Genomic DNA, 125,011 nt, shown 5'->3' with positions numbered 1-125,011 from the left:
TGAACCCCGATCCTGTCTCAGTCCCCCTGCAAATGCTAGGATTACAAGCATGTGCCACCACGCCTAGCTTATTTTTTTTTAATTTTAAAACAAGGTCTCACTAAGTTGGAGAAGGCCTGGCTAAATTTCCAAAGCTGGTCTCTAACCTGTTGATTCGCTTGTCTTAGCCTCCCAAGTACCGGGACTGCAGGCCTGCACCACCACCACCATGCCTGGCTTTTCCATTTTCGAGCGGTTGAAAAATGAAAAGAAGCCAGGTGTGGTGGCACGCATGCTTGTAAGCCCAGTACTCGGAAGGCTGAGACAGGAGAATGGCGCTTTGCTGCCAGCCTCGGCTACTTAGCCCTCTGCAACTCAGTGAGACCCTGTTTCAAAATTAAAAAAAAAAAATAGGGCTGGGGGTGTAGCTCAGAGGTAGAATGCTCCTGGGTTCCATCCCCAGTACCACAAAAAATAATTAAAAAGAATAAAAAATCAGGCTGGGTCTGTAGCTCAGAAGTAAAATGCCCCTGGGTTCAATTCCTCAAAAAGAAAGTTAAAAAGGAAGGAAGGAAGGAAGGATCGATCTTGTAGCCAGGCTTGGTGACTCAGGTTCGTAATCCCAGTACTTGGGAGGTTGAGACAGGAGGATTGCAGGTTAGAAACCAGCTTCTGTAAAGTTGTGACTCTCAGTATCCTAGAGAGACCCTGTTTTGTTTGTTTGTCTGTTTTGCTGTAGTGGGGATGGAACTGAGAAGCATTCTACCTCTGAGGGACACCATCAGCCCTATTTTTTATTCTTTCTTTTCAAACAGGGTCTCACTGAGTTGCAAAGGGCCTAAGTAGCTGAGGCTGGCTTCAAACCTATGCAATCCTCCTGTCTCTGTCTCTCGAATGCTGAGATTACAAGCGTGCACCACCACGCCTGGCTTGAGAGACCCTGTTTTAAAAACCAAAAAATAAAGATGACTAGGGGTTTAGCTTGAAGGTAGTATGCCCCTGGGTTCAATCACCAATACCATGCAAACACACAAAAAAAGGAATATTTTGTGATTCGTAAAAAGTATGTAAAGTTCAAATTGCAGTGTGAACATGGCCAGGTTCATCCATATTCTCTGTTGCTGCTGTTGCGCTACCATGCAGCAGAGTGGATTCGTTGCCCCCCCCCTTTTAAAACATTTACTATCTGGTCCCTTTTATAAAATGTTAAGCAACAGAGTTCTAGAATGTGAGCTGTATGCTGAAACACCCTTCTAGCCCTCTTCCCTCTCTAGTCAGCCTCCTGAGCTTTAAGGCACTGACAGGATTCCTGGGCCTGACGTGAGGGAGGGGATTATAATCCCGAATTGTACCATATGGGAAATTTGAGCCACAAGACAAATAAATTTCTATATAAGGGAATGTGACTGGTTCTGCTAGGGACTCGAGTAACATCTACGTTTGTTTCTTGATCAGAAAAGTGGGCATCACAGCGGCATTTGCACTTTTTTTTTTTTTTTTTTTGTGAGCCTGAAAGGCAATTGGGAGGTATCAGGGCAGCAAATGTTCGGGTGGTGCGTTTGCAAGGGGAGCCCGAGTCGGCTCGTAGAATGCGGCTCCCTCCACGTCCGCACCCCTGCCACCTCCCCCCATGCCGTCCCCTCTGCTCGGTCTCCCCGTTTGTTTCCCTTTTGGCCCCGCAGCCTCCTTTCTCCTCGACCTCCTCAGGAGCTCCGGAGCTTCTGGGCAGAGCGGGATTCAGGTAAGGCGGCGCAGCCCAGCTCCCTCGGCCTAGGCCAGCCCGGGGCGGGGGGTGTCGCTCTGGGACCCCGGGAGATGACAAGAATGACTCAGCAGCCCCCCCCCCCGGGCTGGGACGGGTTAGGAAGGAGATAGGAACGCGATAGGAAAGTCAGTGATGGAACAACAACAACAAAAAAGCCACCCCGAAGCACAAAGGCCACGAATGAAAAATTCAAGGACTCAGACAGGAGAACAAACGAAAATATCCCCCGAGTCGGCTTCGGCCCCTCGGCGGCCTTTAGGCCTGTGCACGAACAGGCCGCACGGTTAGCCCAAGAGGGCGGCCCCGCGGCTTGTTGCAGAAAACGCCCATGGCCTCTCTAAAAGGTCCCCTTAGCCCCCGACCTCGGCGCGTCCGGGCTCTAGGAGACGCCGACGGGCTGGATGGGGATCTTTGAGGGGTGCGGGGAATTGCATGTCCGTGATTTTCGGGGAGACTTTGAGGGCACAGTAATCTCTCGAGAATAGGAACCATTTTCCTCTCGCTCGGAGATTTTGCTTGGCTAAGCCGCAGCAGCTTCCCTGCCCCCCTCACACCCCCGCCGCCGCGGTTGCTGCTTCAAGCAACCACGCCCCGCGGGCCCCAGGGCTGGCCGGCCCGGGGAGAGCGGCCCCCGCGCAGCCAGCGCGCCGCGCCTCCATTCGCCCCACCCCCGCGCGCCCCCATCCGCCCCCGCGACCGGCCCTGGGAGCGCCGGGCGAGGGCTCGCGCCTGCGCCTTACCAACTTCCTGCCGCGGAAGGCGCCACCCACCTCGTGAAGCCCGCCTCCGAAGGGCGCGTGAAACCCGCCCGCGGCACGTGATTGGTCGAGGCGGCGGAGCCGTTGGCTCCCAGGCCCGCCCCTCAACCGCCTCTCCTCTTTTCCCAGAGCGGATGCGCCTGCGCTCAGCTGCCTGGGCGGGCTGAGAGGCGCGGGTTGAAAAGTCTCGTTCCAAGTTTGGAGAGAGAGAGAGAAGAGCGCCTCAGACCTCGGTACCCGCGAGCGGGGAGGAGGCAGGAGGAAAGGACGCGGCGTCTGGGGAGCGCCCGGGCTGCGAGACGGAGCTCAGGCTTCGCGAGCTAGGAGTGTGTGACGCGCCTGGCAAAGGCAGGAGCGCCAGCGTTCGGGCTGCTCTTGACTAGCGAGTCCGAGGCGGCAACGAGGGGCGAACGACCCGACGCAAGATGGCGAGTAAAGAGAGTAAGAGGCCCTGTGGGGCGGCGCGCGCCGGGGCTGCGGGGGGCGGCGGGCGCGAGAGGCCGCGGCACGCGCCGGCGAAAGGCGCGAATTGGCGTGCGGAGCAGGGGGCGGGGCCGGGCGCGAGGCTGGCCGCGCGCCGCGAGGGGCCTGCGCGGGACGGGGCCGCCTCACGGAGGGCTCCGAGCACTTCCGGAGCCAGCGCGGGGCCCGCGGCGAGACCCCCTCCTCCCACTCCCCCTCCCACCCGCCCTGCGCGCCGTGCTCCCGCCAGCGCCCTCGGCCCCGGGGCGGAGGCAGCCGTCCCTGGGAAGCGAGCGCCGCGGCTCCTTCCGCGCGTGCTCGTCGGCTGCTTTTCGGGGTCGCGGCCCTCGTTCGGGGGGTGTTTTGGAGGCCGCTGGCCTATGGCCGCCAACGCTGGCGTCGTGGGAGCTGAGGCCTCTCCGGGCGGGGGATCGGGGAAGCAGGCCTGTGGGCTTTGGCTACACGTGGATTTGCCTTTGCGAGCGGGCCGCGAAGCCCCTTTGCGTACAGCTCGTCACCGTAGGGCAGGTGCGAAGAGCTGTAAGAGTCGAAACGGTCTCGATGTCCGTGCAGTTAATCACCCAGTCTGTATACGGCGGAGGCCTTGATCTCCAAAGTGGAAAATAGGAGCTTCCTGGTGTTAGTATTCTCTCCACGTTCTGGACGAGCAGTTAGCTGTTTGTGTCCACGTTATAGGTACAAGGAAAGAGTAGCTTAGGTGTGGCCATCTCGAGGTGACCTCCAGTTTCTGTACAGATTCTGACTTCCAGCCACTTAATCGTGTGGGCTTTCTCCAAATTTCAGTGTTCGAAGATACTGTGGAGGAGCGTGTCATCAATGAAGAATATAAAATCTGGAAGAAGAATACACCGTTTCTGTATGACCTGGTTATGACCCATGCTCTTCAGTGGCCCAGTCTTACGGTTCAGTGGCTTCCTGAAGTGACTAAGTAAGGGTTTCTGGCATCTTTCATTTTGCATAAATTTAACTATCGTTTTGAATTTCCTAGTTTTGGCATTTTATACATAGAACATAAGCATGTAGTCAGCCCTTGGATGAATTGGCAGGTGCTTTTTATTTTCAAAACTTGTGATGCATGAGATAATAATTTCTACCTTATAAGTGTGGTGGTAGTGGGAGAGAAAACCTGTTGAGATTAATTATGTTTAAAGGAAATAACTGAATATATTTGACTTGACTTGGACTTAAATGTAGATCTGCATCTCCCTTCATTTCAGGCTAACACGTCTTTAATATTTTCTTAAGAATACCATGCTTAATATAAAGGATTAGACAAACCGGGCGTGGTGGCTCTCGCTTGTAATCCCCACGCTTGAGAGGCTGAGGCAGGAGAATCGCACAGGCTCAAAGCCAGCCTCAGCTACTTAGTGAGACCCCGTTTCCAAATAAATTATAAAATAGGGCTGGGGGTGTAGTCTGTAGGTAGCCTCTGGGTTCCACCCTTCAGTACTACATAAAATTAAAAGGATTAGGCAGCCGGGAGTGGCGGTGCAGGTTTGTAATACGGACCTTCAGGAGGCTGAGACAGGAGGATCCCGATTTGCAGACAGCTTCAGCTACTTAGGCCCTTTGCAACTCAGTGAGACCCTGCTTCAGAATAAAGAAAAAATAGGGCTGGCGGTATAGCTTAGGGGTGGAATGCCCGTACCCAGTACCAAAAAATAAAGGGATGTAGCCAAGTGGAAGCGCTCTCTTAGCATGTGCTAAGCCCTGGATACAGCCCTTGTTATTGTGATAAAAAGAAAAATAGCATGCATACAAAATGCACAAATTATAAGCATATGGCTTTATGAAATTTTGCAAAGTGAACACACATGTAAACGACACCCAAGATGAATATGTTTTAATTGGCAAAGGGAAGAAGAAGTTGGCAACAAGTGACCAAAGAAAAGGTGGTGTTATTGATTTATAGTATGGAATACAGTTTGAGATGGCTGTTAATTTTTATAGTTTTGCAGCTAGTTCTAAAAATTCTCTGGTAATAATTGCTGACATTTATCTAGCATTTAGAACAGGACCAGACACATCTGTGCTGCTATTTTGTTTAATCTGCACAACAGTGCTACTATATAGGTTCATTTTATCCTTCATTTGCTGTTGAGGAAAGTGGCTGAGAGTTTTAAGTACCATGCCCTGGACATTACTGCAGGTAAGTGGTTCCTCTGAATTAAAAACCTGAGCTTAAAAAAATCCAGTATTTATACCCTGAGCTTAACCAACCCAGACTAGTTGGTTCCAGAATTCAGGCAAATGCCTTTGGCATAGGTTTTCACCTTTTCTCAAAGGGTCTTGGCTAAATACCTTAAACTTGTATTGAGCCAGGCTGGCACTATAGTGCATGCTTGTAATCCCAGTATTTGGGATGATAAGACAGGAGGATCACAGATTCAAGGTCAGCCTCAACAATTTAGGAATACCCTGCTTACTTGTTTGTTTTGGGTTTTGTTGTTGTTGTTGTTGTTGTTGTTGTTTTTGGTGGTACTGGGGGTGGGACCCAGAGGCTTTCTACCTCCAGGCTATGCTCCCAGACCTATTTTACAAAAACAGGGTCTAAGTTGCTGAGAGCCTCACTAAGTACCTGAGGCTGGCGTTGAACCTATGCCATCTTCCTGTCTCAGCCTCCCAAGTGCGGAGGGATTACAAGCGTGTGCCACCACCCCTGGCGGGATACCCTGTTTTGAAACAAGGGAGTCGGCAGGGAGGTATAGCTCAAAGTTAGAATGCCCCTTGGCATAGTCGCCAGTACTGCATAAAAAAGTACTTGTGTATAGTGACTCTGTAATTTAATGATTATTAAATCAGATTCTAATATAGTGGTTTTTTTGCAACAAGTTGTAAAATTAAGTGTAAGCTAAGAGCCAAGCATGATGGGTCATGCCTGTTATCCCAGTACTTAAGAAGCTGACACAGGCAGATTTCAGGTTCAAGGAACCTCAGCAGCTTAGCACGACGTTCAGCAATGTAGAAAGACCCTGTTTCAAAACAAAAAAGTGTTGTAGTGGGGCTTTGACGTGGAATACCCCTGGATCAATCCCCAATATTTAAAGAAAAAAAAAAGGCTGCCTGGCATAGCGTCTCACGCTTGTGATCCCAGCACTTGGGAGGCTGAGACAGGAGGATCACACAGGTTCAAAGCCAGCCTCAACTGCTTAGTGAGGCTCTCAGCAACTTGGTGAGACCCTGTTTCCAAATAAAACATAAAATAGGTCTGGGAGTATAGCCCAGAGGTAAAAAGCCCCTGGGTTCCACCCCCAATACCACACACACACACACACACACACAAAAAAAAAAGTATATATAAAATTAATCTCATTATGACCAGATTCCATATACAAAGGCTGACTTATATATAGTGACTTCCATTGGGGTTCTAAAAAATCTGAAAATAAACATAAAAATTTGGGAAGTTTCAAATAGCTAAATAATAGAAACGTTGACATTTTGGTGCTGGGGGTGGAATCCAGGGCCTCATGCATGCTTGGTAAACCTCTGCTGCCTAGGCATTGACTTTTACAACTACTTTTGAACAGATTTAAAAATAGATTGAGAATTTTCTGGCACATGCCTGTAATTCGAGTACTTGGGAGGCTGAAACAGGAGGATTGCAGGTTTGAGAACAACCTGGAGACTCTCAAGTACTGGGATTACAAGCATGTGACACCACGCTGGGCTCCATTGGTATTTCATATACACATATCTTGAAAGTGATTTTTTTTTTTTTTTTGCGGGTCTGGGGATGGAATCCAGGGGCATTCGACCTCCAAGCTACACCCCCTGCCCTGTTTTTTATTCTTTATTTTGAAACCGGGTCTCACTGAGTTGCAGAGGGCCTCACTAAGTAGGTGAGGCTGTCCGGGAACCGCGATCCTCCTGTCTCAGCCTCCCAAATGCTGGGATTACAAGTGTGCGCCACCACGCCCAGCTGAAAGTGATTTTTTTTTTCTGAAAATTTTGTGCAGTGTTTTTAGTGCACCTACGCTTTCCTGCAACCATTCACATGAGGTCAGGTGTGGAGTATTCTGCTTGTATCATGTCAGCACTCCAAAGTTTCCTATATTGGAGCATTTTGAGCTTTTTGGGATTAGGGATATTTTATTTGTAGTTCTGTATATTCTTAGGGTTCAGGTGGCTTGCTTTAACAGCAACACTTAAAAACTTAACATAAAATGCTTAAATTATATATTATGTTTGTTGTATACAAGAAAGTTGTGGGATCATATTGTGGGACATTGAGTGGCTCAGAATGCATGAAAATGCTAACCATCCTGCACTCTTGAATATTGAAGACTGCTGTGTCATGCTCTACAGGGTTCCATTTGAGGTATGAAGGGGCTATGGTTGTGCTTAATCACCATACAGAGCAGTAGAAATACTGACTGATCTTACTCTCTGATTCTTTTTAGAAATTAGACCTATTGTACTTTGTGTATCTGTAATTATGTAACTTGCTTTCTAATAAGTACTTGCACTTTCTGAGCTATTGTCTTTAAATCAAGTTAGATAATTTTCCAAGTAATTGGTTTTTTGTTGTTTTTTGTTGTTTTTTTGTTGTTTTTGTGGGTCTGGGGGTGGAACCCAGGGGCATTCGACCTCCGAGCTACAGCCCCTGACCTGTTTTTTTCTTTATTTTGAAACCGGGTCTCACTGAGTTGCAGAGGGCCTCACTAAGTAGCTGAGGCTGTCCGCGAACCATGATCCTCTGGTCTCAGCCTCCCAATGCTGGGATTACAAGCAAGTGCCACCATGCCCGGCTTGGTTTGGTTTTTTAAAGTTTTTATAAACTAGTATTTATTTCATATCACTTTGGTGCTAGATATTGAACTCCCCAAGGGCTTTCTACTTCCTGAGCTAAACTCACAGTATTTTTTTTTTTTTGGTGGCACTGTAGATTGAACTTGGACTAATTCTACCTCTAAACTATACCCTCAGACTTCTTATTTGGAAACCTATGATCCTGTCTTAGCCTCCCAAGTACGGGATTATAAGAGTGCACTACCATGTTTGACTCTTGGTGCCCCTCCCCTTGGTATTGAACCCAGAGGCATCCTATCACATAGTTATACTCCCAGCCCTATTTTATATTTTATTTTGGAACTAGGGTCTCACTAAGTAGCTGAGGCTGGCCAAGAACCTACTGTCCTCCCAAGTACTTGAATTATAGACATGTGCTGCCATGCCTAGCTTATATAATTTTGCAAGGTTGTTTTGTTTTTGCTGTACTGGGAATGGAACCTAGGGGCATTCTACCTCCAGGCTACACCCCCAGCCTTATTTTTATTCTTAATTTGAAACAGGGTCTCACTGAGCTGCAAAGGGCCTCACCAAGTAGCTGAGGCTGTCTCCGAACCTGGATCTGGATCCTCCTGCCTCGGCCTCCCAAATGCTGGGATTACAAGCATGAGTCACCATGCATGGCTGTAATTTTGTAAATGTTTTGAGAATAATTTATTCTCTACCTAAGTATAGGATGAAAAATAAGTCCTCTTCCATGTTTCTTACTCTCCTCCCCATAACAGAAAACAGAAAGTCATTATTTTTGTCTTTGCTCGCTCTCTTCCTTTCTTGGATTGAACCCAGGAATGCTCTTAAATTCCCAATTCTTCCTGTCTACCTATTTTTTAATTTATGGTACTGGGGGCTGAACCCCCAGCTTTATTTTATTTGGAAATGGTCTCACTAGGTAGCTCAGAGCCTTGTTAGATTGCTGAGGCTGGCTTTGAACCTGCAATCCTCCTGTCTCAGCTTCCCAAGTACTGGAATTAAAGGCATGCACAATGACATCTGGCTTTATTTTTGTATTTTGAGACAGGATCTCTTAAGTTACAGGGACTGACCTTGAACTTGGAATCTTCCTGCCTCGGCCTCCTGAGTAGCTGGGATTACAGGCTTACACAGTTGTGCCAGTCAGTCTTTCTTATGGTAGCAAGTCGTTACCTTGACATCTTAGTAAAAATATATTATAACTTTCTCTATTACATGCTTAAGACATACTCCTTTTTTTTTCTGGGGGATGGAAGCTAGGGGCATTCTACCTCTGAACTATATACCCCCAGCCCTATTTTTTATTCTTTATTTTGAAACAGGGTCTCACTAGTTACAAAGGACCTAAGTAGCTGAGGCAAGCATGCACCACCATGCTGGGCTTCAACATACTCCTTTTTAAAGGAACCGTAGAGTTCTAATTATGGATATAGTTTAGGTTACCAGTTCTTATTGATGGATAAGTAGGTTGGTTGTTTTCAGTCTTTTGTTGCCCCAAACAATACTGCTGAGAATAATTGTGTAATAGAGCACATTTTTATGATTGTTGAGTGAATTTCCTAGCGGTGGAATTACTAGTTCAAAGGATTCTGAAGACAGAGAGGCTCTTTTTACCATTAGTGCTTCTGCAATCTTTAGGTGTGTCCAGTATTAGAGGAAAACATTATGTTGATAAGTTTAGGCAAGTAGGCTATATTGTAATGATGGAGTTGAAAGAATTTGTCCTGAAAAGAAACATTCTGGTGCATGCCTGTATTCCAGGACTTGGGAAGCTAAGGCAGGAAGATCACTGGTTCAAGGTCAGTTTCAGCAATTTACCAAGACCCTGTTTCAAAAACAAAAATTAAATAGGGTTATGAGTGTGGTTCACAGGTAGAACACCCATGGGTTCAGTTCCCAGTACAAAAACAAGCAAAAAGTAAATAAATAAAAAAATAGGACTCGGGGTATAGTTCAGAGGTAGAGTGCCCCTGGATTCAATCTCCAGTATAAAAAAAAGGCACATACTCATGCATATTGCTTCTTCATATAAAGATTAAGATGGAATTAATTACCTTTGTTGATAGCCACATCGTATTGTTGGCTCACTGTATACACATCAACTAAGACCCATGTTTTTGTTACTTTTTTTGAGTTGTGTGTTATGTTTGACCATAAAGCCAGGTTTTTTCCCAGAACTTGGGGTTGAACCCAGAGATATTCTACCAACAAGCTATGCCTCCAGATGTATTTTTTTTTTTGTAGTACTGGGGATTGAACACCCAGGGGCATTCTACCTATGAGCCACACTATTTTGAATCAAGGTCTCACTAAGTAGCTAGGCTGACCACAAACTTGGCAATACTCCTGTCTCAGCCTCCCAAGTACTAGTATTACAAGTGTGTGCCACCATGCCCAGCTTTTATTCTTAATTTTGAAACAACGAGGTCTCACTAAATTGTAGAGGGCCTCACTAAGTAGCTGAGGCTGGCCACCTGTGATCCTCCTGTCTCAGCCTCCCAAGTACTAGGATTACAAGCCACCTAGGCTCTTTTTGTGTGTGTGTGTGTGTGTGTGTGTGTGTGTGTGTGTGTGTGTGTGTTTCCAGGGATTGAACCCAGGAGCATTCTACCTCTGAGCTATACCCCCAACCCTATTTTACTTTTTAGTTTGAAAAAGGGTCTCAATAGGTTGGGCTTATTTTTCACTCTTTAAGCCCACCTGGCTTAAAGCCAAATTTAATGTGGTAATATTTTATTTTGTATTTTTGCATGACTAGAAGTAACTTCCAAACCTTATTTTTAAAAACTATTGACTCCTCTGTACAACTGAAATTAGGAACAAACAGATGTCCTGGCTAGTATTGAGGCCAAGAGTCCTACTTCTCAATCCTAACTCAGGTGGGACTGTGGAACACAATTGAAATTGCTTTATTAGATAACACAAATGGGAAGGCATTTTTGATGCCATGGAAAAATCACTGCTTGGACCAAGGTGCCAGGAAGCACTGTCAAATTCTTTAGCTTCAAGGTGAGTTTACATAGAACAAGGTAATAAAAAACTCCTTACTAAGGTGGAAAATGTAGGGATAGGATTAGTTTAGGGAGCTGCTTCCTTTTCTTTTTTTTTTTTCTTTTCTTTTTTTGCAGTACTAGGGATAGAATCTAGAGGCATTCCAATCTCCAAGCTACATTCCCAGCCCTATTTTTTATTCTTTATTTTGAAACAGGGTTTCATTGAGTTGCGGAGGGCCTCACTAAGTAGTTGAGGCTGGCCACGAACCACAATCCTGTCTCAGCCTCCCAAATGCTGGGATTACAAGAGCGCCACCATGCCTGGCTTGATTTTTTTTTTTTTTTAATGTCAAACACTTTCCACTAGAAGGACTTAGAAAACTCAGTAGCAAATAAACTTTAGGCATCATAAACACAATAGGTTTTACCTTGTTTCATTTCTTAGGTGAAGAAACAGGCTCAGGGGAGGTTGTGACTTAAACAATTGTATATAGCTAATTGTAGTATTGAGCCAGGATTTAAAGCTAACATTTTAGTCTTCCCATTCTACCTTGTTACTTCTTACTAGGAAGTCAGAATCATCTAATATATTAAAATAGAACTAAGTTCTGGGCATGGTAGCACATACTTATAATCCCAGTGCTTGGGTAGCTGAGATAAAAGGATCACAGGAGCCAGGCGTGGTGTCTGTCACATGCTTGTAATCCTAGTGCTTGGGAGGCTGAGACAGGAGGATGGCACAGGTTTGAAGCCAGCCTCAGCTACTTAGTGAGGCTCTCAGCAACTTAGTGAGACCCTATTTCCAAATAAAGTATAAAATAGGTCTGGGAGTATAGCCTAGAGGTAGAAAAGCCCGTGGGTTCCACTCTCAGTACCACCAAAAGAAAAAGAAAAAAAAGGATCACAGGTTCCCAGTCAGCCTCAGCAACTTAGGACCTCTGCAATTTAGTGAGACCCTGTTTCACAATAAAAAAACAAAATAGGGCTGGTGGTATAGCTCAGAAGTAGAATGCCCCTGGGTTCCATCCCCAGTACTATAAAAACAAAAAAGTAGGACTCTGGACAGAAGATACTTCCTAGGTAGACAGTGAGGATATATGAGTATGGGGATTGGCAATGACCACTGTGTAGGTGTTTGTGTTTACTGAGTTGAACCTACCTACCTTCCCTAGAGTTCTGCTCTATTGTTCAGCTGGGCGTGGTGATGCATGCCTCTGGATTCTATCCTCAGTGCCACACACACACACACAGAATGTTCACATTGAGCCGGGCATGGTGGTGCACGCTTGTAATCCCAGCATTCGGGAGGCTGAGACAGGAGGATTGTGGTTCGCGGACAGCCTCAGCTACTTAGGCCCTCTGCAACTCAGACCCGGTTTCAAAATAAAGAATAAAAAAATAGGGCAGAGGGTGTAGCTCGGAGGTAGAATGCCCCTGGGTTCCATCTCCAGACCCGCCCCCCCCCCAAAAAAAAGTTCACATTGATAAGGCAGAGGAGGGTGGCTGTTTCTACATGTCATTTCAAATATTTCCTTATATTTGCAAATATGGGAATTGTAAATTTGATAACAAAAGAGGGAGCAGATATGTAGTTGATGTTCATTCTATGTATATTTGCTAAAGAAATTCTAATGTATCTTACAGAGACTAGATTGTGTTTGTTAGCAAATGAATATTTCCTGTGGGATAAGTGTGACTTTTCTTTTTTGAACAGACCGGAAGGAAAAGATTATGCCCTTCATTGGCTAGTGTTGGGCACTCATACGTCTGATGAGCAGAATCATCTGGTGGTTGCTCGTGTTCATATTCCTAATGATGATGCACAGTTTGATGCTTCCCATTGTGACAGTGACAAAGGTGGTAGGTATACCATATATTCCAATGTTGACATCAAAGGTTTGAGTGTGCCTCTTTGGAAGCTATGCTGTTAAAGGTTTATACTTACCAGCTTCTGACTCAGATTATAACTTCTAGGACTTGATCCCATAAAATTTTCCATCTGCAGGTAAACAAGGATTTGACAATAACATTATTTGCAGTGTTGAGGTTTTTATTTTATTATTTATATTGCAGTACTGGGGATGGGACCCAGGGGTGTTCTACCTTGAACTACACCCCTGGACTATATTTTTATTCTTTTATTTCGAAACAATCTTGAGTTGCAAAGGGCTTCACTAAGTAGCTGAAGCTGTTCTCAAACTGTGATCCTCCTGTCTCAGCTTTCCAAATGCTGTGATTACCAGCGTACGTCACCATGCCCAGCTTCAGGATTGAAAATTTTAGATTAACCTAGCAAACCAGATGTTGGTTCATAGGAGATTAGTTAAATACATTACAGTATATTTGAAGCACTATTCACCAATTAATAAGAATAAAAAAGTATGTGTATTCACTGGAATGGAAAGGTATGCAATGTAAATTAAGTAAATAACTTTTCCACAAGTAATTGTAAGAATTGCATTTGGTAAAAGTAGGATGTGTTGGCATATGCATAGGAAAAACTTAGGAGGCATAAGGCATATATATTAAACAGTTAATAGTGATAATCTTTTTGTTTTGTTTGGTACTGGGGACTGAACTCGGGCTGTTCTTAAACCTGTGATCCTCCTGTCGCAACCTCCCAAGTACTGGGATTACAGGCATGTGCCACTGTGCCTGACAGTCATGGTCTTTTTGTAGGGGAGGAGATGCAGTAATGGTAGAATTAATTTAGGAAGCTGTTGGCTTTAATGTTAAACACCTATTTTGGAATTCCACCACCACTGCAAAGTTTGGTGATTTTACTAGAAGGACTTAGAAAACTCAATAGCAGATTATATTTCCTGTTAAAGTTGTTGTAAAGAATACAGAACAAAAGGCAGCAGGAACAAGATACATACTAGTGATTTCAGGGATATCTGGCACAAGTCTCAAGGCCACACAGGATATACTTTCTCTGGCACAAGCTATAGGGACATGGGAAGAATATCCCTGTCCAAGGAAGCCCATTTGGGTCTCAGGGGCTGAGGATTTCTTGGAGGGCTGGTAACAGATATATTCTCTTGGCAACTAGCCATGGCAATTGAATCTCAGGACTCCAGTAATGAAAGGTCGTATCATCAATCTTGATATTTGTGCAAAGCAACCCTGACAAACTAGTACACCATGGTCCATTGCTCCAGGTGTACACCACAAAATCATCAATACATCAGTGACAAAGAACATTCTGAGATCTATGTTCTCTGGAACTACCCAAGGATCAGTAATGGTCCTGGTGTCCCTCAGAGGTGTCTCTCAGATAAAACAGATAATCAGATGGACTTGCTGAATTATTAACTCTTTACAGACTCAGATTTTTTTTTTGGTGCTTGGAAATTGAACCCAGTCTACCTTCAGTCCAATTTTTTTTTTATTCTTTATTTTGAAACTGGGTTTCACTAAGTTGCAGAGAGCCTCACTTAAGTAGCCGAGGCTGGCCAGGACCCAGTATCCTCCTGTCTTGTTTCCCAAGTACTGGGATTACAAGTGTGCTACATCACAGCTGGCTATAGACTCAGATGGTTTTAAGATCATAACATTTTTCAGTATTTGCTTTAAGATTTTTTTCAGCCAGGTGTGGTGGGGCATGCTTGTAATCATAGCATTTGGGAGGCTGAGACAGGAGGACCGCGGTTCGAAGACAGCCTCAGCTACTACTTAGACCCTTTGCAACTCAGTGAGACCCTGTTTCAAAATAAAAGAATAAAAAATAGGGCTGGGAGTGTAGTTTGGAGGTAGAATGCCCTTGGGTTCCATCCCTGGTACCCGCAAAAAAAATATATTTTTTCCTTATTGAACACAAAATTATTGCATTGTTTAGTGTACTGAAATTATTGGGAAAACTTCTCCAAAATGATTTTTCTAGCTTATCAGTCACAATTCATAGTTCATTCCCCTATACAATTTCTAATGCATTATTTCTGTATTACTGTCACCTGAGATTTTTAAATAGCTCTGAAATAGTTACTGGCCTTTCAGTTTAATGGTTAGTTTCAGGTATGGTAGCATATGCCTGTAATCTCAGTTTCTGGGAGGCTGAGACAGGGTTGCAGGTTCAAGGCTATACTTGACAACTTAGGGTTTTACTAAGCTGCTGAGGGTCTTGCTAAATTGTCAAGGATAGCCTTGACCCTAAAAAAAGGAGCCGGGTGTGGTGGTGCAGCTTGTAATATCAGCATTTGGGAGGCTGAGACAGGATCAAAGTTCATTGGTTTGAGGCCAGCCTCAGCTACTTAGTGAGGCTCTCTGCAACTCAGTGAGACACTGTTTCAATATAAAGTAATATATGAATATATTTTTATGTAAGTTATATATTCAATAGTGTATTGTACTTTTTTTTTTTTTTTGCAGGTCTGGGGATCAGGGGCATTTACTTCCAAGCTATAACCCCAGCCCTATATTTTATTCTTTATTTTGAAACTGGGTCTCACTAAGTTGCAGAGGGCCTAAGTAGCTAGAGATTTCTGTCTCGGCCTCCCGAATGCCGGGATTACAAGCAGTGTACCCCCACGCTTGCTCAGTGTATTGTATTCTCACAAGTGACCAAAATAATTCATAGTTAACACCTTTTTTAATTTCAGTCATGGTGGCTTTTGCTTTTTGTAGTACTGGGGATGGAATCCAGGAGCCTTCTACAAGCTCCAGGCTACATCTCAGTCCTGTTTTATTTTTTATTTGGAAATGGTCTTGCTAATTGCTGAGGCTGGCCTCAAACATGCAATCGTCCCGTCTCAGCTTCCCAAATACTGGGATTACAGGCCTTGTGCCACCATGTCTGGCTTGTCATGGTGTTTTTAAATATCATTAAGACAGTACTTTTTTCAAACTTTTATTTTTCTTTTTTAGCTGGAGTCTCACTATGTTTTCCTGGTAATGTCTATAATCCCAGTACTTGAGAGGCTGAGACAGGAGGATTGCAGATTTGAAGTCAGTCTCAGCAACTTAGCAAGATTCTATTTCCAAATAAAAAATAAAATAGGGCTGGGGGTGTAGCTTGGAGATAGAATGCCCCCTGGATTAAATCCCCAGAATAAAAACAAAAAGTCCTCTTGCCTCAGCCTCATGACTAGCCAGGACTGTAGGTCCAGGTCTGTCTGTCCTTCCCCCAAAACCCTCACCCAGCTCTTTTCTTTTTTTTTTAAAGAGGAGTCCATGGAGATGAGATGTTGGAAGTATAGAGCGGGGACAGGTTTAGAGTCGAGTCTCAAGAGTAGAGATAGGTTTTTATTTTGTTGGTTGGGTTTTCTGGGGTTTTAAATTTATTTTTTGTGGTACTGAGGATGGAACCCAGGGTCTTTCTGCCTCCAGGGTACACTCCCAGAGCTATTTTATGTTTTATTTGGAAACAGGCTCTCATTAAGTTGATGTGAGAGCCTCACTAAGTAGCTGAGGCTAGTTTTGAACCTGCAGTCCTCCTGTCTCGGCCTCCCAAGTACTGGGTTTTATTTTTTATTTTTTGAGATGAATTAGATTCTCAAATTCTGAATTCAGCTGATTCTCATTCCTCAGCTTACCTAATACCTGGGACTATAGACATGTGCAGAGGGTAGTCTGGAAGGCAAAGCACAGTTCCAGTGATGGGATGGAAAGGGAAAGTGCTGAGGGAAATGGTGCTTTTTGGATATAGTTGTGTGAGAGTGGTGAGTAGTGGAATTTTAAAGTAATTATGTAGAATGGATTATGAGTTTTAGCCATACTGAAATTGTAAGCTGTGTTTCTCTCAGAAGAATGGTTTCATGCCATTACTAAGTAGAAGCTCAAGTTCATTAAGCATTCCCTCATAGCAAGAGGTAGCTAGCTAGTGGCAGTGATGCATACCTATAATCTTAGCTATTTGGGAGGCAGAGGCAGGATCTAAAGTTCAAGGTCAGTTTGGGCAACTTGCTAAGACCCTGTCTCAAAATAAAAAATTTTGAAAAGGACTGGGGATATATAGCCCAGAGGCAGAATCCTTCTGGGTTCACTCTACTGTACCATGAGAAAGAAAAGGAAGAAAACCCCAAAACTTGGTATAACCGAGAAATGGCTCACTTTTTTTTTTTTATGTGTTTTCTCTAGTCCTGTTTTGTTTCTTACCTGCCTTGTTCCACTAGGCATTTGAGTTAGTGGTCCTTGACTCAAGACACAGGGTGAGCTATAAAGGAATGTATGTATAAAGACGTGGCAATATCAAGTGAAAGAGAAATTTAAAAATGTATAACCTGCTTAGATTTTTTATTTTTATTTTATTTTTATTTTTTGTGGTACTGGGAATGGAACCTAGGGGCATTTGACCTCTGAGCTACACCCCTCAGCCCTAGTTTTTTTATTTTTATTTTGAAAGAGGGTCTCACTGAGTTGCAAAGATCCTCACTAAGTAGCAGAGGCTGTCCGCGAACCACATCCTCCGGTCTCCTCCTCCTCCCAAATGTTGGGATTTTAAGCGTGCGCACCCATGCCCTGTTCCCTGCTCAACCTTTTTTTTCTTTTCTTTTCTTTTCTTTCTTTCTTTTTTTTTTTTTTTTTTGTTACAGTAATGGGGATTGAACCCAGGGGCATTCTGCCTCTGAGCTATACCCCAGCCCTATTTTTTATTCTTTATTTTGAAATGGTATCTCACTAAGTTGCAGAGGGCCTCACTAAGCAGTGAGGCTGGCTGTGAACCTGCAATCCTCCTGTCTTGGCCTCCTGAGTACTGGAATTTACAAGCGTGTACCACTGTGCCCAGTGCCTACTTACTTTTAAGTGCTTTCTTTTTCTTTTCTTTTTTTGTGGTACTGGGTTTGAACCCAGCGCCATTCTATCCCCAAGTTCCACTCCCAGCCCTATATTTTATTTATTTTGATACAGGGTTTTACTAGGTTGTGGGAGGGCCTGGTGCAATAGCTGAGACTGGCCATGAACCTGTGATCCTCTTGTCTCAGCCTCCCGAATACTGGGATTACAAGCTTGCATTTGTATGGTTTTATGTAGAAAATGTTCCTGTGTTCTGTATCTGTTTAAATGTTTTCTTGGATTCTTTATGCTAGCACTTTGCTACTTTTCAGAAGTTATCTCATTTTTTATAGCTTTGTTACTTCACAAGGAGGCCTTTTTCAAGACTATAACACTATATCTTATTTATGTACCAGATGGAGAAGTTAGTCCCCTTGTTTAGTCCCCTTGTTTTAAATTTATTGGGGCGTGGTGGCCCAGTATTTGGGAGGCTGAGACAGGAAGATCACAGATTTGCAGCCATCTGCAACTACTTAATGAAGCCCTGTTTCAAAATAAAGAATATAAAGTTGTGTGTGGTGGCACATGCTTGTAATCCCAGCATCTGGGAGGCTGAGATAGGAGGATCACAGGTAGCGGCCAACCTCAGCTACTTAGGTCCCTTGCAACTTAGTGAGACCCTGTTTCAAAATAAAAAAAGAATAAAAAATTGGCCTGGGGGTCTAGCTCGGAGGTAGAATGCCCCTGTATTCCATCCCCAGTACCACAAAAAAAGTCAAAGAATATAAAAAAGGTCTTGGGTGTAGCTCAGAGGTAGAATACTACTACTTCGGTTTCATCCTTAGTACTACAAAAAAGTAATTTTTAATTATTTTTAAACTTAGAATGCCCCTGGGTTCAATCTCCAGCACCACCCAATAAAAGGAGGAGGGAGGGAGAGAGAAAGAAAGAAAAGCCAAGACTGAGCCTTAATCAAATGTATGTGTTTGTTTCTCCTCACATTAGAATTTGGTGGCTTTGGTTCTGTGACAGGAAAAATTGAATGTGAAATTAAAATTAATCACGAAGGAGAAGTAAACCGTGCTCGTTATATGCCGCAGAATCCTCACATCATTGCTACAAAAACACCATCTTCTGATGTGTTGGTTTTTGACTATACAAAACACCCTGCTAAACCAGGTATGTAATAATGTCAGGCCATGGACATATTTCTTGATTCAAAATAGCAGTGTTTTAAGATCACTCAAAGTTGTACACATACAGCATTATAGGTTTAAAACTTTTCAGGATACTATAGCGACCCTTAAGCTTAGTGATTTGCCAGAAGGACCTAATTGTAGGAAATACTCACAGATAAGGAATGTTAGAAGAAAGTATCCAGAGAAAAAGCTAGAGGAAAAAGATAAAGATCAGGTGGAGTCCAGAGATGTCAGACATGACTTTGTGAGTCCTTACTGTCTCGGACCAGAAAGGATGTGTTTTTCATCTAAAAGCAAACCACAGGAACATATGTTAAATGACCCTGCCCAAGGAGAAGCCTATTAAAGTGTCAGGGTCTGGGGTTTTTAGTGGAGGTCTGCTCACCGGGGCACATCCTTCCTGTTCTGTGACCAGCCAAGGTAATTAAAACTCAGGACCCTTGCAGTGAAGCCAGATACATCAAGAATTCTTGCTAAACAATCCTACAAGTCTTGACAAGTTACTAGAGCATGCCTCACTGCAATGGGCGTACGCAACATCATCAGACAGTGATATAAAAAACTTTTTGAAAGTCACATTCTTAGGGGTTGGCCAAGGGTCATTCGTGGTTGCCGGCTATCCTAGAGACATGTAAAGACTGAGCAGCCAGACCTGTTGTGTTAGAAATACTTGTAAAAATTTACTGGGGGTGCGGGGATGGACTTGACACTAAATGAATTTGTGGAATAATTTTCAGTATTTCTGTGTTGGAGATAGTATTAGATTTTTCCAAAAATAACTAGTCATTTAATTGTCATGAGACCAAGTTTATATCAAGTATTTAAAATGAAACATCTTTTCAAAGGGATTGTGGGTCAGACCAAGTCCTTGTCCATGTAGAGTTGATGTTACAGTACATTCAATGAAAGAGTGAGAAAATGCTCTTTCAATTCAGAAAACAAAACAGGTAACTTAGTAGTTAATATATTTCTTTTTTTTTTTTCTTAGACCCAAGTGGAGAATGTAATCCTGATCTCAGACTAAGAGGTCACCAAAAGGAAGGCTATGGTCTATCCTGGAATTCTAATTTGAGTGGACATCTCCTAAGTGCATCTGATGACCATGTGAGAAATGTGTTCAATGTACTCTTTTACTGAGAATTAAAATGTCACAAGATAGCTCTATACTGAAAAAGCATTAAGATAAAAAAAGATTAAAAAAGCTTTCTAAGATAACACCCTAGATTACAACATTTTCCAAGGTTTTAGAGCAGTGATTTTCTGACTGCTCTATTGGAGCCATAGGATTTCATGAAGTTTTGTTTTTTGGAGACACAATAGGATTTTTGCTTTGCTCCTTAAGTCAGGTGGCTGGCCCCAATTTTCTGGACTCAAGGAATCATACCTTAGCCTCCCAAGTAGTTGGGCTGTTGGTACATATTGGTACATGCCACCATACCTGTCTGGTTGGTTTGTTTTTTTTTTTTTTTTTTTTTGTTTTTTGAGGCCTCAGGCATGCTGCGCTACTACTGAATTATATCCCAAGGCACTCAAACGCTCTATTTTTTTGTTTTTGTTTTGGTGCTGTGGATCGAATCCGTGGGTACCTCTGGAGCTACACCTCCAGCTCTATTTCTATTTTTATATTTGGAAACAGGGTCTCTTAAGCCAGCGAGGCTGGCTTTGAACCTGCGTGACCCTCCTGTCTCCGCCTCCCAAGCACAGGGATTACGAGCATGCGCCACCACGCTCAGCCCAGCTCTTATTTTTTTATTGGTACATTGTAATTGTACATCATGATCAAGTTTAGAATAGTAGAGATATACAGGCACATAGTATTCTGTACTTCAGGTCTTGCTAAGTTGCTGAGGCTGGGATCACAGGTGTGCACCACCACACCTGGCTTCGCAAATCTCTTGAAGCAGCCTTTAAATGGAGGAAGAACGGGTCAAAAAAAAATCTCCCATTATTTAAAAGAGGAGGACCTCTAGGCCCTTATAATAGAAGTTCTGTAAGGCATTTGTGGAGCAGGATTAATATATTTACATTAATCAGTATAATTCAGTGAGTTTCAGTTTATTCAAAACTTGTGCCACCATATTTTCATCAAATGTCCAAAAGGTTGGGAGGCTAAGATGGGAGGAGTACAGGTTTGAGTCCAACTTCAGCAACTTAGTTCCTCAGAAACTTAATAAGACCCTAAAAAATGAAAAATGGCCCAGATGTGTAGCTCAAAGTTAGCATGCCCCTGGGTTCATTTACCAGGACCACAAAATGTCCAAAAGAAAACTCTTAAGCAATCATTCCTTGCTGCTTTCTCCCTAACTCCTCGTAACCATCAATTTATTTTCTGTCTCTATACTGTTGTTTGTTCTGGAGTTTTTTGTTTGTTCATTTTTAACACAGGCAGGGTCTCACTATGTTGCTCAGAATAGGCAAGAATTTCTGGTCCTCCTCTTTAGCCTCCCAAGTAGCTAGGGCTATGCATGCCACCATGCCCAGTCTTATGTTGTCTTTTTTCTTCATATTTCATATAAGTGGAATTATATATGTGGCCTTTTCTGTCTGGTTTCTTTGTCAAAATGGTTTTCAAGTAATTGCACTTAATTTCTTTTTATGGCTGAGTAATATTCCATTAGCCATGTTCCACTGTTCATCTCTTCATCATTTGGTGTAGGTATTTGAATTATTTTGAGTAGTTTTGTTAACATATGTATAGCAGTGTTAATAGTCTGGATATATCTTTATTTCTTTTGGGTAATTATCTAGAAGCAGAATTGCTAGTTCATATGGTAACACCGTGTTTAACTTTAGAAGAACTGCTAAACTTTGCCATAGTGGCTGCCCGTTTTATATTCCTGCCAACAGTGTATGAGAATTCCCTTTTTTATGTCACCAACACTTGTATTTTTATTTAATGTCTATCAATTTGTTTATAGCCAATTCAAGTGGATATGAAGTATATTTCAATTTAGTTTTGATTTGTATTTCTCTGATAATGGTGTTGCACTTTTTTGTGTGCTTTTTGGCCATTTGTTTATCCTTGGAGAAAATGTGTTGCTTTTTTTTTTCCTGCAATACAGGGGATTGAACTCGGGGACATTCCATCTTTGAGCTACACTCCCCAGCCCTGTATTCTATTCTTTATTTTAAAACGGGATCTCACTAAGTAGCAAAGGGCCTCACTAAGTAGCTGAGGCTGGCCACAAACCTGTGATTCTCCTGTCTTTGCCTCCCAAGTACTGGGAGTACAGGTGTACACCACCACACCCAGCTTGGAGAAAATTTGTTTTCAAAGCCTTGTCCTTATATTTGGTATGGGTAATTGAATTCAGAGCTTTGCACATGCTAGACAAGTACCCTGTCATTGCTACTGAGTTACATCCCCAGACCTTTATTAAATTCCATAGGCCGGGGCACACTCCTGTAATCCTAGTACTTCGGAGGCTGAAACAGGAGGATCATAGATTCAAAGCTACCCTCAGCAACTTGAGGGTATTTCCAAATAAAAAGTAAAAATAGGCCTGGAGGTGTAGCTTAGAGGTAGAAATTCCCCTGTATTCAATCCCTCGCAGAACAAAAAATCCACTGACTGATAACTTCTGATCCTTCCGCCATATCCTGCCAAGTAGCTGAGATTACAGATGTGTCTTTTTTTTCCTGGGGATTGAACTGAGGAGCATTCTACCTCCAAGCTACACTCCTAGAGCCCTTTTTATTTTGAAAAAGTACTGAAAATACAGGTATGGTGTGGCTTTTCACTTGAGGGGGGGCCTGGGGATTGAACCAGGGGCATTCTATTACTTGATACCCCTGTTCCTGTTTTTTCATTGGTGTATGGTAAATCATATTTCATAAAGAAGTTTAGAGTGATAGAGATATACATGTACATAGTACTCGGTACTGCCGACTATTGGGGTTACGGGCGTGTGCCACCATGCCTAGCTTTCTTTTCACTTTCTTGATGGTATGCTTTGAATCACAGAAGTTTTTAATTTTGATGTCCCATTTATATATTTTAAAATTTTGTGAGTTGTGCCTTTGGTATTGTATTTAAGAAACCATTTCATAACCCAGTGTCGCAAAGATAAACATTCATGTTTTCTAAGAATTTTATGGTTTTAAGCCAGATGCAATGGGAAATGCCTATAATCCCAGCCACTTGGGTGGCTGAGGCAAGAAGATTACAAGTTCTAGGTCAGCCAAAGCAACTTACTGAGTTACTCTTTTAAAATTAGACAAATAAAATAAAAATGAAAAGGTCTGGAGATGTATTCCAGTGGTAAGGGATTGATGGGTTCAATCCCCAGTACGCTCCCCAAAATCTTTTGGTTCTTATGTTTAGGCCTTTTATCCATTGTAAGTAAATTGTTTATATTGTGAGGAGTAGGGGTCCAACTACATTTTAACATGGTGGCTATCTAGTTTTCTTAGCACCATTTGTGCAAAAGAAGTCTTCTATTAAATTACCTTGGTGTGCCCTTTTTTTTTTTTTTTTTTTTTGTGTGTGTGTGTGTGTGTGTGTGTGTGTGTGTGTGTGTGGTACTGGGATGGAACCGAGGGGCTTTCTACCCCCAGGGTACACTCTCAGACCTATTTTATATTTTATTTGCAAACAGGGCTCACTAAGTAGCTGAGGCTGGCTTCAAACCTGTGCGATCCTCCTGTGTCAGCCTCCCAAGTGCTGAGATTACAAACATGCACCACCACGCTTGGCTTGATGTGCCCTTTTTGTTTTGTTTGTATTACTGGGCATTGAGCCCAGAGCATGCTAGACAAGTATTCTGCTATTGAGTTACATCCTCAGCCCAGTAACCTTAATATATACTTTTTAGCAATTAAAAGTATGATGTAAATGCAAGGCAATCTTGTTAATTCATCAATGTTTTTGTTTTATTTTTTATTGTTATTTTTTGCGGGTCTGGGGATGGAACCCAGGGACATTCGACCTCCAAGCTACACCCCCTTGCCCTGTTTTTTATTCTTTATTTTGAAACCGAGTCTCACTGAGTTGCAGAGGGCCTCACTAAGTAGCTGAGGCTGTCTGGGAACCGCCATCCTCCGGTCTCAGCCTCCCGAATGCTGAGATTACAAGCGTGCGCCACCATGCCTGGCATAGATCATTGTTTATATCATTTGTATCACTAACAGCCCCATATCTTCCCTCATGGATCCCTAAGCAAAAGACTTCTTTTCCAAGTGAAGGTAAATTTCTGGGGCGTTTGAAATCTCATGTAACCTGGCCAGTATTTTATGTCAGTTTCATGATAATAAGCTCTTTGCCTTCTTCCATGTCTGAAAGGACGCTTTTCTTTGCTTCTAAGTGTACATGGAACAGTTTTTCTTTCTTTTTTTTTTTTTTTTTGGTGGTACTGGGGTTCCTGGAAGCCCTTCTACCTCCGGGCTACACTCCCCAGACCTATTTTATATTTTTGAAACAGGGTCTCTTACGCCAGCGCGGCTGGCTTCGAACCTGCGCGATCCTCCTGTCTCCGCCTCCCAAGCGCGGGGATTACAAGTGTGCGCCACCATGCCCGGCATGGAACAGTTTTTCAAATAGGGAGGGTACACTAAATTCAGCAACCTAATGAGTACCTTTTGAGGACACCAGGCTTGGGGATTGTTAATAATAATAATAGGTGTCATTTACCAAGGACTTCTCCCAGAACCAAACATCTTCCCAGCCTCTTTATAAGGTGAGAACAGGAGTGGATGCAAAGTACTAAGCATTCCTTTCTCTTTGATACATGTAAATTGTATGTAGAATAAGTAACAACAGAAACTAGTGGAACCTGTAGTGTGTGTGGGGGGGTGTGCTGGGGATAGAATCCAGGGCATTCTATCTCCAAGCAATACCCCCAGCCCTAAATTTTATTCTATTTTTTGGGGGGGGGGTCTGGGAATGGAACCCAAGGGACTTTGAACTCTGAGCTATACCTCCTGCCCTATTTTTTATTCTTTATTTTGAAACAGGATCCCTCTAAGTTGCGGAGGGCCTCACTAAGCTGGGGGTGTCCACGAACCGTGATCCTCGAGTTTCAGCCTCCTGAATGTTGGGATAATAAGCGTGTGCCACCACGTTCAGTTATATTTTTTATTTTGAAAAAGGATCTCACTGACTTGCAAAGTGGCTCACTAAGTAGCTGAAGCTGTCAGCAAACCTGGTTTTTCCTGTCTCAGCCTCCCAAATGCTGGGATTACAAGTGTTCGTCACCACGCCTGGCTCAGAAACATTTTTTTTTTCCTGGTCTGGGATGGAACCCAGAGGCATTTGACCTCCGAGCTACAACCCCTGCTTAATTTTTTTATTCTTTATTTTGAAACAGTGTCTCACTGAGTTGCAGGGGGCCTCAATAAGTAGCTGAGGCTGTCCAAGAACTGGGATCTTCTGGTCTCAGCCTCCCGAATACTGGGATTACAAGCATGTGCCACCATATCTGCATGAATTTTCAATACTTAAAATATTTAGAACTCAACGTAGAATTGAACGTAAAATTTCATACTACATGAATACTTACTTAAATGTACATGCATAGAAACTCCAACCTGTTTTCCTTGCCTGCCACTGTACTCAGTCTTCCCCTCTCTTCCTCTGTGGTATAGCGCTCTTTCCCATCTGCATCCTCAAATCATGGAGTCTGCACTAATACTCTCCTGTACATATTTCTTCTCACTTGTATTTCTAACTTATTTAATTAGTTTTGTTTTTAGTAATATTTTAAATAAGACTGTAGCCTATAAACTCAATATTTTAACACCTTTTCTTTTTCTTCCCTTCTCTCCCAGACTGTCTGCCTGTGGGATATAAATGCAGGACCAAAGGAAGGGAAAATTGTTGATGCTAAAGCGATCTTCACTGGCCACTCAGCTGTTGTAGAGGATGTGGCCTGGCATCTGCTGCATGAGTCATTGTTTGGATCTGTTGCTGATGATCAGAAACTTATGATGTAAGGTGGAAAGTTCAGTGGGATCTTAATAGGTCACCTGCATGACCATCAAGTCACCACTGTAGTGGACTGGTTTTCTCTCTTTCTCTTTGTGCGTGCGTGCGTGCATGCGTGTTACTGGGGATTGAACTCGGGGGTATTCTGCCTCTGAGTTATACTCAGCTGAATTTTTAAAATTTGGAAACGGTCTTGCTAAGTTTCTGAGGTTGGCCTCAAAACTGCAATCCTCCTGTCTCAGCTTCCCAAGTAGTAGGATTACAAGCATGCACCACCACGCCCAGCTTTATCTCTCTTTTTTAAAGTTATGTTATTTTAAAAGAAATAGCTTTCAGTGTGATAACAATAGATGCACAATAAGCTACATATATCTAATTGCTTTTTTACATTATATTTAACTGTACACTGGGATAAACATAGCTTATTTTTTTTAAGAAAAGGAAAACAGCTATATAAATGTTAAGGAAAATGCCTTGTAACATTACCACTACCAAAAATTATATCAAAATTGGGATCCAGAATGACTTCACTCACAAGTCAGGGAGGAAGTGATTCTGTCAGGCTTGTGGCCACTGGATTACATTCAGCCATCTAGAATACTTGTCACATGAAGAAACTACTGTCTGAGACAAATATGGCAAAATACTGAAATTCGAAAAAGCTACCTGTAGTTTACTTTGATTTCTACCTAGTGCCTGTATTTCATATATACATGAAACAGTTGGTAATTAAAGACAGGTGTCTTAACAAAAGAAGAACCAGAAATGATAGCTCTGGTTTGTTATCTGAAGGTTTATAATGGCATGGCTAAAGTCCAAATTGCCAGCTCTTTGTGGTTCGTGTCTTCCTGAGAATGGTGTGCGTAGCAGTACTTAGCAAAGTGAAATTACTCTGACTGAGCCAAGCATGACTGTGGTATAAGAAGTTTGAGGGGCTCAGTAGTCTCCATGAGTGCTGTGTGCTTTGTATATCTTTGTCTTTTAGATGGGACACCAGGTCCAATACCACCTCTAAACCAAGCCACTTGGTGGATGCACACACCGCTGAAGTCAACTGCCTCTCATTCAATCCATACAGCGAGTTCATTCTGGCAACTGGCTCTGCGGATAAGGTTTTGAAGCTTTTGTGTATTTGGTGTTTACAAAAGCCAGTTGTCTTGTGCTTTAATCAGATATTTGAAAGGTCTCGTGTAAAGCACAGAAATGAACTATTCATTTTCACTTGTTTTTTTTTTTTTCTTCAGACTGTAGCTTTGTGGGACCTGCGTAACTTAAAATTAAAACTCCATACCTTTGAATCTCATAAGGATGAAATTTTCCAGGTATGTGACCGTTTTCTAGTGTGTGCATGTCAAATTTTAATAACTGGCACGGGAAAGCTTTTCAAAGTTTTCTTTTATAATGGTGGGCATGAGACTTTTTTAAAAAACTCATCTTGAGTACTGTATAAGCCAACTAGTGGGAAGCAACTTGGAGCTTTTCAGAGGCTGTCCCTTCAGAAGTAGAAGAAAAAACCTTGCAAAACAATTTTAAAAGTGAGATCCAAGAATTCTTCAGTTAGTTGTAATAGTGTGTTGGGTCCACTAGTGAAGAGTGCCTTATACATGGTTTAACATAGAATTTTGCTTAAGTGAAGATACAGTTCATTGAAAAGTTTAAAGGCTGCTGTGATGCTTATGGGACCTGAACCTGTTTATTGGGCCCTGGTAGAGTTCCTTTGCACTAGGGAATGTAACTTTTCTGGGGATAAGCTGGAGAATTGGACCCTTAAGGAGCACTTGAAAGGCTGGGACAAGAAGGTGAGGGTTCCAAGGAGGAAAAGTAGAAATAGGACATGAGATGGGAATATACTGTGGATTAGAAAAGCAGCCACAAATCCAGGAACAGAGGATTCTTTAAATATATTTTTTAAAATAACTCTTTTGCTAGGTCCACTGGTCTCCACATAATGAAACTATTCTGGCTTCAAGTGGTACTGATCGCCGCCTGAATGTGTGGGATTTAAGGTAATTTAGAATTCGGTGACCAGATACTGCATAAACATGTTAATCTGACATACAATTCATAAATTAGAAAAGCTATTACTAACTTTACTTCAGTAACCTAACATACAAGTAACTTTTAAATACCTTCCTGGTCTTTGTTCTATAAAATAGAAGTGAATCAACAAATGTATTATAAACCTCTGTGATCTGAGTTATGTTTGTTGCAGGCATGAAGTTGTATGTCTGTTTTTATGTCCAGGTGATTATAGCTAAACACTTGATAGAGAAAAGAATGAAGATGTTAGCTGTTCATGTTTTACTGGATCTCATGGTACACCTGCAGCACTGTTTTTTCTCATTGTTTTTGTGCCATTTACTCTTTTGTGTAGTTTTTAGTTTTTGTTTTTTTTTTAGTTTTTTTGGGGGGTACTGAGGCTTGACCCCAGAGGCATTCCGCCTCCAAACTACACCCCCAGCCCTCTTTTTTTAATGGGTCTGGGAATGGAACCCACGGACATTCTACCTCCAAGCTAAACCTCCTGCCCTATTTTTTTTATTCTTTATCTTGAACCAGGGTCTCACTAAGTTGCAGAGGGCCTCACTAAGTAGCTGAGGCTGGCTACAAACCTGAGATCCTTCTGTTTCAGCCTCCCAAGTACTGGGATTACTTTTATGTAAAGTTTAAAATATCTTCTGTTCAGCTTTTTCATGAAACAAACCACTGCCATGACAAAATCTTTTTTTTTTTTTTTGGTGGTGGTGGTACTGGGGTTCCTGGAAACCCTTCTACCTCCAGGCTACACCCCCAGACACCTATTTTTTTTATTTGAAAATGGGGTCTCTTAAGGCAGTGAGGCTGGCTTCGAACCAGCGCAATCCTCCTGTCTCCGCCTCCCAAGCGTGGGGATTACAAGCGTGTGCCACCATGCCCAGCAGAAAATCTTTAAAGCAGACATTGTGTGTATTATTTTATTAGGAAATTATTTTAGTAGCCAAATTAAAAACCTAAAGCAATTATAAGAAGCAGAGTAGAAATGTTTGGAAGTATGATGCCATGGCAGCTTGAATTGCCATAGAGATATATCATTTGCAGGCACTGTGCATAATTTCTTTTTAAAATTTATTTGTAAGCCGGGCATGGTGGCGCACACTTGTAATCTCAGCATTTTGGAGACTGAGACAGGAGGATTGCGAGATTAGACAGCCTCAGCCACTTAGGCCCTTTGCAACTCAGTGAGACCCTGTTTCAAAATAAAAAATACGGCTGGAGGTGTAGCTTGGATGTATAATATCTCCTGGGTTCCATCTTCAGTACTTCAAAAAATTTTATTTGTAATTTGCTTAGTATTAAAATTAGGCAAAATTTGATAATTAAAATGGCATAACTGCATACCTAATGGGGGGGAAAGAAATGGGATTGTCTAGCAATCTCACTGTGTTAATTTGATTATTTTTATAGGACGGGGAAATTTGATTAGAAGGCTCTATTTTATTGGCTTTGAAGTTTTTTGTGGTGGTCTCTTTTTTGGGGGGGGGTTATCGTTACTAATGACAGATACAGACATGTAACATTGATATATAGCTTTAATAGTGATTTTACTGTTCAGATTACCTGCAAATTCTCTAAATTGAAGTGGCTTTGGGTTGTGGTTGGTACTAGGGATTGAATCTAATGATGTTCCGCCACTGAGCTACATCCTCAGCCATTTCTTGTTTCACTCTGAGACAGGATTTTGCTGAGTTTTCCAGGCTAACATGGGAACTTGTGATGTTTTTGACTCCCTCCTCAGTAACTAAATCGTTGTATGCTACTGTATCCAAATTGAAGAGTTTGTGTGTGTGTATGTGGTACTGGGGATGGAACCTAATACTAAAGCCCTTAGCAGTTTATTTTTCATTTTGAAACGGTCTCACTGAGTTATCATACATTGGCCTTGAACTTAAGATCTTCCTCTCTGAGCATCCCAAGTACTGGAATTTCAAGGATATTCTGCTACATCTTGCCAAATTAGTTTTTTGTTATTGGTAGTGATAGTGGTGTGGTTTTTCATTTTGTTTTTGTGGTACTGGGGATTTAACCTAGGGTCATTCTACCTCTAATCTGTACCCCCCCACCAGTCCTTTTTATTTATTTTGAAACAGGTAGCTGAGGCTAGCTGTGAACCTGCGATCCTCCTATCTCAGCCTCCCATGTACTAGGATTATAAGCATATGCCACCATACCTGGCTTCAGATTAATTTTTAAGATGAGAAAAACACCTTAAAAACCATTCCTTTTCAGTTGGAAGTATAGCTCAGTACTAAAGCTCTCCTGCCTGGCACCAAAACCCAGTCTTTTCTTGGTTTATACATTCTTTGAAGTTGTTTCGTTGTATCTTTAGAAAGTACTGACATAAATATACATGAATACCAAGCCCGGTGTGGTGGCACACGCTTATTTATAATCCCAGCACTTGGGAGGCTGAGACAGGAGGATTGCACAGGTTCAAAGCCAGCCTCGGCTAGTAAGGCTCTCAGCAACTTAGACCCTGTTTCCAAATAAAATAGAAAATAGGGCTAGGAGTGTAGCCCGGAGGTAGAAAAGCCTCTGGGTTCCATCCCCAGTACCACACACACAAAAAATAATAATAATAATAAGTATACATGAGTACCAAAGTATGGTGTATAATTGTATTTTATTCCAAGAATACAGGAGACTTTGAGTGTAGTTCAATGTAGATCTTTTTATGTGTATTTATTATATACGATTCTTCATATTTCATCTGTGAACAGCTCTAACCCATTTCCAGAAAGTCCCCCTCCACCAAGTAATTAGTGTAAAAACCCAAACCCTAATTGATTTCGATAGAGATAAGTTGTTTTGAGAGATGTTTGAAATCGAACGTTCTGCGGTACTACTATTTTAGTGTACATTTATGCTACAGGAATTTTCCATAAGGAAAACATTGTGTTCTTTCTTAATAGTAAAATTGGAGAAGAACAATCAGCAGAAGACGCAGAAGATGGGCCTCCAGAACTCCTGGTACACATTCACTTTTTTATATGAGATAAAATGTTTTGCCAGTAATATTATTTGTCACTGACTCATTTATTTCAAGAATGAGTCGTAACTTAAAATTCTAGCTCTTGGAGATGATTTTAAAGTAGATGTCTTAGAGGTTATTGTGATTTGTTTTTATTTTTTATTGGTGCATTGTATTTATATATCATAATGAAGCAAAAAACTTGTGTAGACATAAATGCACACATCACCCAGCCAGCCCCCACCCAGTCCCTACCCCACTCCCTCCCCGTCCCTCCCTCTCATGCTTGGCTTAGTGGTTGACTATGATATGAATAAGTAGATTAAATTGAAAGAGTTTTCTTCTCCCCGCCTCCCATCCCCACAGTTAGATTGCCTCATTTGTTCCTCTATTGGATCTCCTTTTTCACCTGGAGTTCCTCCTACGACCCCGTTAACCTTAGCTTTCACATATTAGGGAAAGCATCCAATTCCTTACTTTTTGCAACTAATCTTGCTTAGCACAATGTCCTCAAAATCCATCCATTTCCCTGTAAATGCTGCAATTGTGTTTTCTTTATGGCTGAGTAAAATTCCATTGTGCACATATCCCACAGTTTTGTAATCCTTTTTTTTTTTTTTATGGTGGTACTGGGTATGGAACCCTTCTACCTCCGGGCTACACTCCCAGACCTATTTTTATATTTTATTTGGAAACAGGGTTTCTTAGGCCAGCAAGGCTGCCTTCGAACCTGCTTAATGATCCTCCTGTCTCCGCCTCCCAAATGCGGGGATTACAAGCGTGCACCACCATGCCCAGCTCCATTCATCTTTTGATGGACATCTTGGCTGGTTCCATAGTTTAGCTATGGTGAATTGTGCAGCTGTGAACATAGATACACATGCATTAGTTTGGTAGTTTGGTTTCCTTACCCAGAAGTGGTATTGCTGGATCGAATGGTAAATTTGTTCCCATTCTTCTGAGGATTCTCCGTACTGTTTTCCAAAGTGGTTGCACTAATTTACAAACCCACCAACAATGTTTTAGAGTTCCCACTTCTCCACACCCTTGCCAGCATTTGTTGTTGTGTTTTGAATGTTTGCCATTCTAGTTCGGGTAATTGTGATTGGGTTTTGACATTTTTGGAAAATAGTAAATGGAAGCTAGTAGGTTATTGCAAATGTTTCATTGAGAATTGTTTGAGCTCCTGAGAACTGTAATTTCTCACTGGGTTTTGTTTTTGTTTTTTGTTTTTTGTTTTTTTGTTTTGTTTTGTTTTGTTTTTTTGGTGGTACTGGGGGTAGAACCCAGAGGCTTTCTACCTCCAGGCTATACACCCAGACCTATTTTATATTTTATTTAGAAACAGAGTCTCGCTAAGTTGCTGAGAGCCTCACTAAGTAGCTGAGACTTGCTTCGAACCTGTGTGATCCTCCTGTCTCAGCCTCCCAAGCGCGGGGATTATTATTATTTTTGTGTGTGTGGTACTGCGGTTCCTGGAAGCCCTTCTACTTCTGGGCTATACTCCCAGACCTATTTTATATTTTTGGAAACTGGGTCTCTTACTCCAGCGCTGCTGGCTTCGAACCTGCGCGATCTTCCTGTCTCCGCCTCCCAAGGGTGGGGATTACAAGCGTGCGCCACCATGCCCGGCTTCTCACTGTTTTTAACAAAATATTTTGAGAGTGTGTTGGGTTATCAACGCTATCAGTTTGCAGGTGGTGGGGGGGTTGAGGGGGGTGGATTGAACCCAAGGTCATTCTACCTCTGAGCTACATCCCCAGCCTGATTTTATTTGGAAACAGGGTCTCACTATGTTGCAAAGGGCTTTAGACCTGTGATCCTCTTTTCTCAGCCTCCTAAGTACTGGGATTACAACTGTGGTACTAGGGATTGAGCCCAGAGGCACTACACCTCCAGCCCCATTTTTTTTTCCCCCTCCGTACTGTGGATGGAACCCAGGGCTATTGTACCTTCGACCTACAACCCTAGTCCTATTTTTTATTCTGTATTTTGAAACAAGGTCTCACCGAGTTGCAAAGGGCCTGCTAAGTAGTAGCTGAGGCTGTCCACAAACTGTGATCCTCCTGTCTCAGCCTCCCAAATGCTGGAATTACAAGTGTGCGTACACCACCACGCCTGGCTAGTATGGAAAATTTTAATGACCTGATTTTTAGGTCTATATTACTTTTCTATAAAACATTGCCATACTTAGCAATCGTACTTTGTCCTTGCTCTGAATTCAACATTTTTCTTTTCCGGTAGACAAATAGTCACTCATCACTCCAACATATATTTTTAGTTCTTAAAGCCAGCACTAATATTTGGTATACTTGTTGCTCACCAACAAGTTTTACAAGGTAAAGGTCCCTTGGCATAGTGGCATATGCCTGTCATTGCACTACTTGGGAGACTAGGACAGGTTAGTGAAACACTTTCAAAATAAAATGGTCTGGGAGTACATACTGGAGGTAGAACACCCCTGGGTTCATTTCTAGGTACAAAAACAAAAAAAGACAAAAGATAAAGAAGGTTCTTGAGTAACTTGGCACACAAGTTACTAAATTCCATTTTGCACAAATAAACTTAGCCCCTTTTACTTAGCCAGTTGTTTTTCATGCCCATACCACTGCTCCATAAAGAAGTTACCCCCCCCCCCAAATAGCTGCCCTAACCAGATGGCAGTATCTAAATAACATTATTCTGTACTGGTGTATCATTTTTATTCTGAAGTCTTTCTGAAGCAGAGCTTCAAAGTTCTTAGATATTATCTAGAAATTTTTGTCCAGTTACTTTTCACTTATTATTTTTCACATACCATAACATTTATAAATGTTGTGAGTATACAATTCATTGATTTTTAGTATTATAAAGTTATGCAACCATCTCCCCAAATTAATTTTTATAAGTTTTTGTCTCTCAAAAAATAAAGCTTTGTAGATATCACCTCCCAATACCCCCCCACCCCCACCCCCAGCCTCTGGCAACTACTGAGCTGTTTTGTATTTGTGAAGATTAGGCTATTCTAAACATTTTGTGTAAGTAGAAAATGGTCTTTGGTGTCTTTTTTCTTTTTTTTTTTTTTATTCTTTATTTTGAAACAGGGTCTCACTAAGTTGCAGAGGGCCTTACCTAGTAGCTGAAACTGGCCACAAACTGCAATCCTCCGGTTTCAGTCTCCCGAATGCTGGGATTACAAGCGTGTGCCACCCCGCCCGGCTTCAGTTAGCAATATTTAATATTTTGTCCTGCCTCTGAGCTAAGCTCCTAGTTCTATTTTATTTTTTAGTTAGAAATAGGGTCTCATTAAGTTGAAGGCCTCACCAAATTGCTGAGGCTGACTTCAAACCTGTGCTATTATTTTTTCAGCCTCCCAAGTACTGGGATTACTTACTCTTAAGGAGCCTGTCTGCACTTTAGACATGTGCATCTTGCTGGGCTATTTATCTCTTTTTTGTGGTACTTGGGGCTTCTGCCTGTGAGATACATCCCCAGAACATTTTCCACTGCTTGAGCCAGCGAGGTCTGGATCAGTCCACTGGGTAGCCAGGCCACTACTGGGGCCGTCAAGAGTGGGATCGGTACTTGCAGTGCGGCATGCACAGAGAAATATCACAGAAAATATAAATCAGATGCTTCCCCTAATCAGCAAATAACTAGGAGGAAAGGGGCAACAGGAAGAGGTCGAGCTATAGAAAGGGCCCTATAGTGAAGCAACTAAGGTGACCAATCAGAGGGTATGGAATAGGGGAGGGTGGCGCCTCTTTAAAAGGCAGGAGGTACATAAACAAATATATCAAAGTTAATCACCAAACAAGCATGGGATCAGGGAGGGGGAGGGAATGGGAAGGGGGCTGGATGAGGGCTAATTGGATGATGTGTGCTTGTATATCCTCTCAAGTCTTGTACTCCAATGTGATTGATATATGACTACAATGCACCAATTAAAAAAATAAAAAATAAACCTAAATGAATTTTTAAAAAATCGTGTCTTGCTAAGTCTCTCCAGTACTAGGATTACAGGCATGTGCCAACACTAGGCTCTGTTCAGCCTTTTATATACAGACTTAGGTGAATAGAAAGTGCATATGTTAACCAAATACTGGTATTTTGTGAATGGTATGTATAGGAGATGTTAAACAGGTGTTCATTGTAGTATTCTGTTCCCTTTTCTGAGGGTTTGGGAGTTTACGTGTTATAAAATGTGGGGGATCAAGATTATTGATCCTGTACTCTTTTCCTAATGAAACACTAAAGCTCTAAAACTACTTTAAAATATTAGGAACAACAGCAGAGGATATGAAACCAAGACATTTTTTGTTCTTATTAATAGTTTATTCATGGAGGACACACTGCCAAGATTTCAGACTTTAGTTGGAACCCCAATGAGCCTTGGGTCATTTGCTCCGTGTCTGAGGATAACATCATGCAGATATGGCAAATGGTGAGATGAAATATTTATTTTTCCCGAATGACTTTCTTATAAAGCAGGTTTATAATGTAATAGAAATATTTCATATATAGGTGCACATTTCTACTAAACTTACATATTGCAAATACAGGTGCATACCAAACATTTATTGAAAGTAAACAGTTTAAATGAAGTCTCCATTTTAACAATACAGTCTGGTTCGATACTGGTGCTTTGTCCCCTGTTGCACCTGTTGAGTCAGGATAAATCCCTGTGTGTCTGTATAAACACTGGTGCAGACACACTGCTTATATTCTAATTCATTCTTGTTGCATTTTCTGTCTGCTCAGGTCTTGGCATAGATGTTCTCCCTCCAGTGTCTGTTGTGTCACAAGGATGAAGGATACTGGAGAATGTCAAAGAGTTCAAATGATACTGAGTTCTTTGATGGGGGACCCCAAATAGTTGACATTTTTAAGGTGCTTGGTTTTTAATCAACATCATGGACATCACTCTTAAGTGATGTTCAAGCTTTCAGAAAAGACCTTTCATGAGCAAAGACTTAAGTAGTACATGGGCAGCTAGGAATGTATGTGGAATGCCATACTGGCAAAATAGTTTTAGGAATGCTGGCCTGCCTTTTTCCTTGTCAAAGCCTTTGCAGTATGCCATGTTTAGTTCCCAACACTAAAACAGTAAATTGCAAATCTGGATTGACAGATTAAGTTCTATTTTTAGATGATGCTGTGAAAACCTTAGGAAGTTTTACCTCTGAATTTATTTGGTTGTTATCTCCAGGCTGAAAATATTTACAATGATGAAGAGTCAGATGTCACAACTTCGGAACTGGAGGGACAAGGATCTTAAACCCAAAGTATGAGAGCTGTTTCTGTTGAATGTAATGCTACATGAATGCTTGATTTATCAAGCACCAAAAAGGCGTTGTATAGTAGAAAAAATGTAAGTGGGATGGCTTATGGCGTTCTTTACTCTCTGATTCTAGCACTTTCAAGTGAGCTGTTGCGTACTGTATCATATTGTAGCTATTAGGGAAGAAAGAAATGTTGCTTAAGAAAGAACATCACCATTGTTTAAAAATATAAGTAGCAGGGTACTGCCTTTGATTCAACTGTTTTAAGTCCTCATTTTCTGAAACTTAAGTGCTTGCTGTTCCCAAATATGCAAGATAACTTTTACACTTTTTCCTTCCAACACTTCTTGATTGGCTTTGCAGAAATAAAGTTTTAAAATAAAATTTGTTTTATTCTTTTAGAAGTTGGGGGGGCTGGGTTCATGTGTATGCACGTATCCTCGAGTAGAAATGAATAAAGTTGTACCTTTGGACTTCTTATTCAATCAATTAAGGCCACATGGGGTAACAAAAGAAAACACAGAAGCTGTTAAATTTATCATACATATTTACTTAATCTATACAGAATCGAGTAGATAAAATCAGATTCACATTAGTGAAAAATCTCTACAAAATGTCTTTGAAAAGCAAAACAAGACTGCCTCTTAACAATTCGTATCCTCATGAAAGACGTGGGCTGTAAAAATAAAGCAGTGTGTTTAGCACAAACTAGAAGATATCTGCATCATTTTTCACAGTTATTTCCATCTACAGTCTGAAAGAGGTAGATTTTTCTGCAACACCTGAGAATTGAATTGTGATAGCCAGGTGTAATAAAGGCAGTTGCATACATAACTAAAAAATACTGGTCTCAAGACCAAGAAATGTACTACAAGTCTGAGGATGAAATGGTCCATTGTCAAAGACCCAAGTTTTCCTACACCTTGGGGTCTACTGCCACTATAAATAATATTACATCAAGAAACCATGGTGGTGCAACAAATGCAGTTTAAGTGAATTCGACGTTTAAACCTTTCCGGGCCAGCCTAGTTAGTATTACAGTGTTCTAAAATATGGTAGATACAGATACAAGGGCGTGCTACAAAGCCACAACACTGGGTTGGTGAGGTGATCGCTTTAGGGGAGGGCGGCCTTCTCAGAGGGTCTCGTTTGTTTTTATTCACAGGGTAATGGAAGGAAAGATTCTAAATGCATCCCAGACAGAATCCATATCCTTTAGATATCATGGTAGCGTCTAGCTAAAAGTACATGTAAGCCAAAAGCAGCAGGCCAAGTACTGTTAATCACATTGCTTTAGAAAGCCCTTGAAGATATGCAACAGGTCCAAGATTTACAGTCTTCCACACAGGACAAGCACCACAAAGAAACGTGGTGGGCTACACACATGGCTCGATAAAATGTTAAGAGCTGTACATCCAGCAGAGTTCTTGTGAAATGTGATCATTAGTACTAACTTTAAGGTAGATTATATTTTTGATATATACCTTCATTTCCCCTGTGGGGAATGAGTCCAGTATTTCGTAGCTGAAGGGGGTATTTATAAGAGGCTGTGGGAGGGTGTTTCATTTCCAGCTCACTTTGACAGTAAGTAGATAACCAGCTTTATGGTTTCTCTTCCTCCACTGTCTGGCCCCTTGATTACCTGATAGAAGCTCAGATATAATTCTCTACTCCAGGCACTCTTTTCTTACCTACTGGACAATTTTCAATTCTTCCAACCCAGTTTAGACCATAAATGTGACAGAAATTTACAAGTAAAACTTTTAACAAAGAGAAAACCCCTTTAACTGGACAAAACAGTTTATTCAGTCCAGTAAGCAATTTAACAAGTGTCAGTTTGGTAGTTTTGCTCAGTGGAATGTGCTAACATCAGTTCTGATAGAATCTTACTTCATAAAATATTTCAATGCAAAGATTTAAGTGCAGCCTGATAGTCATTTGCATAACTGAGCTACATTTAACATGAAAAGAAAACAAAAGTTAAAGAACTAATGCAAAAGTTATGTGCTTATTTTAAAATTTCCCCCATTCCAAGTGTAGAGACCTTGATAATACTGTGGGTTGTTTTCCTTTAAAAAAAAAGAAGAAAGGAGGGAGGGAGAAACGGATTGAAAACACATAAGTTACAGGTCTTGACTACATAACACTCTGCCAAGTTTTCCCAAGGTAAATGTGTTGGTTCCAGTGTTTATTTTGGAAATGAACATGGTTTCAGTTAAAATTGCCTTTTAAAAGTACCTGGAGAACTTTGCTGATGGAACTCTTAGGAAACTGAACACCAACTTTCACATAGCTAGAAGACAGTAGTTGAACTTTAGCCTACTGAATTTACCCTCATTGTCTTAAACCGACAAGGGGACTGTTTATGCCAACAGTTTTGTGCAGGAAGTGGAGAATATGTACCCAACTGGGAACTGAAGTGAGCATCGGGTGGCTGGGATTCTACACGTGGGTTCAAAATCCTAACTATTTTCTGTAATATTTTGTCCCATGCTTTGCTACTGTTTTGTTCACAAGTGACATCTTTATGTACATATTCTTCCAAAACCTGGAAGTGAAGGCCATCTCAGTTTTGTCAGATGATATGTTATCAAAAAGCTAATCAAATATGCTATGCTTGTTTCTGACCCAACACTAGCGTTTTCTTTACTTGGCATTTAAATGGACTGTTAGACAAAACTAATCTTGGTATTTTCTTAATATTAATGGGGGGCAGGACATTTAAATTAATATTGTTTTCACATCAAGGAACTGTTATTGGAACAGAGTTATTGGAACAGAGTTCTAATGGTTGGCCCCCATTTGAGTGAAATTTTAATTAGAAAATGATGTGCAAGGAGCAGGAGAGAAAAAGGACAAGGCAGTAAACACATGCATTCCAATGAGGGGAAAATGAGGCAGATGTGCAACACAGCTGAGGGAAATTTATAGAATAAAACTATTCCGAACTGCTAAGCAGCTTCCTGTACCACATAAGTCCAGTAGTTCTAAGAAAATACAGATATGGTAGAAAAAGTAAGAAAATTTTCACCACAAAACCAATAGTTACTACTAACAGAGAAAGTTATACACAAAATATATCTCTCCATACAGTGATCACACTTCACCTTAGTCAACTGACTCAATGCCTGGAGCAGAGCCTGGGGACGGGGGCTTTTGTGTAGCGCTTCTCTCGCTAGCTGCCTTGGCCTCCAGGTGTGCTCCCAGCGCTCTTCTTGAAGTGTTAAGCTCCTTGTGAGAATCCAGGGCCACGCAGGGCTGTGATGCAGGCGATACCAAGTCCCCATCTGCGGCTTTGACAGAGACCTGCTCTTTAAGGACTTCCACCTTCTCATTGAGCTCATTCCTTTCTGTCTGAAGAGCCCTGCACAACTTCTCTAACCGTTCCAGTTTTATTTGAAAGGCCTTATACTCCTTATCACGAACTGTTTTCTGTTTAAAAAAAAAAGATCTCTGTAATCTTGTTAAATACAAATCAGGCTATTACACACGAAAAAGTGAGCTGAGACATACTGGAAACTGGGGGGGGGGGGGGGGGGCGGCACTGGGGATTGAGCCCAGAGACATTCTACCTCTGAGCTAAATCCCCAGGCTGATTTTATTTCTTATTTGGAAATGGGGTTTCACTAGGTAGTGGAGGGCCTTGCTAAGTTGTCAAGGCTGGCTTCAAACCTGCAATCCTCCTGCCTCAGCCTCCCAAGTACTGGGATTACAAGCGTGTGCCACTAAGCCCGGCTGCCTGCCTTTTGATATTTAACACAATACTGTTCTAGGATGACAGAATTAAAGTCCCTCATAGTGTTTCTTAAAAACAGACAACCCATTTAAACTTTCTAAAACACTCTTTGTCACAAAGACTAGCATAATTAAAAACGTCTCATTTCTGCACATTTTTTTGGTGCTGGGGTTGAACCTAGGGGTGTTACAACCCCAGATCTTTTATTTTTCTTTTCAGTACTGGGAATGAGACCCAGGGGCATTCTGCCCCTGAGCTCTACCAGCCCTATGTTTTATTCTTTATTTTGAAAGAGTCTGAGTTGCAAGGACCTCACTAAGTAGCTGAGGCTGTCCGTGAACCACGATCCTGCTGTCTCAGCCTCCCAAGTTATTTTCATCTTGAAATGGGTTCCACTAAGTATGGGAGGGCCTCCCTGAGTTACTGGGGCTGGCCGGGAGCCTGCAACTCTCCTGTCTCAGCCTCTCATATGCCAGGATTACAAGCGTGCACCACCATGCCTGGCTCTCCACCAATTTTTAGGTAAGAGCCCCAACATGTATTGTCTTTTGTTGCTTTTTTAAGAAGACTACAAGAAAGCAGAAAGTGCTTAGTGTTTGCCTGCACTCACTGGGAAGTCTGACCAATGCTTCCCAAGGTGTAAGCCCAGGCCCTAGACTCACATTCCCACCACCTAGATGCTTTCTTCAGGGTCAGACAGAGTTGGCACCTCTGGCTGGGGCCTGACAATCCTGTCGAGTTTGAGAAGTCATTACTATAGAAGAAAACAAAATCAAGATGCTTCCCAAATATCTCCAACATAAGCCTGGGTGAATTTACTGAGTCATAAGCTCCCTCACTCATCCCCACAACGAACTAAGTGCCAGGAAAGACATCAGAGTCTACTCAGCACCCCAGTGTCCCAACACGTCCCATATCCTGCTAAGTATCTTAACCTAATGAATCCTGTGACTATGAATACACCTTAGTGGTGGGAAGTCATCTCACCTCTTCAGCCATTTGCAGAAGTGCTTTATTATTGTTTTCCCATTTGGTGCGCCATATTATTGTTTCTTTTTCCAGTTTTTTAATTTTCTTTGTCATCTGTAAATCAACATAATGGCAAGTTTTGAATTCTAAATAACCATTTCTTATGTCTACTCCCTGTCCCACCATAAAAAGTTCTAATGTCACTCCGTCCCCATCACCACACCTGCCTTGCCCAGTTGACAGCTGTATGTGCTTTTAGAGACTGGACCGTGCCTGTTGGTAGCATAGCTTATCTCAGAAGCTCGTAGGGTGGAAGCAAAGGGGCTTTCATATCAGAAAAATCAACTTAATCTCAATTTTAGAGGCAGTAGCTCATGACACAGGAAGCTGCTAGGCACCACTGTGATCTGTTTAGAGTGCAGCTCTTGTTCTACTTGGGGTGGCAAGAAACTGTACCTCCTTCTCACCAAGTTGTGTGAAAAAGTGTCCATGTTCATGGGCTTCTTGCCCTTTAAATCCATTCCTCAGATTCTTGGAACGGACAGGTTTTTCAGCTCCACAAAAGCCTTAAGAATTGGTGCCCTACTACAACATTAGTTCAGAACTTACAGCTGGTACAATCTAGGTAAGACTGTCCAGTGAAAAAGAAAGGAGTTCATTCTTAAAAGACCTTCTTGACCTACTGTTGACTACACACCAACTCTGATCTATGTGGGGACCCTGAGCCAGGTGCCTTTAAGGGAAACCATATGCCTCAGAAAACAATAATGTGAGGCACAACGGGGACAGAGGCTATGGAAAAGCTATGGAAGATCTGGGCTGAGTATTCTCTATAGCCTCTAAACAGAAATATGTCCCTGTCCCAGAGCATTCTTTCAAGAAGACGACGAATCTGGGGAGTCCCTATACTGAACTCCATCCCACCTCAGGAGCATGTACTAGAGGTCCACTAAAGGGCTGGCAGGCAGACCTAACCTGCTGCTCATCGAATTCTCCAGATTACTAAGTCTAAAAATACCTCAAGATGGTAATTTGAGTGCTGCTCAGCTCATGGCAGTTGAGCACATGTTAATGTGCCAAACACTCTTGAAATATTCTATTTTATAAAGGGCAGGTCTAATTTTGAACTTTTTAACTATTTTTAAGTGAAGGGACAGAAGGGCAAATAAAGGCTCAACAACTCATCCACGGCTACACATTACATGATGCAGTTGGGATATTAACCTGGAATATACTCCCATCCACTGTGCAAGACTGAATAAGGCAGCTATTGAAAGCTTACAAAGTGCCATCCACTGTTGTATTTCTGAACACCATTTTTTAAATCTCCCATTTTCACTGATCGTGGTGACAGATACCTATGGTCCCAGCTATGTGAGAGGCTGAGGCAGGGAGGCTGCTGAGTACAGGAATTCAAGGCCAGCTTGGGCTACAAAGTGAGACATCCCATCTAAAAAAAAAAAAAAAAAAAAAATCCCCCCAACTTAAAGGGAAGTTGAGAATGGGTAGATGGATGGATACATGGGTACAGTTATGTATTCTGGTTCTTAGCTTGGTATCAAGGATATCTCTTTCCTAAAAGCAAGAATTGGCTTGGTTGGAGACAGAATTTAGTGGGCATAAAGTTAAGGAAGAAAAGCTGAGAGGGTAGGAATATTGAGTTTTATATATAGCATCAACCAACATATGTAATAATTCCCTGGTGAGGACATCTTCACGTATTTTCTAAGGAAAGAACATTGTGAAAGTGCTCGAGAGTGATCCTCTGAAGTGACTGAGACAAAATAACCCATCCGATTTCTGCGAACAAAATATTTTTAATACAGGAATTCACTAGAACAGAATTCTACATATGGATCATTAGCTACTGGGGGACACCGAGGACAAAAGGACCAAATATGCCACTTCAGAATCAGGACAGAGACGACCATCATAACGTAAGCGCCCCCAAGGACATCATGCTCCAGAGAACTTGCACGTCTACTAAAAACACAGAAATACCTTTTCCATTTCCTGCCTGAAGGTTGTAAACAGTTCATTGCTTTTTGCCATAGTAGTCTGGAATTCTTCAAACTTATCCATATAAAGGGAAAGCTACAGAAAAAATATGAAATAGATTCTGAGTTTCAGGTAACATGTGTAATATGGTAAAACATGCGTTACTTGTTATACGTCACAGCAATAAGATCAAATGTAGCCCCCGATCCTTGGATACCTGGCACGGATGGCTAAAGTTCTAACTACTCACAGAAATCCACTAAAACGCAGGGAATGTTAACATTACTCTAATGTTTAAAATGTAGAAAAGTTAGCTCCATCCATCAATGCTAATGAAACCCGAAGGCCGTGGTGTGGCACTGTGTACCTGCCATGCTTTATATTTACATTTGGAAACTGTTAGCCAAGCACGATGCCACATGCCTGTAATCCCAGTACTCGGGAGGCTGAGACAGGAGGATCACATGTTCAAGACCAGTTTCGGCAACTTAGCAAGACCCTGTTTCAAAAATAAAAAGGGGGAGGGTTTGGGTGTAGCTCAGGTAGAATGCCTCTGGGTTCAATGCCCAGGGCCACGCAAAAAAACTCTTCTTGGGAAGAGGTGGCTGTTTTCGAATCCCCCCTACCTGCATGATTCTCGCCTTGCTATCAAGGACATCTCTTTCCTGCATGCAGGCAGGAAAACAACAGAAGCGACAGAACTGGTTTGGTGTGAGCGATAGAGCACTTGATAGGAGGACAGTTAAGAGAATGAGGCAAGCCTGAGGTAGAAACACCGATTTCTCTTTGAACTTTTATTTTCAAAGCATTTGTATTCGAACTGAGAAAAGCCAAGGGAAAAGCAATATACAGCGCAGTCCCCTTTCCCTCCCCCTGGAACTGGCGCTGAGGGCGGGCTGGGCGGAGGCTCAGCAGAGGCCAGGCCTCACTGGCCCGGTGCAGGGGGGGGACCAGGCGCGGCCCTGGGGAGACAGGGCAGTGCTACATTGGGTTCAGGGTGAGGAAACACCAGAGGAGCAGAGTGTTTTGACTAAGATCACTAAACACACGGAGGGAAAGTAAGGAATCAAGGCTCGGCAGCGGCGGAGGGGACCTGGAGGGCACGCGTCGCCGGGCGGGGGCCAGCGCGGCACCTGCCGCTCAGCAAGAGCCTGGGAAAACGCGGGACTGTGCGGGGATTAAGCTGCAGCGGTTTAGCACCGCCCGTCCCCGCCGAACACAGACACCCAGCAAAGGCGCTTCCATCAGAGCCCCGCGCGGGCACTCGGTGTGAGGACTGCCACCCCGGCCACAGGGGGCGAGCGGGCCCCTCCTCGGCTGGGAAGCGATGCGGCCAGAGCAGAGAATGACACGCCTGGGCAAGACAGCCACACTTGGCAGGAAAGATGAAGACGGGCTGCCCGAATAAAGGAAGGCCTAGATGACAGGGCTCCGGGCGCGGACCACACGACAGAGGCTGCGCCGGGGACAGGACAGATTCGGAACATGATCTTCCTACCGCAGCATGGTCTTCCACGCCCAAACCCGACAGCGTCTACAGACGCCATCTACAGACTACACAGTCTCCATGTTGATTCTTGTCTCCGTTTACGTGCACAACAAAATGAACAGGGCTCATAAAGAGGCTTTAATCTGCCAGGCGTGGTGGTGCACGCTTGTAATTCCTGCGCTTGGGAGGCGGAGACAGGAGGGTCTCGACCCCGTTTCCAAATAAAAATATAAAAAATAGGTGTCTCGCCGGGCGTGGTGGCACACGCTTGTAATCCCCGCGCTTGGGAGGCAGAGACAGGAGGATCGCGCAGGTTCGAAGCCAGCCTCGCGCGCTGGCTTAGGAGACCCTGTTTCCAAATAAAAACGTTAAAATAGGTCTGGGAGTGTAGCCCGGAGGTAGAAGGGCTTCCAGGAACCCCAGTACCACCAAAAAAAAAAAAAAAAAATAGGTGTCTGGGAGTGTGGCCCGGAGGTAGAAGGGTTTCCAGGAACCCTAACACCACCCAAAAAAAAAAAAAAAAAAAAAAAAAAGGTTTTAATCTCCTAGAAGCATTCGAGCACATTAATAACCTACAGGAAAAAGTTACAAAGATTTAGGATAACTAAAACCTCTTGAATTTTTACTCTTAAGTCAGGCTAGCTTTTGGAGCAGGCTAAAAAGGTCAACACTACAAAATGCTCACAAATAACTCATGTGTGGTGACACATGCCTCTAACGCCAATAAATTGGGAGGCTGAGACGGGATTGCAAAGCCGACCAGGGCAATTCGGCCACGCCCTCAGCAACTTGCCTAAATCCCATTTCAAAATAAAAAGGGAACTGGGCGTGGTGCGCTTGGGAGGCGGAGACAGGAGGATCACACAGGTTCGAAGCCAGCCTCAGCTACTTAGTGAGGCTCTCAGCAACTTAGTGAGACCCTGTTTCCAAATAAAGTATAGAATAGGTCTGGGAGTATAGCCCTGAGGTAGAAAGCCTCTGGGTTCCACCTCCAGTACCACCAAAAAAATTAATTAATTAATTAAATAAAAATAAAAAGGGTCAGGGTTATAGCTTGGAAGTAAATGGCCCTGGGCTCAATACCCAGTACCAACAAAACAAAAACAAAAACAAAAACAAACAAAAAAAAAAACCAAAGAAATAGCACCTGAACAGAAAGGAGCTAAACCGGGTGTGGCGGTGCAGGTTTGTAATCCCAGCATTCGCGAGGCTGAGACAGGAGGATTGCAGTTCGCAGACAGCCTCAGCTACTTAGTGAAGCCCTCTGCAACTTAGTGAGACCCTGTTTAAAAATAAAGAATTAAAAATAGCCAGGCGTGCCGGGCGTGGTGGTGCATGCTTGTAATCCCCGAGCTTGGGAGGCAGAGACATGGGGATCACGCAGATTTTAAGCCAGCCGTGCTGGCTTAAGAGACCCTGTTTCCAAATAAAAATATAAAAAATAGGTCTGGGAGCATAGCCCGGAGGCAGAAGGGCTTCCAGGAACCCCAGTAACACACACACACACACACACACACACACACACACACACACACACACTAGCCGGGCGTGGTGGCACATGCTTATAATCCCAGCATTCGGGAGGCTGAGACAGGAGGATCGCGGTTCGTAGACAGCCTCAGCCAGTTAGGCCCTCTGCAACTCAGTGAGACCCGGTTTCAGAATAAAGAATAAAAAATAGGGCAGGGGGTGTAGCTTGGAGGTAGAATGCCCCTGGGTTCCATCCCCAGTCCCGCAAAATAACAAACAAACAAACAAAAAAAAAAAACAAGATGGGGGTGTAGCTTGGAGTTAGAATGCCCATGATGCCCCTGGGTTCAACAATGTCTAGTACCACCAAAAAAAAAAAAAAAAAAAGGATTAAAAATAAGGCTGGGGGTGTAGCTCTGAGGTAGAATGAATGCCCCTGGGTTCCATCCCCAGTATGGTTAAAAATGAATAAATAAAAGAGCTCAAAAAGAGTCTGGTGGTGCACGCCTATAATCTCAGTGCCTGGGAGGATGAGGCAGGAGGATCGTGGATTTGAGGATAGCCTCAGCCACTTAGCAACATGTTTAAAAATTAAAAAAAAGAAAAGGCCAGGTGTGATGGTGTAGGCCTGTAATCCCAATACTTGAGAGGCTGAGACAGGAGGATCACAGACTTGAGGCCAGCCTGGGCAACTTAGGGCGTTCCCATTTAAAAATAAAACATTTAAGCTGGGCCTGGTGGCACACACTTGTAATCCCAGTACTTGGGAGGCTGAGACAGGAAGATCACAAGTTTGCAGTCTGCAGTCAGCCTCAGCAACTTAGTGAGGCCCTCCACAACTCAGTGAGACCCTGTTTCAAATTAAAGAATAAAAAATAGGGCTGGAGGTGTATCTTGGAGGTAGAATATCCCAGGTTCAATCCCTAATACCAATAAAAATAAAAAGGTGCTCATAAAGACTGATGCCAGTCTTAATATATCAGTGTATTTTAGAATGAACATAGAATCCTTAGTGTTAAATTTTTTTGCGGGTCTGGGGATGGAACCCAGAGGCATTCGACCTCCGAGTTACACACCTTGCCCTAATTTTTATTCTTTATTTTGAAACAGGGTCTCATTGAGTTGCAAAGAGCTTTACTAAATAGCTGAGGCTGGCGGCGAACCGTGATCCTCCTTGCCTCAGCCTCCCGAATGTTGGGATGACGAGCGTGCGCCACTGCGCCTGGCTTAAGAAAATTTTAAAATAAATGTGCACCTCACATAGTGAGGCCCTTTGCAACTCAGTGAGACCCTGTTTCAAAATAAAGAATAAAAGATAGGGCTGAGGGTATAGCTCAGACATAGAATGTCCTTTGGTTCCATCCCCAGTACGGCAAAAAAAAAAAAAAAAAAAAAGACTTTTCCAAGAGTGAGAGTGTAAGCTAGTTAATCAAAAAGGGGTGAGAAATGCAAATGCCTAATTTCACCATCTACAAAGACACAAGAAATCTTTCCCGTACAATTTCATAAAGAGATACCACGTGCTCTTGTTACCCCACACAACCAGCCACGCAGAGAGATTGGAATAGGACATACCTACAGGGTCTGGACTGAAAAGGAGGGCGGGCTCCGATGAAAAATGCCTGGGCTACCTGGGCTGGCCGTGTGTGCTCGCCAAACAGCTTACGCAGCCGGGCTCACGCGGGGGCACAAGCCTGTCATCCTCGTACTTGGGAGGATGAAACAGGAGGATCAAAGGTTTGGAACCTGCCTCAGCAATTTAGCGAGGCTTGCAGCAACCTACTGAGACTATTTCAGAACAAAAAGAAATAAAATAGGTTTGGGGTTTTTAATTCAGAAGTAGAATGCCCCAGGGTTCAATTTACAGTCACACACACACACACACACACACACACACACACACACACACACACACAAACACACACAGCTTACATGATCATAGCTATCAGGACAAACTCCATAAAATGGTTTTTGGGGAGGGAACTAGGGATGGAAGCCAGAGGCCTGCTACCTCCTGCTAAGGTGCGAAGGGCCTCACTAAGTTGCTAAGGCTGGTTTGCAAACTTGCGATCCTCCTATCTCAGCCTCACAAGTATGGGGATTATAAGCATGTGCCATCATACCCAGCTTTAAAAAGCTATTTTATATGTCAAAGAAGTATCCTGTTTAGCAATTGTTCAGCAATTTTTCTTTTCTTTTTTTTCTTTTTCTTTTTTTTTTTTTTTTTTTGCAGTACTGGGGATGGAACCCAGGGATATTCTACATCTGAGCCACACACCCACCCTATTTTTTATTTTTTATTTATTTTTTTTGGTGGTACTGGGATTGGAACCCTTCTACCTCTGGGCTACATTCCCAGACCTATTTTATATTTTATTTAGAAACAGGGTCTCTTAAGCCAGAGAGGCTAGCTTCAGAACCTGCGTGATCCTCCAGTCTCCGCCTCCCAAGCGCGGGGATGACAAGCGTGAGTGCGCCACCACGCCCGACTATTGTTTTGAAACAGGGTCTCACTGAGTTGCAGAGAGCCTCGCTAAGTAGCTGAGGCTGGCTGCGAACCGCGATCCTCCTGTCTCAGCCTCCCGAATGCTGGGATTATAAGTGTGCGTCACCACGCCCGGCTTGTTTGTTCAGCAGTTTCACATGATTACTTGATATTTTTTTTTAAAAAAGGTAAAATCGAGAGATTTCTAAGTTTTCCTTTGATGGGAAATTAGATGACACACATGGTAATAGACTGAGAAAGAAAGTATCTGGGATCCTGGAAGGGGACAGTACGAATGAGGTGACCAACTGTCTCTGTCTGCCTGACATGGGGGAATAGATGGGGAGGTCCTGGGACACAGGCTTTCAGGAGAAAAACCAGGAAGTCCTCCACCGATTGCGAAGAGTGCTTCACCCTAAATGAAGAAGAGACTCCCAAGAACATGTGATATTTTTTTCCCCCTCAGTTTTGGGAGTTCTGGCTGGGAATAAGTAAAGCCACCTTAGAGGAGACTCAAGGTATATATCGAACAAGCAAGAAAGATCTAGAAATTCTGCCTCCCCTGTTTCAAGTTACCTGCTGTTTTAGTTGTACTTCTTGTTGTTTCATTTGTTCATATTTGTGCCTCGATTCTGTTGCTTCTTTTAATAACTAGAAAACAGAAACATTCTGGCAAAATACTAATAGTAATAACAAATAGAAGTCCAAGTGTCAAATGACCATACAGTCAGGCCTCATCCTTCTGCTCACTAGTCTGGCATGAACCACTTGTTGACAAATGGGACATTCTGTTCCCCAAGGTGTCATTTACCTCTACCTCTGCTCAGTTACACTTGTTAACACCTGTGGGCACAGGAATAATCTTTACTGCTAAAGAAAAAAAACTACCCTGGAGGCCTCGGAAGATTTGCCAAAACTCGGGGTTACATTGTGTTTTAGGTCAAAATAATTACATATCTAGTATGGGCAAGAAACACAGCTACGGGTCTTGACATAGTTCTCATGCCTAAGAAACCCCCTCCACTCCCTGAGAGCAAGACAGCACCTGATAAAAAGTTGTGCAGTGCAGCGAGGAAATCTGAACTTTCTGAACATATTTTAAAAACACACACACACACAAAAAAAAAAAAAAAAAATGGGAGGGAGGAAGAGGAGCTTCATTTATTCACTAGGGTTCTCAAGAAAATTAGAGAGTGAAGTTGCATAGTAAGCAGTTGGGAAATTCAGTCACTGAAGCAAAATGTCGCATATAGTCCCAAGAAGCCTTGCAAGTCCTGCTGAACCAACCAGAAAGCACATACTTGTAAGGTGCACGTGTGTGTGTGTAAAATTTATCCTCCAAGCCGGGCACGGTGGCTATAATCCCAGTACTTGGGTGGCTGAGACAGGAGGATGGCAGCAGCCTCGGAAGCTTAGCAAGAGCCTGTTTCAAAATAAAATATAAAACAGGGCTGGAAGTATAGCTCAGAAGCAGAATGCCCTTGGGTTCAATCACCAGCACCAATTAAAAAAAAAAAAAAGTGTACTGCTTTTTTCAAATTTTCATTTGAAAATGAAAAACGTGCTCAGCTGAACACTGGTTATACCATTCTTCATCCGTGCGTTAACTCCCGAGCACTGTGGAAAATGTGCCTAAACCTACACTTGGCGTGTTACACTGACACCACGAGGGCCACGAAAGAGGCCTTCAGGAATGGCCGCCGTGGGGCCTGGGCTACTTGAGTGAATGCTGGATGGAACAGTCCGCACTACTATAGTCATTTCTCACCTTTATTGTGTTTCATGAGCACACAGAGTTCCATTTACATACATTCAATATGCATACCCAGTGAAATGCCACTGTAGTCATCATTACTGACAAGCAGTATAACTCAAGCATACGCTCTAAGAACAAGGCTGAGCGGTTAGGGAATATAGAGATAAAAATCATCCATCCGCAGCAACTTAGTGAGGCCCTCTGCAACTTAATGAGACCTTGTTTCAAAGAATAAAAAATAGGGCTGGAGGTATAGCTTGGAGGTGTAACGCCCCCGAGTTCCATCCCCAGTACCAGGAAAAAAATTTTTAAAAATCAGATACAACTGAGTATAGTGACGCACACCTGTAATCCCAACACCTGGGAAACTGAGACAGGCAGATCACAGGTTGGAGGACAGCCGTGGCAATTTAGCAAGGCTGTCATAAAATAAAAAATAAAAAGGGTTGCCAGGAGTGGTGGCGCACGCTTATAATCCCAGCACTTAGGAGGCTGAGACAGGAGGAGCGCACGGGTTCGAAGCCAGCCTCAGCTACTAAGTGAGGCTCTCGGCAACTTAGTGAGACCCTGTTTCCAAATAAAGTATAAAATAGGTCTGGGAGTGTAGCCTGGAAGTAGAAAAGCCCCTGGGTTCCACCCCCAGTACCACCAAAAAAATAAATAAAAATTAAAAGGGCTGAGTTAGAATGCCTCTGAGTTTAATCCCCAGTACAAAAAAATTTCTAAAAAAGTAAATAAATAGCATACCTAGTTTTAGGTTATGTGTTTGAAAAGGAAATGTACCTGGGCACCACGGCATGCACCATAATCCCAGCGACCCTGAGCGCAGTGGAAGAGAAGCCAGGCGTGGTGGCGCATGCCCGTAAGGTCATCTGCTTGGGTGGCTGAGGCACGAGGAGGCAGATTCCAGGCCAGCCTGGGCAACTTAGCAAGACCCTCTCTCAAAATAAAGCATGGTAGAATTCTTACCTGTGTGTGTGAGGCCCTGGGTTACCAGACCCCACCAGTACCGACAAAAACAAAAACAAAACAAAAACATCATAAAAATTAAAAGTTAGAAGTAAATAAGCAAAAGCTTTCTAAAGAAAAACAACAATTAGCATGCCCCGGGTGTAGCACTCAATGTACTATGAAGTTTCAATGTTTTCAACGGCTTCGGTTACAATTTTGGCAATACCTTCATTTTTCTCTTTTCTTTTGAAAGAAATCGAACTTACAAACTCTCTCTCTCTCTGATGCTTCTCATCGGCTTCTTTTATCAGTTGTGTCGTTTGCTGGAGCTTGGCGTCCACGAGCTGTTGCTGCAGTTCCTTGTGTTTGAACACTTTATCAATATGCTATGAGAAAAGTAAAATTCCTTCTATCACTTTACGGACAAAGGAGCAGAACGGGGAGGAGACATAACGCCAGCGACCCCTGCCAGCCCTGCCGGCGCCATCACCACACCTAGGAACGCCCGGCTCGCTCCGTCCCTGCGCTCGCGGAGGAGCTGTTGGACCCAGGCCCGGCTCTGCCCTTCCTGTTCCTTTTTTTTATTTGTATTTTTTTGTGGGTCTGGGGATGGAACCTCCCAGTTACACCCCCTGCCCTATGTTTTCTTCTTCTTTCTTTTGAAGCAGGGTCTCACTGAGCTGCAGAGGGCCTCACTAAGTAGCTGAGGCTGTCCGCGAACCGCGATCCTCTGGTTTCAGCCTCCCGAATGCTGGGATGACAAGCGTGCGCCACCACGCCCGGCTGCCTGGGTTTCTCGGCTGGGGGCCGCTCGATAGTGGAAGACGTCGGCAGGGGTAAAAGCAAACTCCTGCTCACTGAATCTGACCGCCCGCATCTGAGTGGCGGGATGAGCAAGCCCAGCACCCTGCAAGGCCCTGGCGGTGAGAGCAACGCTGCTGCGGTCCTGTGAGCTGACTGGTGCCTGACATGTGTTAGACATTTGGGAAAAGTGCAATAATATTTCCAAACAAAACTGTTACGTGGTTACTTCGGTACAATTAAGTCATCAGAACATGCCTTCTCAGGGAGAAGTAGGAATCTTCCAGTTATGATATCCTATGAGCGAGAGAAAATGCTAGTTGGTAATGTGGTAAGCCTGAGTACTGGGGAAAGCACAGGTGATTTCTCCTCACCTACAAATAATTTGATCACTATTCGTTATACCCAGAACAAAGAAAGAACATCCCCTGATATCCAAAATAAGTAAGACTTAGCCGGGCGTGGTGGCGCACGCTTGTAATCCCCGCGCTTGGGAGGCGGAGACAGGAGGATCGCGCAGGTTCGAAGCCAGCCTCAGCTACTTAGTGAGGCTCTCAGCAACTTAGTGAGACCCTGTTTCTAAATAAAATAGAAAATAGGTCTGGGAGTATAGCTTGGCGGTAGAAAAAGCCTCTGGGTTCCATCCCCAGTACCACATACACACACAAAAAAAATCAAAATAAGTAAGACTAACATATAATAGGATTTAAATATATGTGATTTTCAAATTTGCTACAACTGTGAGATACACAGTCATATTAACAACAAAACCAAAAGAACAACTGAGCGTGGTGGCGCACGCCTGTGACCTCAGTACTCGTGTCCAGCCTCATCAACTTAGTGAGACCCTACTTCCACACTAAAAATTAGACAGGACTGGAAGTCGGGCATGGTGGCACACGCTTGTCATCCCAGTGCTTGGAAGGCAGAGACAGGGTCACAGGTTCGAAGCCAGCCTCAGCTACTGAGTGAGGCTCTCAGCAACTTAGTTATAAAGTACAAAATAGGTCTGGAAGTATGGCCCGGAGGTAGAAAAGCCCCTGGGTTCCACCCCCCAGGACCACAAAAAAAAAAAAAAACAGGACTGGAGGTGCAGCCCAGAGTAGAATGCCCCTAGATCTCATCCCTAGTAACACACACAACACAACACACACACACACACACACGAATCATTTCAAGAAAATCAGGGAATTAATCTAATACCTAAATTCTGGGAAAAAATATTTTCAATAAACACACTGCAAGAATATAAAAAAGAAGCAAAAATATATTTTGATTAAAAAATTTTTAGCCGGGCGTGGTGGCGCACACTTGTAATCCCAGAGCTTGGGAGGGAGGCTGAGACCAGAGGATCGCCGTTTGCAAAGAGCCTCAGCAACTTAGGACCTCTGCAACTTACTGAGGCCGTTTCAAAATAAAGGGGAAAAAAAACAGGGCGGGGAATGTAGCTTAGAGGTCAAATCCCCCTAGGTTCCTATCCCCAGAACCGCAATAAATAAATAAATAAATAAATAAATAAATAAATAAATAAATAAGACAAGTAGAAAAACTTACCCAGTAACCATACCACCTACCCACCCCCCCACCCCCCCACCCCGGTACTGAGAATGAAATCCAGGGGCCTTCTACCTCCAGGCTACATCCCCAGACCTATTTTATATTTTATTTGGAAATAGGCTCTCACTAAGTTGCTAAGGCTGGCTTCAAAACTGAAATTCTCCTGTCTCAGCCTCGTAAGTACTGGGATTACAAGTGTGCACCACCATGCCTGGCTTTCACTATTAATTTTAAGTGTGAAATTCTATTTCAGTTATGCTTATAATGAATTCTAGGAGCTGTGGGTAGTGGCGCACACCTGTAATCCCAGTACTGGGGAGGATGAGAAAGGAAGATTACAGGTTGGCAGCCAGCCTTAGCAACTTAGAGAGACCCTATTTTGGCGCACGCTTGTAATCCCAGCGCTTGGGAGGCTGAGACAGGAGGATCGCACAGGTTCGAAGCCAGCCTCAGCTACTGAGTGAGGCTCTCAACAACTGAGTGAGACCCTGTTTCCAAATAAAGTATAAAATAAATAGGTCTGGGAGTATAGCCCGGAGGTAGAAAAGCCCGTGGGTTCTACTCCCAGTACCACAAAAATAAATAAATAAATAAATAAATAAATATTAAAATGTATATGGGCTGGGGTGTAGTTTGGAGGTAGAATGCCCCTGGGTTCAGTCTCCAGTTCCTAAATAAATAAATGTGGTTAGGTGTATGGCTAAATCGTAGAGCACATGTTTGGAAAGCATAAGGTCCTAGGTCCCATCCAAGCACCAAACTACAAAACAAAGGGCATTGGAGGGAGGGAGGGTAGCACAATGGTACAGTTCCTGCCTAGCATATGTGAGGTCTTGGCAGTGCAAAACTATAAATAATTAAAAACTTAAAAGAAGCCAGGAGTGGCGGCACACGCTTGTAATCCCAGTCCTTGGCACGCTGAGACAGGAGGATGCAAGTTCACAGTCAGCTTCAGCTACTTAGTGAGGCCCTCCGCAACTTTGTGTACCCTCATTTAAAAAAAAAAAAAAAAAAAAGACAGAGAGAGAGAGAATAAAAAATGGGGCTGGGGGTGTAGATCAGGGGTAAATGCCATTGGGTTCAATCCCCAGCACCATAATTAAAAACAAAACAAAAAAAAAATCACCTTAAAAAAGCCTGAAGCTGGGCATGGTGGTACATACCTTATGGTCCAGGAATTTGAGACTGGCCTGGACGACATAGCAAACCTGGCTCAAAAAAAAAAATTTTTTTTTTTAAATCACCCAGGCCCAGTGGCACACACCCAGTCCTTGGGAGGCGGAGACAGGAGAACTGCAGGTTTGAGGCCACTGTACAGTTAACTTAGTGAGACGCTGTCTCAAAATAAAAAATAAATGGCCAGGCGTGGTGGCGCATGCTTGTAATCCCAATACTTGAGAGGCTGAGAAAGGAGGATCACAGGTTCAAAGCCAGCCGTGACTCGGCAACTTAGGGAGACTCTGTTTCCAAATAAGAAATAAAATCGGTCTGAGGATGTAACTCAGAGATAGAATTTCTCTGGGTTCAATTCCTAGTACCATAAAAAAATTAAAAAATAGAAAAGGCTGGGTGCGCGGGTGAGGTAGAGGACCCCTGGGTTTAATCCCCAATGGCATACACCCCCAAAAACCCTGAAACTAGGTGTAATGCAACAGTGACAGATCCTGTACATAGATGTCTGAGATACAGGGTATTTCAGAATCATATTTATTCATTATCAGTCTGGATAAGGAAAATAATTTGTATGTGAAAACTGCCATCTTCTAGTATTACAGTACTTAACCCGTCTTCTAGAAATTACCTCCCCTAGCCAATCCAGACTCCTGGGCCATCGAGTGAGGATCCCAACTCCCCGTCCTGGTGGCGTGGTGCCCGATCCTGAACCAATACCTACGGACCTCCAGCATTCGGCCAGAGCCGGAGGTTCCGACGCGCCTGCGCCCTGCGGCGACGGCCGGGCTGCGGCCGGGCTGTGAGGGGGGCCGGCGCTCACCTCCTCTCTCAGCGCGTACTGCTCTATGAGTTTCTTCAGCTTCTCGCCCAGCTCGATGTTCTCCTGCCGGAGCTTGGTGTTGTGTATGTCGTGCTGTTCCAGCTGCGCCTGGATTTCATTTAAAGTAATCTGGAAATGTGCAGTGGCCTCTTTACGTCGCTCTTCTTCCTCTCGTGCCTGTTGCATATTTTCTTCCTTTGTATCAAAAAAAAAAAAAATATATATATATATATATATATATACATACACACACACACACACACACATATATATTACTTTGGGTGTGAGGGTATATAGAGTTCAGTGGTAGAACTCTTTGTCTAGCATGCTCAAAACCCTGGGTTCAGCTGGGCGTGGTGGCGCAAGCTTGTCATCCCAGCATTCGGGAGGCTGAGACAGGAGGATCACGATTCGCGGACAGCCTCAGCTACTTAGTGAGGCCCTTTGTAAGTCAGTGAGACCCTGTTTCAAAATAAAGAATAAAATATAGGGCTGGGATGTAGTTCAGAGGTAGAATGCCTCTGGGTTCAATCGCCAGCACTGCAAAAAATAAATTAATTAAAAAATCAGAAGCCTGCGTTCAACTATGGCTAAGATACAAGTGACAAAAGAAATAACAAGAGCCGGGCATGGTGGCGCACGCTTGTAATCCCCGCGCTTGGGAGGCTGAGACAGGAGGAGTGCGCAGGTTCGAAGCCAGCCTCAGCTACTTAGTGAGGCTCTCAGCAACTTAGTGAGACCCTGTTTCCATATAAAATATAAGAGTATAGCCGGAGGTAAAAAGCCTCTGGGTTCCACCCCCAGTACCATTAAAAAAAAAAAAAAAAACTAAAAAAGTAAATGTCAAAAGTCCCTCGCAAGCCAAATGTAATGGAGCACGCTTGTAATTAGGAGTCAGAGACAGGAGGATTACAGGTTTGTGGCTAGCCTCAGCTACTTAGTTGAGGCCCTCCAAAGCTCAGTGAGATGTTTGTTTTGTTTTGTTTTGTTTTTGTTTTTGCGGGTCTGGGGATGGAAGCCAGGGGTATTTGACCTCCGAGCTATACTCCCTGCCCTATTTTTTATTCTTTATTTTGAAACAGGGTCTCACTAAGTTGCAGAGGGCCTCACTAAGTAGCTGAGGCCGTCCTCGAACCGCGATCCTCCCGTCTCAGCCTCGCGAATGCTGGGATTACAAGCGTGCGCCACCACGCCCGGCTTTCAGTGAGACGCTTCCAAAATAAAGAATAAGACCTAGGTACCATGCACACACGCGTGTGCGCACACACATACACACACACGCACAGATTTGTTATGTGGGGGGGAATATCACCTTTGCTAAAATAAATCCAATGGTTCAAAAGAATATGCCTGCTCCCACCTCAGACGAAGAGCCACTGTGTGCATGCTCCTGTTTCAGGCCCTGGGATTTGCTGGAGGAGGGGTATCTGTCTGGCTATTTTTGTTCAAAGTCCGATCACACTATACATAAGGTCCCAATGTATGAGGCTGCGCTCTTTCACGTCCTTTCTGGTGGACACCAATTCATCCCTGGGTGCCTGCTCTCCCGGCCTTCAGAACCGGCCAAGGTCTAAGGGCGATGCCGAAAGCTCTCAGCAAGCACTAGCTGGGGTGGGCGCAGCCCGGCCAGACTCCCGAGAGCTCGGCACTTCTCCCCTCTCCCAGTCGCCGAGTCCTGTCTCACCGGTTTCTCATTTCATGGCAGCACTGCACACATGGTGACCAGCTACATCTGGGCTCAGCAGGACCCTGGCAGCTCAGAGCCAGCTAAGCTCCGGCTTCAAGCAAGAGACCCGGCATAACTATGATTGTACCACGTAGATTCCCTGTGACCCCGTTTTAGAGAGCTCAGGACTGCTTCCGTGAATGGGAAACGGAAACTTACGTAGGGAGGCTGGTCTCCGTTACACTGACCTCGCTCAACCATGGCATCAGCCCGGGCGCGGCGGGGAGAAGGCAGGCTGTCTCCAAACACAGACTGGACTACTTTCAGATAGGTACACGGTGGCTGACAAAGCAGCTGGGTCGGTCCCTCCGGGGAGACAGGAACGCGAAGCCACTCACCTTCAGGGTCTTGTTGTGGCGCTGGAGCTCCCTGCACAGAGACTCCAGTTTGCTTCTTGCCAAGATGGCCTTGCTGTGCTCGCTCTGCAGGAGGACCTTCTCCTTCACGATCTGGGCCTGCTTCTTCTGCAGGATCTTCATTTGCTTCTGCACATTCCTGCTCTCCTCCAGCTACAACAGACAAGCGCCTCACACTTAGGGAGTCCGGCCAAAGGCCTCAGGGTGACGCTCGGAAGAGTTACGGCAAGAGCCAGATACCGGGGCCGAGGGTGGAGCTCAGGAGATGCCCGCCCAGCATGCGGGAGTCCGGGCTTCCTAGCACCGCCCCCCAGAAGCCCAATGCTGTAGTGTGCTGTGTTCTTTACACCGACTCATGCCCACAGCACGGCCAACCTCTTTGCCAGCTGTAATCGGAAAGTCAGCAAATTTAGGGCAGCCAGAAAACCACGATCCTAATCACTTCCTTCTCCCTCTCCTTTGCTATTTACATGTTTAATCGTCAGAACAACCTTCTATCATCCAAGTTTATCTTCATTATCTAAGTTTTATAAAAGGATTCCATCGGAGCCACTGGAACCAGGCATAGCGGCACATGCCTGTAATCTCAGTACTTGGCCGACTGAGACAGGAGGATGGCAGGTTCAAGGCCAGCCTCAGCAGCTTAGTGAGAGCCGGCTTGAAAATAAACAATGAAAGAGAGCTGGAGCAGTAGCTCAGAACTGGAATGCCTCTGGGTTCAAGCTCCAGTACCAAAAAAATAAGTAAAAAATAAAAAGGTCTGAGCCAGGTGTGGTGGCGCCCGCTGGTCATCCCAGTATTTGAGAGGTTGAGACAAGAGGATCAGAGTTCACGGCCAGCCTCAGCTGCTTAGTGAGGCTCTCTGCAACTTAGTGACACCCTGTTTCAAAATAAAGAATAAAAAATAGGGCTTGGGGTATAGCTCGGAGGTAGAATGTCCCTGGGTTCCATCCCCAGTACTGCAAAAACAAACTAAAAAATAAATAAGCCGGGCGTGGTGGCGCACGCTTGTAATCCCTGTGCTTGGGAGGCGGAAACAGGAGGATCATGCAGGTTTGAACCCAGCCGTGCTGGCGTTAAGAGACCCTGTTTCCAAATAAAAAAGTATAAAAATAGGTCTGGGAGTGCAGCCCGGAAGTAGAAGGGTTTCCAGGAACCCCAGCACCACCAAAAAATAAAAATAAAAATAAATAAGAGCTGGGCATAATGGCGCACGCTTGTAATCCCCACACTTGGGAGGCTGAGACAGGAGGATTGCGCAGGTTCGAAGCCAGCCTCAGCTACTCAGTGAGGCTCTCAGTGAGACCCTGTTTCCAAATGAAATATAAAATAGGGAATATAGCCTGGAGGTAGAAAGCCCCTGGGCTCTACCCCTAGTACCACCAAAATAAATAAATAAATTTTAAGAAGGTATATTTACCCAGAGAGAACAATTGCCCCATTTCCCTAATTCATGGGGAACAGGGTGGGAATCTCAACCTCTCAGTTAAGTCTCGGCTTCCACACTGCCCTGGGCACGTCGTCACCTTGCCTGAGTGCGGAGCCGAGCACAGCTCTCCTTCCTCCAGTGCTCTGCAGGCGTGCGGTGCCTTCACTTCCAGCTATCATCCTGTGTTTTGATGGCATCTTTCAACAGGAAACCTGCTGTCCCTGAAGTTTCCTGAGGTCCACAGGAAACAGTTCCACGTTTTCTGTCCTTTGGGAAAAGGAACTAAGCCCTGTTTTGGCTGAGACTGACTCCAGCGATGAAGGCCAGACCGCGTTCCAAGGCCAGCCATGTCCTCAACTGTCGCTTGCTGAGTGATTATCTGCCTGGACTATTTCTCACCTGTTAAGAGGCCTAGTGAAATCCAAATATAAAATATAGGGTTATTGTGATTTATGTCTTTTTTTTCCCTTGTGTGTGTATGTTCCTGGGAATTGAGCATTCTACTGCTTTGCCTAATGTCTTATTTTCTTACTTAAAAAAAAAAAAAGCTGATGTGTTAGGAATCAACACTGAGTTGTATTTTTCTAAAATAACACCCACAGGCTACTGTACTGGAAAAGTCCTCAGAAGACAGAACTCAGTAAGTAGATCTCAGAGTTCTTAGTGAGGGAGAAGAATTACTGCAGCTTTAGGTCTGAGGCGAATAAGTTTTTTTGTTTTTTTGTTTTTGGTGTGTGTGTGTGTGTATAGTACTGGAGATTAAGCCCAAGGGCATTACACTCCCTGTCCTTTTTTTTTTTTTTTTTTTTAGTATGCATTAAAATACATATTTATTTTTATTTTGAAACAGGGTCTGGCTAGGTTGAGGAGAGTCTAAATTTCTGAGGGTGGTCTTGAACATGGGATCCTCCTACGTACTAGGATTACAAGCACTGGGACACCACGCCCAGCACGAACAGTCTCTTTCAAGGTTAAACCAACACTAACAGATAAGATGGCAGCCTCACTGACCTCTCTGCAGCTTTTACTGAAAATGACGCTGAGTCATAATTTTAAGAGCAAGGGCGCCATCTTGTGGCCTACCAAACTGTACCATAGGCTTACAGAAAGGAAAAGGGCCTTTGCTGAAATCCCTGCAGGAAAAACCAGTTGTCAAGCCACCTTTCGGCGTGGGTGGCGGTGCGGATGAGAAGGCTCGGCGCAATGGCGGGCAGGCCCTGGTACATAGCACCGGCTCACAAGCCTCAAACCTGTGTGGCTACTCCTTTGCTTCCCTTTTTATCTGTGTGTAGTACTAAAAATAGCTTTGGGGTTTGAGTTTAGACGTTAGTACAACTGTGTGTGTGTGTGTGTGTGTGTGTGTGTGTGTGTGTACCCGCGTATGCACACGTGCTACTGGGGACTAAACCCACCAGGGGTTACACCCCTAGCAGTTTATTAGTTTTTATTTGGACACAGGGTCTGGCTAAGTTGTTGAGACTGGCCTTGAACCAGTGATCCTCCTGTCTCAGCCTCCCCAGTACTGGGAACACGGCTGTACGGGCCTCTAGATTCCGTTGCTAAAACGCACTTATATTGTTGACATGCGGTTATAGATCAGGGCTGAGCCAAGTTTGTTCTGTAAAGGGCCACCAAGCAAATAGTTTAGGCACGGTGGACTACATATGGTCTCTGTCGTGTACTCTTTATTTTTAAACACGTTAAATATGTAAAGCCATTCTTAGCTTGGAAAACCAGCATGGTGTAAAAACAGGCTTTTGCTGGATTTGGCCCACAGGCTGCATAATACTTCATGTTGTAAAAACATTCCCCCCAACACACACACAAAACACACACTCTGCCGATGGTCTCGCTGGTCAATGGGCGGCAGAGCTGCTTCCCGGCTTCTGAGCGGCAGCAACTGTCTCGAGGTGTTTCCTGATGCACACGTACAAGAATGAGCTTCTGTGTGCAAAGCGAGAGGCGAGACTGCTGGGCAGTGTTTTCCTTCCTCCGTCCCCTGTTGGTCCTCGGGACTGAACCCAGGGGCAGTCGTCTCTAAGCTACACCCCCAGCCCTAAGGTCTTTTTCATTTTTCTTTTTTTATTATGGTACTGGGGATGAAACCCAGGGGCCTTCTACATCAGGCTACACCCCAAGCCCTATATTTATATTTTATTTAGAAAGAGGATCTCACTAAGTTGTGGAGGGACTCATTAAGTTGCTGAGGCTGGCTTCAAACCTGCGATCCTCCTGTCTCGGCCTCCCAAGTACTAGAATTACAAGCCTACACCAACACGCCCGGCTCCTTTTTGGGGGGGAGGGGTACTGGGGATGGAACCCAGGGCATTCGACCTCCGAGCTATACCCACTTCCCTACTTTGTATTCTTTGTTTTGAAACCGGGTCTCACTGAGTTGCGGAGGGCCTCACTAAGTAGCTGAGGCTGGATGCAGCGAACCTGTGATCCTCAGGTCTCAGCCTCCCAAGTACTGGGATGACAAGCGTGCGCCACCACGCCCGGCTCTTTCTCTCCATGTATAAATTGGATCGGATCTACCCTGCTTAGGTGGCATTCAGTAGCCTGGCACAGTCTACTATTTGGAGTAGTAGGAAATCCTTTGCATGGTTGAAAATGGCCCAGAAGAGTCAAGGACGCACAGGCGGCCAGAAGCAGCGTGGCATGTTGGCATGTCGGGAAAGGAATGCCCCTGCTGGCTGTAGAAGTCATCCCTTAATCATGCAAGAACAAGAACGCGACAGGGAAACAAAAAAGGGGGCAGAAGGGGATAAATAAGGAGCGCTGGAGAAGAGTAGCTCTCCCAGATCCAGTGACAGGGCAGCGGGCGGCCAGGCATGGGTGAGGGTCCGCAGATGGTCCTCCGTGCAGTCCTTCTCACATGCAGAGATTACTAGGACCTTGGTTCAAATGCAGATTCTGAGCTGGGTGTGGTGGCGCACGCTTGTAATCCCAGTACTTGGGAGGCTGAGACAGGAGGATAGCAGATTTGGGGATAGCCTCAGCACGTAATGAGACCCTGTTGCGAAATAAAAATAAAACAGCTGGGCCCGGTGGTGCACATGTGTAATCCCCGCGCTTGGGAGGCTGAGACAGGAGGATCGCGCAGGTTCGAAGCTACTTAGCGAGGCGCTCAGCAACTTAGTGAGAACCTGTTTCCAAATAAAATATAAAATAGGTCTGGGAGTATAGCCCGGAGGTAGAAAGCCTCTGGGTTCCATCCCAGGACCACCAAAAAAAATAAATAAATAAAAATAAAAATAAAATAGGGCTTAGATTGCCCCTGGGCCCAATCTCCAGTACCAAAACAAAGAAACATTGAGGGTATAGCTCAAAGGTAGAATGCCCCTAGGTTCAATCCCTAGGACCTAAAAAGAAAAAAAAAAATTAAAATTTAAAAGGGCATTATTTTGAGCCAGGCATGGTGGTGCACTCTTGTAATCCCAGCATTTGGGAGGCTGAGACAGGAGGATGGCGGTTTGAGGACATCAAACCTCAACTGAGTGAGGCCCTTTGCAACTCAGTGAGACCCTGTTTCAAAAATAAAGAATAAAAAATAGGATTGGGGGTGTATATAGATCAGAGGTAGAATGTCCCTGGGTTCTATCCCCAGTATCTCAAAAAAAAAAAAAAAAGCATTATCTTTATAAAAAAAATTTAAGTAGTTTCCTGAGAATTATACACACCAATCCATTCCAGATGGATTAAGGGCTTACATGTTAAAAGTTAAGCTTTAAAATGTTTAAATATAGGCAGGCGTGGCTGCACACAACTATAGTCCCAGTATTTGGTAGGCTGAGACAAAGAGATCTCAGGTTTGAGGACAGCCTCAACAACCTAGGGGGATCCTAAAAGCAACCCAGTGAGACCCTGTTTCCAAATAAAAACTAAAAGGGCTGGGCCTGTACCTTAGAGGTAGAATGCCCTCTGAGGGCTTCAGTCCCCAGTACCAAGCATACAAAACAAGTTTAGTTAGTTCGATTTATTAATAGGTAAATATTTTTAATTTTTATTTATTTTTTGGTGACACTGGGGATTGAATCCGGCGGCATTCTACCTCCAAGCTCTACTCACACTCCTATTGTTTTTATTTTGAAACAGGGTCTCACTAAGTTGCTGAGGGTTTTGCTAAGTAGCTGAGGCTGGCTATGAACCTGCGATCCTCCTCCTGTCTCAGCCTCCCAAGAGTTGAGATTACAAGCACGCGCCACGGTGCCCAGCTATGGTAAATCTTTTTTCGACCTTGGGTTAAGGAAGAATTTCTTAAAACACAAAAAGTACTGTCAGAAAAGGAGGCGAGAAGGCATTACACACAGGAGACTCAGCGTCAGGAATATCTTAAAGACCCCTACAAATACACATGAAAAGAATAAATAACTAGTTGCAAGCTGGGCAGAAGACACGAGACATTCCATACAAGTGGAAAAACAAATAGGACTTAACATAAAGTCCCATAAACACAGGAAGTGATGTTTCGCCTCCTACAGTGATTAGAGAAATGCAGATCAGGACCACAGTGAGATGGTATTTTATGCTAATTGTAGTGGTATAAATTAAGATATGCAATCATACTATGATGTCTCTCTCCTCTCTCTCTCTTACTCTCTATCTCTGTTGTACTGGGAATTGAACCCAGGGGCATTCTGCCTCTGAGATAAACCCTCAGCCCTATTTTATTTTTAATTTAATTTAATTAATTATTTATTTTTATTTTTTGGTGGTACTAGGGGTGGAACCCAGGGGCTTTCTACCTCCGGGTTATACTCCCAGACCTATTTTTAGATTTTATGAGAAACAGGGTCTCACTAAGTTGCTGAGAGCCTCACTAAGTAGCTGAGGCTGGCTTTGAACCTGTGCAATCCTCCTGTCGCAGCCTCCCAAGTGCAGGGATTACAAGCGTGCGCCACCACGCTCGGACTATTTTATTTTTTTGAAACAGGGTCTCATTAACTCGCTGAAGGCCTTACTCATTAAGTTGCTGAATCTGGCCTTCAACCTGCGAGCCTCTTGCTCTCAGCCTCCCAAATACTGGGATTACAGGCTTAGGCTGTTACCTACCACACCTACAATGGGCTTTCATTATCTATTTCATATTGCTGTTGGGTAAATTGGTTTGCTACACACTCTGGAAAATGGTTTGGCAATATCAGGTGTGACTTAACTGATCATTTAGAAATCATTGTCCAAGCCAGGCGTGGTGGCGCACGCTTGTTATCCCAGCATTCGGGAAGTTGAGACCGGAGGATGGTGGTTCGCGGACAGCCTCAGCTACTTAGTGAGGCCCTCCACAAATTAGTGAGATCCTGTTTCAAAAAATAAATAAAAAATAGGCTGTAGCTCGGAGGTCGAATGTCCCTGGGCTCCATCCCCAGACCCACATTAAAAAAAAAAAGCCAGGCATGGTGGCGCACGCTTGTAATCCCTGCACTTGGGAGACGGAGACAGGAGGATCGCGCAGGTTCGAAGCCAGCCGCACTGGCTTGAGACCCTGTTTCCAAATAAAAAAGTATAAAATAGGTCTGGGAGTGTAGCCAGAGGTAGAAGGGTTTCCAGGAACTCCAGTACCACCAAAAAAAAAAAAAGAATGAAATATAGGGCTGAGGGTATTGCTTAGAGGTAGAATGCCTCTGGGTGCCATCTCCAGTACCACAAAACAAACAAACAAACAAACAAACAAATCGAGGGAGGTGTCATTCTTTACATGATTAACAGTTCATTTCGTTCAGTTGGTCACTGTCAAAATGTGTGGTTTAGCCAGGCGTGGTGGCACAGGCTTGTAATCCCGGCATTCGAGAGGCTGAGACCAGAGGATCGCGGTTCGCGGACAGCCTCAGCTACTTAGTGAGGCCCTCCGCAACTTAGTGAGACCCTGTCTCAAAATAAAGAATAAAAAATAGGGCAGGGGCTATAGCTCAGAGGTTGAATGCCCCCTGGGTTCCATCCCCAGACCCACAAAAAAGTGTGGTTTATAATATGGGCTAAGTGCAGTAACAACACAGGAAAATGTGTAAAATATGTAAATGAGAATTCTTCAGTTAAAATAAGATGGCAGGGTTTCCATGTTGAGACAGCGTTCACAATCCCAAAAAGATACATAATGCTCTGTGAAATAATGTAGGCCCAGAACAAATTCTCTGATGAGGTTGACTTCTTTGCAAGATGGAGAGGAAAAAAAATGCCTAGCACATAGTAAATGCTAAATCAGTATTCCCTGAGACACAAAACTGTTTCAGTAGACCATTTCCTCTAATTCACAATTTCAATCAAAATGGTTAGAACCTTTTTTGCTAGAATTCCCTTAGGAAAAGTTAAACACAGGAACGATTAGACCCTACTGACTGGCATCGAATCCATTACCACACAGATTTGAGAGGGCTGACTGGGCACTCGAAAACGGAATTTTAGCCGGGCACAGTGCTGCACGCCTCTAATCCTAGCCCTTGGTAGGCTGAGGCAGAAGGATCGCAGGTTCGTGGCCAGCATCTGGAACTTAGTGACACCCTTAGCAACCTAACGAGACCCTATTTCAAAATAAAAGTAAAATAAGGCTGATGGTTTAAATTTTGAAATAGGAGCCGGGCGTGATGGCGCACGCTTGTAATCCCCGCGCTTGGGAGGCTGAGACAGGAGGATCGCAAGGGCTCGAAGCCAGCCTCAGCTACTTAGTGAGGCTCTCAGCAGCTTATTGAGACCCTGTTTCCAATTAAAATATAAAAAAGGTCTGGGAGTATAGCCCGGAGGTAGAAAGCCTCTGGGTTCCACCCCCAGTACCACCAAAAAAAAAAAAATAAAATAAAAATAAAAATTAAATAAATAAATAAATAAATTTTGAAATAGGATATTACTAGTTTCTGAGTGTCTGCTACTCAGAGGTAGAATGCCTCTGAGTTCACAACCCAGTACCACAATAAACAAACAAACAAACAAACAAACAAACTGTAGAAAACCTATGTAAGCTGAGCATGGTGGCCTGGACACAGCCTGTAATCTCAGCGATTTGGGAGGCTGAGCCAAGGAGTTTAAGAATGAGACAGAGACAAATGGATCGAAAGAAAGCCATAGCTTAGTACTATGATGTTCTCAACATATTATTTCATAAAATAAAATTATGCAACCAATATAAATCCCCAACTGCTGGACATGGTGGCGCATACTTGTAATCCTAGAATTTGGGAGGCTGAGACAGGAGGATCACGGTTCAAGCAAAGCCTCAGCTACTTAGTGAGGTCCTTTGCAACTCAGGGGGACACTGTTTCAAAATAAAGAATAAAAAAATACGGCTGGGGCTAAGGCTCAGAGGTAGAATGCTCCTGAGTTCCATCCCCAGTATTGCAAAAAAAAAAAAAAGAAAGAAAAGAAAGCAGCAGTGTCGTGTTAAACTAGAAAGTAACAGGGAGGGGAGTTAACTTAGACCAGGTGGGTGACCAAGGTTTCCCTGCGACAATGACATTTAAGGAAGAGAAGAAGGGGTGGCCTCAAGGGTTGTGGAGAGGCTGGAAAAGAAAAGTAAATCCAAAAGCCCTGAGGTGGAGCAAAGAAATGGGCAAGTTCAGTGAACTGAAAGAAGACCAGAATGTTCTTGGTACACAGTAAGAGGAAGTTTTACATGAAATATGCCTAAGATGTAAGCGAGAATCCAATCGTGTGGCCAGCATGATGGCACACAGACTATAATCCCAGTACTTGGGAGGCTGAGACAGGAGGATCGCAGGCTCCAGGACAGCCTCAGCAAGTAGTAAGACTCTCAGAAACCTAACCAGACCCTGTTTCAAAATAAAAATTAAAAACTAAGGCTGGGAGGCTGAGACCGGAGGATGGCGATTCACAGACAGCCTCAGCTACTTAGGCCCTCTGCAACTCAGTGAGACCCAGTTTCAAAATAAAGAATAAAAGAGGGCAGGGTGTGTAGCTCGGAGGTTGAATGCCCCTGGGTTCCATCCCCAGACCCGAAAAAAAAAATAGGGCTGGGGATGTTGCTTGGAGGTATAATGCCCTGAATTCAGTCTTTAATTACCCCCCCCCCCCGACACACACACACCTTCAACAATGTGAAGCCTTAGAGACTAGGGTAAGAAGTTTGCATGGTATTCGTGGTAAATGAGGTAGGATGCCCCTAGGTTCCACCCCTAGTACTGCAAATAAAAAAAAAAAAGCCCCAAGAAATCAGATTATCCCTCCGATTCTGACATAAAATACAACTTTACATTTAAAACTACATCAAAATGATGTTTTAGAATCTGTATCAAACACACACATTTGGCTGGATTTTATATGACCCTCACACCCATGATTTAATACTTACCAGATCAGCATATTTCTTACAGAGAGCTGCCAGCTTCTCCTCTGGGGTTGAAAGGGTGTTCAGAGCTTGCATCAGTAATAAAACTTCTTTTCCTGACAATGAACAAGATAAGAAATAAGTCCCTGAAGGAGATTAAACCAAACCTGTGAATTCTACTAACACTTCCCATGTTCTAATATCCCGAATCAAATAATTTACACCTGTAACTAGAGAAAAAAATGTTTACCAACTCAACTAGGAAAGCTATTTGGGGGCAGGCATGGTGGCGGCCTTTAATCCCAGTACTCGGGAAGCTGAGGAGGATCGAGGTTCAAGGCCAGCCTCAGCAATTCACTGAGACCCTGTGTCAAAATCAAAAAGGCTGGGATGCAGCTTGGAGGCAGAATGCCCTTGAGTGTTCAATAACCAGTACCAAAAAGAAAATATAAAGAGCTATTTTGAGGGCTGAGTGGTAAAGAAACTGCATGTATGTATTATGGGTTCAAACCTCAACACAGCACAGCACACACCACAAAAAAACACACCCCTATTCATTTTTGCTTGCTTTGTTTTGATTTTTGGTACTGAGGATTCAACCCAGAGGCATTCTACGTTTAAGTTATACACCTCAGCCTGATTTTTTTTTCTTTACTTTTTTCTCTTTCTTTCTTTCTTTCTTTCTTTCTTTCTTTTTTTTTTTTTTTTTTTTGTGGTACTGGGGATAGAACCCAGGGACGTTCTACCTCCGAGCTACACCCCCAGCTCTATTTTTTATTTTGAAACAGGGTCTCACTGAGTTGCAAAGGGCCTCACTAAGTAGCTGAAGCTGTCCACGAACCGTGTCCTGTGTCGGCCTCCCAAACGCTGGGATTAGAAATGTGCACCACTACGCCAGCTTCCCCGGTTTTATTCCTTATTTGGAAACAGGAAACAGGGTCACACTAGGTTGCTGAGAGCCTTGCTAAGTTACCGAGGCTGGCTGTGAACCTGTGGTCCTTCGGGCTCAGCCTCCCAACTACTGGGATTACAAATGTGAAGCCCCAGGCCCAGCTCACAGAGCTCTTCTTAAATTCTGGATTAACAGCCCCCACCCCACCCCCAGATGTCTCCACTAACTCAGTAACACAGCTATTTCTAAGAATCCTTGTTGAAAGCATCAAACTTCCCTGGTCTAACCATTGATGTCCAAGTTAAAACAAAGGGCAAATTACAAAGGGCAGAAAATATTTTTAAAAGCTTCCTTCTAACAAAGTTCAAATATAGACGCAAGTTCAAAGGGAGGGTCAGTTCGTGCTGTGCTTTGTCTAAAAGGCTCACCAGCGCTTCGGATGAGCGAGTAAATGACTTCTTTTGTGGTGATTTACTAAACAGATTGCTTGTGTTAACCAAGGTCAGTGCAAGATAGCTCCTCCCACGGGGAAAAGAGCTTAACAATATTCTGAGGACTTTCACAGGAAGACACCGGCAGCTCCGCTAGGAGGGGGAAAAGGACATTTCCAAAGAATGAAGACGTTTTATTTCTTAAAGTGGGTGGTCAACAGCATGTATGTATGTATGTATGTATGTATGTATGTATGTATGTATTTAGTGCCAGGGATTGAACCCAGGAGTATTCTAACTCCCAGCTACACCCCTAGCCCTATTTTTGTTTTCTTGTTTTTTTGGGTTTTTTTTGGTAGGACTGGGGATGAAACTCAGGGGCATTCTACCTCTGAGCTACACCCCCAGCTTTATTTTTTATTTCTTATTTTGAAACAGGGTCTTACTGAATTGTAAAGGGCCTCACTAAGTAGCTGAGGCTGTCTGCGAACCACGATCCTCCTGTTTCTCAGCCTCCCGAATGCTGGGATGACAAACGTGCACCACCACGCCCGGCTCCCCTAGCCCTATACTTACTTTTTATGTTGAAACGGGGTCTCGCTAAGTTGCTGAGACTGGCTCTGAACCTGTGCTCTTCCTGCCTCAGCCTCCCAAGTACTGGTACCGGGATTACGGGCATGCGCCACCACACCAGACTTGTGTCGACTCTTAAACTGATCAAATACAGAGTTTTCACATAATTTTTGATCAGACCATATTAAGGATGCAAACGAGGAAGTCAAATACCACTTCTGCAGAGTTGGCCCCAATGTTTTCAAGAAATCTCATTTTTTATTTTTTAGGGAAGACTAGTTAAGCTTCCTACTCTCGTTTGGCTTCCCCCATATAATGGCAGCAGACACGCAGACTGACCTCAATGACACCTGAAAAACGGGCCATATGAATGGTCAGCTGTGCTGCCAAAAATATGAGTAAACTGAGCAGTCTGTGAAAACATCCAAGCCGGGCGTGGGGGCGCACGCTTGTCATCCCAGCATTCGGGAGGCTGAGACCGGAGGATCACGGTTTGCGGACAGCCTCAGCTACTGAGTGAGGCCCTCTGCAACTCAGTGAGACCCGGTTTCCAAATAAAGAAGAAAAATTAGGGCAGGGGCTGTGGCTCAGAGGGCAAATGCCTCTGGGTTCCATCCCCAGACCCACCAAAAAAAAGAAAAAATACATCCAGCCCCTGAGCAGAGCTATTACCTAAGGTTTTCTCTTTGTTCCTGCTGCACTCGGAGTCTTGCTGACCGTCAGGGGGATCGATTCGAGCTTCGCGCCCGGGAACCTCCTCTCTGGACTCCTGGGCGCGGTAGGCCGGGCTCACCATGCCCCGGCTCCTTGTTATAAAGTCGCTGCCTTCGTCCTCTTCCAGTGAATGCTTGTTGCTCGTGCCACCACAGCTGGAGTCTTGACGTGCAAGAATATCATTTGGCTGAGAGTTACACAACATATCTGCTTTCACCCCTAACCCGCAAATTCCAGCTTCATCCATTGTGCTAATTTCAAACTAGAGGAAAGGGGCAGGGAAAGAAAAGAGAAGAACACCCGTTAAATTAAACGTAATCCACGTTTACAACCAGTGGCGTATCGTGGCTTGACACTTTTTTCTTCTTAGTGGTTTGAAAATCACTATAAGCTGGGTGTGGTAGCACACACTTGTAATTCCAGTACTTGGGAGGCTTGAGACAGGAGGAATGCAGGTTCAAAGCCAGGCTCCAACTTAGCAAGACCCTGTTTCCAAATAAATAAAAAGGGCCAGGAGCATAGCTCAGAGGTAGAATGCCCCTAGGTTCAATTCCTAGCACAAATCAAATAATGAATCAATGAACCTTTTAGGAGATACTGACTCTTGCCTTCGTTTGGATCCCTGGCATCCCAAAGTATAAATAAGTAATGTTAAAGCCGGGCATGGTGGCGCACGCTTGTAATCCCAGCATTTGGGAAGCTGAGACCGGAGGATCGTGGTTCATGGACAGCCTCAGCTATTTAGTGAGGCCCTCTGCAACTTAGTGAGACCCTGTTTCAAAATAAAGATTAAAAAATAGGGCAGGGGGTGTAACTTGGAGGTAGAATGCCCCTGGGTTCCATCCCCAGACCCGCAAAAATAAAATAAAATAAATACATAATAAGTAATGTCAAAACAAATCACACAACTAAAGAGTACCAAAGGTAGCAAGAAATGCCATTTGGATATAAATTTAATCTTATTTTCCTATAAAAATTTAGCATTTAAAAATAATTAGTACTAGCCAGGCAGAGTGGCAGATACCTGTAATCCCAGCTCTTGGGAGGCTGAGACAGATCACAGGTTCAAGGCCAGCCTCATCAACTTGGCCAAGGCCCTGTTTCAAAGTAAAAAAAAAGGCTGGGGGTGTAGCTCAGAGGTAGACTACCCCTGGCTTCAACCTTCAGTACTTTAAAAAAAAAAATGTAAACCAGGCGTGGTGGTGTGCACACTTGTAATCCCAGCATTTGGGAGGCTGAGAAAAGAGGATCCAGTTTTGCAGCCAGACTCAGCTACTTAGTGAGGCCCTTTGCAACTCAGTGAGACCCTGTTTCAAGATAAAGAATAAAAAATAGGGATGGGGTGGAGCTTGGAGATAGAATGCCCTGGGTTCCATCCCCAGTACCAAAAAAAAATAAATAAATAAATAAATAAATAAACAAACAAACAAACAAACAAACAAACAGGGCTGTGAACTGCCCTTGGGTTCAACCTCTAGTACTCCCTAACTCAAAAAAAAGGTAAAAAATAATTAGCACCTTGACAGAAGTTAAACTGTCCCCAGTTGATGAACTTTAGTCTGGCCATTATCATCAAGGAGACAGGATGGCAGGGGCGCCAGCTAGCCACACACCCAAGGCTGGCTCCTCCAGCAGGGTGCAGAGCTGGCCCTGCAGGACCAGCCGGCCACTACACTTCCCAGAGGCACTGTCACTTGTGCCACCAGACTTTTCTTCTCAGAAAGCACACATCCTTGCTCCATCATCTCTTCCCCACTCTGGCTGAAGAGCGAGGTGCTGCCGAAGTCTCTACAGGACGGCAAAAGCCGAAGCCAGAAGCAGCCGGAGCCCCGAAACCCCGCGAATGTACACGAAAGCCACGGACATGGTGAGACAGACGGACGCCGTCAGCTGCTCTCCTCGCCCTAAATAATTCCGCAGGATGTGTGGTAAGGCTGTCTTTATTCTAGTGGCTTCTTGTTCTTGAATCAGTGATTTGACCTTACACTCGTCTATCATACTGTCCAGCCTATTTAACTGTGTGGGCTTTTGCCTCTTGTCAGCTCTGGTTGGGGATAGGATGGGGCACAAATGGAGTCCCTGGCATTTCCTCTCTGACTGAAAGAGGGCTTCTTCCTTTCTGAAAAATACCACTGAAGTAGAGGGAAGAAGAGTTCATTTTAAAAATTAAAGAGAAGTTGGGCATGGTGGTGCATACCTATAATCCCAGTACTCGGGAGGTTGAGAAAGGAACACCGCAGGTTCAAGACCAGCTCTAGCAACTTACCAAGACTCTCAGAAAACTAGTGAGACTTACAAAACAAAAAATTAAAAGGGTTGGGGATGTAGCTGGATAAAATGTCCCTGGGTTCTATCCCCAGTTAAGTAACACACACACACACACACACACACACAAACACACAGATTTCTTTGGTTAAGTTCCGTGGACTGAACCCCACCCGGGGAATTCTACCATATCCTCAGCCCCAATTATTTTTTTAATTTGGAAACAGAGTCTTAAGTTGCTGAAGCTGGCCACAAACCTGAAATCCTCCTGTCTCAGCCTTCTACGTACTGAGATTAGGGGCCTGTGCCACTGTGCCTGGCTTAATTAACCCCCCCTTTTTTTTTTGGTGGTACTGGGGTTCCTGGAAACCCTACTATCTCCGGGCTACACTCCCAGACCCATTTTATATTTTTATTTGGAAACAGGGTCTCTTAAGCCAGCGAGGCTGGCTTTGAACCTGCGCAATCCTCCTGTCTCCGCCTCCCAAGTGCAGGGGGGGATTACAAGCGTGCGCCACCACGCCCAGCAATTTACCCATTCTTTATTGATAAAAATTTGGGTTGATTTCATTTTTTTAACATCATTACAAATAGTGTCACTTTAAATGTTCTTGGCCTTCCAGTGTACATAAAGACACACTTGGGTAGAATCCCAGGAATAGTTAAGTGGGTTAGAAGGTATCCATATTGCCAAAGAGCTTTTCAGAAGGGGCAATGCTAGTTCATTCTTCAAACACACAGAACTTGATTCATTAGACTATAAAAGATAAGGTTATAGGTTTACTATTTTCTCCATCTTCTCAGTCTCTTCCTACTCTGATACTTTAAATTATTTTTAGTTTTTCCATTGTGTAGAATGCCCCTGGGTTCAATCTCTAGTATCTCTCTCTCTCTCTCTCTCTCTCTCTCTCTCTCTCTCTCTCTCTCTCACACACACACACACACACACACACACACACACACACACACTCACACAGAAAAAAAATACTATTATTACTGTTACATTTCCCTTCTCTCCTATGCAACTCATTTTGATGCACCAGTACTGTGATTATTTTCATTTTGCTCATGAGAAGGGCTTATTTTGGTCCTAAAAGTCTTTTTGGTTTTGAACGAGCTCAGTTCCAGCTGGGCTTGATTCAACCAATAGTCTACAATACTCTTGGAATAGCAGGCCCCAATTTTCCTTTTGCAAGGACTACTCATTAAGCAATCTACTTGAAGCTACTGGATATGAAGCAAATTTTGAGGCCAAAAACTTGATTTAAATTGTAAAGGCCTTCTCAGCCCTCATCTCTTCAGACAGAGCATACAATATCACATGGCCAATACAATTTCCTACTTTGTCCTCTCTCTCTGAGACCCATTTTTTAGATGCCTTTTCTAGGCAACAATCTCTCACACCAACAGTGGCAGGAGCAGCTAACACTTACACAGCAAACAATACATCAGGCGCTCCTGTAAGCGCTCCCAACAATGCTATGAGAAAGCTGCTATTATTATCTCCATTGCACAGGTGAACAAACTATGGAATGATAAAGTTAAGCATATGATCAAAGGTCACGGGAAATTGCAGGGCAGATTCGAACCCTGGCCGTCTAAGCTTCCAAGTGCACTTGTTGTGCTGCTGTGGTGGGGATACGGGGATGGAACCCAGGGGCAGTCTACCTGTGAGCTACACCCCAGCGCTGTTGATGTTTTGTTTGGAAACAGAGTCTTGCTAAGTTGCTGATGTTGGTCTTAAACTTCCTCTCGGCCTCCCAAGCACTGGGATTTTAGATGCATGTTACCATGCCCGGCCGGGGTGGTGCTATCTTTAAATATTTCTTTTTGCAGGTCTAGAGATGGAACCCAGGGGTACTCGATCTCCGAGCTGCACCCCCTGCCCTATTTTTTATTCTTTATTTTGAAACCGGGTCTCACTGAGTTGCAGAGAGCCTCACTCAGTAGCTGAGGCTGGCCGCGAACCGTGATCCTCCGGTCTCAGCCTCCCGAATGCTGGGATCTAAATAACTGAAGGCCGGGCGTGGTGGCGCACGCCCTTAATGCCCGCGCTCGGGAGGCGGAGACAGGAGGATCGCGCAGGTTCGAAGCCAGCCTCGGCTACTGAGTGAGGCTCTCGGCAACTTACTGAGACTGTTTCAAAATAAAAAAAAATACAATCGGGCTGAGGGTGTGTGGTTCAGAAGTAGAATACCAAAATAAAGCCAGGCGTGGTGGCGCACGCCTGTAATCCCCGCGCTTGGGAGGCGGAGACAGGAGGATCGCGCAGGTTTAAAGCCAGCTAGGCGCTTAGGAGACCCTGTTTCCAAATAAAAAAGTATAAAAAAAAAATAGGTCTGGGAGTGTAGCCCGGAGGTAGAAGGGTTTCCAGGAGCCCCAGTACCACCACCAGAATACCAAAATAAAATGAAACAGTTCAAAATAAAATGAAACAGTTTTATATTAAAGATATCTTAATCTTTCAAAGAGTTATTCTGGAGAACAAAAAATTTCTTCACAGCCTAATCATTTATCTCAAAATTCTTTGTTAACAATTTTGGACCAAAATCTTTTCTTTCTTTCTTTCTTTTTTTTTTTTTTTTTTTTTTTTGCAGTACTTGGAATAGAAGCCAGGGGCATACTACCTCTAAAGCCACACCCACCCCCAGCCCTATTTTTTGTTTTTTATTTTGAAACAGCGTCTCACTAAGTTGCAGAGGCTGGCTGAGAACCTGCAATCCTCCTGTCTCAGCCTCCCAAATGCAGGAATTACAAGCATGTGCCACCACACCTGGCCCCAAAATTTTAAAATATGTATTTCAGAACTCAATTTCTCCTTTTTAGTGGTCTGTTACACCATATTCCACCAAAGGAATAAAATGAAATTAGAGTTTTTCTTTTTAATAGGTGAAATGACATACTACTGGCAACTGGTATATAAGTGAGTCTAGCGCACGTGTCTCTACAGTACGCCTGTATTCTTTTTCTTGGGGTGGGGGGGGTAGTGGAATTCGACCCAGAGGCTTTTCACCTCCCAGCTACACCGCCAGCCCTTTCCCATTTTTTGTATGAAACAGTCTCACCAGGTGGCTGACAGCTAAGTTGCTTAGGCTTAGGCTGGTCTTAACCCTGCAGTTGTCCAGTCTCGGTCTCCCAAGTACTGGGATTACAGTCACCTGCCACTCCACACGCCCGTCTTCCACCTGTATTCTTTAAGACAGACTTGTCATGTCTTAAAATATAAACTCCCAACTGGGTGCGGTGGCACACGCCTATGAATGCCAGCACTTGGGAGGCTGAGATAGGAAGATTGCAGGTTCAAGGACAGCCTCAGTGAGATCCAGCTTCAAAATAAAAATAAAATAGGGCTGGGGATATAGCTTGGAGGGAGAATGCCTCCCCACTACCCAAATCCTCAATACCACAAACAACTTCCAACCAGGTGTGGTGGCACATACCTATAATCCCAGTACTTGGGAGGCTGAGACAGGAGGATCGCAGGTTTGAGGATAGGCTCAGCGACTTGGCAGGACTCTCAGCGACCTAGAGACCCTGTTTCAAAAAAAGAATAACATAAGGCTGGGAGTATAAACTGGAGGTAAAATGCCCCTGGGCTAAATCCCCAGTACCACGAAATAAACAAACAAAAAACAAATTCCCAAAGGTGATATATCATTTGTATATCACTCATGCAATACTTGTCTGAAACTTCCTAATTATACACTATTAAAAACAGACCACAAGCCAGGTGTGGCGGCAGACACGTGTAATCCCAGTACTCGGGAGGCTGAGACCGGAGGACCGCAAGTTCAGGAACAAGTGAGGCTCTCAACCTAGTGAGGCCATGTTTCAAAGAAATAAAATAAGAAGGGCTGCGGGTAGAATGTCCCTCGGCTCAATCCCCAGTGCCACAAAAAATAAAGAAATAAATAAAAATAAAAACAGACCACATGGACCCATCCATGGGCGCTTACTATATTAAAAATGTCATTTCAATTTGGTAAAGGAAATAAATGACATAGGCTATCTCCTGAATAGGGGATGTGCACAAAGAGGGACAAAGTATTGTCTTACTTCTCCAGATACCAAGATTGAAACATGAAAATAAATCCTACAAACTGGAAGATAAACTACAAAGCCAGGCATGGTGGCTCATGCTTGTAATCTCAGCTCCTCTAGAGTCTGAGGCAAGAATATCGTATGTTGAAGGCCAGCCTGGGCAACTTAGATCCTAATTAAAAAACAAAATTTAAAGAACTAGAGATAGCCGGGCCTGGTGGCGCACGCTTGTAACCCCAGTACCTGGGAGTCTGAGACATTAGGATCACAGGTTCAAGGCCAGCCTCAGCAACTTAGCAAGACCCGGTTTCCAAATAAAAAATAAATTAAGTCTGGGAGTGTAGCCTAGAGGTAGGAAGCCCCTAGGTTCCACCCCCAGTACCACAATAATAAAGAAATAAATTTCTAGAGATGTAGCTCAGTAATACAGCCCTTGCCTAGCATGTACAAGGCTCTGGGTTCAATCCTTGAACACCAAAAAAAAAAAAAAAAAAAAAAAACTAAATAATTTTTCTTAAATGTGACATACAGAAGACCTTTCTAAGGAAAGCAAAAGTCACAGGAGCTACCAACCCAAAAAGGAAAAAGGAAGAAAGAAAAAGAGGGAGGGAGGGAAAGAGAACGTGACTGGACCAATTATTAGCTGAAAACTCCACTTTTTTACTTTATTTTTTGTGGTACTGGGGATGGAACCCAGGGGCATTCTCCCTCGGAGCTACACCCCCAGCCCTATTTTATTTTATTTTTGAAACAAGGTCTTGACAGTTGATCAGAGTCTCACTACTTGCTAAGGCTGTCTGTCCTCAAACCTGCAATCCCACTTTCTCAGTCTCCCAAGTACGGAGATTAAAGGAGTGAGCTACCTCGCTGGGCTCGCTGAAGGCTGCAGACTAACACAATGACCACACGAAGCCCTCACAAACAAGAGGCCCAGTATTCAAGGGCTCTGTGAATAGACAGATCACACACACACACACACACACACACACACACACACTGCTCAGTAAAGAAAAAACATTTCCAACCCTGATCATAATTAAAGAAATACAAATAATGCAAATACGCAAATCAAAGTAAGACATCTTTTACCTACTGGATTTTTAGGCAGATAAAATTTAAAAAGAAGCCAGGCGTGGTGGCGCACGCTTGTCATCCCCGCTCTTGGGAGGCAGACAGGAGGATCGCGCAGGTTTGAAGCCAGACGCGCGCGCTGGCTTAGGAGACCCTGTTTCCAAATAAAGTTGTAAAAATAGGTCTGGGAGTGTAGCCCGGAGGTAGAAGGGCTTCCAGGAACCCCAGTACCACACCAAAAAAAAAAAAAAAAAAAAAAAAAATTAAAAAGAAAAGAAAAAACAACCATAGCCGAGAGGGGTGGTGCCTGAAGAATCCCAGCAACTTAGGAGGCTGAGGCAGGAGGATCACAAGTTCAAGGCTAGCCTGGGCAACTTACCAAGTCCTTGTCTCAAAAAAAAAAAAAAAAAAATTCACCAAAGGTTTGGCACATTAGAAAATCTAGAAACAATGTAAATATCCACCAACAGGGAACTGGTTACATAAACAATGGTCACCTATACAAGGCAAATCAATGCAACTATTCATACAAATACATTCACTAGGTGCAGTAATCCTGGGAAGGAAACTTGGGGAGGCTGAGAAAAGAGGATTGCAGGTTGAAGGCCAGCCTGGAGAATTTAGGAAAACTTTAACAAAACTGAAAAAAAAAAGCCAGGCATGGCACAAGTTTGTAATCCCAGTACTTGGGAGGCTAAGACCAGAGGCGCAGGTTCAAGGACAGCCTCAGTATGTAGTGAGACTCACTGACCTAGTGAGATCTTTTTAAAAGTAAAAATAGCCGGGCGTGGTGGCGCACCCTTGTCATTCCCCCCCGCCCTCGCTTGGGAGGCAGAGACAGGAGGATCGCGCAGGTTCGAAGCCAGCCGCGTGCGCTGGCTTAGGAGACCCTGTTTCCAAATAAAAATGTAAAAATAGGTCTGGGAGTGTAGCCCGGAGGTAGAAGGGCTTCCAGGAACCCCAGTACCACCAAATAAAAAAAGAAAAAAATAAGTAAAAATAAATAGATGTAGAATGCCCTTGAGGTCAATCTAACACACACACACACACACACACACACACTCCACTCCACCCTACCCCACACCCCTAACTCTACAACGGCCATCAGGAATTAAATTTTATTTTCTTCTTTTTTTCTTTTTTTGGTGCTGGGCATTGAACCCAAGGGTATTCTACCTTGGAGCTAATTTTATTTTCTATTTGGAAACAGGACCTCACTAGGTTGATGAGTGTGTCGCTAGTACTTATTGAGGCTGCCCTCAAACCTACGCTCCTCCCATCTCAGCCTCCCAAGTACTTGGATGAATTACAAGAACGCACCACCACGCCCAGCACACCCCACCTCTGATAAAATCCAGAGGGCAAAGGGACAGGACGGGGTTCCGAAGCGGTCTCTGGAGACTCCTCCAGTAGTCTGCAAGGTCAAAAAATATTTTCATCATCATAACAAAATGTCACTTATGTTTTTCAGGGTTGACAACTGTGCCGATGGTGTAACATCTATAATGAGTAACACGGCGAACTCCTGAGGCAAATCCAGGCGGTGGGACCGAAATACAACGGTAGCCACGGTCCCCACACTGCCGTGTACTCGGAGGCAGACGGAAAAAAGCCATTTTCACTTTCAAATGCCCTTGATGCGGCCATAAAAATGATTGGGCCTTAGCTGGGCCAGGTGGCATAGGCATGTAGTCCCCGGACTTGCAAGCCAAGACAGTAATATCACAGGTTCAAGGTCAGCCTCAGCTACTTGGTGAGGCTCTCAGCAACCTACGGAAGCCATTTCAAAACACAGCGCTTGGGAGGCTGAGACGGGAGGATTGTGCAGGTTCGAAGCCAGCCTCAGCTACTTAGTGAGGCTCTCAGCAACTTAGTGAGACCTGTTTTCAAATAAAATAGAAAAAATAAAGTCTGGGATTGTAGCCCCAGAGGTAGAAAAGGCCCCTGGGTCCCACCCCCACAGTACCACCAAAAATTAAAAAATTAAAAAAATAAAAATAAAAATAAACTAGGCCAGATGTAGTGGCGAATACCTGCAATTCTAGTACTTGGAAGGCTGAGACAGGAAGATTGCAGGTTTGAAGCGAGTATCAGCAATTTAGCCAGATTGTTACAAAATTCAGAGATAGAATGCCACGGGGTTCAACCTCCAGCACCATATTAAATAAATAATGACTGGGGGTGTAGCCAGGAGGTAAAATGCCCCTGGGTCCGCTGGGCATGGTGGTGCACACTTGTACTTGGGAAGCTGATACAGGAGGACCACAGGTTCGCAGCCAGTCTTAGCAACTTGTGAGGTTCTCTGCAATTTAATGAGACTTTGTTTCAAAATAAAGAATAAAATAGGTCTGGGGACTAGGAGGTAGAATGCCCCTGGGTTTCATTCCCAATACCCCCACCACCACCACACACACACACACACACACACACACACACACACACACACACGTCCCTGGGTTCAATCTGCACTACCAAAAAAAAAACACCAATTTAAATTCATCCCTTAAGTAGTCATTTTGTAGTTCTGTGTCAAGACATACAAGTATACAAAAAGCGCTTCTGCTTCACACGCTCGCGGGCAGCCTTTAGGAAGAGTCCAAGTGCAGATGTTTGAGTTACGAGCCCAAATAGCCACTCTTCAACACAGCTTGTGTTTTTGTTGTTGTTTTTTAAAGACAAAACTAGAGTTGTTTGTTCAGAATTGCGTATTTGGCAGATATTTTCTCTAAAAGATACAAATATAGCCTGTTACTTCAAAGCAACCAATACCATATTATGTGTTGCCAATGATAAAATTTTAGCTTTGGGGTAAAAACACCATTTTTTTTTTTTTTTAAGCAGAAGTGGGGATTCGACCCAGGGGCATTCTACCTCTGAGCTACACTCCCAGGCCTATTTTGTATTTTGTATTTTGAGACAGAGTCTCACTGAGTTAAAAAGGATTTCACCGACTGGCTGAGGCTGGCCGCAAACTGCAATCCTCCTGTCTCAGCCTCCGGAATGCTGGGATTACAAACATGCGCCACCCACGTCTGGCTCTATTCTTTCTTTATTTTTATTTTTCGATGGTACTGGGATTCCTGGAAACCCTTCTATATCCGGGCTACACTCCCAGACCTATTTTATATGTTTTTATTTGGAAACAGGGTCTCTTAAGTCAGCAAGGCTGGCTCCGAACCAGCGTGATCCTCCTGTCTCCACCTCCCAAGCGCGGGGATTACAAGCGTGCGCCACCACGCCCGGCTCTTTTCTTTATTTTGAAATAGGGTCTCAATAAGTTGTGGAGGGCCTAAGTAACTGAGGCTGTCCATGAACCTGCGGTCCTCCTATCTCTGCCTGTTCAATTCTTGTAAGAATTTTCTCCTGCAATCAGTGGTTGATTAACTAAGGTGATTAAACTATTGTTTAACAAAATGTGTCAACATTTGGAAGATCAACACAATTCAGTAAACCGTATTTTCCAAATGACTAATAGCTATTATAAAATGATGCATGGAAAGATCCATTAAATGTGCAAAACAAGCTAGGCATAGTGGCGCACGCTTGGAATCCCAGTACTTGGGAGGCTGAGACCGGAGGATCGCGGTTCACGGACAGCCTCAGCTGCTTAGTGAGGCCCTCGGCAGCTTAGTGAGACGGTTTCAAAATAAAGAATAAAAAATAAGGCTGAGGCCGGGCATGGTGGCGCACGCTTGTAATCCCTGCGCTTGGGAGGCTGAGACAGGAGGATCGCACAGGTTCGAAGCCAGCCTCAGCTATTGAGTGAGGCTCTCAGCAACTTAGTGAGACCCTGTTTCCAAATAAAATAAAATAAAAAAGTGCAAGACAGGGCTCAGGATGCAGCTCAGTAGTGCTCAGCTTAGCATGTGCGAGGCCCTGGGTTCCATCCCAGCACTATACACACACACCCAAAAAAAAGAAAGGAATGTGCAAGACAGACCATCAAATCAAAGAATTGCCACAAATATCCCAAAAGACTATTATAACTTTGCATGTTTCAACTACACATATATGTGCGTGGACTGTCTTCATATACTTCAACTAAAATGGCATACTACAGCGGGCTGAATGCAGACACACATGTGGGCGTGTGGCTGTCTTGGCCTTTCATTAAAGAGGTCTACAAAAATGTCCCGGAATACCATTTTCTCACTTAACTTTTATTTTGGAAAATCAGTTTTTTTAAAAAAAAAAATTACTTGAGTTATCTGGGCATAGTGGTGCATGCCTGTAATTCCAGTACTTGGGAGGCTGAGTTGAGAGGATCGTAGGTTTGAAGCCTGCCTCAGTGTGACCTTGTTTCAAAAAAATAAAGCTGGGCATGGTGGCACAGGCTTGTAATCCCACCATTTGGGAGGCTGAGACAGGAGGATCGTGGTTCGTGGACAGCCTCAGCTACTACTTAGTGAGGCCCTTTGCAACTCAGTGAGACCCTGTTTCAAAATAAAGAATAAAGCCGGGCGTGGTGGCGCACGCTGGTAATCCCCGCGCTTGGGAGGCGGAGACAGGAGGACCGCGCAGGTTCGGAGCCAGCCGCGCTGGCTTAAGAGACCCTGTTTCCAAATAAAAAAATATAAAATAGGTCTGGGAGTGTAGCCCAGAGGTAGAAGGGCTTCCAGGAACCCCCGTACCACCAAAAATAAATAAATAAATAAATAAATAAAATAAAAAGTAATAGGGCTGAGAGTGTAGCTCGGAGGTAGAATGCCGCTGGATTCCTCAGTACCACACACAAAATAAATAAATAAATAAATAAATAAATAAATAAATAAAATAAAATAAAGAAACAGGGCTAGGGGTTTAGCTCAGAGATAGAACCCCACTGGGTTCAATTCCCAGTCCCACAAAAAATAAAAATAAAAAATAAAGGTACTTGTGATGACATGTATGGAAGTTTCTGACATGGCCCCCAGTGACTCCATGATCATCCTAATGGTCAGGACCGTGTATAATCCCCTTCCCTTTAGTGTGGGCTGAACCTAGTAACTGACTCTTATGAAGAGAGGATTAACTGGCCACAGTGGGACATAACTGTAATCCCGCCACTTGGGAGGCTGAGGCAGGAGGATGAAAAGTTCCAAGCCAGCCACGGCAACACAGTGAGACAGACCCTTTCGCAAAACAAACAAAAACATGGAAAAGCCAGGAATGGTGGCACACGCCTACAATCCCAGCACTGGGGAGGCCCAAACAGGTTCAAGGCCAGCCTCAGGAAATAAGGGAGTCCCCTGAAACTTAGAGTGACCCTGTTTCAAAATAACAAAATAGGGTTAGAGGTATGGTTTAATAAAATAAGACTAAAGCCAGGCGTGGTGGCGCACGCTTGTAATCCCAGCACTTGGGAGGCTGAGACAGGAGGATCGCGCAGGTTCGAAGCCAGCCTCAGCTACTTACTTAGTGAGGCTCTCAGCAATTTAGCGAGACTCTGTTTCCAAATAAAATATAAAATAGATCTAGGAGTGTAGCCCAGAGGTAGAAGGCCCCTGGGTTCCAACCGCAGTACAACAATAAGTAAATAAGTAAATAAATAAATGAAATAAAGCTAGGTATAAAGTTTAGAGGTCCAATCCCCAGAAACACAAAAGAAAACAAAAAAAGATGGGGGGATGCCATTTCCATGACTACCACGAGGAAGACTTTGACTTCCTTTTCTCTCACGCTGCCACTCACTTTTGCTTAAGCTAATGAAGCCAGTTGCGGTGTTGTGAGAGGCTTCTGGAAAAGCCCCTGTGGCAAAGAAGCAAGTGAGGCCTCGGGCCAACAGCTCGGGAGGAACTGAGGCTTCAGTCCAGCAGCCCACAAGGAAGTGAACCCTGCCAACAACCACGGGAGGAGGAGCTGGAAGAGGATCCTTCCCGGTCGAACCTTCACATGAATGCAGCCCGGAGACCACAGCCAGGTTCAGCCACAGAGAGCTGGCCTCGCATGTGTGAGGCCCTGGATGCCTGGACGCGCGCGCGCGCGCACACACACACACACACACACACACCCAATGGAAACCATGACATCATAAATGTTTCGAGCCACTAAGTTTTGGGGTGATTTGTTACACAGTAACAAAAATCTACTACAACATCAGTTCCTTTGAAAAATGACTGCCAGGCCAGGCGTGGTGGCGCACGCTTGTAATCCCAGCACTTGGGAGGCTGAGACAGGAGGATCGCAGTTCGAGGACAGTCTCAGCTACTTAGTGAGGCCCTCTGCAAGTCAGTGAGACCCTGTTTCAAAAAAAAGAATAAAAAATAGGACAGGGGGTGTAGCTCAGAGGTAGAATGCCCCTGGGTTCCATCCCCAGTACTGCAAAACAATATAATAACAGTAATAATAAATAAATATTAAAAATAGGGCTGGGGTGTAGCTTGAAGTAGAATATCCCTGGGTTCAATCGCAAGTATGACAAGAAAGGAAGGGATGGAGGAAGAGTGAGTTGGGCCGGGGATGCGGCTCCGTGGCAGAGAACTTGCCTATGACACAAAAGGCCCAGGGTGGCATCCGCAGCACCATTAAAAAATGTGTTAAACCAGCCGGGCGAGGTGGCGCACGCTTGTAATCCCCGCGCTTGGGAGGCTGAGACAGGGGGATCCGCAGGTTCGAGGCCAGCCTCAGCTACTGAGTGAGGCTCTCGGCAACTCAGTGAGACCCTGTTTCCAAATAAAATAGAAAATAGGTCTGGGAGTGTAGCCCGGAGGTAGAGAGTCCCAGGGCACCACCCCCAGTACCACCAAAAAAAAAAAAAAAGGTGTTAAACCTGGGTATGGTGGCGCATGCCACCAGTACTTGGGAGGCTGAGACAGGAGGATCACAGGCTCGTGGCCAGCCTCAGCTACTTAGTGAGACCCTCCACAACTCAGTGAGACCCTGTTTCAAAATAAATAAAAAATAGGGCTGTGAGTGTAGCTTGGAGGTAGAATGCCCCTGGCTTCCATTCCCAGTACCATGCACACAAAAAAGGATTAAGCCGGGCGTGGTGGTGAGCGTCTGCGATCCCAGGCCTTGGGAGGCTGAGCGAGGAGGATCGGGCGGCGCAAGGCGCACCTCAGCGACTTCGCAAGGTCCTGTTTGGAAATAAGAAATAGGGCGGAGGTTGAATGCTCCACGTTCAATCTCCAGTACCCCCCAAAAGTGTTCAAAAGAACACGAGGCCATACGGAAAACGGATGATTACTTTGGAGTTCGAGCTCTAAATAAATCACTTAGCCACCTCCTGTGTGGCCACAGGGAGGTTACTGTCTCGGGTTTCTTCACCTAGAAACTGGGCACGTATAGATAGCGCCTGCCTCCTACCGTTGGAGATCAGACGGAATGAATATGCATTACTGCTACGGAGCAGACCTGGTCCAGTAATACCCAGCACCACAAATAAAGAAAGAAAGGAAAGAAATGTCTTCTAAATACTGGTCTGTCTTTCTCACTGAGTCATTCTACCTTGACCTTTCTCAGAGAAGAGAAAAGAAGAAAAATGAAAAAGTGATTTTGCAACTAAACATTAGCCAGAGTACACTGCTGGGTTGGAAGTGGGAGATACTGAAGGTCACTCTGGGGACACTTTGGAAAGCCAACACCCGGAATACAAGTCAACAGGGGCTGGGGTTCAGCTCAGTCCTGGAGTGCTTGCCTAGCATGCGCGAGGCCCTGGGCTCCTCCGCTAGCACACACACACTAAGATACAAGATGGTAGTGGTAGCACACAGCTACAACCGCAGTACTTGGGAGGCTAAGGTGGGAGTACTGTTGTAAGCCAGAGTCGGCGGGAATGGAACCCAGGGGCGTTCGACCTCCGAGCTACACCTCTTAGCTTTTTATTTTTTTATTCTTTACACCTGATTTTTTTATTCTTTATTTTGAAACAGGGTGTCACTGAGTTGCAAAGGGCCTCGCTAAGTAGCTGAGGCTGTCCACGGACCGCGATCCTCCTGTCTCAGCCTCCCAAACGCTGGGATTATAAGCGTGTGCCACCACGCCCGGCTCAGCCTCAGCAATTTAGCGAGGCCTTCAGCAAGCTAGCAAGACCCTGTTCCAAATTTTAAAAAATAAATAAAAAATAAATAAAAAATAAAAATAGGGGTCTGGGGGTGGCTCAGAGGTACAATGACCCTGGGTTCAATCCCCAGTCTCACAAAAGCAATAAATGAGTAAATGAATAATAAGCCGGGCGTGGTGGTGCACACCTGTAATCCCAGTTCTTGGGAGGCTGAGAAGGGGATCCCGGGTTCAAAGCCAGTCGCGACAACTTAGCAAGCCTCTCGGCAAGCTGGCAAGAGCCTGCTTCTAATTAAAAAATAACATAGGGCTGCAGGTGTAACGCAGAGGCAGACTCTCCCCGGGCTCAATCCCCAGCACCACAGGGGAAAAAATCTTGAGAGTAGAGAAGGACAACACTGGCCATTTTATGTATCTTTTTTCTTCAAGTAATAAAATTTAAGCAGTTATAAATGCCAACCCAAATTTCAACTAGAAAGTAAATCGTAAAAATATACTCTCTGGTTCTGAACAGATCGTAAAGGTCACCTGGCCTATTTTTAGTCTTTTCTGGAAATGTCCCACCTGGAAACATTTTAAACATCACTAATTCTCAATGTTGAGGAATACTACATTAAAATTACATGATAATTTACATAATTTTGTGTGTGTGTGTGTGTGTGGTAGGTACTGGGGTGGAACCCACAGGCTTGTCTACCTCCAGCTATACTCTCAGACCTATTTATAGTTTATTTGGAAACGGTCTCACTAAGTTGCTGAGAGCCTCACTAAGAGGCTGTCTTCAAACCTGTGCGGTCCTCCCGTCTCAGCCTCCCAAGTGCGGGGATTACAAGTGTGCACCACCACGCCCGGCCATATTATTTTTTTGATACTGGAGATTCAAGACAGGGGCATCCTACCTCTAAGCTATACCCCAGCCCTTGTTATTTGTTACTTTGAAAAAGGGTCTCCCTAAGCTGCTGAGAATCTTTCTTGCTAAATCGCTGAGGTTGGCCTCAAACCTGCGATCCTCCTGTCTTAGCCTCCCAAATTCTAGGATTACAGGCATGTACCACAGCACCTGGTTTACTTGACATATCGTAACAGACAACATTCATAATATTAACTAAAAAGTTACTCCATCATCATGTTAGAACCTAATGAAAAGAATGTGGGAAGCAGTCAGAAAGGAAAAAAAAAGCAAAGGCATTAGTTAGGGCTATTAAGTTAAAACTTACTATGGAACAAACTGAGCTGGCGCGGTGGTGCACGCCTGTAAGCCCAGCACTTGGGAGATTGAGACAGGAGGGTCACAAGTTCAAGGCCAGCCTCAGCTACCTAGCAATGTCCTGTTACAAAAAAAATAAATAAATAAAATAGGACCGGGGGAACCGAATGTGATGGTGCTCCCCTGTGATATCAGTACTTGGGAGGCTGAGCTAAGAGAATCCCGGGTTCAAAGCCAGCCTCGGCAACTTAGCAAGACCCCAGTTTGCTTGCTTTCTTATTTATTTATATATTTATTTATTTATTTATTTTTGGTGTGGTACTGGGGATGAAACCCAGGGCCATTCTACCTCTGAGCTACAACTCCAGCCCTATTTTTTATTCTTTATTTTGAAACAGGGTCTTATTGTGTTGGAAAGGGCCTAAGTAGCCGAGGCTGTCCAGGAGCCACAATCCTCCTGTCTCAGCCTCCCAAACACTGGGATTACAAGTGTGTGCCACCATACCCAGCTCTGACACCAGTTTTCAAATAAAAAATAAATAAGGCTGGGTGTGTATCTTGAAGGTAGAATGTTTCTGAGGTCAATCTCCAGTACCCCCCCCCCAAAAAGAAACTGCCCATGCAGTCAGGGGTCATCTGCTGTACAATCAGTTACACAATTATATACCAACTTCAGGCAAACTGCACTGGCTATAAACTGTTATTTAAGCAAATTTTCTTGTTCTTGGCTGAGCTTCCGATGCCTTATCTGCGTCTCAGGATACTCCCTACTTGGCAAAGTTAAAGAGATATTAGAGCCAGGCGCACGCTTGTAATCCCAGTACTTGGGAGACTGAGAAAGGAGGATCATGGGTTCGTAGCCAGCCTCAGCTACTTACTGAGTCCCTATTTCAAAATAAAGAATAAAAAATGGGGCTAGAGGCGTAGCTCGGAGGTATAATGCTCCTGGGTTCAGTCTGCAGGAAAAAAAAAAAAAGAGAGAGAGAGAGATTAGAAGCTGGGCAGAGTGACACATGCCTATAATCCCAGTCCTTGGGAGGATGAGACAAGAGGATCACAGGTTCAAGGCCAGCCTCAGCAACTTAGCAAGACCCTGTTTCAAAAGAAAAAAGAAAAAGGTCCGGGGATGTAGCTCAGAGGTACAATGACTCTGGGTAGCAAAAAATAAAAGAAATGTGGCATCCTATGAAAATGTGGCATTTCTAGGAGGAATATGCTGTAAGTGGTCTGCTTACATTACTGCTTTTCCAGTTTGACTTCCACAAAGAAATAAGCTTTACCAAAGCTTGGCAATATGGAAAGTCACTTTGCTTCCCGTTACTTAAGATCTGTGCCAGAAAAGTGGAAGCTCATGAAGCTGGCGAATGGGGAGAAAAAGAAGTTTAATAAAATGGTTGCTTCCCTACCCCATATTCCTGTCCAACTAATTCTCCTTACGTCTACCACCAAGAGATCCTGAGAAAGGAGAATCTGAAAGGTGGAAAATGGACTTACAAAATCAATTATACCCTAAAAGCGAGAGAAATACATCTTTCAAAGAGACACAGTGGCACCTGCCTATAACCCCAGTGCTTGGGAGGATGAGAAAAAAGATTAACAGGTTTGTAGCTAGCCTTAGCAACTCTTTTTTTTTTTTTTTTTTTTTTTTTTTTTGGTATTGAGGATTGAACCCAGGGGGGCATTCCACCTCTAGGCTATACCCCCAGCCCTTTTTAGTTTTTATTTTGAAACAGGGTCTCACTGAGTAGCTGAAGGTCTAATCAAGTTGCTGGGCAGCCTCAGCTACTTAACAAGACTGTCAGCAAGACCCTGTTTCAAAATAAAAAAAAGAGCCGGGCGTGGTGGCGCACGCTTGTAATCCCCGCGCTTGGGAGGCTGAGACAGGAGGATCGCGCAGGTTCAAAGCCAGCCTCAGCTACTTAGTGAGGCTCTCAGAAACTTAGTGAGACCCTGTTTCCAAATAAAATATAAAATAGGGCTGGGAGTAAAGCCCGGAGGTACAAAACCTCTGGGTTCTACCCCCAGTACCACAAAAAAATAAAAATAAAAATAAAGAATAAAAAATAGGGCTGAGGGTGTAGCTTGGATGCCCCAGGATTCCAGCCCCAGTACTGCAAAAAAAAAAAAAAAAAAAAAAAAAAAAAGAAAGAAAAAAGAAAAAAAAGTAAATAGAGACTAGAAAATAGGGCTGGGGGTGTAGCTCGGATGGACGTAGAATGCCTCTGGGTTCCAGCCCCACTACCGCAAAAAAGAATAGAAAAATAAAAATAAAGAATAAAAAATAGGGCTGAGGGTGTAGCTTGGATGGAGATAGAATATCCCTGGGTTCCAGCCCCAGTACCATAAAAAAAAAAATTTATTTTAATAAAAAAGGGCTAGGAGAATACCTAAAACGTAGACTGTCCCTGGATTCAATTCCCAATGCCAAAAAAGAAAATAAATTATATATATATATATATATATATATATATATATATATATATATAAAATCTCCCCTCCAAAACATGTAAACTTCTACACTGTGCCGAATGTCACGCCACCTCTCACTCTTCGCAGTAATTCTGATGTGCTATTAGCATCATCCCCACTTTAAGACGATGCAACTGAGGCTTGCAGATTGAGAAACTTGTCCGGGGTTTCACAGCTAGTAAATGGCAGAGAGCCAAGAGTCTTGACTCTAAAATCCATCCTATTTACCCACTACTACACTACTTATTACTGCACTGTAGATGAAAGGGTATTGGGTTCCAGACTCGGCTTTACCCCTTAGGCAAGTCACTTGACCTTGCTGAGCAGTCATCCATAAATGAGGGCAACGACAGCTGGCCGGCCTTCTCTACCGCACCTGAGTGATGCTCGAAGAGTTAATGCAATCCAGGCGGGGCGGCGCATGTTTGTGATCCCAGTACTTGGGCGGCTGAGACAGGAGGATAGCGGGTTCGCGGCCAGCCTCAGCAACTCAGTGAGGCCCTTCGTAACTCAGTGAGAACCTGTTTCAAAGGAAAGAATAAAATAGGGCTGGAGGTGTAGGTCAGAGGTAAAATGCCCCTGGGTTTCCCTCCAGTGCTGAGCCTGGAGACACATGCCTTTAACTAGGGAGGCTGAGGCAGGAGGATGGCAAATTCATGGCAGCCTGAGCAACTTGGCGAGACTTGGTCTCAAAATTGGAAGTAAAATAAAAACCTAAGGAAACCTTGTTTCAAAAATAATAAAATTGGGCTAGGGTAGAGCTCGGAGGAGGTAGGATGCCTCTGGGTTCAATCTCCTGTACCTCACATACACACGTACACATACAAAAATAAGAGGTATATAATGACTGGAAATGGTGGTGTCTGCCTGTGATCCCAATACTTGGAAAGCTGAGACGAGAGGACCTCAGGTTCATGACCAGCCTCGGCAACTTAGTGAGACCCTGTTTTCAAGACAAAACAAGTATTTGGGAGGCTGAGACAGGAGGATCGCAGTTCATGGACAGCCTTTGCAACTCAGTGAGACTCTGTTTCAAAATACAGAATAAAAAGTGGGGCTGGGGGTGTAGCTCGGTGGTAGACTGCCCCTGGCTTCCATCCCTAATACAAAAAATAAAAAATAAGAAAATAAAAAAGGGCTGAAGGTGTAGCTCAGAAGTAGAATGCCAGCCGGATGCGGTGGCACACGCTTGTAATCCCAGCATTCAGGAGGCTGAGACCAGAGGATCACAGTTCCGGACAGTCTCAGTTACTTAATAAGGCCCCCCGCAACTTAGTGAGCCCTGTTTCAAAATAAAGAATAAAAAGCCAGGCGTGGTGGCGCATGCTTGTAATCCTAGCACTTGGGAGGCTGAGACCAGAGGACAGCCTCAGCTACTTAGTGAGGGCCTTTGCAACTCAGTGAGACCCTGTTTCAAAATAAAGAATAAAAAATAGGGCTGGGGTATAGCTCAGAGGTAGAAGTCCCCTGGCTTCAATCCCTAGTACTGCCCTAAAAAAAATTTAAAAAATAAAAATAAAAAATAAGTAACGAGTAAAAAGTAGGGGAGGGGATGTAGCTTGTAGGTCGAATGCCCCTGGCTTCAATTCCCAGTACCACAAATAAATGAATAAAGAAAAATGAAATGGTAGCTCAGTAGTAGAACACCACTGGGTTCAATCCTTAGTATTGCAAAAAAAAAAAAAAAAAGTTGCCCTCAGCAACTTAGTGAGACACTGTTTCAAAATAAAGAATATAAAATAGAATGCTCCTGGGTTTCATTCCCAGCACTGAAAAAAAAAAGTCAAGTGAATGAATTTGAGGTTCTAAAAATGCCTGGGATGCCTGATAATGTATACCCATCTAGAGGAAATTTTAAAAAATGTAAAGGTCATAAGAAACTAAAAAATGATTTTTGCAGATCCAAGCTATCCAATTTTTTATGAAAATTCAAAAATTAATATTTAACCATGGATTTCGATTCCATGCCATATTCAGCTGGAAATCAAGGGGGAAAAGATTCTCAGAAAAGCATGAACAAAGAAAGAACACAAAGTAAGTAAACAAGGAGACCAACAGACACACATATGACTACTCATTTTATATGCGCCAGAGCTGGGTACCTCAAAGGTTATTACCTCTTACCTTTGTCGTTTATAATGCTAGTTGATTAAACCTCAGTTCCTAATTCAATGAGTTTTTGTCCTTATCCCAGTGGTATAAAAGGGCACTTATGTCCTCAATCGCAGTGGCTTTTTATCAGAGTTCTCCCCTGGGGAACCTATGAAATCAAACACTGAGATTGGCTTCCCCGCCTCGGGGAATATGTCAAGTGTCCAAAGTGACAGTGTTGAATCCCTAAAGTACACTGGCTCCACAGATTCATTTTCAGGCCTATAAGCACTAAGCTTTCCTTTAGAATACAAAGAGGAGGATAATTGAGAAATAGTAACACCCTTACACAGAGACAGGAAAACACCTGACCTCAGAAACAGCCTCCCTCCCAAAGCCAATTCTTGACACTAGGCTGAAACCCAAACCAGATCTTTGTTCTCCCTTTTGAAGTTCATGAATCGCATTAGAAAAATATTATTTCGTAATTTCATACAGGAGCGATTTTTAAGATTAGCCCAATACATAAGTAAATAACATTAAATAGCCCCGTGTGATCAAGTGGACGTCCAAGCTCCTAGCTCCGATGCGTTCACCTGCAAGAAAAAAAGGCAAGGTTTCCACCTCCCCGGCCCCATTCCCCTGCAATCCTCCGTTCCGGGGCCCTGTTCCCTATTCGTTGTGCAATCTTTTTCAAACTCCACCCACTGAGCTCCAGAACAAGTGGAATTCTCCCATTCTGAAAGAGGTCTCGATTTTCCTGTATCCAGGGAGACATTGAAAACTCCTTGACGTGAGTCAAGTAAGGCAAGGGGAACGGTCCAGTCTGTCTCCCAGATTAAGAAAGACCAAGGCCTGCCTGGGTCGGGAAGGCGCTCAAGTTTCTGCTTACCAAATTAAAATGGAAAAAGGAAAGAAAGGAAGGGGGGGTTGCAGGACCGAGAAGCCTGGCTATCGGGGCGATGCTGCTCCCAACTCTGCGGGACCGAGGTCCTCAGCATCACCTCCCCATCCCCGGCCCCACGTGCAGCCGTGACCGCGGTGCCTAGGGAGCAGCCCCCGGGGCCTGGGTGCCAACCGCCCGGCGCCCCCGGCAATCAGCCCCGCGGCGCTCCCCGCCCGCCCGCGCAGTGGCGGGGAGCGCAGGGGAGCGGGGGAAGGGGGGCGAAGCGCAGCCCCGGCTCCCGCGCGGTTATCTTACTGCGCAACAGCCTCGTCAGAGCGGCCCCGGAGCGCCCCGCAGCGCGCCCTGCGCACCTGCCGGGCGCAAAGAGGCGAGCCCGCAACCCCCGTGAACCCCCAGACCGCGGCGCCCGGAGAGGACGGTGCCGCGACCCCAGGGGTGGGGAGAGAAAACACCTGGCGCCGGGAGCCCCGCGGCGCCGGCCGCACGTGGCTGTCACACCTGGCGCGCCCCCGCCTCGTGCCCCTACCCCCTCAGACCCGGGTGCACCTTGCCCTCCGTCATCCCCCCGGCCCTGTGCCCCGAAACCCCAACCATCGTCCCTTCTCACCTCATCCATCCCGGTCCCACCCCCCCCACCTGCTCCAACTGTCGTCACCCCCAGGAGGGAAAAGGGCCGGATGTTCGTCCCATAGCTAAAGGTAACCGGGGTGAGAGAAGAGGTGGACCCCGAAAAAGGTAGCCGAGCATCCCCCGCCGCCCAGCAACAACGAAGGTGTCCCTCTGACTGACCTTCTGCCGTGGGCTGCGTCGCCGTCCGCCCTGTCCGGCCTCGATCGCCTCCTCGGCGCCGCCGCCTCTTCCCCGCGCTGCCTCCTCAACCCGCGTCGCCATGAGGTGACGGCAGCAGCTAAACAAGCAGCCCGACAAGGGGCACGGAACCTCGCAGGGCCTTGCGACCCGCCTCCAAACGTCACGGCCAATCGCCGCGAGCCCGGCTCTCACGTGACCGGAGGAGGTTGGCCCCCACGGGAAAGCAGCGCGATGGGGGTGGGGAACAGGGAGACCTGGGCTGGGCTTCTGCAGGGGCCGAAGGGCGGACAGAGGCCAGGCGAGTCTGCGCGGACCAGGACAGGGACTCCGGAGCGGACTACAAGTTCCAGAAGGCTGCGCGGCCACGGCCGGCGGAGCTGGGCGGGGATTGGATCGTAATGCGGTGTTCTGAGAGTACCCACTTGTGCCGTGGGTGCAGCCCACTGGGATTTGTAGTTTCTAGGGGCGGTGTCTAAGTACCGGAAGGTAACTGTTACTATCCTTAGGAAAAGTTTTTAAATGTTCCAGTGTTTTAAAAAGGACAGAATCAGGGGCCGCTTATTATGCTTTTAGTTTTGTTTTTGTTTTTCTCGGTGATTTGGGAATAAGGGGAAGTACTTGGCGATTTCCAGCGAGGGAGCTGAATTAATGGCTTCAGAATTGGAGGCTTTGGGCTTGGATATTTGCCCCCTCCACCCTCGAGTCCGGTTCCTCAACCAGAGTTAGCACACTTTGGGGCTATCCCGAGTTCATTCGGAGGCGAACCGTCCCGCTTTCTAGCAATCTCTGCATTTAGATTGGAACTTAATTTCTGTTCTTTCTTCACCATTCGTTTCATTGCTTAAAAATTTTAACGGACTTGGTTTGCCAAATCAGTTCTTTTTCTTGATATGGTGGCCGGGGGCTCCCCTCAGGAATACTCTTGATTTCTGTCTGATGGAACCAGGTCTTCAGTGGCTAAACTTCTAAAAGTCACAATCCACCATGAAATCCTGACAGTGTCCTGCGCGTGCGCGCTTCAGCGGCGTGGTGGTGGTGGTGGTGGTGGTGGTGGTGGTGTAGTGGTTGGGGAGGGGGGACAGGGGAGGGAATATTGGGGATGGAACCCAGGGGCATTCTGCCTCTGAGTTACACCCACCGCCCTTTTCTTTCCCCCCCCCCTTTTTTTTTTCCCTGTGGTACTGGGGGTGAAACCCAGGGGCATTCTACCCTCAGCTAAAGCCCCAGCCCTGTTTTTTTTATTCTTTATTTTGAATCAAGGTCTCACTGAGTTGCAAAGGGCCTCCCTGAGTCATAGCTGAGTCTGTCCTCGAACCGTGATCCTCCTGTCTCAGCCTCCCAAATGCTGGGATTACAAGCGTGCACCACCACGGCCGGCTTTTACTTACTTATTTGTATTTACTTATTTATGGTATGAGGGATTGAACTCAGGAGGGGCATTACTACTCAAGGGCTTACTACGTTGCTGTCTTACTGCATTGCTCAAGCTGGCCTTGAACCTGTGATCCTCCTGTCTCAGCCTCCCAAGTACTGGGATTGCAGACAGGCACCACCATGCCCGGCTGAGGAAAATCTTTTTTATTTTTTATTTTTATTTATTTTTTATTTTAGTACTGGGAGTTGAACAAGGAGCATTCTACCTCTGAGCTACATCCCCAGGCTATTTTATTTTTTATTTGGAAATAAGGTCTCACTAAGATACTGGAAGCCCCACTAAATTGCTGAGGATGGCTTTCAAACCTGTGATCCTCCTGTCTCAGCCTTCCAAGAATTGAGATTACAAGCGTGAGGCACCATGCCTTCCATGCTCTGAGGGGAAAAAAATTTAAAGTGCCCTAGAGTATGTTTATAAAGAGATATTGGGTGGGGGGGGGGGTCGTACACCAATAATTCTAGTAATTCTGGAAGCCGAGGCAGGTGTAGTCCAAGTTCAAGGACAGCTGAGGCAATCTCAAAATTTCAAAATTTCAGCCGGGCGTGGTGGCGCACGCTTGTAATCCCAGCACTTGGCAGGCTGAGACAGGAGGATCACGCAGGTTCGAAGCCAGCCTCAGCTACTGAGTGAGGCTCTCAGCAACTTAGTGAGACCCTGCTTCCAAATAAAATATAAATAGGTCTGGGAGTATAGCCCGGAGGGTAGAAAGCCTCTGGGTTCCACCCCAGTACCACAAAAAAAAAAAAAAAAAAAATCAAAATTTACAAATTTACAAATAAAAAGGGTTGGGGATATAGTTCAGTGATAGATGTCACTGGGTTCAATTCACACTATTAGAAAAAATAAATCAGAGCAAGGTGTAGTGGTGCATGCTTGTAATTCCAGCAGGAGGATTGCAGGTTCAAAGCCAGCCTCAACAATTTAGCGAGGCCCTCCCCAACCTAGTGAGACCCTGTTTCGAAATAAATAAAATTGAGCTGGGGGTGTAGCTCAGAGGTAGAATGCCTCTTGGTTCAGCTCCCAGTGAGCCACGCACGCGTACACACATGCGTACACACACGCATACACACACACACACACACACAGCTGGGGGTATAGTTTGGGAGTAGAATGCCTTTGAGTTCAATCTCCAGTACCACACAAATAAGAACTGGGAGTATAGCTTAGAGATAGAATAGCCCCTGGATTCAATTCCCATTGCCACAAAAAATAAATAAAGAGCCGGGCGTGGTGGCGCACGCTTGTAATCCCAGCATTCGGGAGGCTGAGACTGGAGGATCGCGGTTCGCGAGAGTAATAATAATAATAATAATAAAGAAATTATAACTGTACTTATTTACACACATATCCATTTCAGAACGATTGGGGATGCATCATATCACAACATGCTACAACTATATAGATATGCTGATAGACATTCTGTCAAATACATGTGTGTCTACACACAGGTGCACACAAGAGAAATGATAATTTTTAAAAAGGAGAGGAAACCGTACCTACATAAACCTTAAGGTCTTATACATAAGCTGGAGGTGAGCCCAATTATTCTGAGCTTCTGGACGGCTGAGAAAAAAGGAAAACACGATGTACAGATTTATTCACAAGATCACAAAGTAAAAACAAACCAGTTGCTCCGGAGGAATGCAGCTATCACTGTCCCTGGGAGAAATAGGAATTTTACAGCCGGGCGTGGTGGCACAGGATTGTAATTCCAATACTTGGGAGGCTGAGACCCGAGGATCCTGGTTTCAAGAACAGCCTCAGCTACTTAGGCCCTCCAAAATTTAGTGAGATCCTGTTTCCAAATAAATAAAGAATAAGGCCGGGCGTGGTGGCGCACACTTGTAATCCCCGTGCTTGGGAGGAGGATCGCGCTAGTTTAAGAGACCCTGTTCCCCCCCCCCCCAAAAAAAATAGGTCTGGGAGTGTACCCCGGAGGTAGAAGAGTTTCCAGGAACCCCAGTACGACCAAAAAAAAAAAAACAGAAAGAAAAAAGAATTTTAAAAAATTGGGCTAAGGCTGTAGCTCAGAGGTAGAATGCTCCCTGGGTCCAATCGCCAGCACCACAAAAATTAAAAAAAAAACAAAAAATAGGAATTTTAGAAGTTTATTGCTTATAACCTTATACCGGTGGTCTTTAGATTGAACCCAGAGGCTAATTCTACCACCCCGAGCTACCAGCCCTGTTTTATTTTTATTTGAAAATAGGGTCTCATTGGTTGATAAGTCCCACTACTTGCTAAGGCTGTCCTCAAACCTATGATCTTCCTGTCTCAGCCTCCTAAGTACTGTGATCATAAGCACGCGCCACCACGCCTGGTTCGGCTTTTAATTTGAAAGAGGCTCTCACTAAGTCGCCGAGGGTCTCTCGCTGAGGCTGAGGCTGGCTTGGAACCTGCGCTCCTCCTGTCTCAGCCTCCCAATTGGCAGGGTTGTCAGGGGCGACGGCTCCTTCCTCACCCGGGCAGCTCAGGATCAGCAGGGTCCTTGGCTTCCGCGGCAGAGAACTTCAGCACAACCAAAGACAAAGACAGAGGCTTATTCGGGAACGCGAGGGACACACGCTCAAAGGGGAACACAGGCCGTCTCAAGACAGGGGACTTTACAGCCCTTCTTTTCTAGGAGGCCCGTGAGGGTGTGGGTAGGGGTGCACAGCAGGGATGGGGGCTGGTCTCTTTTTTTTAATCCTTGAGTTCCTCCCATCTTGAGGGTGAGTGCTAGATAAAGGGCTCAATTTGGGCTTCACCAATTTCAGAAGCATCCTTTGTTTACCAAGCATCTCAGGAATCTCAGGTGGGAAGAGCAGCCATTATGATTAAAAGTGCGGATTTTTGCTTAAGAAGGAAGTAGGTCCTATAAAGTGAAAGATTATGAAGTTTCTAGATTTTTTTTTTTTTTTTTTTTGCAGCACTGGGGATGGAACCCAGGGGCATTCTACCTCCAAGTTACGCCCCCAGTCCTATTTTTTATTCCTTATTTTGAAAGGGGGTCTCAGTTGCAAAGGGCCTCATTAAGTAGCTGAGGCTGGTCTCGAACCTGCAACCCTCCTGTCCCAGCCTCCCAAACACTGGGATTACAAGCGTGCACCACCAAGCGCGGCAAATTTTTAGATACTTAAAAGTGTAATTCTTTCTTTTCCCGTTTTTTAAATTTTTCCTATTCTACCTCAGTATTACAAGAGTGCGCCACCATTCCCGGCTTCATTCTCCTCTAGAATGTTGGCCAGACTTTGTGACTTGCTTCTAAAGTATACAGTGGCCAGCCAGGAGGGGTGGTGCATTCCGCTAATCCCAGTATTTAGGAGGTAAAACAGGAAGATCGCAGGTTCGAGGGCAGCCTCAGCAAGTAGTGATCTTTTCATCAACCTAGTGAGACCCTGTTTCAAAATAAAATTAAAACCAGGCATGGTGATGCAGTCCTGCAATCCCAGTACTTGGGAAGTTGAGTGAGACAAGAGGATATCACAGAACCCAGGCGTAATGGTGCACGCTTGTAATCCCAGTACATGGGAGGCTAAAACAGGAGGATTGCAGGTTCTCTGCCAGCCTCCGCCACTTGTGAGGCCCTCCACAATTTAGTGAGACCCTGTTTCAAAAGAAAAATAAATAAATAAAGCCGGGCGTGGAGGCTCACGCTTGTAATCCCAGCATTTGGGAGGTTGAGACCGGAGGATTGTGGTTCACAGACAGCCTCAGCTACTTAGGCCCTCTGCAATTTAGTGAGACCCTGTTTCAAAAATAAAGAATAAAAACAGGGCAGGGGGTGTAGCTCAGAGGTCAAATGCCCCTGGGTTCCATCCCCAGACACTCAAAAAAAAAAAAAAAAAAAAAAAGCCAGGCGTGGTGGCTCAGGCTTGTATTGCCCGTGCTTGGGAGGGGGAGACAGGAGGATCACAGGAGGCTGGCTTAAGAGACCCTGTTTCCAAATAAAAATATAAATTAGGTCTGGGAGTGTAGCCCAGAGAAGGTTTCATCCCCAGTACCACCAAAATAAATAAATAAATAATTTTTTAAATTTAAAAATTAATAGACGGGCGTGGTGGCGCACACTTGTAATCCCCGCGTTTGGGAGGCTGAGACAGGATTGCACAGGTTCGAAGCCAGCCTCAGCTACTTAGTGAGGCTCTCAGCAACTTAATGAGACCCTGTTTCAAAACTGTAGCCCAGAGGTAGAGGGCCTCTGGGTTCCATCCCCAGTACCACAAAAAAATAAAATAAAAAGAGAAACCAGGCCCAGCAGGGCATGGTGGCGCACGTTTGTAATCCTAGTACTTGGGAGGCTGAGACAGGAGGATCGCGCTTCACAAACAGCCTCAGCTACTTAGTGAGGCCCTTTGCAACTCAGTGATACCCTGTTTCAAAATAAAGAATAAAAATAGGGCTGAGAGTGTAGCTTGGAGGTACAGTATCCCTGGGTTCCATCCCTAGTACAGCAAAAAAAAAAAAAAAAAAAGAAAAGAAAAACCAGGCCCATGAGCTTATTTAACTCTCTCCGTGTAACACTTTCTTCTGAAACCTAGAAAAGAAGAAACATCCCCAAAGTGCTTATGGCACACCAATCCGTGCTCAGAGGCTCCGGGAAGGGCTCAGAAGGCCCACAGGTGCCGGGGGCATCTGCACCTCTGTGTCCCCAGGCTTCAGCTCAGCTAGCTTTCTCTGCTTGACACGGACCTCCTGCAAACACCCCCACCCCCACCCCGTCCGCCACTCTGGCCAAGAAGAGATTTTCAGTACTCAGGCAGAGCGCAGCCCTGTGGCGTTTGCAGCTCCAGGCAATTTAGCTGCCAGCTCTGGGTAATTTAGCGAGACCCTGTTTGGAAGTAAGTAGCTGGGCGGTAGTGGCGTACACCTGCAATCCCAGCATTTGGGAGGCTGAGACAGGAGGATCACAGTTTGAGGACAGCCTCAGCTACTTCTTAAGGTCCTTTGCAACTCAGTGAGACCCTGTTTCAAAATAAAGAGTAATAAAAAACGGGGGCCGGGGGTATAGCTCAAAGGTAGAATGCCCCTGGGTTCTATCTCCAGTACTACAAAAATAAAATAAAATAAAATAAAATAAAATAAAGTAAAATATGGTTCGGGTTATAGCTCAGAGGGAGAGCTCCCAAAGGCTCAATCTCACTAGAACTTTAAAAATTTTTTTGTTTTTGTTTGCTTTTGTTTTGAGTACTTTGCTCTACACCAGGAATAAATTCCACTGGTTTAGAATCTCATCTGATCACCTGCAGTGACTCCTTTGCATTTGTATTTGCTCTTGGCTTCCAGAAAACTCCCTGGCTACTTTAACCCTTTCTTAGCCTTTCTGTAACACACACACACACACACACACACACACACACGATTGTGTAAAGCCAGGCACAGTGGTGCATGCCTGTTATCTCAGTACTTGTGTGAATAAGGGGGATTGCAGGTTCCCGGCCAGGCCTGTTTTGAAATCAAAAATAAAATGGGCTGGGGCTGCAGGAAGGAAGGAAGGAAGGAAGGAAGGAAGGAAGGAAGGAAGAAAGAAAGAAAGAAAGAAAGAAAGAAAGAAAGAAGCCGGGCAGGTGGTGGCGCACGCTTGTAATCCCCGCGCTTGGGAGGCTGAGACAGGAGGATCGCACAGGTTCGAAGCCAGTCTCAGCTACTTAGTGAGGCTCTCAGCAACTTTGTGAGACCCTGTTTCCAAATAAAATATAAAATGGGTCTGGGAGTATAGCCCGGAGGTAGAAAGACTCTGGGTTCCACCTCCAGTACCACCAAAAAAAAAAAAAAAAAAAAGAAAAGAAAAAAAGAGAAAAGAAATAAGATAAAAGAAATCTGCTACAAGATTATTTCCTCAAAAGATTTAAATTTCACGTTTGGTATATACTATTGGGGTTATAGGTAGTAAAAAGGAGTTTTTGCAGTTTCCTAGAACAAAGTCCTTATTGTTTAACTAGATTTCACAATGCTATTTTTTTTATATACTGAGAATTAGATCCAAGAGCATTCTACTGCCAAGTTACACCCCCAGCCCTTTTGTTTTAAATTAATTTATTTATTTGTGGTACTGGGGATTGAACTCAGGGGCTTTTTATCTCTGAGCTACACGCTCATGTGTGTGTGTGTGTGTGTGTGTGTGTGTGTGTGTGTGTGTTTCCTAGTGATACTGGGGATGCAATCCGGGAGCATTCAAGCTATACCCCAGATTTATTTTATTTGGAAACAGGATCTCACTAAGTAGCTGAGGCTCGCTACGAACCTACGATCTTCCTTTCTCATCCTCCCAAATACTGGGATTATAAGCGTTTGCCACCATGCCCGGCTTTCCAGTTCTGTTTTATTTTAATTTTGAAATGATAAGTGTCAGCCGGGCGTGGTGGCGCACGCTTGTAATCCCAGCATTCGGGAGGCTGAGACAGGAGGATCGCGGTTCGTGGACAGCCTCAGCTACTGAGTGAGGCCCTCGCAACTCAGTGAGACCGGTTTCAAAATAAAGAATAAAAAACAGAGCAGGGGTTGTAGCTCGGAGGTCGAATGCCCCTGGGTTCCATCCCCAGACCCACAAAAAAAGAAAGAAAGAAAGAAAGAAAGAAAGAAAGAAAGAAAGAAAGAAAGAAAGAAATGATAAGTGTCTTACTTGTTGAGGCTGTTCTCAAACCTGTGATCCTTCTGTCTCAGCTTCCCAAATACTGAGATTACAGGCATGTGCCACCATGCTGGGCTACAATGTTGTCTTTCTGAGCTAACCCTGATTTTAGTCCTTAGAAGAATTTGGCCAGTGTCAATTTCTGCTTGTTATAGACGTCAACATTTCTTTTCTTTTTTCTTTCTTTCTTTCTTTTTTTTTTTGGTGGTGGTACTGGGCATGGAACCCAGGGGCTATCTACCTCCAGGCTACACTCCCAGACCAAATTTTTTTTTTTAATTTGGAAACGGGGTCTCACTAAATTGCTGAGAGCCTCACTAAGTAGCTGAGGCTGGCTTCAAACCCCTGCCATCCTCCTGTCTCAGCCTCCCAAGTGCGGGGATTACAAGTGTGGGTCACCAGCCCAGCATAGATGTCAACATTTCTGGCATACACTAAAAGATTTAGATAATGATTATACCCAGATCATTCCAGTATACTAATAATGGTAGGAAGTGGAGTGTATTACATTGGCACACACTGGTTTATAAACTCTAACAGAAAGAGATTACTTAAAAACGCTTCTCAGGCTGGGCGTGATGGTTCACACTTGTAATCCCAGCATTCAAGAGACAGAGACCAGAGGATTGCGTTCTGTTATTGGACAGCGTCGGCTACTTAGGGAGGCCCTTCACAACTCAGTGAGAACCTGTTTCAAGACTAAAAACATAGGGTAGCTCAGAGGTAGAATGCCCCTGGGTTCCATCCCCAGTACCTCAAAAACAAACACCCAAAACAACAACAACAACAAAACGCTTCTTAGAGGCCAGGTTTATCCTTCTAATCCCAGTACCTCCTGAGACAGGAGGGTTGCAGGTTCGAGGCCCCTGTGCTGTAACTTAGCGAGACCCTGTCTCAAAATAAAAAATAGAAATGCTGTGAGTGGAGTATCCCTGGGTACAATCTCCAATACACACACTAAAAGAATATTCATTTTAGCCAGGTGTGGCGGCTCATGCTTGTAATCCCGGTATTTGGGAGGCTGAGATAGGAGGATCGAAGTTAGAGGACCTCCCCAACTTAGTGAGACTGTTTCAAAATAAAGAATAAAATTTAGGGCTAGGGGTTTAGCTTGGAGGTAGAATGCCCCTGGGTTCCAGCCCCAATACCTGAAAAAAAAAAAAAAATATATATATATATACTTATCTTTTTTTTTAAAGATACATACTTTAGATACATACTTATTATATATATGGAATCATATTCATTTTTAAAATTTTCAAGGTGGAATTCTCACACAACACAAATTAACCATTTTTCAGTGAATAATTCAGTGGCATTTAGTAAATTCAGAATGTGTATCACCACCATCTCTGTTAGTTCCAAAACCTCTTCTTCATACCAAAATCAAACTCATTAAATTTCTTTCTACCCGCCCTTCCCCAGTCGCTGGCGACCACCAACTACCATTCTGTCTCTGTGGATGTCCCTATTCTGAATATTTCATATAAATGCGATATGTGACCTTCTGTCACTTAGCATAATGTTGTGGAGATATACAGATATAATATCGTTGACATTAGAAAGGCCAGCAGCAACTGTGACATTTTATTATTTCTAATATTATTAAAGCTTCCTTCTTGCTAAGAACCCAAGGGCTTTCTGCTTCTGAGCTACGTCCCCAGTCCTATTTCTTAATTTTTTCCTCTTCTCTTTTCTTTTCTTTTCTTTTCTTTTCTTTCTTTCTTTCTTTTTTTTTTTTTTAAGTACTGGGAATGGAACTCAGGGGCATTCTACCTCCGAGCTATATCCCCAGCCCTATTTTTTTTTTTTTTTTTTTTTTTTTTTTTGGTTGTACTGAGGGTAGAACCTCCGGGCTACACTCCCAGACCTATTTTCTATTTTATTTGGAAACAGGGCCTCACTAAATTGCTGAGAGCCTCACTAAGTAGCCGAGGCTGGCTTTAAACTTGTGCCATCCTCCTGTCTCAGCCTCCCAAGCGCGGAAATTACAAGCGTGCGCCGCCACGCCCAGCTCCCAGCCCTATTTTTTATTTTTTTATTTTTTATTTTGAAACAGGGTCTCACTGAGTTGCAGAGGGCCTAAGTAGCTGAGGCTGTCCGCGAACCCCGATCCTCCTGTCTCAGCCTCCCAAATGCTGGGATTACAAATTTGCGCCACCACGCCTGGATTATTCTTTATTTTTTGAAATAGGGTCTCACTACGTTGCAGATGGCCTTGTTAACAGAGCGGGGGCTGGCCACAAACCTGTGGTCCTTGATCCTCCAGCCTCAGCCTCCCAAGTACTAGGATTACAGGTGTGTTTGTACCACTGTACCCGGCTTCTCTTATCTTTTTTTTTTTTTTTTTTTTTTTTTGCGGTACTGGGGATGAAATCCAGGGGCCTTCTACCTCTGAGCTACACCCCCAGCCCTATTTTTCAATTCTTTATTTTGAAACAGGGTCTCACTGAGTTGCAAAGGGCCTCACTAAGTAGCTGAGGCTGTCCACGAACCACGATCCTCCTGTCTCAGCCTCCCAAATGCTGGGATTACAGGTGTGCGCCACCACGCCCGGCAATTCTCCTATCATTTTATTTATTTTATTTTCTTCTTCCTATTTGTTTCTGTCTGTTGTAAAACTGCCTTATTAACCAGGCATGGTGGTGCACACCTGTAATCCAAGTACTTGGGAGGCTGAGAGAGGAGGATTGCTGGTTCCAGGAGAGACCCAGCAACCTAGCAAGACCCTGTTTCAAGCCAGATGAGGTGGCACACGCTTGTAATCCCAGCGCTTGGGAGGCCGAGACAGGAGGATCTCACAGGTTTGAAACTAGCCTCAGCTATTTGGTGCACGCTTGTAATCCCAGCATTTGGGAGGCTGAGAGAGGAGAATTGTGGTTCGTGGACAGCCTCAACACTTAGTGAGGCCCTTTGCAACTCAGTTAGACCCTGTTTCAAAATAAAGAATAAAAACTAGGGCTGGGAGTATAGCTCAGAGGTAGAATGTTCCCAGGTTCCATCCCCAGTACTACTGAAAAAAAAAAAAAAAGAATGCCCCTGAGTCCAATCCCCAGTACTGCCCCCAAACACACACAAACATTTTTTTCTACCTCTGGGCTATACTCCTATACTCTTAGACATAACCTTATACTTTATTTGGAAACAGGGTCTCACTAAGTTGCTGAGGCTGGCTTTGAACCTGTGCAATCTTCCTGTCTCAGCCTTCCAAGTGCTAGGATTTACAAGCGTGCGCCACCACGCCCAGCAGCCACAAACATTCATAAACATAACACGCAAACTGTCCTATTAATGTTTCATATTATTAAATATGCTAAATTTAAGACGTTTCAGATGGAAGGATCACAGACTCAAGGGCGGCCTCAGCAAATAGGGAGACTCCAGCAACCTAGCAAGACCCTGTTTCCAAATTAAAAGATAAAACCAGGTATGGTGGTGCACGCTTGTAATCCCAGTACTTGGGAGGCTGAGACAGGAGGATTGCAGGTTCCAAGCCAGCCCCACAGCCCCAGCAACTTAGTGAAGCCCTCCACAATTTAGACCCTATTTTCAAGTAAGACATAAAATCCGGCTGGAAGTATAACTTAAAGATAGAATCCCTCTGAGTTCAATCCCCAGTACAAAAAAAAAAAAAAAAAAAAAAATCAGCTAGCAGGGGTGGTAATCCCAATATTTGGAAAACCGAGAAAGGAGGATCCCAGGTTCGTGGCCAGCCTCAGCAACTTATTTAGGCTCTCCACAATTTAGTGAGAATGTATTTCAAAAATAAGAAATAACATTCAGGAGGCTGAGACAGGAGGATCACGGTTCGTGGACAGCCTCAGCTACTTAGTAAGGCCCTTTGCAACCCACTGAGACCCTGTTTTAAAATAAAGGATAAAAAACAGGGCTGGGGGTGTAGCTTGGAGGTAGAATGCTCCTGAGCTCCATCCCCAGTACTGAGAGAGAGAGAGAGAGAGGAAGGGAAAGAAAGATGCTGGAGTCAAGCAAAGTACAAAGTAAGGGAACCCCGTAGAAGCGGGGACCTTCTGTGGTGCGCCAGGGCCCAGCCTGCCTGCTCTGTCGTCTTCTGATTCGAAAGGGCTCCAATTGAGCACAGTTCACAACAGCCAAGTTGTAGAATGAATCCAAGTGTCATTGAACAGGTGAATGCATAAAGAAAATGTGGGGCAGCTTTGGTGGGGTGGCGCATACTTGTAATCTCAGTACTTAGAAGACGGAGACAGGAGGATGCAAAGATTCTGGGTAATTTAGGGAGCTCCTGATTCAAAAATTTTAAGAGGAGCCGGACAAGGTGGCGCACGCTTGAAATCCCAGCATGTGGGAGGTTGAGACAGGAGGATCTCGGTTCGCGGACAGTCTCAGCTACTTAGGCCCTTTTCAACTCAGTGAGACCCTGTTTCAAAATAAAGAATAAAAACCAGGGCTGGGTGCCAGGTGTCGTGGTGCAGGCTTGTAATCCTAGCATTCGAGAGGCCGAGACAGGAGGATCTCGGTTCATGGACAGCCTCAGCTACAGAGGGAGGCCCTTACAACTCAGTGAGACCCTGTTTCAAAAATAAAAAGACTACCTGGACGTGGTGGCGCACGCTTGTAATCCCCGCGCTTGGAAGGCTGAGACAGGAGGATCACGCAGGTTCAAAGCCAGCCTCCGCTGGCTTAAGAGACCCTGTTTCCAAATAAAAAATATATAAATAGGTCTGGGAGTGTAGCCCGGAGATAGAAGGCCCCTGAGTTCCTTCCACAGTACAACCAAAAAATAAATAAATAATAATAATAATAATAATAATAATAATAATAAATAAAAAGACTAAAAAATAGGTCTGGGGGTGTAGCTCGGGAGAAGTTGCAAAGGGCCTCACTAAGTAGCTGAGGCTGGCTGCAAACGGTAATCCTCCAGTCTCAGCCTCCCAAATGCTGGGATTACAAGCGTGCCCACCACGTCCGGCAGAACGCTAGAATTTTGTACACTGCTGTGCCATGCCCCTTTCTTCCACCCACCCCGCAAGAGAACTTTTCTCCAGCACCAGTATGGCTGAGTCTAGCATAGCTCTTTTTTTTATTTTTTATTTTTTTGTGGTACTGGGGGTGGAACCCAGGGGCTTTCTACGAACTCTGGGCTATACTCCTAGACCTATTTTATACTTTATTTGGAAACAGGGTCTCACTATGTTGCTGAGGGCCTCACTAAGTAGCGGAGGCTGGCTTTGAAGCTGTGCGATCCTCCTGTCTCAGCCTCCCAAGCGCGGGGATTACACGTGTGCACCACCACGCCCAGTGCATAGTTCTTATTGACGGGCTTGGAAATGGTTTCTTTTTTTTTTTTTCTTCTTTTCTTTTCGATCCTGGGGATGGAACCCTGGGACATTCTACCTCTGAACTACACCCTCAGCCCTATTTTTTATTCTTTATTTTGAAACAGAGTCTCACTGAGTTGCAAAGGGCCTCACTCAGTAGCTGAGGCTGTCTGGGAACCGCGATCCTTCTGTCTCAGCCTCCCAGATGCTGAGATTACAAGCGTGCGCCACCATGCCCGGCTGGAAATGGTTTCTTTTTCCTTTTTTTTTTTTTTTTTTTGTGGTAATGGGTATGGAACCCTGGGCACTGTACCTCCAAGCTACACCCCCAGCCCTATCTTTTAGTCCTTTTTATGTTTGAAACAGGGTCTCACTGAGTTGCGAAGGGCCTAAGTAGCTGAGGCTGTCCGCAAACCACGATCCTCCTGGCTCAGCCTCCCAACCACGATCCTCCTGGCTCAGCCTCCCAGATGCTGGGATTACAATCATGCGCCACCATGCCCGGCTGGAAATGGTTTCTTACTGAATAGCTTGAGCTTAGCCTCAATGTTACTTTAGGCTAGTATTAACAAATTTTTAGGATTTTTTGTTTGTTGTTTCTGTTTTGTTTCTGAGTACTGGAGATTGAACCCGAGGACATTCTACCTCTGAGCCACACTCCCCAGCCCTAGTTTTGTTTTGTCATTTTGATACAGGATCTCACTAAGTCTAGAAGGTCACCTGCGATCCCCATCTCATCCTCCCAAGTACTTGCTCACAGGCATACCCCGGTGCTTGTGGCCTGAACTCTGAGTTTTGTGTGGAGCTATTCCTTCATCTTGCAGTCTGTGCGGATGGCATCTTTACCAAAAGTGCCTGTGGAAGTGTTGACTTTAGGGTTGGTTGTTTCCATGTGTGGCTGTGGATTGCCCTTTCCTCACTTTGGTACCAAGGACTGAACCCATGGCTGTTGTATCTCTAAGTTACACACCCAGACCTTTTTATTTTGAAACAGAAACAGGATCTTGCTAAGTTACCGCACAGTGGCCTGGAACCTGTGGTCCTGCCATGTCAGCCGCCCAAGTAATGGGATTAAAGGCATGTGCCACCAAGCCTGGCTGAGGTTTATTGTTTTTCTTTGCAGCATCAGGGATGGAACCTAGGGGCGTTATACCTCCGATCTACATGCCCAGCCCTATTTTTTAGTCTTTTTATTTATTTTTTATTTTTTTGGTGGTACTGGGGGTGGAACCCAGGGGCTTTTTTCACCTTCAGGCTATACTCCCAGACCTATATTATACTTTATTTGGAAATAGGGTCTAAGTTGCTGAGAGCCTCACTAAGAAGCTGAGGCTGGCTTCGAACCTGTGCGATCCTCCTGTCTCAGCCTCCCAAGTGCGGGGATTACAAGAGTGCGCCACCACGCCCGGCTCAGTCTTTTTATTTTTTGAAACAGGGTCTCACTGAGTTATATAGGGCCTACGTAGCTGAGGCTATCCTCGAACCGCAATCCTCCTGTCTCTGCCTCCCGAATGCTGGGATTATAAGCGTGTGCCACCATGCCCGGCCTGAGGTATGTGTGTGTGTGTATGTGTGTGTGTGTGATGTGTGTGTGCGTACATATGTATATATATCATATATACATATATATCACATATATGATATATTATATATATATATATAATATATACATATAATAGAGTACTGGGGATGGAACCCAGGGGCATTCTACCTCGGAGATATACCCCCCAGCCCTATTGTTTATTCTTTATTTCGAAACAGGGTCTCACTGAGTTGCAGAGGGCCTCACTAAGTAGGTGAGGCTGTCCTCGAACCACGCTCCTCCTATCTCAGCTTCCTGAATGCTGGGATTACAAGTGTGTGCCACCACGCCCAGCTTTTCCCACTTCTTTTATGAAATGAGTGAGAACTTTTTAAAATAATTCTTTGAATTTTGAGATTCTCAACATTCACACAGCTTTTGTTTTTATTTTTTATTTTTATTTATTTACTTTTTTGTAGTAATGGGGGTGGAACCCAGGGGCTTTTCTACCTCTGGGCTATACTCCCAGACCTATCTTATATTTTATTTGGAAACAGGGTCTCACTAAGTTGTTGAGAGCCTCACTAAGTAGCTGAGGCTGGCTTCAAACCTGTGTGATTCTCCTGTCTCAGCCTCCCAAGCGCTGGGATTACAAGCATGCGCCACCACGCCCGGCTCAGCTTTTTATTTTATTTTGGTGGTACTGGAACCCAGAGGCTTTCTACCTCCGAGCTATACTCCCAGACCTACTTTTTATATTTTATTCAGAAACAGGGTCTCACTAAGTTGCTGAGAGCTTCACTAAGTAGCTGAGGCTGGCTTCGAACCTGTGCGATCCTCCTGTCTCAGCCTCCCAAGCGCAGGGATTACAAGCGTGTGCCACCACGCCCGGCCCCAGCTCAGCTTTTGTACTCTCAGAAAAAATAAACATTCTCATACCCTTTCACCAAAACAAGAAGAAAAAGCAGCAGTATATTCTATTGATCAACACAAAACTTTTATTAGTTTCTAACAAAAAGACATACATGGGAGAAGCAGAAAGAGAAATTTACGTTTGCTTTAGAACCAACTTTAGTCAGGGATTCTTCACAAATATATATAATACATCACACACCATGGACTATTTTTTTGGTCATTACCTTATTCAATAAAATTTAATTACATAATACTCAAGAAGTTCCAATAATGTCTACCCTAAAACATATATTAAAATTGCTCTTAGAAAAGTTTGATGTAATGAAGCTGGGCTTGGTGGCACCCACCTATAATCCAAGTGCCCGGGAGTCTGAGGCAGAAGGACCCCAGGTCCCAGGGCAGCCTCAGCAAACTAGTGAGACTCTGTCAATATTGGTATAGATGCCATCTAGCAGGCAAAAATTAACAGAATTTCAATTACAAAATTAAGACAAAAACTGTAATGAAATAGTTTTATATTTTATCTTTTTTTACATTGACAAGATGAATTGAGTAGATGTCAGCAGAAATGTTAACACTGCTTGCTTAATGTTGATATTAATGAAACAAAATACCTATAAATTAATTTTATGAAATGAAACCAGTGTCTTCTGATTTGCCTCTTAGAAAAAATATCTGGTTTACCTCTTAGAAAAAATATTCATGTGATATGAAAATCGATTTTATTCTATTTTAGATCAATTTTGTTAGTTTCTGATTACACCTCCCATCACCACAGTCATTACTCAGAGGGCAATTCTTTTTTGAGAAAGAATAAACTAAATTTGAAATTAGCACGAGAATGCTTTCCATGCGTGCCCAGTCAATCTTGGTATAGATGCCATCAAGTATGCAAAGATTAACAGAATTTCAAATAGAAATTTTGGACAAGGAGCCAGGTGTGGTGGTGCACACTTATAATCGCAGTACTTGGGAGGCTGAGACAGGAGGATCACAGGTTCATGGCCAGCCTCGGCTACTTAGTGAGGCCCTCCACAACTTAGTGAGTCTCTGCTTCAAAATTAAAAAAATAAAAAATAGGGCTAGGGGTATAGCTTGGAGGTAGAATGCCCCTGGGTTTAATACCCAGTAACACGATAAATAAATAAGCAAATAATAAATAAATAAATTGGGACAAGCTCAATGACATAAAAACACTGAAATTAAAGTAGAACTAGATTTAGGACATTTTATCCTATGTTTACATCAACAGGACAGACAGTACATGTCAGGAGAAATGCTGTTAACAGTGTTTGCTAAGTTCAGTAATAAAATTAAAGATCTACAGTTAAATTAACTTTCATGAAATGAAACCACTGCTTTCTGATTTATCTTTAAGACCGGACACAACCCAAGTATCATACTTTCTGTCTTTAAACAAAAGGCCAATATCAATACAAATGCTACTACAACGAAGTAAACGCCTGGCTGTTTCAGGTTCCGCCACATAAAGTGCCGTGATACAGCTCCCCACAGCCGACTGCTGTATGTCTGTGAGAGGCTGGGGTGGAACCCAGGGCTTTGCGCATGCCAGGCAGGTGCTCTCCCGCTGAGCTCCAGCCTCAGACTTTAAAACACACATTTAAACAGTTTGAGCACTAAGCAAGTCATGAACTCAGGAGCACAGACTGAGAGTGGAAGAAGTATAGGTTCCCAAGACGATTTTGTATCCATAAACGTTAACAAATCGGGTTCATCACAACTATTAGCAATAAAATAGAATACTAGAACAGCTATTAATAACGTAAAGCATAGGGGCCCTTAGCACTGAGATCTACAGACACATCCGCATGTTTTGAGTGATCCCACAACACTTTAAGGATGAGTGTGCCTGCAGAACAGATGGCCATTTCTTAAGGACTGACCGACGAATTCACGAAGACAAAAACCCAGCTTCATAGCAGGTGCAGAGTTGCAGGTCTGTATTCTCAGTTCTTGGGTTCCAGCCGAACACCTCGAAACTCAGCCAGACGCTGTTTGAAAATAAAACAGAAATAAAATGAAAAGAGCTGGGGATGTAGCTCAGAGGTAGAATAAACACCCCTGGGTTTTATCCCCAGTGCCACCATAAAGGAAACCAGAAAAAGACAGGTTAGTCATAGAACTTGCCACATGCCAAAACACCCTCTTTCCCCACGTGTTAATTTATGTTTCTCAAGTGTTTGAGAAGGGCCACTGTGTAAACTACGAGGCCGTAGAAGGGCAGTAGAACCCCGCATCCATCTTCCATCACTTAACCGAATGCTGAATTCTTTCCTTCCAAGAAGTTGCTCATCTTCTTCTCTCTGATGCTTCCTATCAGCTTTTCTCCTGCCATTCTCATCTTCGACACTCTCCCTCCTTTCCTCTTGCAGGTCCAGTGGTCATGGACATGAGTGTGAGTGGAGATTATACACATCTGGAGGGCCTTTTTGCCAGCCGGGTTGCTTTTGTTCTTTATTGAGCTGTTTGTGAACTTTTTTTTCAGTACTGGGGATGGAACCCAGGGGCATTTTACCTCTGAGCTACAACACCAGCCCTATTTTTTATTCTTTATTTTGAAACAGGGTCTGAGTTGCAGAGGGCCTCACTAAGTAGCTGAGGCTGTCTGCGAACCGTGATCCTCCTGTCTCAGCCTCCCAAGTCCTGGGATTACAAGCGTGCGCCACCACGCCTGGCTGTTTGTGAACTTTTAATGTGAATAACCAGCCATTCTCTTCTTGTTTTTTTTTTCTTTTTTCTTTTGAACCATGGTTGCTTCCAATTCACCAGTTCTTGGGTAGAATTTCTCTCTCTTTCCTCTTGATTGAGGAAGATTCCGGGAGCATTTCTCTTCTTTCTTCAGAAAAGCATGGACAGCTGACGACTTAAGATGAAGATTGCTGTTTTGGACGTTTGGCAGTCTGCTCCCCAATGAGTAGGGGAGACCCTCTATTTCTTTCCTCCGCGTGCTGCATCCAACTTTTGGTGTCCCGGGTGAGGCAGTGCCTTCACTCTGTCTCCAGGAGGATCACTGCAGCTTTTCTAGAGTGGGGAATGGCAGTTTTGGGGCTCTGAGCAAGGCAGGCAGCTCTTTATCACCACAGCTGGGTCTTGCCTTCCTTTCCTTTCGAGGAGCCTCTCTGTGACTTGGGCAGCATGGGACATGCGCAGGTGCCTGTACTGAAGATGTCACAGCTTGGCTGGTCATTTGAGGGCCAATCCGCGGAGAAACCAAGGGCGAGTTTTCTTCCCTCTCTGCATCAGGACGCCTCAGGGCTCTTGCACTTTCCCCGACCTTCTCGGAACCTCTGGCTATGAGATGCTAGCCCACGCTGAGATGGAGCGCCAGGCGCCCCTGGGCGACTTCACTACGTCCTGGTTGCTTCTCACTTTCCTTTCCTTGCCATGTGGCTGTCACTGGATCTGAATCTTCGGCATTCAAGGGAGAAGCCTGGGTGGCACTGCCCTCACCTGCATGGACGGCGATGGCGCCGTCAGTGCTGGGGCCGGGGTCTGCCCACTCTCAGTGCCCCCACCACTCCCCTCACCCGCCTCAATGACGTCATCAGTGCTGGGTAGCCGAGCATCTTCAATGCCCCCCCACCCCACTCACTCCATTCCAGAGCCCCTGCCATTGTCAGTGCCCCACCCTCCCCTCAACCGAATCAGTACTCTGCTCGCCCGCACTGTAGCCTGTGGCCTGTGTGTCCTCCATGCTCCCGCCAGTCCCCTTACCCGCTTTGATAAAGATGAGGTCACCAGAGCCCCCCCTGCCTGTCCTTAGTGCTCCCGCCACGCCCCTCACCCAACTGGATGATCATTATGACCTTGTTGTCAGTGCTAGGCCCGAGGCCTGTCCTTCTGCAGTGCTCCTGGCACTTCCCTTACCGCTTTGATAACGATGACGTCATCAGTGCTCCCCCACCTGCCCGTACTCAGTGCTCCCGCCACTCCCCTCACCCGATTCAATGATCATCATGACCTCGTGGTCAGTGCTGGGCCCCGAGGCCTGCCCATCCTGAGTGCGCCTGGCACTTCCCTTACCCGATTCGATGATCATGACCTTGTCGTCACTGCTGGGCCGGAGGCCTGCCCGTCCTGAGTGCTCCCGGCACTCCCCTCACCTGCTTCGATAACATGACATCATCAGTGCTGCCCCCACCTCCCGGCCTGCCTGTCCTCAGTGCTCCCGCCACTTCCCTTTCTGGATTCCACGATCATGACCTCCCGGTCAGTGCTGGGCCCCGAGGCCTGCTGGTCCTGAGTGCTCCCGGCACTCCCCTTATCCCCATCAGTACTCCCCTCACCCCCTGGGGCCCGAGATCTGCCCCCCTCGGTGCTCCCGGCGCTCCTCCCCCCGGATGACTATGACGTCATCAGTGCCCGTGGTCACTGGGCTCCCCTCCCCTCACCTGTGTCCTTGATGATCACTTAGCGCTCAAGGTTGGTGGCCTCCTCGTCCTCGGGGCTCTCGGGGCCCCCCAAACTTCCCTCTCCACTTCCCTCTCCCGCGTCGCTGGCGTCGCTGGCGTGGATGGCTTCGATGGCGTGGATGGCGTGCATGGCGTCGTCAGCGCTGGGGCCCGCGGCCTCTTCCTCGTCGTCGCTGCTGCTCAGCTGCAGCTGCTGCCAGAGATCGTGGGGCTCCGGGACGACCTGCAGGTGGCGGTTCCCCGCTGCCCCCGCGTCTTGCGCCAAAGCGGCCTGGCGGCTCCGGCATTCGGCGGGGTAGTACCTCTGGACGGTCTCCCACAGCTCCTGGTTGACGAGCGTGTTTCTGTGCGTTCCCAGCAGGGCCCAGCCGCCGATCCGGAAGCGGCAGAAGGGGCAGTGCAGGCTGGCCTTCTCCACGATGGACCACAGGCACGGCTTACACAGCGTGTGCCCACAGGGCAGGGTCACGGGCTCCACGAGGATCTCCGTGCAGATATGGCACTCGAACTCGGACAGGGGAGGCGCAACGGGGCGAGACGCGGCCATTTTGGCAAACCCCCTTCAGCTCTCGAGGCTCTCCGTCAAGCGGCTTCGGGCTGGTGAGGCCTCGTGTCCCACCGCTTCCGCTGAGACGCCCGCACTTCCGGCGAGAGGCCAGGAACCTTCTAGAACTTGGCTCCCCGCAGCTGTGCCCCGCCCCTTTTGGCACCAACCCATTGGCTACGCCCTCGGTGCCCCGTCCGTCCCTCTGTGCCCCGTCCTCGCTGTGCCCCCTCTTCGCCCCTCACCGTGCCCCGCCCTCGCTGTGCCCCACCCGTCGCTGTGCCCTGGTCCTATTCCTGCCAGACTCCTCCCTTGAACCCCCATTATGCCCCTCCTCTCGCTTTCCCACCCTGGAAGGGAACTTTTCTCCAGCACTGGTATTTCTAAGGGTCTAGCGCAGATCTTCCTAATAGGTTTGGAAATGGTTTCCTACTGAATAAATTGAGATAAATTCCAATTATACTTCAGGCTGTTGTTGTTATTATTATTATTATTATTATTATTATTATTATTATTTTTGAGGCACTGGAGATGGAACCCAGGGGCCTTTTAACTTCGAGCTACACTCCCAGACCTACTTTATATTTTGTTTGGAAACAAGGTGTCACTAAGTTGCCAAGAGCCTCACTAAGTATCTGAGGCTGGCTTCCAACCTCCGTGATCCTCTTGTCTCAGCCTCCCAAATACTGGGATTACAAGCCCTGCTCAGGCTGTTATTTATTTATTTTATTTATTTTTATTATTTTTTAATTTTTTAAAATTTATTTTATATTGGTGCAATGTATTCATACACCATAATGGTATAAATAAAATACTTTTGTAGACATACATGCACACATTGCCCAGTTAGCCCCTACCTGATCCCCACCCCGTTCCCTCCCCATCCCTCCTTCCCATGCTTGGCTTAGTGGTTGACATCTAGTTTTATAGCAATTTATCCAATATTAACGATGATAATCTCACATAACACTTTCATTTGTCTGATACCAAGCTTTTGATGACTTAAAGATAACATTCCAATATTTCTTTTTGCTTTCTTTCTTACCAGAGAATATTTTTTCTTTTTTTTTTTTAGGTGAAACTCTCATACATTTATTTATTTATTTTTCAGAAAAAATCTATCCTGATATGGAATATGGACTCTAGACACCCAAAACAATCTCAAAAAAGAACAAACCTAGAAGATATATATTTTCTGATTTGAAACCATATAAAGCTACAATAATTGAAACAGTGTAGTACTGTTCTAAAGGCAGATATATAAACCATTGGAGTTAAATAAAAGCCTAGAGATAAATTCTTCTATATATTGTCAAGTTATTTTTGACAAGGTTTCCACGAACATTTGGTGGTGGGAATAATAATCTTTTAACTAAATATTGTTGAAAAATAATAATTACATGAAAAAGAATAAAATTGGACCCTTACCTAATCCCATATACAAATATTAACTCAAAATAGATAAAAGACCTAAATATAAATCTTAATACTATAAACTTTTAGAAGAAAATCTGGGTCATAAGACCTTACAACATTGAAATTGGCAGTGATTTCTTGGATATGATTTCAATGGCACAGGCAACAGAAGAGTATACAAACTCCCTAAAAAATAAAAAAAAATTGTATATCCAAAGACAATGTAAACAGAGTTAAAAGCTACTGATAGATTGGGATAAAATATTTCCAAATGCTATATCTGAAGGTATATTAACATTCCAACTAGAAATCCTAAAAATTAGCAACAATAAAAGCAAATAATACAATTTAGATATAGGTAAAAGACTAACATAAATAATGAATCTCCACAGATAACCAATCTTAGTTGTCTGTTGGATGGAAAATCTTGTTTCTCTGGTTCTGGTGTGTGGTACCTATTTCTTCTTTGTAGTTAATCTCTGAGTATTTTCTCTAGCACTAGTTTTGAAGACATAAATTCCTTCAGTTTCTGTTTGTCGTGGAAGCTTCTTATTTCCCCATCTAATTTGATAGAAAGTTTTGCTGGGTAGGAAATTTTTGGCTGGAAGTTGTTTTCTTTCAGAGTTTGGAATATGTTACTCCAAGCCCTTCCGGCTTTCATGACTTGGTTTGTGAAGTCTGGAGTGATTCTAATTGGTTTGCCTCTGAATGTCACTTGGCCCTTTGTTTTTGTTGCCTTTAAGATTCTCTGCTTGGCTTCCACATTCGTCATTTTGACAATTATGTGGTGTGGGGATCCTCTTCTCCCATCCTGTCTAAAGGGAGTTCTATAAGTTTCCTGGACCTGTGTATCAACCTCTTCCTCTATGTTTGGAAAATTTTCTGCTATTACTTCCTTGAAAAGATTGTTGATCCCTTTGGTTTCACCTTCTTTTCCCTCCTCTATTCCAATTAGTCTTAGGTTAGCTCTCTTAAAATGGGCCCATATATCTTCAATGTCAGATTCCTGCTGTCGGATTTTTTTTTCTAAATTAGAAACTATGCGTTCATTTTTTTAATGATCATCTTCTAGGAGCGAGATTCTATTCTCCATGTGGTCTAATCAGTTGTTTGTACTTTGAATTGAGGCCTTTACTTCATTAATTGCAGCCTTTATCTCTTTTTGGCTTTCTCTGAACTCTTTTACAAACACCTCTATTATTTCTACAGTTATTTTCCTGATTTGATCTTTTAGAAATCTCTGATTTTCTGTTTTATCGGGTTCTGATGTTGTGGGGTTGTGGACATTCTTTGCTCCATTGTTATTCCTCTTTCCCATGATTTCGGAAGTTTGTGCTTTCTCTGGGTTCTTCCCTGGGTCACTACGACTTCACTTAAGGTGCTCTGGATCTCGAGTCTGTGGTATCTCGGTCCCCACTACTCCTATACTGGGTTGTATCGCAGAGTCTCAGACCCAGGGAGTCAATCGAGGCTGCTTTAGACCATGGGGGGGGGTGCCAGATTGGGCGTTCTCCTATGGTATGATATCTCTGCCACCGCCACTCCCCCACTGGGTCAAGTCCCTGGGAGTAGAGTACTGGGATTTTTCCTCTAGGGGCCACAATTTGACTCACTGTTGTTGAGTGCGCCGATGGAGCTGTCGTGGACTCGGTGAATTCGCTGCTGCTGCCGCCGGTAGCAATATGGCGCCGCTGCCATGCCCTCGGCCGTGAGGCCAGTGTATTTCTTTTCTGTTTTTGAGCTCCGCTCTGAGTCCCTGCAGGGTGTGCTGAGCCCAGCCTCTGGGAGCTTTAGATGCTCCTTGTGCTGAGAAATCTGCCAAATTCCTCCCAGCTGATCTGTAGCAGCTCACCTCGGCTCACTGTCCGCCGCTCCTCTCTGGAGCCTGGTAGGCTGTTGAGTGCGTTGGTCTAGAGCTGTCTGGTGAGTTCTCCGCTGCCGCCGGCAGTAAGGCGCTGCTGCCACATCCTCAGGCGTGAGGCCGGCGTATCTCCTCTGTGGCTCTGAGCTCGTTATGAGTTCCCTTCCTCTCTGGAGCCTGGTGCTGCAAGGAAAAATGGTGCCCGCCGCTTCGCGCCGTGGCTCCGGCTACAGCACTGCAGTCTGGTTTCTGATGTCTCTTTTTTCCAGCCCTCTTTTTCTCTGTCCCTTGAAATTACATTTTTTGTTTCTCTGCTGATGGTGTTTTCTGGCTATGAAAGGTGCTGATTTTGTGGTAATAGAGATTGGTTGTTAGCGGGGCTGGTAAGCCCCGCTTTTCTCCGTTGCCATCTTCCCGGAAGTCTCTTTTATTTTATTTTTGGGTGGTACTGGGGATGGAACCCAGGGGCTTTCTACCTGTGGGCTATACTCCAGACGTATTTTATATTTTATTTGGAAACAGGGTCTCACTAAGTTGCTGAGAGCCTCACTAAGTAGCTGAGGCTGGCTTCAAACCTGTGCGATCCTCCTGTCTCAGTCTCCCAAGTGTGGGAATTACAAGTGTGCGCCACCACACCCAGTTCTCAGGCTGTTATTAATGAATACTTTGGTTTTGTTTTGAGGTACTGGAGATTGTACCCAAGGGCGTTCTACCTCTGAGCCACACTCCCAGCCCTATTTTATTTATCTTGTGTGTGTGTGTGTGTGTGTGTGTGTGTGTGTGTGCTACTGGGGATGGAACCCAGGGGCATTCTACCTCCAAGCTATACCCCCAGCCCTATTTTTTATTCTTTATTTTAAAACAGGGTTTCACTGAGTTGCAAAGGGCCTCACTAAGTAGCTGAGGATGTCTGTGAACCATGATTCTCCTGTCTCAGCCTCCCAGATGCTGGGATTACAAGCGTGAGTCACTACCCCCAGCACTATTTTTTATTCTTTATTTTGAAACAGGGTCTCACTGAGTTGCAGAGGGCCTCACTAAGTAGCTGAGGCTGCCCGTGAACTTGCAATCCTCCTATCTCATCCTCCCAAGTACTGGAATTACAAGCATGTGCCACCATACCTGGCTCTTTCTTTTTTTAAAATGTATTTTTTGCCAGGCATGGTGGTGCACACTTGTAATCCTAGCATTCAGGAGGCTGAGACAGGAGGATCACAGTTTGTCGACAGCTTCAGCTACTTGATGAAGTCCTTTGCAACTCAGTGAGACCCTGTTTCAAAATAATAAAAAATAGGCCTGGGGGTATAGCTCGGAGGTAGAACACCCCTGGGTTCCATCCCCAGTACTACAAAAAAGTATTTATTTATTTATTGTGGCATTTGAGATTGAACATAGAGGGATTCTACCTCTGAGCTATACTGTCATCCCTATTTTTATTTTTTATTTGGAAACAGGGTTTTGCTAACTTGCTGAAGGCCTTGTTAAATTGCTGAGGCTAGCCTCAAATCTGCAACCTTCCTGTTTCAGCCTCCCAAGTACTGGGGTTACAGGAATGCATCACCCTGCCTGGCTGCAGTTTTTCTTTTCTTTCTCTTTTTTTTTCTTCTTTCCTTTTTGGTCCTGGGGATTGAATTCAAAGGCATTCTACCTCTGAACTACACCATCAGCCCAATTTTATTTATTTGGAAATTGGATCTCATTAGGTTGACAAGAGCCTAAGTTACCAAAGCTGGCTTCAAGCTTGTGATTCTCCTGTCTCAGCCTCCCAAGTACTGGGATTACAAGTGTATGCCACCACATGCGGGTTGCAATTTATCTTTCTAAAGACATTTTTTTTGTGTGTGTGTGGTACTGGGGATGAAACCCAGGGACATTCTACCTTCGAGCTACACCCCTAGCCCTATTTTTTATTCTTTATTTTGAAACAGAGTCTTAATGAATTGCAAAGGGCCTTATTAAGTTGCTGAGGCTGTCCACAAACCACGATCAGCCTCCTGAGTGCTGGGATTACAAACGCGCACCACCACACCTGGCTTCCTTTTTTTTTTTTTTGGTGGTACTGGGGGTAGAACCCAGAGGCTTTCTACTTCTGGGCTGTACTCCCAGACCCATTTTATATTTTATTTGTAAACAGGGTCTCCACTGAGGCTGGCTTTGAACCTGCGCGATCCTCCTGTCTCAGCCTCCCAAGCGTGGGGATTACAAGCATGCGCCACCACGCCCGGCTTCACACCTGGCTTCTAAAGACATATATGAAGTTGTGCCTTTGGCTGGAATCCCAGACACTCGGGAGAAAGCAGAATCATGAATTGGAGGCCAGCTTGGGCCAGGTAGTGAGACCCACTCTCAAGAAACACAAAAGGGTGGGCATGTGCTCAGTGGTATAGCAGCCCTGAGTTCAGTTCCTGGTGCTGATAACAGACAAGGAGAATGGCCTCCAGTGGGACGTTCTTCTGTTCCATTTGATCGTGGCTGGGGTCATTCAGTGAGCTATATTCTACTGGGAGCTTGTCTGGGACTGGGACACCTCACTGGGTCCTTGGTGTCTCAGTGAGGTACCTTGGATGGATGAGGCTCTGTAGGAGGCTGCTTGGATTTGTTCAACAGCAGGCAGAGGCCACTAGGAGCAGTCAGACAGAATCTCAGGTCTTTTTTTTTTTGTGTGTGTGTGGTACTGGGGAAGGAACCCAGGGGCATTCTACCTCCAAGCTACACCCCAGACCTATTTTTTATTCTTTATTTTGAAACCCTGTCTCACTGAGTTGCAAAGGGCCTAAGTAGCTGAGGCTATCTGCAAACCTCAATCCTCCTGTCTCCGCCTCCCAAGCGCGGGGATTACAAGCATGCGCCACCACGCCTAGCTATTTATTCTTTATTTTGAAACAGGGTCTCACTAAGTTGTGTAAGGCCTAAAGTTGCTGAGGCTGGTTATGAGCCTGCAATCCTCTTGTCTCAGTCTCCCAAGTACTGGGATAACAGGTGTGTCACCACTCTTGGCTCTCTTAACAAATTTTTGTTAAACTTTTCCCTTCCATAGGGGTTATTTCCAGAAGTTGCTTATCATCTCTGAACCCAAACTGAGATATGTGTGGCACTGCGGTGGGAGTCTTTGATAATGGGATCAATGCTTTCCTAGGACACAGGAGCTATAACCCAAGTGCCTCTAGCTGAACCAGTCTGACTCATTCACATGTGAATATCTCAGACTACCAACACCAGAGTAATGCTGGAGGCCATCCCCATTGCCTTGTTTAGTACACCTTGGACAGAGGGCCACAGACTAAACTTTATGGGTCCAAGAATATGAGTATGTCCATTTTTCTTATAAAGAAACATCCTGATTTTATTCCCCTTTGTGAAATAAAAAGGCTCCTTGAAAAATACAGACGTTTCGGCAAACAAATGCTTAGGAAGTTTTCGAACATTAAACCACCTTGTTCCTTTAAGAGAATCATAGTGTATGAATGTGCGCCTGCCAGTATAGCCGAAGACAGGAAGGATTAATCAGTAAGTTCTATAAGTTGTTCTCAGCGAAACACAATTCTATACAGACTGACAGTTTAATTAAGACAAAGCTATAACATTTATATGTATTAAAACAACAACAGACTTTAAGGTAAATGGACTTGTAGGTCATTAGTACAAAAAGACGAAGGCCCCATATTCTACAAATACCAGGATGTGAAATTTGTAGTATAGTTTTGTTTTAAAATAACAAAGTAGAGAAGAGGTCCTAGGGAAAACAAAAAAAAATTATAAACGTTTTAGCACAGTATCTTTCTTCCTAGCAGTGCTGAGGGTTGAGCCCAGGGCTTACCCGTGCAAGGTAAGCGCTCTTCCTCTACCTTGCGCTCCTCCACTGAAGTCCATCGGCAGCTATTTTCAATTTTAAGACAGGGTTTTGCTAATCTGCCCGGGCTGGCCTTGAACCCGCGATCCTCCTGCCTCAGCCTCTGAGGGATAACCTCATGAACCACTATGCCCTGCTTAAAAAAAAATTTGCTGTGCTGCCGCTCAACCCAGGATCTTGGGCATGCTAGGCCAGCAGCTGACCACTATAAACCCAGCTCTGCATGGTATTTCTCTCTCCTTTTTTGTACTGGGAGTTGAAGTGAGGGGCCTTATACCTCCGACTACACCCTTAGACCTTTTTATTTTGAAATGGTATCTTGCTAATTTGCTGAGGCTGGCCTCGAACCTGCGATCCTCCTGTCTCAGCTTCCCAAGTACCGAGATGACAGGCGTGCACCGCTGCGCCTGACTCTGCATAATATCTCGTAGTGTCAAATTGCATGGTGTTTATACGGTTGAAATCAACTCAATCGTTTTGCCATTTGGCTTGCAGATGGAATTTAGAAAATACCCAGCAAGAAAATAGTCCTGAAGGTGCTTCCTCATAGGTTCTTTGGTATAATTGGGACATTTTGATCGTAATTAATCCATGATATCAACACTTTAACATCTATGTATCAATAAAAATGCAATGAGGAATGTAAATGTCTAGTAGAAAAACCATGGCTGAAGAGTAAGTTATATTTTTGACCATGTGGAAATCAAACCCTGAAAGTTTACCTATTTCTGTGGCAAAGACATACATATCGCCTGTAAGAAGACCTCAAACATGATTTAATGAAATATGACCTAAAACATCCCTTCTCTTGATTACTAGAATAACTGTTCTACATATGTTAAGCAGAAGAGGCAAGTTTCAGCTCGAAAAAAAAAGAATAATTGTGAATTTCAGAACATCATACTCTTTTGTGCCTTCCGATGCAGCTAGTGTCAACACCTAGAATTTAACATCACTTTGCAGAATGGAAAAATTTATTCTTTTATTTCAGGAAACACCTAGTTATCCTCCTGGAGCATCTTCTCTATTTCTTTATCCCAGTTTTCATCCCGTTTCTCTGACTCTGTCACCACTTCGTATTCCTGAAGCTCCTGCTGCAGTTCCTTTTCCCAGTCAGCAGAATCTTCTAGAAAAAACAAAGAAAAAAAATATTATCTCTTAACTCAGTGCTGGTGGGAACCTGAATTACCTATGCAAGTCTTAGCCACGGAAATATTTTATTTTTTTGGTGGCACTGGGAATTGAACCCAGGAGCATTCTGTTGTTTTGTTTACTGAGGCTGCTGGCTTTCCATTTATTTATTTATTTATTTATTTATTTATTTATTTATTTTGGTGGTACTGAGGGTGGAGCACAGGGGCCTTTTCTACCTCCGGGCTATACTCCCAGACCTATTTTATACTTTATTTGGAAACAGGGTCTCACTGAGTTGCTGAGAGCCTCACTAAGTAGCTGAGGCTGGCTTCGAACCTGCGCCATCCTCCTGTCTCAGCCTCCCAAGCGCGGGATTACAAGCGTGCGCCACCACGCCCGGCTCTTTCCTCTCATTTAAATGGATGATTGGTAATATTTGGTCACAAATTAATTTTTACCACTATCGACGGTGATGATGGTAGTAAAAGCAGCTACCATTTTTGTGTGTGTGTGCTGCTGGGGAAGGAACCCAGGGGCATTCTATTTCTAAGCCACCCCTAGCCCTATTTCATTTTTTATTTGGAAACAGAGTCTCACTCAGTTGCCGAGGCTGGCCTTGAATCTGTGATGCTCCTCTCCCAGCCTCCCTAAAACTGGTCTTACAAGTGTGTATCACGTGCGCCGCTAAAAACAGCCAACAGCTGCCGGGTGTGTTGGCGCACGCTTGTAATCCCCGCGCTTGGGAGGCAGAGACAGGAGGATTGCACAGGTTCGAAGCCAGCCGCGCTGGCTTAAGAGACCCTGTTTCCAAATAAAAATAGGTCTGGGAGTGTAGCCCGGAGGTAGAAGGGCTTCCAGGAACCCCAGTACCACCAAAACCAAAACAAAACAAAACAAAAAAACAGCTGTGGGCTGGTCACCGGGCTAACCGTGTCCTAGGTATTGGCTTTTTCGCCCTTCGAGCGATCCACGGACAAGCCTACAGCTGGCTTCCCGGCTGCACTGCAAGGCTGAGGCGGCTTCAGGACACTCTGCGTTTGCTGGTGGTTAACTCAATCCCGTATGTCTCATCTAGCAGAAAGCCAGTAATCGGGCCTGACGGGCCAGCGCAGCCCCCTCTAGCGCTTTGTTTTTAATTAGTTTTTAAAAGGCTGTCTGTTCCTTCCCAGAAGTGACGCTCTTCTTTCACACAGTGGCTGGGCAGAAGCAGCTTCCGTACACATGTCCAGGGCCAAGTGGGACGGCAGCTTTTCTGCAGCAGGCGGGAGGGCAGTGGCTTTGCTGCACCAGCGTGTGCACCCTCGTCCCGTTCCTGGCCACTTGGCCATGTGTCCCTGGGGCTGAGGCACCTGAGAGAATCGTTTCATCTGTCTCTGTCCTCTACGCTGGGGAGGGGGGGTCTGCACCAGAGGGGCTCCGAGATCAAACCAAACCCCCAATTCTCTGATCAGCTTCTCTGAGTGCTTAAGGCCGTGGGGTATAAGGTCTGGTCTGACTGCTTGCGTCCACTATTAGAGTGGGAAACAAGACAATTTTTTTCTGGGTGTGAAGGTGGGCATCGAACCCAGGGCCATATGCATGCTAGGCCAGCGCTCTACCGCTGAGTTCCATCCCCGGCCCCGTTCCCTGAAGCATTTAACTGGCTTTATTTGTAATTCAAGGATCAGGACAGCAAGTCCTGATAAAAAGTGGTGCTTTAAGATGTGGTGGTGCATGCCTGGAATCCCAGTAGTTTGGCGGCGGAGACAAGGAGGATCGTAGGTTGGTAGCCAGCCTCAGCAACTTAGTGAGCCTACATTTCAAAACCAAACATTAAAAAAGGCTTGGGGGTATATATTGGAGGTAGAACGCCCCTGGGTTCAGTCCCCCGTGCCTCCACCCATACACGCCTAACGGTGCGACATGTTCCTGATAATCAATCTTATGTTGTTGTTGTTACTATTTGTGATACTGGGGATTCAACCCAGGGACGTTCTACATCGGAGCTACACCCCAGCCCTTTTTGATTTTGAAACAGCGTCTCGCTATATTGTTGAGGCTGTCCTTGAACCTGTGATTCTCCTGTCTCGGCCTCCCAAGTGCTGAGATCACAGGAGTGTGTTACCATGCCTGGCTTGAACATTACCTTTTTTTTTTTTTGGCAGAGCTGGGGATGGAACCCAGGGCCTCCCACAGACCAGGCAAGCACTCTACCTTCTAGTGCCGGCGTCTCCTCTTCCTTTTTGTCAAGCACAAGTTGCTCCATTTCTTTCCTTAAATCCTCCTGATTTAAATTACAGGCATCGAAGGCATCACTGACAAACTCAGAGACGCCCGGGCTAGTAGAAATTTCCTCCTCATCCTGCAATGCAACGAAAGCGCTCTTGAGATGGTTTCCCGAGTGACGCTCCTGTGCTAGGCCTCTGGTGTCTGGTTGACTCACAGTTTAATACAGCCTCGTTTTTGTTCTCTCCTCTCCTGGCTGGAAGACAGCGATTACCGCCCTCCAACCTGCTAACTCGCACAGTTGCCTGGTAACTACACGAGTTACCACCTGAGGCTGTTATCCTCCCGCACAGTGTGGACCGCTCCAACCATTTCCTCTAATCCCTGCTGAACACATCGCGAATTATTTATGCCTCATGTCTCGCTCAGCTGTAGGTCCTTGACTATTCAAGTACTGGACGCCTCATCTTTGAAACAAATAAGACCCATACTTGCAAGTCATTTTGCGGGGCATCAGAGACTGTTAACCCAGCTAGCTCATTTCCAGACATCCATGACTAGGTATAACATAAAACTGCATTACCTCTTGAGTTTTAAGCTGAGATTTGATTACGACAGGTGGCGTTTTGGGCCGTACTGCCTCTAAGAAGTGAGAATAAAAGAGACAATAATTGCTTGATTCCATTCTGAATACATATTACACATTACCTGCTAAAATATCCACACGTATGATGATGCTAACGCAATTTTCAGAAGTGACCTTTTATGTTATGCTTTCTGCTTTTCTTAAGTTATTACAAGAATCAGCCATGTGCAACCAACCTGACCTCTTACTGTTGGGGATATTTTTCGTGCTTTATGTTTTTTTTTTTTTGGTACTGGGGATGGAACCCAGGGGCATTCTACCTCTGAGCTACACCCCCAGCCCTACTTTTTATTCTCTGTTTTGAAACAGGGTCTCACTGAGTTGCGAAGGGCCTCACTAAGTAGTACCGGAGGCTGTCCTGTCTCGGCTTCCCAAATGCTGGGATTACAAGCATGCGCCATCACGCCCGGCTCGTGCTTTATGTAACATGTTACCATATTCAAATTCTTTATACAAAATTTCCAGCAGGAAAGAATTTTGGCTTTCTGCTCTCTCTTTTAGGATAATAGGAATGAAGTAATTTATCAAGCTCCCTATTGTGTGAGTGTTTTTGTGTGGTACCGGGGACTGAATCCAGGGGCATTCTATCTCTGAACTATGTCCCCACCCCATGTCCTTTTAATTTTTTGTTTGGAAACAGGGTACTGATAAATTTCTGAGAATCTTGCCAAGCTGCCGAAGCTGGCCTCGAACCTGTGATCCTCCCGTGTCAGCCTCCCAAGTACTGGGATTACAGGCGTGTGCTACCACACCTGGCCTCTGTACTGTCAAGAATGCTAGAAAGCTCGAATCACAGCACTGTCCTCTTAGTATTACTAACCTCACCAGACACACAGTGTTTGCTGAATACTGTCTTAGGTC

At 44.7% G+C, this 125,011-nt stretch overlaps 3 protein-coding genes across 5 annotated transcripts in view; 1 reads left to right on the top strand and 2 right to left on the bottom strand.

Annotated features, from left to right (window-relative positions):
* Positions 1 to 3,344: 3,344 nt before the first annotated feature.
* Positions 3,345 to 35,836, top strand: RBBP7 (RB binding protein 7, chromatin remodeling factor; the record flags this gene model as incomplete). The annotated part of the gene is made up of 12 exons (XM_080719175.1): positions 3,345 to 3,492; positions 3,769 to 3,913; positions 12,454 to 12,599; positions 18,456 to 18,629; positions 19,638 to 19,753; positions 25,415 to 25,575; positions 26,557 to 26,683; positions 26,816 to 26,893; positions 27,501 to 27,577; positions 30,521 to 30,578; positions 34,892 to 35,002; positions 35,768 to 35,836. 12 exons carry the CDS (start codon positions 3,345 to 3,347, stop codon positions 35,834 to 35,836), a joined length of 1,410 nt encoding a protein of 469 aa, XP_080575301.1.
* Positions 35,837 to 38,948: 3,112 nt separating this feature from the next.
* On the bottom strand, positions 38,949 to 92,378 carry TXLNG (taxilin gamma; the record flags this gene model as incomplete). 3 transcript variants are annotated; one of them, XM_080718735.1, is made up of 11 exons in its annotated part: positions 38,949 to 39,272; positions 40,564 to 40,659; positions 42,547 to 42,639; positions 48,564 to 48,638; positions 50,961 to 51,080; positions 55,046 to 55,240; positions 57,110 to 57,280; positions 66,856 to 66,947; positions 69,400 to 69,496; positions 69,644 to 69,703; positions 92,262 to 92,363. In XM_080718735.1, the coding sequence occupies 11 exons, from the start codon at positions 92,361 to 92,363 to the stop codon at positions 38,949 to 38,951; spliced, it is 1,425 nt and encodes a 474-aa protein (XP_080574861.1). The 3 variants fall into 3 exon arrangements, with proteins under 3 accessions (XP_080574861.1, XP_080574863.1, XP_080574862.1); XM_080718737.1 differs by having other exon boundaries at positions 69,400 to 69,703; positions 92,262 to 92,378; XM_080718736.1 differs by lacking the exons at positions 66,856 to 66,947; positions 69,400 to 69,496; positions 69,644 to 69,703.
* Positions 92,379 to 121,163: 28,785 nt separating this feature from the next.
* Positions 121,164 to 125,011, bottom strand: part of SYAP1 (synapse associated protein 1) — a gene marked incomplete at both ends in the record, with an annotated part of 36,718 nt that continues 32,870 nt past the window's right edge. Inside the window, 3 exons of the mRNA XM_080718738.1 lie at positions 121,164 to 121,291; positions 123,493 to 123,640; positions 124,088 to 124,146. Of these exons, the coding sequence (XP_080574864.1) occupies positions 121,164 to 121,291; positions 123,493 to 123,640; positions 124,088 to 124,146 (335 nt within the window). The remainder of the gene's footprint in view (positions 121,292 to 123,492; positions 123,641 to 124,087; positions 124,147 to 125,011) is intronic.

The sequence above is a fragment of the Muscardinus avellanarius genome (assembly GCF_963383645.1).
Source record: "Muscardinus avellanarius genome assembly, chromosome: X".
Classification (NCBI taxonomy): Eukaryota; Metazoa; Chordata; class Mammalia; order Rodentia; family Gliridae; genus Muscardinus; species Muscardinus avellanarius.
The sequence above is the reverse complement of the archived record's forward strand: the minus strand, read 5'-3'. Positions and strand labels throughout refer to the sequence as shown.